At 38.1% G+C, this 144,179-nt stretch overlaps 3 protein-coding genes and 1 long non-coding RNA gene across 7 annotated transcripts in view; 2 read left to right on the forward strand and 2 right to left on the reverse strand.

Moving 5' to 3' along the window:
* Positions 1 to 3,405: 3,405 nt before the first annotated feature.
* On the reverse strand, positions 3,406 to 36,512 carry WDR49 (WD repeat domain 49). Its single transcript, XM_067302172.1, is given in 19 exon segments — positions 3,406 to 3,530; positions 5,618 to 5,694; positions 6,879 to 6,987; positions 10,176 to 10,243; positions 11,168 to 11,248; positions 11,250 to 11,355; positions 15,945 to 15,997; positions 15,999 to 16,070; positions 18,378 to 18,485; positions 21,787 to 21,902; positions 27,651 to 27,681; positions 27,683 to 27,781; positions 27,783 to 27,859; positions 30,802 to 30,950; positions 31,408 to 31,532; positions 33,270 to 33,381; positions 34,478 to 34,640; positions 34,734 to 34,827; positions 36,439 to 36,512. Coding segments are annotated over 19 exon segments (1,839 nt in total).
* A 13,619-nt stretch (positions 36,513 to 50,131) lies between these two features.
* PDCD10 (programmed cell death 10) lies at positions 50,132 to 65,877 on the reverse strand. 4 transcript variants are annotated; one of them, XM_067301581.1, is made up of 8 exons: positions 65,825 to 65,877; positions 58,006 to 58,216; positions 57,128 to 57,181; positions 55,567 to 55,684; positions 54,784 to 54,910; positions 52,223 to 52,301; positions 51,800 to 51,882; positions 50,132 to 50,615 (listed from the first exon to the last, which is right to left on the reverse strand). In XM_067301581.1, exons 2-8 carry the CDS (start codon positions 58,099 to 58,101, stop codon positions 50,534 to 50,536), a joined length of 639 nt encoding a protein of 212 aa, XP_067157682.1. In that variant the 5' UTR covers positions 58,102 to 58,216; positions 65,825 to 65,877; the 3' UTR covers positions 50,132 to 50,533. The 4 variants fall into 4 exon arrangements, with proteins under 4 accessions (XP_067157682.1, XP_067157683.1, XP_067157684.1 ...); XM_067301582.1 differs by lacking the exon at positions 65,825 to 65,877 and adding an exon at positions 64,838 to 64,920; XM_067301583.1 differs by lacking the exon at positions 65,825 to 65,877 and adding an exon at positions 63,665 to 63,788.
* A 156-nt stretch (positions 65,878 to 66,033) lies between these two features.
* On the forward strand, positions 66,034 to 117,030 carry SERPINI1 (serpin family I member 1). The gene is made up of 9 exons (XM_067301584.1): positions 66,034 to 66,131; positions 95,656 to 95,923; positions 98,154 to 98,384; positions 101,161 to 101,355; positions 102,239 to 102,443; positions 109,839 to 109,936; positions 113,506 to 113,592; positions 114,859 to 114,948; positions 116,697 to 117,030. The coding sequence occupies exons 2-9, from the start codon at positions 95,674 to 95,676 to the stop codon at positions 116,771 to 116,773; spliced, it is 1,233 nt and encodes a 410-aa protein (XP_067157685.1). The 5' UTR covers positions 66,034 to 66,131; positions 95,656 to 95,673; the 3' UTR covers positions 116,774 to 117,030.
* Positions 117,031 to 142,259: 25,229 nt separating this feature from the next.
* LOC106499604 (uncharacterized) overlaps positions 142,260 to 144,179 on the forward strand; it is a 3,253-nt gene continuing 1,333 nt past the window's right edge. The window contains exons 1-2 of the long non-coding RNA XR_010885097.1: positions 142,260 to 142,590; positions 143,291 to 143,488. This is a non-coding gene — a long non-coding RNA (uncharacterized lncRNA). The remainder of the gene's footprint in view (positions 142,591 to 143,290; positions 143,489 to 144,179) is intronic.

Raw genomic sequence — 144,179 nt, forward strand, 5'->3', positions numbered from 1 at the left:
TTAAGGTACAGAACCTGCAAGAGGTGGCCACCAACTTCATTATGAAAGGCTGCTTTCCAAAATGTAGCTGCCTCACTTTCCGTAAGAAATTAATAGAGGGACAAACAATGTTTGGGTTTAATGGGATGACAAGATACCTTGGGAAGGTGATCCCGGTTCTGTTCTAACATAGAAGGGTGCTTCTCACATGTGTTTACCTGAAAGCATCTTTCTTTGAAACAGAGCTCAGAACTGGGTGCGTTTGAAATCAATATACTGCACAGGGCTCGTGGCGAGCTCCTCCTGCGGGGCTGCGCCGGGAGCCAGGCTGCAGGATGCCACGTTCGAAGCACCCCCAGGGCAATCCCAGCAGTCGGACACGACGAGGCTGGCTGCAGCGGCGCGGCACTAAAGGCACGAGGATGCCTACCCTTTACCCAGGGCACACAGTGCAAGCGGGGAAAAACTCCCCGATCCACCTTTAGTTACACACCTGTACGTGACCAAAACAGCTTTAGCCTAAGAGCAGTCCAGTCTGAAACAGAGAAACATTTTGGCATTGAAAGCACTGAAAGTGCATGATAGAAGGGCTAGAAAGCTCTTAATCTGCATGAGTTTAAGATAAGGCTATTGTGACTTGTGCAAATCATCACAAATGCATTTCAACTTGGGCACGTATTATCCAGGCTATGCTAGATGGGTGCTGCATGTGTACCAAAAGTATCATTTGTGGATGTTTTACAAACGTTCATTGTCACTCTTCATATTTGTATAAATTCAAGCTTGCCTGAGCTTTAAAGGAAGAGAATGCCATAAGGCTTTTTTTAGAAACTGGTGAGATTGACCAAAAGAGCTTCTCTGTAGATAGAGGGGACACTAGTTTAAAGTCCAATATATTGTGATCATTTAGGATTAGAAGCAAGTGTTGTATGTCTTGCTGGGAAGGTAGGAATATTCTTTGTCCAAGACTATAAAGATTTCATTTCAATCCCTAAAAACTAAGAAATAATCAAACCTAAAAGCTGTCATTGGTACAGCAGAACTGTTGCCCATTTGCATCTCTGACCTGTATAATTTTGATCTGGGGTAGACATGCAGCAATTGCTTTCCATTTCTGAGAGACGAGAAGGAACATCGCTATGGCAGATTGATTTTTAAAAATTGGCCTCTGCTTGAAAGTCTTCAGGTTTGAAATTAAGTTTAACTGAAACGAAAAAGAAGATATTTCGTGTAGGTATCAGGCAGTCAAAAGGGAGAGTACCTTCTGCTCCCACCATGCTTGCAGGCATCTTTCTGTCACCCTTCATATAATTATCCCTGTGCCCCTCTCTTCACACCCTTTAAGGATACAGCAGTCATCCAAAGTCTATCTAGCCTACTCTGCGTTTAAGACCCTTCCAGACTTTGCCACATGGCTTGCAAAATCTGCCTACTTACACATGTATTCAGATTGCTTGTTTCATCTCTATTCCACTTAATTATCTAATCTAGAATCAGAGTTTCTCAAAGCAAGGATAATTTTTCCCCTCTTGGAAAGCATCAAACACCTAGTATGTGTGTAATTGAGGTCCTAAAACCATGAAGGCAATATTACAGGAGAGATGTGAAAAATAATAAAAAATAATAATAATAATACAAACATGAGACATGATATGATTCTGGCAAAAAATAGAACATAGAATATTGCAATTTTTATCTTTCAGTCTTTAGCTTAATACTTAACTCTCCTCAGCTTGGTTTATTTCCTGAAATTGTCCACTGGTTTTTATATCCATGCCACTGAGGTGATAAAACAGCTCTGAACTGATGAAATGCATCTTTGATATTACCCATTACGATGTGACTATGTTCTTATGAGAGAAGACTTTATTCATTTTGGAGTTTTTATATGATACTGGAAAAAACAAGATTTGACTTTGTAAACAAGTACGCACTTGAGATTTATTTTTTAAAAGCATATATAAACCCTAAATAGTCCTACTGAATTCAGTGAAACTAACGTGTGAAAACTTCACAGGATTAGGCTTGGAAAATTACACAAGCAAATTATTCAACAATTTTGCATGTTGACTTAAACTTGAGGATGAGCCAAAATACTAAAATTCATTTAATAAGATATGTAAATTGGTTTGAATAAAGTCCATTTTCTAGTGAAAACAATTTTCAAGTAGAAATGATACCTGCTTTGTAGTAGAATAGCTCTGATGTTGTGCAAAAAGTTGCTAGAAAACGTGCACTGAGTTGCTTTTAAATGAACAGGACAAATATTCAACTATATACTGCAGGGAACAGCATTTCCTGAGCAAAAGCTGCATCTGAGGTTGAAAACCAGCTAGCTGCTTTCTTCCTATAGTTTGCCCTTGTTCCTCAGTGAACGGCAAAGCTCCTAAAGAGGAGGAATTAGAACCTGAATTTTTAAAAAGTATATCTTAAAACATTTCCTTTGGTTAGATAAGCACTTGAATAGTCAATTACTTCCCTAAATTTTTTCCAGAACAGGTATTACACTAGAAAACTTAGGAAATTAGGTCGTCTACAGAGATTTCTTGCACTTTGGATTCTGAAAGGAAGTGGGAGTACAACAGTCTCAGCATGTTGGTGTTTCCTTTTCCAGAAGAAAGAAATACTTATTTCATTTTCTAATCCAAAGGAAAAAGAGCCAGGATTACCATGATTAACATTTAGAAACCACCAATACAATCAAGCATCAGTCTCAACTGCTGTTTGTCATTTGCATACACCTTCGCAAATGCAAAGGGATGTTTGGTAGAAGTACGAGATGAAATTTGGGGTCAATACCTATTTAATCTGAATTAGTGAATATCAAGCCTTGAGGGCAGCACATGCTTAGTAAGAAAATAACTGTAAAGTTCAGATTTTTCTCTGGCCTCAAGCTTACATTTCTCTTTTTAGGGTTAGAACAGGAAATTCTTACAGAAAATCTTACATTTGGGAGAGGGTGAACAGCTGACAAATAACTTGACTGGACCCAAACTACTTGGTCTAAATCAAATCTGTATCTGGGATCTGGCTGCTCTCAATTTTACTATCACTCCAAAAGCATTCAAATGCCTAGAAACTTCAGCTGGACTTTGGCCAAAAAAATTATTCGAAACAGACAAAAAAGTATAAAAATAGCCTCATTGATTTCAATTCCTTAGATGAAACATATAGGAACAAAGCTAGACAGCTGGATACTTATTTGCTAGTTAAGACCTAAGAGCCCTGTAAGGACAAGATCCCAAGTAAATGCTGAAAGGGTTCCCCCCCCCCCCAAAAAAAAGAAAAAAAAAACGGGGAGGAAATGCATTGTAAAAAGTAATATCATGCAGCAAAGGCAGTTTCAATCTATATATGGCATTCTTTGCACACACCTTCCTTTGTGCAAATATTCCTAAGAAAGGTTTATTTTTCTTTCAGCTTTGCCTACTTCTTCTTTCTTTTTATCTTGCCTTCCCTGCACATTTGCTCACAGAGTTGTCTTGCTTTTAGTTCATGATTGAGAATTTCTTTTGGGAACAGGCTCTTCTCATCAAATACAGCTTCCAAGGCTAGAAAACAGCAGTGAATTCCACATCAAAATCAGTTACACGTTTAGCAAGACACACTGGTAGAAATCAGGCTGTTGGAAGAGGGAAAAATAAAGAGGCAGACCTCAAGCATGCAATTCACAGACAACAACACTGATTTTTCTGCTTCCAGCTCCGATGCAGTGTTAGCTTTTTGGCAATTTTCTCCGTATTTCTCTCAATTAGGGAAACAAGACTTATTCATTCATGAGGACTGTACTGTGCCTATCTCTGACTCACAACCTTTGAGTCCATTGGCCAAGTCTAAGAAGGAAGAGTTAAGATCTCAGAGATAACTTAATTCCCATGAAATAGGAGTACAGATGGAGTGGATGGAGAGGAAGAGCCTTTCTCTTGGAGCAGGACTGCAAGGTAAATTCAGTGCCTGGAAGAGAGCAGGGGATGATAGCCCTTCTTGAAAGGTGCCCCAGCTCCAGGAAAATCTTCAGTCAGAGCTATCTCCTTGTTAGGCACTGAAGTCAAACCCAGTCTATCTCAAGAGATAAATCTCTGGAAAATGAGGCCTTACTAGTGCTTATATAACTGTTTATTATATTTGACTTCCTTCCTCCTTAAAGGGATCCTGAAATGATCCCCAAATGGAGAGGTCTCCCTCCCTGTACGCACTGCCCGTACCCAACCATTACAACGTCAAGCAGAACTGCTTACTTCTTCACAGACACATGAATTCCCTGCTCTGCTGGGAAAGAGACCAGACTGGCCTTTTTTCTTTTTTTTTTTTAACCCTATATTCTTTTAATTCACTTTGCCTTCTTTACCGCTCTTTAAGGACTCATAAAAAATCAAATTATCCTGTACTGAAACAAGATTATTAAAACTTCACTGACGGTCTGCCTGACTGAGCAGGTTTACCCCGCAACCATGTATTTACATACCTGCACACAACAGGCTGATCTTCAGAAATTCCTATAGCCCCAGATTAAGGACAAGATTCTTCTTAATGTGCATATGTCTCTGCTGCTGAAGTCAGTCAGTACAAGTTCATAACTAAGAATTAAACAATATGCACTGGGCTGTTACCATGACACCTGACAGCATCTCATTTTAGTACAGACTGGAGGTGAGCCTATGTTGTTCTTCAGGAAAGAGGCCTGAGGAATTCATTAAATTGTTAACATTTTCATACATTCGTTGCATTAACTCATCATGTTCATAGATTCATAGATGAACCGCAGAGATCAAGACTTTTGCAATTATTTAAGCCAAAAATTTACTTGCATTTAGAAGCTGTGGATCCAGTACATGAAGACTGTTAGATACATGCAGGAGGAGGTCTCAGTGCTGACAGTGACTTATGACTGTGTTACAACTGTGCCACAACTGTGCCCACGATAGATTAAAACTATTCGCTGACACAAACTTGACCAACATGGCAAAGACTATATACTAGCTGTTTTCTCTATAGAGTGTTCAGCAAAAAGCCAAATCCTCTTAGCAAAGAAATGCAGATTTACTAACAGCTGTGGTTATTTAGTTTGATAAGGTTGGTGATATTTGCATATAACAAAACCTGAATGAAGTGTAATTGCTATTAAAATGCACTGTGCACACTCTTTTTGTGGCTTTCTCCTTCATCTGATATTATTTAGAGCAATTCACATAAATGCAGAAGTGTAAGACATTCTTTTCTTGGCCAGGATGAATTTTGGATAGTTGAAGCTCAATTAGCAGGAGAGTTAAGAAATGCTGGAATTATCTGTATCATAACCACAGTATTTTACACCTGGCTTTTCACAGGAAAACCAAAGAGAGCTGGGGAGTGAGAGAAAGATAGTACTGGCTGATAAAATCCTTAGCGAGAAAAAACATCCCTTGGTCAGATGGAAACAGGCACCTGATTAAAGAAAATGAAAGCTCATATGACAATTAATAGAGATCTTCCAAATATTTAATTTAAAATTTGCACAGTTGGCCTTGCTGAATCAGCTGCATATGTCTAACATAATTAGGTTCTTTCACCTCATTTCTTTCCATGAATTTAGCTATTGAGCTTTGCTATCCACCTCACTGAAAGCTGATGGTATCTCAAAAGAGCAGAGGATACTGACCTTTGAAAAGCTGGTGGTTGTAGATAACCATCATCAACTGAATGTTACAGTGTGCATAGTTTTGAGTGTTGCATATCCTACCACGTCACAATCAGATTCTTAGCTACAACGTTTTGATAGGAGGTTTTCCAAAGAATAGGGGAAAAACTGTAAAACAACTTGCATCCATCCCATCAAGGATGCTGAGACAGTAAATGATGAACAAATCAGCCTCTTTTATGAATCAGATTAAGCAGTTATAGAAATCTCGCCCAGAGCCAGTTTTACTTGAATAGTAAATGGGTCTCTCTGAATCAGAAAGACAACTAGATAGTAAATATCTATTTTAAGTACACACTGATATTGCTGACATTTTATTGGGACTCTATTTTGGTTGTTTAGTAGGACCATATAAAGAAGAATGTTGTTATCTGAAGGTGCTTGATAAAGATAGTGTGGAAGTAATTGTGAGGTTTTTTTGTTTTGTTTTGTTTCCCAGCTTCCTTTATAGTACTGCATTTACTTTCAAAACATTTCCTACTTTGTTCTGTTTCATGGAAATTTTCTTCTTAACGAGCAATTAAGCCATCACCAGACACTCACACATTTAAACTTTGGTCAGGGAAACGAGGAATTGTCTGAGGTTGTGGGGTTTTGACTATAACTGCACTTAGGAGAGAATTATTTTTCATGTTTGCTGAGACAACCTCTTGCCCAGGTATCATCCCTCAGTAGTTTGACAGCTGGATGAAGCTTATAAATGTTTCCCAAATGAACTGAAGGAAAATCTCGCATCTTATTAACCATCATACTTTGACAGAAATCATCTGGTACAATTTCTAAAACTCATTTTTCTTTCATACTCCTGGATGTATTCTTTAAAAATTTGCTCACAAATTAAAGTTCTTGCTTTCTTCCATCATAAACAAATTCAGAAGTCAATATTTCAGACTAATTCTTTCAATTAATCTGTAAAGCCTGATTCAGTGCCTGATGAAAGAAATTCCAATTTTCCAATCAAATTCAGTGGTTGTGGAACATGCCCTTACAAATAAGTTGTTCAAATACGATTATATGTCTTACTACTTACTTGAAGCCTCGGATCAGCAGCTAAGCAATAAATCTTGGAGTTCTCTATTACCTTCATCTCATTTTAGCACAGATGGTAAAAGCTAGTGACCTTTATTTTTTGCCTTTCTGTGCTGAGAGCTGGAGTAATGAGAATATAATGAAAGTCTACTTATTTTCAGACAGGGTAGGAAGCCTCAGATTTTCAGAGCACCTCTCCTCCATCTTTTCCCTGAAGTATTTGTCAGGGAGTTGAACAAAGTCAGGCTTGTTCATCCCATCGATCTCCTTGAGGGCTCCAACATTCAATAAGCAAAATGCACCTTAAAACACCGAGTTTACTGCAAAACCAAATGGGGTTGTGCTGCTGTGATAAGTTAACTCTTCTCATCTGCTCTTCCTAATATTACTCCACCTGGGCAGACAATATAGGTAGAGGCAAAAAGGTTTGGGACTTGTAAACACTGATGTATAGGATAAAACCATGATTATTTTTACCTACCAAAAACCAGTCAGTTCTTTGCTATCTTTTAGGGAAGGGAAATAAAACCATTTTTCACTTCAGTTAAAAACCCCAAGTGCTCCCTGTTAGAGGTGGGATCCTTCTTAAATATGAGATGAGCACAGCTACTGTTAAACCAGCAATGTAAATACAGAGAAATTGGGCCAGCCTCTTGAAGATAACTAATAATGTTAATTGCTACTCCAGATACTATGTTTCATTTGTTGCTGAAGGAAAATAAATATTTAGATACCATTTGAAACGATGCTGAGAGTCAGCTGGGAGTTAGTTTGAGTCCACATTGAAAGCAAGAATGCATATGACATAGCTGAAATAAATCTGTATCTGCCCACAAATCACATCAGTCATGTAATCCCCAAACATAAATTAAATGCAAGTGTCTCCCTCAAGGTCACAGTCTTGCGGAAGGAATCTATAAGTATTGATCTGAGGAGCAGTTAACCAACTTTTGCCTGCCAGCGTCTACATTTAGGCATGTTTTTTGTGCACCCTGTGGCCACCTTCACTTCATTTTCCTTAGCTATAGAACTCATCCATATTTAAAAGTGTTTCAGGGGAAAATATACATATAAATATACATATATATATATAATATATGCATGTATAAAGAAACAAGACATTGCATGAGTCAGACCTTTATGAAAGACTACAGAATGAAAATTTTACTGCCTACCAGCTAAGTAGTAACTGTTTTTATGGCTGTGCTTGTAGCTTAAGTAGTGCTCTTAGATGCCTTTTACAACATGGCTGAAGAAAGGTTTGAAACTATAATGATCCTTCAGTAGAAAGGCTCTTATTCCTTTGATTTTGTCGATTCTGAAAAATAAATGCCAACCCCAGAATATTCTGTACTTACATTGTACTTATGCGTAACTACTGAAATTTTGTCAAAACAGTTGTTTATCACTTCAGCTTCATGTTTTGTCATTTAAAATTTTCTCTTTTGTCTCCTTATAAGCTTTTCCTAGAAAATAAAAGACTTTTTGGTATAAGTATAAAAAGTGTAAAAAACAAAATCCACAGGGTAGAATATACTCTATGCTAATAGTGAGATGACCAGAATTAGCTGCTGCTGCTTCTACAATACGATGAAGCAGCACTGGGACATACAAATACATCTATAAGCCTATGCAGCTTCTTTTTGAGTAAGCATGAGAAACAGGACTACTTTAACAATTTATGGTCAGATCTAAAGCCCTTTAAAACCAAGAGAAAGTTTTTCTTGATTTCAGAGCACTTCAGATTGGGCAAATAGCCATTTGCAGATCATGTGTGAAGTGACTCACTCACTGCCAGAATACAAGCTGGATGTTTAGCAAGTGAGCCAGAAATTCAACTTACATAATAAGTCTCCAGAATATCTTTTTTTAATGGCATGTTAATTACGTAAAACTTAATAACCAGTAGAGAAGTTTATACATTACCGTAACCTCTCCAAAAAGAAAAGGGGCTCAAAGAAATGCCTCACATCACTGCAGAATTGAGAACTAGGACATGTTGATGTGATCCCAAAGCAATTACTACTAAAAGCACTGTTTCTGAGGAACCTGGCTCTGACGAAAGACAGAATCCCTCACAAGGGATTTCTACTGAAATATTTACAGGAACACCCAAAAGTCAGGGGGGTTTTTTTCCTGTGCAGAAGTGGAACAACTTAATCTGTTCATCTTTAGGCACCTGGTTTGCTCTAAGGTGAAGGAAAGGGCTGGCACCGATATGTTGTTACTTACAACAGTTAGGAATAGGCACAAAATGGCAATTCCTCAGAAAAATGCAGACTCTGCAATCTGATTAAACACAGACAGTTTGCTGGACAGAGCTCCGGCCATGATTAAGATAAAGCACATGCTCTCTCACAAAATAGTTGTATAATTACAGTCATTCATTTATTTAGCAATTTGCTCTTTTCTGATCAGAATATTAAAAACTCTGGGTGTTGGGTCCAGTGCAGGTCTGATTTTTAACTGTTTTATAGAGTGAAATCTGGGGAAATGGTCCAAAATTAGAGCCTGATTTTAAAATAATTTCAAAAATTTTTACTCAAACAGAATGTTTTTCACTTGCTGCTTACTCTTTAATAAATACTGTATTCCATATAAAAATAATCCCCCATACAACAAGAATACTGTTGATTTTACTTCATTTTGGTTAAAACTTATTCAGAGTACAAGGCATTTCTAAGATTAAAACTGTAAATGTTATTTTAAAAACTTTGAATTTGCAAATATTTCAAGGTTTTGTGTTAAACCTTGTGTTGGTACAATTGCATTTTGATTTGCTTGTATCCTGGATGGTCCAGGCTACAGAAGGTTGTTGAAGACTGAGATGCTTAAAAGCATACCAAAGTGATAAAGATTAATACATTGTTATATTGCCACCAGGACTAATCATCTTTCATAATAACATATAACAAACCACACTATTATTGGAAAAGTAAAGTCTATTTGTATACTAATAGAGCAATATACATTATATTAACAAACGTACGTCATGATATATCATCCCCTTTCCATTTGAAGGAGATGCTTTCTACTACATACTAGACATGTGGGTGATGCTGGGAAACTCCATCTGCTCTTTGCTCATTGCAGGAATCCAGCTGGAGGATGTGGAAAGTACAGCACAAAAGGTTGAGAAAGCACATGAATTTACTTAAATATTTAATTATGTTAGCCTAACAAACCTAAATGGTCCAAATTGGAGACAATTTAAATGTTTTATTTCAACATAAAATATTCAAGTGTTTCAATATTCTCAAAAAAATTTCAATCTGAAGTGCTGTTTGGGGGGGGGGGGTTGTTTGGTGTTTTTTGTTTGGGTTTGTTTGTTTTTCATCCAAATTTCATCCATCTTCTTCCTTTTTTACCTGTACTTTTTTCTGGCTACATCTGATCCTTGTGGAAGGAAAGAATATTTTCAATTTGCTGTTCTTCCTGAGAACACTGAGCACAGCTTGAGCACTTACTTGAAGTTTGAATAATTTCTTACAGTCTTCAGATAAAATTGGCAGACTGCTGTACATAAAATTAGGATATATATCAGTTGTTATCCTTTTCCTGAAAGAAAAAGATACAAGGAAAGACAGAAAGCATGCATCTCCTGAGAGATCCATAGAGCTGTAGTATTTATTTCTACCATAGCAGTTCTTAAATGCTTTTCTGTTTATAAAAGTCAGAGTAACTACCATACCACAGCTACCTTTTATTTATTTATTTATTTCATGTTTCTGCTCAGGTACTGTCAAAATCTAAAGAGGGAAGAGTAGTTCAAGACACTCCTGCCTTCCGCAGAAAAAGCTAGTATAGCTGAACAGAACAGGAGACTCCAGTGATACAGGAAGGGACGTGAAGAAGTGAAGTGGCTTATTAAGAAAATATGGAAAAAAAAGCTTTGTTGTTACAAGAAATTTGTCAACTTGGGCAAGTGTTCCAGACACCACTGAGAGCAACCCTACAGATGCAAAGGGGACGAGTGGACGGGAATCCCTCCGCGCAGGTGAGAGCAACGGCACATCTGGAACATCCTAGGCAGGGGGTTGGCTGGGTGTCTTGTCCTCGCTGCAACCGGGACAGTAGTCTTGGCCAAAAAAGAAAACACTCAACTGCCTGATGAAAACAGACAGGATTCATCTGAAAGTTTTGCCAGGGCCATTGCTTGCTGCTTGTAATCCTGGCCCTGAAGGATTGATGAGGAAAAGCCTCCTACTAATCTCATAAATTTATTGATGGTGGGAGGGAGAACAGCAGCTTTTCTTTAGCTGCCTGGTTGAACACTCACCAAAATAAATAAAAGGGCTCCCACAGACTTCAATCAGTAGCTTAGACCTGAAGTCTGAAGCTTTGCTCCATTTTTCCCCTTTTTTTTTTTTTAAGGGTTTAACTAAATTCCTTCACATTTGTCCTATCAAACTAGAGAGTAAAAATAAAAATGGAATGCTTCTCTTGCATTCTGCATTCTGTGTATTCCATGTTTTCACCAACCTGACCAGGTCCCCTGTTATGAGCTACTGACTCATTTTATCAATAGTCACAATAATGGATCAAGCTCCAGCAGGAGCAAGCTGCCATCAGCTGGCTCCTTCGAGTATTCCAAAGCTTGGCATAGCCAGCACCTCCACGTGAAATTAAGTTTGCTCCTCTAAAAACACAAATGTGACCAAACGTGCAGGCTGAGCAATTCAACACTGAAGCCTTCTGTTATGCATGAGCTCATTCTTCCATATTCTTAAATATTCAATAGGACAAACTTGCAAGTAGGTTTCATCCACATGAGCTGTGTATGACACATTAGTTACCAGAAGCATTCAGTTCCCAAAGCAATACAAAATACAAAAGAGTTACAGGATTAAAAGCATTCTTTCAGGAATTTTTGACCTTTGTTTTCTGTTCAGGAATATTGTGATCCAAAATAAATCTCTGTATAAACAATTTTCCTTATAGGAGTGAACCTAACTCGTTAAACTGAATATACTTTATAGAGGCAGGAAAGAAAATATTCAGTAGCCCTTTGAACAGCAGCTATGATTTCCTAAATCACAGCAAATAAATCTGCAGCTTTTCTATTTGCTTTGTAGACACAGGTAGATTCAAAGAATGCCCAGTGAAAGCAACAGAAAATACAGTTTACATTCTCAAGAAGGCAGAAAACAGCAGAAGATACCAATACAGAACCAAAATCTGCCCTGATCTACATCCTATGCAATCTCACTGAATTCAGAGAAATTTCATGGGCTATAAAGCAGCACATATTATGATTCTATGCATGTTGCCAGACTTTAGATTATTTAAATTCCCTGTTGTTATCAGTTACCACCAGTTCAGTTCACATAAAAAGATAGAACAGATCTATAACAAGAGTTAATGCTTTGTTGTTTGGGGGGGAAAAAAAAAAACAAAAACAACAACATTCAGTTTAAAAAAAAACACCTCTAATTGAACCATTCTTTTTAAGAGAAAAAGAAAGGTTCTTACTAACATAATAAATTATAACCATTAATAACCTTCCCCCACAAATTCATTTTAATCATTGTAGACAAACTGAGCCAAGCCAGTATACAGAAAATAATTTACAATACCTGTCATTGAAATATTCTATCTAGAAAGAAAAGCCTCATAACAGCATTGTTGCAGTATGTGTCAGTCATGAGTCACCTGCAGACATCGTATGCCTCTGAGGAGACATTCTTCAAGCAGAACCACATTGCTGTTTTACTGAGTATCTACAAAACATATCCCAAATGATTATAAAGGACTTTATAGCTGTAAAAAGACATTACAGAAATTCATAGCTAGTTTTCCCGTTTTTGTACCTATTGCTTTATGAATCCCAGTCTCTTTTGAAGAGAAGGTTCACAGTATTACAATTTCAAAATAATGAGCTAAATTTTGCCATCCTTCATCATGGTAAAGAGAATCATCATTTCCTGGGGATTAATCACTGAGTTTCAGTAGAACCATTCATTGACTAATGATCAAACTCAACAAACAAGGCAGCAGATGGTGGCTATGTGAGATTTCCGATGCCTTCTTTAATGAGCACAAAATATATTCACTACCTTATTTGCACATCCCAACCACTACATCAGTGAGTTGTCTACACACAAGCAGCTGTCTGCACAGAAAGCATTACCTAATTATGGGGCCAGATCCTCAGCCAACGTATATTGGCCTGGTTCCTTTTAGGTCAACAGAGATGCACAGTTTGTGTCATCTAAGTATTAGATTTATGACTTCTGGAGGTTCTTTGCTGAACTGCAGGATCAACATAAGTCACTTATTCCAGGGGGCCCAAGCGTTATTAAAAATGCAGCTCCTCAGCCATCACTGCAGTTCCACTGACTTCGACAATCCTACACTGCTTTACTCAGGATTATATCAGCAGCTGGCTGATGTACAGACCCCTAAAAGCTTAATAACCTTATTGTTCCTTTGACATAGCAGCGACACTCAGAGCATTGTAAGTCTCCCTCATCTAAGATATTTAGCTCCTTAGACACCATCAAGCAGATATGCATCATAGCTGGCGTACATACACAGTAGATCACTAATTCATTTCTTACGGCCCTCCTGGGTGTTGTATGGGCTGAAACAACTGCCTTCCTTGAAACGTACATAAGTATCTGTGTTTATTTTCCCATCATACTGCCTGGGGAGTAAGGGGAGAGGGAGCCAAAATAAGAACTATATAGAGAAAATGGCTTGACAAGTACTTTCCGTATACTTTCTTCTGCAGAGTACTCTACGGTATTTCTCCTCTGCGAGGCTGCAGTTTGGAGTGGGTCATGATTACCCATTTCCAACCAGACTGCTAGTCTGTACAGACTGTCAAAGCAATGAAATTTTCCAGTTCTGAGTAGTCCCCAGGGTAGAGTTCTGCAAGATGCAGTTTCATGAGCAGTTAGTGTTATTTACAGTCTGGAACTAAACAAGGCAAAAATTAAGGGAATGCTCCTAGCCTAAGTTAATAATATAAAAATGCTCATGTAGATCTGTGACAGTAAACAAAAGCAATAGCCCTGAGGATATGAAGAATATGTGGAAGTGAATAAAGTGAACACCAGCTCCAGGCTGCCTTTTGTCACTCTGGCAGGACAAAATTGTAAGTAATCTCCCTAAGGCTAGGCTCAATTGACACGAATTTACTGGCACATGGGATACTATATGCACAGGAAAATACAATATTTCATCTCCAGCTCACAACAGTATTACTTGGATAAGTTGCTTTCTCATCTGATTTGGACTGCAGAAACTTTGGAGGATTGAAGTTGAAGGTAGGTTGTATAAAAAAGTTTCTTACCCACATGGAAATATATACAAGTTCTATATGAAAGTTCACTTTAAAAAGGTTAACAGAACTTGCATTCTTATAGGGATGTAACAGTGGTCACTGCATAAAAACAGAGAAAAGTCCTTTTTATAAATAGAATATTTATAGAGGTTTTCTGTGAAAAAAAATCAGAAAGTTTGAAAATTTTAAGCTGTTGGAAAAATAAGCAACTGAAATCTTCCTGATTCATTTGAAGAGATAAAGTTCTCCAAGCAGATGAAAATCAAACCATGACGGTATCACACCTTCTATTTCAGAGACGTCTATTTGGCGTAGGAAACCATGATATTTGGGGTGCTGTGGCTTCAGGCAGGCACTACTGGCTCAACTCCATCTATCGTCAGCAGGACTGAAAGAGGAAAGCGGCTCCAGCTTCGCCCTGCTTTGCTGCGTGCAAACAACAGGTAATTCATGGACTTAAGTGAACAAGCTCAGAATATTTAAATAATAAGCTTCTAGCTGTGCAGGAGCAAGTTAGTATTATAAACAGAACACACATGCATTTATAATTCATTTCCCCTGTTAAGAGATAGATATCTGAGGTTAAAAAAAAAGTGTATTATATTATTCAAAGGAAGAAATCTTCCTTTTCAACAAAGTTTAATAATAATAAACATACTATCTTATCTTTTGCCAATAATTCACCAGCTGTGATGTTCACTCTCAGGTATTTTAAAATAAATATTTACTCCTAACTCACACACCCTACCAAGTCTACAAGACAAAGGTAGAGCAAATATTTATATCTGGCATATTTCAGAACTCAAAAACCTGATTCAAAGACAAGTGAGAAAGAAATCACTTAGATTTGAAAATACCAGTATCTTAGAACCTGATTTTATGAATTTTCAGCTTTTCCTGTAAGATCTTTGTCAAATGAAAAACTCGGCTAAAGCAGCCTCTAAGTTTCTGATGCAAATAGAAAATGAACAGTTGATTTTTACTTAGAAATTGGACTCAAGGCCTTTTGCTGCTCTGCATACCTCTCCCCCCGCTGCCTAACACCTATCCTTTCAAAAGGCTTCATTTTAGGCTTAGATCATACAAACTGGCCACGTTCTGAGAAGCAAGGACAGTGCAAGGTTCTGACATGAATGTGAGGCTCCGCATTACAAGGTTTGTATTTGGGACCATCGTAGAAATGCTCAATGTTGACTGCTTCGAGACTTTGGATTTCCTGCCTGGATTGATTCCTTCAATCTTAGACTGATGGATGGAAGAAGTAGGGAGAAATGAAGCATTTCTCCCTGCCCCTGTTAGGTTGTAATAAGGTACATTCAAGGGCTTTCAGTCCTGCCTCCTTAAGGTCAGTATGAGCCAAAGCTTGTGTCTTCTTTCACTGCCTATGTAATTGCCAATTCTATTAGCAAAAATTGAACTTGGGATCTTCAGTATCAAAAAGCATCTAAATTAAAGGCTGAAATCCTTTACCTGCTATCGCTGCTAAAATTAGCTGCTGAGAGACACTCAAACTAAGCCAGTAAATGATTCAAACAGCCATATATGTAGAGATTCCAAATTAAATCAACAAGGTATGAAGATTATATAGCATCATTTTGATGATTATTGTGTGCACTGTATTTTCACGCATGCTTTGCTACACAGAAAATATCTTATTTTGATGACTGCATGGTGATAGGGACCCAACTACCCTTTCATTCACTCCACTCAGTCACACACATGCATACAGACTCAGGAAAAAAACGCTTAAATTAAAAATGCTTAAATTAAAAAAAGTCCACCGTACACTAAAGCTCAATCGAAACATACATTTGTCCTTTACTCTCAGAAAGTTCTAATTTAATATCTGGTAAGTAATAGACCTTGGCCACAAGCCAATTCCTCAGCCCTCCCACGCAGTAATCAAATCAGCCTTGTGTAATAATATGGCACATTTCCAGACGGTCTATTCGGCAATAAACATTCTGCTACCTGTAACTAGAGTACCTGGCAGGAAAAATGCAGCACGGAGGATATCGGAGCGACACCCCTCCTCGCCATTCTGCGGCTTGAACAGCAACCTGCTTCATCTGCCCCAGGTGGAAGACTGTAATTACCCTTGTAAAAGAGGCACAAATAAACCAGGCACAACTTAACCTAGTCTCACCAGACTACTACAGAAAGCTTTCTATTAGTATTGCTTCTAACAGGTTGTACTGGATTTTGATTTGCATTGCCAGAAAAATGCCATTTCATGACAAATCAGAGAATAGAACAGTAAGTGCCACAAATACTATTTCCCTACCAAAGTAGAACAAAGAATCTGGCTTGCAGCAGTGACAGCCCTATGGGATATATGTTCTGAGCAGCAGACATATCAGTGATATTACTAATACCTACAGTGTTCCAGATACATATTAGTGTATGAGTAGCTTGTAACGTGTCATCTGGTAGGATGACATCCTAATCTCGAGTGGTATTCAGATCTACAGCATGGGTACACAGGTATTTAAACTGCAAAAAATATTGCCACCGTGTTTTCAAAGAACAGTGCAGAAATAAGCAATAATATACTTCTTAAATTTTAACATTTGCTTTTGGGAAGAAAAAAAGGCAAGTCAGTGAAATGATCATGCCTGAAAAAATGATGGGCTCTAGAGGCTGCCGGGGGCAGGGGGGGCAGGGGGACGACATATAATCTTTGCCAAAATACAGACCTTTCAGTCTAGTCTGGTGTACAGAAGATATAGCCTGCCTGCAACTAGATTTTGTATGGCACGGAGATGTTTTATTCTCTGTTGATTTACATTGATTTTCTTCTCCATGCCACATAAAACTTTGTTTAAAAGGACTAGAGCCAATAACTGGAATCAGAAAAAAATCAACAACGGATTGACAAGACACTGTAGAGAGAATAAAACGAACTCCATCATCCTCGTTATATGCCTGTGCCTAGTTCTGTGCCTGTGTAAGAGTCATAGGAGCCAAGGAGTCCAGGAGCCAGCCGTTTTCCAGCCAAGTGCGACTACAACGATGGTCATTTAGCGTACCAAAAGGCCAGGAGGAGGGGCTGGCTCTAGAAAGCTCAGGCAGAAGCTCAGTCCTCTAATGATTCCTGTTGACAGCTAGTGGCGATTCATTTTTTCCAGTTATTAGCCCCCCAAAATGTAGGGGACTAATCTAAACCAGTTGCCTAGTCTCCTACGACGGTCGGTGGAGACTCAGAAAGCAGTTCATCCCATCTATGCAAGCCAGCTAAAGAGCAAACCTTTCCTGGAGACAAAACAAAACAAAACAAAAAACCCCCCCCACAAACACAGATAAGCATTTAGATTATCAAATTTGGGTGAGGTCAAGCCTGCTCCTAGGCATCAGTTGAAAACAATGCAATAATACTAATTAATATTATTCTTGGTTTGTTGCAAACATCACTGATTCAGAGATTCAAGAGTTGTAGTCACTCATGAGCCATGATTACTTTAGAAGCATGTGTGGACAGCTACAGTATGTTCCCTAAATATAGACTTGTGGTTGAGGATTATTATCCAAAAACAATAAATATTATAAAAATACAAAACATATAAAGAGATACCATGTAGACCTGATATTAAAAGGCATTTTTCTCCTTTTCCAGAGCACTGTCAATATGTTGTATGTAATGGGCTTACGGCCATGAGTGGGTATTTTCCTTGCTGATTTTATATCTTAAAAGGCATAGAAAGATGCATTTGTTCTGAAAGCTTCAGAGATGATAAAAAGACACAAAAGCAATTTATCCCATCCTATTCCTCCTGTCAGCATAATTCCACAGTAAATAACTGCTGCATAAATCACCTCTTTAGGTACAGCAGAATCTGTATTCTTTGAATTTAAGTTTAGAGATAAAATGTTTTCACATTATGTCTCACTGTATTCTTACTAACATTGGTAAATATTATGAAAATATAAATTAGTACAAAGTAATATCAGTACAAAAAGGGGGGGGATGTAATTTCCATTCTTCAGCCATCTTGAACAATTTTAAAGTGTACTTTCCCCTCTATTATAAAGCAGAGAGAACAAAGTCTTATGAAGTTAACATGTGACAATTCCGTGCTGTAGGCATCAATCTTACAGTAGTCTGAATATGGACAGACCCATGGATTCAAACAGGTTTCAGGATTGATTGGTGCAGAACTGGTACCTTAGTTTGCAAGAGATATGCTGAATAATTTCCTCAACTACGCTGCATCTTTTATAGCAAAATTCTCTCCCCATGATACACAGCCAGATCTAAATCTTCCTGCACTGGGTTGTCAACCAGCCAGTAAGTTACTAAGCCTTGAGCAAATTAAACTTCAATAAATTTTATCTTAAAAAACTGAAGCAAACAATACATTTTAATAATTTATCTTTTCCTGCTGTTTTGTATAATGTATACAGTACCTCTCCCAGCCTGCCACCAATATCATGGTCTTTAGTACCAGGATCTGGGAGATGTCAACTACTGTGTCCATTTCAACATGGAGTTTGTGGTGACAGTGAAGCCACAAGCTTCCAGCTGAGAAAGAAATTCATAACTTTTTAGTATAGACACAGCAGAAAAACGCTCCAGTAATTTCAGAATCAAAGCAGTGAAGGAATAAATCCATTGCGTCTCATTCGTGACTACCCTGGCATAGATGCCTGAAAGACAAAGGTATTATATGGCAAAAAAACCCTGATATAATCCAAGAATCAGGTCACAGGAATTAATAAAACAAATACTACAGCTCTCCCCTCCCTCTATAAGGTTTGTTCTGTCTTCATGAAAAAAGTTGATCTCCCATTTTATGAATAGAGGAAACAGAGACAAAAATTTAAATTAACATGTTCCAGGTCATGAAGACAGACAACAGAACTGCATATCAGAGGCAGGGCATGAACCAGTGATGTGAGAGTTAGAAAATGTAAATTCTCTCCAAATCCCCTGCTTGTACTGGCACAATTCACTGCTTTGAAGGAATCTCTCCCGTTTTTCAGGTAGTCCTATCCATATTCAGTAATTCTGACATCTCCAGAATATAGCAGACTTACAGCCCTTACGCAGAAGCAACTCCATTTCACGTGCAGTAAAAATAACTTCCTGGGACATGACATTACATGCGGATTGCTCCGACTGTGCCCACTGACTGTTTCTCTGGGATTGCAGGATACCATCAGCTTGGCCTGCAAGTTAAAATGCCATCCAGTGGAGCAGTAATGTTCGTAGTCTGCTTCCCTGGCAGTAGGATTGATAAGTACACCTGAACTGCGCTCCCCTTTGGAGGGCTCTAGAGACCCCCCAGGTCAGTCCTCGCTGTTTTCTGAGTCACTCTGCATCGGGCTGTAGAGACACCCAGCTCTCTCCACCGAGTCGGCTGAGGGGGAATTTAGGTCACCTGATGTGCCCCCCCGCCAGCCTACCTGTCCTCTGACGCGCTCACACTGCACGCAGTGATCTCTCTATTCATGCGTAACTCCAGTTCTTCCTGCACTAGCCTGACTTCTTCCTAAACACCAAGAAAAATAAGGTCTGTACATTGCTACACCCCAGTCTATGTGCTTTGGCTAGGCTTATATTCATTAATTTACAGTCTGGCTCCTACAGATTAAAATAGCTTTTAAGAAGATGCAGTTTGGGGAAATATTGGTAGTACATCTCATTTTAAATGCAATATAATTCATGAAGCAATAACTTATATTGATAGTAATTTTAGATAAGATATATTTGCCATTAAAAGAGGAACGTATTTTCCACCTGTTGGTATTCCAACTAGGCATGTTTTATAGAAGCAATCTGTTTCAAAGGTGTTGCACACTTTTTTTTTTAATGTAAATGAGATTCAGGGAGGCTCCATCTTCAGTTTTATTTACAAGATGAAAATACTGAAATAAGAAATTCCCTTGCTATAATATCCCTACTGGACACACTTGACCTTAGCTTAATGACACTGATTTAAAACTCTTGGTCTTACTATTTGGACTTTCCTCTAGTTCATTCTTTAAAAACATCACAGTTGCACCTGCTTTTTGTATTGTTACAGCTGTTTAAAATAGGGCTATGGTTTTATAATGCTATTTTTCAAAAGTTAGACAGGTATAATAGAAGTGCTAATATTGCTATACATATTCACATAGGTATAGCTCATCTCTTTCCATTAAGAGGTAAGTTATCTTGATATAATTGCACCATATCCAGAGCTGGGCAGTCATTCTAGTCATATTAATCTCAAACTTTTATATTTAGACAAGCCCTAATGTAGCATTAAGAGAAGCCTCTTTTCCAGGAAATGCATATTACTGGGGTTTCAACTTCTTTGAAGTAACATTCCTAGGAGAACAATTCTTGCTAGACAAAGCCACAAGTATAACTCACATTAACCTCAGCATCAGCATTCTGGATAATAGGGAAAAGCATAAAGGCATAAGCTTGATATTATGTTACAACGCTGAGATCAAGGCAGCAAGAATATTACTTTTTTTGGGGGGGGGGGGGGACACTATTTTATAGAGAAGTTTTTGCCTCTGAGATACCATCAGGGACCAGAAATACTTTGAACTGGTGCATTGTATTTACACTGCCATATTCCCTACAGCTACACAATATCCTCCCCCTACTTCCAGCGAGTTTGTGCTAGACTAAGTCACTCTGATTGTGTCCAATTGCTGGGGGGAAAAAAAAACATGCACAGAAATACATGCATTTGGAACTGAATCTAGCCGCTTTTGAGCGATTGCATGGTCTAGCAAGCAAGCATTGGGCCAAGACCCGCAAGACTGATTCTCTGGCCAACTCAGCTGCTCAATTTCTGCATTACCTTTAAACTCATTTTCCAATACTATCCTTTGTTTTACACACGCACTGTGAACTCCCTGCATACAGACTTTCGCCCAGCATCTGCTAATATATGTGATGGGTTTTACTACAGAAAAGCTAGTAAACAATTTGGATATGTCAGAACTGAAGAAGTCAGGTTAGAGCAAGTGGGTTAGAGCGAGTTTCGTGTGCACTCAAGTTGAAAATTAACAGCACTATATACTAGCCTTTCTTTGCGAAACTGGTATTCTCACCTGGAGCATATATGTCAAGGTCCAAGACAAAAGTCCCCTTAGTTTATGTGGTGGGTTTTTCATATGGTGAAATGTTTGAGAACATTACAAATTTACAAGTTTAATTTTTATTACCTTTTGACACACCAACATTTGAATCGACACTGCCCAGTGTGGAGATCAGCATGTTATTTACTAAAGTAGCTCTCATTTCAAAACATTCATCTTGTAGTCACAGCCGTCTTAACCAGCTGATAACCCATCCCTTAAAGCAAGGGAATAACCTTCTAGGCGTTAAAAAGGGGATGTCCTGCTTACGTTATCAAGAGCCATATGCTGTGCAGGGCTTGGCATGTTACAGGGACTGCTACGAAGCTACACTAAAGCGGGGCAAAAAGCATCGAGGTCAAATCCTGTATGGCTTTCTGATACAGCCTATCTCCTTTAAATCATTGGAAGTACTTGAATAAGAAAAGCAGGATTTTTCCCATATGTTGCACATTCCTTGAAGCAAGGATTATATATCAGAGTTTGTGTATATCTAGGGTTTCAGACAAGCAATGAAATCAGACTGCATTTTCCTAACACCATTAAGATTTCAACATCTCTTCCTTAGCGAGGCAGTGGAAAACAATGTGCTATTGTTTCGACATTTTGTATCAGGGTATGTTTTGTATGGGTAAAACTGCAAAAGAAGCCAAAACCTTGAAAGGGTAAAGTGAAGGAAGGGGTTTGCTACACCTCTACTCTTCCATTTGCACTTGCAGTTACAAGCAAGTTTCACTTCCGTCCAGTGCCGTAGCGCTGAAAGTCAGCATCACCGTGACAGCCAGTAAACTGTCCCTGCCCAGTGTCAATCGGCAAGAAGATAACAGTAGATCCTGGACTGGAGTTAATTACCTAGAGGAAAACAAACTGATGAAATTCAAAGTCTTGCTATATGTAAGTCTTCATTACAATAATCTCGCACACACATGCTCTGAACTTACATAGTTACTGATGTCTGAAATGCAAATCGAAGAGCAGCTGGCGCTGACTTCGCCACCCCCCTTTCAATTCATGGAAAGATTTCTGGCCCCCTGCTAGGAAAGCTCGCAGGAAGGCAGCAGATGGGCTCCGGCAGCATCGGCAGCAGGGGCGAAACGGGCCGTCACCGCAACGCAGCCGCACGCGGCCTCAGGCTCGGAGGAGATGCCTGCACGGAGGCGGCTGCTGGCTAGCGGCATCTTCCTTGTTTCTCTCGGGGGACCGACACACCGAGGGATGAAGAGTGAAACCAGTCGCTGGACACTGAAGTTCGAGGAGACTGAGAGTACAGTAGCTACAATTTAGCATTCATCAGTAAGATCAGGTTTACCCATTAGGAGAAAGTTTAAGTGTACTGTGATTGCTTCTTTTCTGTGTTTTTCTCAATGGATATTCACTTGCTCAAGAAAACCCTCCTACTACCATTTGCTAAAAAACTTACAGCAAAGTCGCATCTAGTAACCTTACTTAGAAAAAGGGGGGAAAAGCAGCGCACTGAATGAAGTTTCAAGTGCTGGGCACAGAGGTTTCATCTTCTACCTGTCAGTTCATGACTGAACCAGCTAGTTCTATAAAGGCGACAGAGTTTTATTTTCATCTCATGAGTAAAACACACCTTGTACTCTCCATTACAACAGCCCACTCAGCTCTTCTCCATAACGGAAGTATATGGAAGTATAACTTCTGTTTCTGTAAATTATGCAGTAACAACTGAAAACTATCTGGTAATTTTTGCTTACAAGATATTTTCCCTCCTAACTAAAATCAAACAAGGAGTAATTACTTGGGTATTTTTTACTGGAAGCAAGTCCATAATATCTTCCAAATTCCTTTCACTGAACTTTCTCACTATCTACAATTTTTAAGAGCCAAGACCTTACATTTCATTCTATAATGTAATTCAAATGTAAAAAAAAAAATAATAATAATAATCCTGGTTCTTGCAGCCATTGCATACAACTGACACTTCGTAGTAGTGTTGAGAAGCTTTATACTATAAAGTATGTTTATATCTTAACACTTTAGTCCATAGATGTAATAGTGTACAACACTTATTCAACTCAAGTTCTCTACCTGTATAACTGTGCAATAGCCTACTAATAGATTCTAGCAACAACTAATCAATACTGTTAAAACTATTTGCCTATATACTTGTAAGAAAAGCTCATTGAAGTGAGGCATTTGCCTTTAGAAGGTCTTATTTAATTAGTAAAGCCTCTTTGAGAAGCAATATACTTCACATTTATTACATTACAAAGACTACCCTCTCAAGCATCATCTTAAGTAATCCAATCTAAATCTAATTATAAGCAAGTTTCCTTTTAACATAATTTGATATGTGCTTATGCCTTCTAAGCTCTCTACCTATTATTTAGGAATACTAAGAGGGTATAGGTTGCTCAGAAAGGAAAGTAGGGAAAAAAGAAAAAAGAGATTACCTTGCATATTAAGAAATCATGCACCTTCTCAAAACTCTGTTGGTAAAATTAAAAGGAAGAACAGAGCATGGGAGCTATCACAGCTCACCACAGATCACTAAATTCAGACAGTTAGATATACGATGCTTTTTTTTTTTTTATGAGCAACTTGCAGAAGCATGAAGAGCACAGAACAGCACAACAGCACAACTATGAAAAGACAAAAATCAAAGGCACACTACAGTGACAGGCAACTGGCCAGAGTCAAAGATAAGAAATAATTCTGTAAGTACATTACTAGTAAGACGATGACCAGGAAAAGTCTTGGTTCCTTACAAAGACAGAAAAAGGGTTTTGGCAAACAATGCCAAGAAGGCCAAAATATTCAATGCATTTTTTAATTAATCTTATTAAAGTTATCAAGAAGGTAGTTAATACTATGGCAAAATGATAAGAGCTCTACTTGAAATAGGAAGGAAATAGGCATTTAATCAAAATGATCCTTCCTTGAAAAAGGATACAGGAAAAGAAAAAATGACGTCCTGGCCTACTTGTCTTTGATTTTATTAACACAGCCAAGGTAACTTGAACAAGGAACATGAGACAGAAGTTTGTCTTTAGGGATTAAAACGTGGAACTGACGTCAAGAAACATAAGATCTGTTACTAACTATGTCAAGATCAAAGTACTCTAACACCAGAGAAAGCCAGAAAGGGTGAAATACTGGTTTAAGACTGGGCAGTTACAGTTACAGCTGAAGACAGCCCCTAGAGACCAGGGATTAAAGTCTTACTGGTGTCCATTTGCTTACCAAAGCAGTAAAACACAAGAGTTTTTTGACCTAACAAAAGTTTCATATGAAACTTAAAAGACTGGTTACCTCTGTGAAAGATGGTTCAGGATACCACCAAAACTCAGACTGGTAAGGATGGCTTTGAATTCAACATGAGTTCTGTGCCTCATTTCCTAGCTTTTCCAGAGACCCGATTTCACATACGAGAGGTTATAAGAAGTCTCTCCCCCATCCCCGCCTTTTTCAGCTTATTTCTAATAGGTATTTTTGTTAATAAGTTTATTGGTAATTGTAAAGAATTTTCAGGGTTACAAAGTTAAATCTCACCATACACCAATGCACGTGAAGACATAGGTTTAAAACTCAGGAAACCCAAGTTTCAGATACCTGCCCTATACATAGGTATTATCTTAGCATCCAAGCGCTTCACCTACTTATCTTCACAGCATTTTTGTAAGACAGGACAGTCTCTTTTGCCAATGAGGAATGAGAAAGTCCCTTGGCAAGTCACCATCTCGAAGTGAAGAAATCTATGGTAGAGTACAGAACAGATGAGCTTCCTCAAATATCAGATTATAGTTGTAAGTATTGAAGCCTTCCGTCCCCCCACCCGCAAGTACTTGGCCATTTCCCATGGCTCCATATACTAAAAAACAAAACTAGCTGTAGTATTAAAAAAAGAGCCACAGGACAAGAAATTGGATTTAAATGTAGACAGAACTACCCTGTAGAGCTGAGGGAAATAAATCTGTAATCTAAATCACATCTACTTATAGATGTGAGAGATTTGCTCTATGAAAGAGACTAGTTCATCTAAATAAAATACAGAAGTCTGGTAGTCTAAGCTTTTCTGAAATGATTCAGCTCTCCCTCATACATGTATTACTTTATTTCGAGCTTTCTGTAGAAGTGTCTAACTGCAGAAAAATGAACTAAAGAAAATCCAACATTTCATATCAAATTCATAATGGTTATCACAGCCAGAATCGGCTGCGGTGTTTGAGCATGTATTGCCAAAGCACCGTGCAACACCTTACCTTGGCTCCTCTGAGTTACTGTAGTAGTTATATCAAATGCTGTATGTAGAAATAAGAGATATAGATAAATGGTACACAACAGGAGAAAAGCTTTCTAACAACCAATAACTATTTTTCCCAATTTCAAAAAGGGAATTTTTCAAATTTTAAATTCAGATTTTATTTCACAAGAGAATACTCTTTTGAAAGAGAGAGATCAAGCCTAGACTATTTGAACAGTAGGTGTTTCCATTTCGAAGAGGCACAGTTTTTCAAGAGTTGTGTACAGTGATGTTTTAGAATCCTGAAGCAAAAACTATCCTTCTTCCTGCTCACAAACGCCAGCTTCTCTGTTGTTATTGCATTAAGCATGACAAATATTTGATAAGAGACCCTTGATTTCCACATCTTCCACTGGCCAAATACTAGGAGAAACAAGTCTCACTAGCAGGGATTCATGTCACTGTAGGTTATGCTAAGTCTATTTGGTCTCTGGCTAAGTAGCATTTTATTAATAAAATTAATTCTGTATTTACTATTCCGCAGCCTAATTTCTTTTGAAGTCTTAAGCAGAAAACATACAGGAATGGGTCCGCTGTGCAGGGAAATTTACTGCTGCCGCAATAAGTACGTAACTGTTCTATAACTCCTTGGAGTTGTAAAGCAAGAACTCTTCAGCCAATTACAGATGAAAGAGGATTTGCACTGGCATAAAAACAGCAATCATAGTTGAAAACCAGGCAGGATGCAAATGCTAAAGACCCAGCTTTTTAAGTAAGTGGCATAACTTCTTCAGCTACTGCATGAGGTTCAGCTTGCCTACCATAGGTGAAAATCATATGCCTTCCCTAGCACATTTCCCTAGCGCACGTTTACCTGCAAGATCGGGCAGAAGGTTACTACCACCTCTCTTGGCTGCAAGCCTGCAAAATTGTTTTCTGTTATGATGTGATGCATCTGTACTGAGCTAGAGACAAGCAGTTTTCTTACATGCTGGCAAGTGGCATTTTGATTCAGCTTCCTGAGCCGGGGCGGGGGGGGACAAAAAAACAACTCTCAAGTACATATCTCCCTACAGAGCCTGATCCAAATATACTACAATTGACGAAGATAGATTTCAAGTGCACCAGAAGTTATTTGGGAAAGTGAATTCAGACTATAATTTACCAGCAGAAATGCCAATGATTATAAAAGCTGTTTTCGCCCTCTGAGTGATGGCTGACAAAAAAGAACTGAAAAGGGCTAATTGCTAACCACACAGGCTTCTAAGAAGAGATTATATCAGTATCCCCATTAATGAAACAGCAAAGTAACTTCTCATAATGTGTGGATAATTCTAAAGCTTTGAGAACTATAACCATTTGTTTCTTTAACCTAATAAAAACTGTCCAGAGGAAGAGGATTCTGAATTGTACTTTCAGGCAGGTGGGTACATACAGAGATTGCTTCAACAGCACACCAGATCACTGGCTGCTCATTTTAATCAGCCTGTAGCACTGCTGCCATGCTTTAAGCATTCACATGCACCGAACAGAATGATGACAAAAAGCCATGATAACCCATATCAGAACATAATATGCTCTAAGGTTTGCCTTAATTTCATCTCAACCCGTAGATAAAAGATGCTGTTTGGGCAGAGCTCAAAAAAGCGTTATCACAGGCATTCCCCCTTACAGCAACCGCGGCTCTTCATTGAGATGCAGGTAGTGCTTCGATACCAAAGACTGCAGTGCATCATTAAAGTACTGTGAAGACAAACAACACTCGTGCTGCATACCAAGTGGCATTACATTTAACTGAATCATTTTATGATGAATACATCCAGGTCTGCCACTGTGAGCCACTTGTGTAAAGTGTGCTGCCGGAAATGGATCTGCACTAATTACATTTCATGCATATTTCAGAATTAACCTCAGGGATACAGAAAGGTGGCAATAAAGAGGAATTTTATAATCGCGGTCATTTGCAATTGGCAGCCACATCAAGACTAGCTTGCCTCAAAGATAACCCCAGAACATCTCACAGTAGGGGGTGTTAGTTTTATTATAAGTGTTTCACTGAAGCACAGGATACATGAAGATTTTGTATCTCTTTGTAACAGTGAACCTTAATCGGAAACTACAGCACTTTGAAGTATGAAAGGCTGAAGGACTTCAGCTAGTTTGCCAGTTCAACTGAAATCTAGGGGAAGCAGACACCCCGTATTTCGCTCCAGGAAGTACCACAAAGCACCACAATTAGCGTACATCAGTAGGAGATAATTTCCTTTCTACAGTAAAGGGTTGTTTCTTCTTTTCTCCCCTCATTTAACTTTCTGAAATCTCTTGTAGAGACACACAGTCTCAAGTTCTTTATTGGGAAACTGCAGAAAGGTTGGTTTGCTTTTTTCTTTCACCTGCTTCAAGACTGAATTGCAAAGAACAACAACTTGCAACCCTTCTACCAGTTTACTGCTCCATTTCCAGTAACATGAGTTGATTATTAAATGAGATAAAGGAGCATCTATGAAATTATTTAAAACAGAAGGAATTTCAAACTCTTTGGGAGCAAGCCAGCAATCTTCTGGATGCACAGCCAATGCTGAATGCCCCAGATCCTCCACACCTAGGTGCAAAATAAAGAAATCTCCAGTTTTTCCTTCAGAATGGATGGGAATGAGTAGCTTGCATAGCACATGGTCTGCCTTGCTTAGTTTTTCCTCATCCTTTAACCCTAAATAAATTTTTGTTCATTTTACTCTATAAAGAGTTGTCAGTGATCATTTTCTATTATTTGTTTTATATCACTATTCAGGGCCCTATTGTACAAGTCACTGAACAAATGCACAACATATTCCAGCGGATACATTATGCTGGTAGCATTTTTGCTCTCTCCTGTTCTTGCTCTGGCACATTACATTTTTTGGCTTTCACTTTCCTTAACAAAACATTTCACATTTGCCATAGAGAGCTGCGCAGAGTTTTGTGACTTATGATATATGTGGTTGTGAGACAGGGTAGTATGGTCACTTTATATCGAACACCTATTACACAAATGCCTGCAAATGCGGGGGAATCAGCTCGATAAACCCAGTTAGCCCTTCTAGTCATCAGTTCTTAAGACACAGTCCTTGTCTAGACAAGCTTATGTACTGCACATTGAAAGGGTGCAGAAAAAGCAAATAGGTGATTTAGCCAAGGTCACATAGCAAATAAAAGGAACAGTTTTTAATCACCTATGTCTAATCTCATTACAATACAATGTCTCAGCTAATGAATCATGCTGGTTTTCTTTTCAGTTTGTGCCTCTCTCATTTGATGCATCTGCATTGAAACTTATTTGTTTTATAATAATGAGGCAAATGAGGAGAAGCACAACTTATGTCTAAGAGTCTCTTGCACACAGAAAGCAATTAGAGTCACAGTTATCAGAGAAAAGCTGGAACATCACCGTTGACAGGCTTGTGTTTTGCATGAGTCTCCAAAGATACAGAAATATTATACAGGAGCTCTGCAGCCAATAAGGCAGGTTAGGAAGCACTGCAATAAAAATCTCTTGTGGAATCATACACAGGCTGACACAAGAGTAACAGCTTAGCAATTTCTAAACCATTATTTGCCTGGTAGGTTGTAAAGGGCTTAAAATATACAACTATAACAGCTACAGATAATATGAAATTGCGCATTCTGCCAGGGAAGAAAGGGCGGCTATTCGTTTTAGCATTCTTGAAAACAAAGCTGCAATACAGCAGTAACTACACGCAGACAAGAAACTCACATGCAAGCTCCTTCAAACACAGGTCACGACACATTTTCCTTGGGCCCCCTTCTGCAAGAGGCCACCCAGAAGAAGCACAGATAAACAGAGCTGCCAAAACAGCAGAACAAGTTGATGGGCCATTAAGGTCTTGAACCCATCTCATTTCTTTCAAAACCAGTTTCCCCAGCATTGCTCTAAATTCTTGGTGCCTCCACTCTGGGGCCTGACAAATCTTCAAGTACTAGCAAATATACCGAAGGTGGGTTTTGCAGCACAGAGGTGTGATTACAGAAGCAAGAAGGAAATAAATAAACCAGGGAGTGAGGATGTGGGCACACGGGACTAACGCCTGCAGTCCCACCGCTGTAAATACTAGTGGAGTCTTCATGCACTGAACCTTTTCTGCAGATGCAGAGCTCTTCTCTACAGCTGATATCCTCAGAGGTATTTTTGTACCTATCTCCTACTTAGGCTTGATTTGAAGTAAATGACAGAGAGGCCTTGATCCACTTTTGACAGTCTGTGTATTCAGCAGTTTACATAAGCAGTAAATTCAGTCAAGTGTTAAAACCACACAGCTTGTCACTAAGTAAAGACAAGCACGTTTTGTCCTCATGTCTTACCTACGGGAAAGCATCAGCGATGCCAGCAATTTCTCGCGGGCTGTCAAAGTCATGCCTTCCTAAAAGGTGAACTTTGTCGGCTGAAAAGGAAGGAGAACTATGGGGTGCGGAAGAAGACTTTAGCTGTGTTTTTTCCTGACAGAAGCTCAGATAGTTTTATTCACAACAAAGGATTTATTGTGAAGACAGAGACCTAGATTAATCGAATGGGCTTATATTAATGCCAAAAAGCCATCATGTACTTGCTCTGTAATACCGCAATTTAGCCAAGGCAAATGTGTTAGCCCTACTACACTGAAAACCAAAGAGTAGTCTTTAATATTAATACTGCCTTAAATATTACATGCTCTCTTTGATGGGAAGATGCTTTCATACCTTTACATTGGAAAGCCTGGATAGCATGATCAACTTAAGTGTTGAGAATATATCGACATACCTCCTGTGGAAACAGTTCCAAGACCGTCCAGTCCCTTCTGCTGAAGGATTCTTAGGTACTTTCATGTCTTAGCCTTAGAAATGCTAAGGGCCTGTTATTCACAGCTCTATAACCTTTCTCTTGAGCCACCGAGACAGTGTTTTCCCCCCCTTAAGGTTCTGCACCTGCAAACCCGATAGTGTTCTTACGGCAGGAAGCAGCTACAACTGGCTGGAGAATCACACCTCCTCCACCCAACCTTTTTACCTCATTTTGTATATTTAGCTCATATTAGAGAAAAACAAACACAGTGCACAAAGCAGATAGTAGTCACTGAGATACTCAGTAAATATTATCCAATAATATATGTACACAGATGCTTAACAACCAAGGCTACAATTTTACCCGATCAGCATACACATAGTCAGTGCTAACAGCACCATGACTAGGAAAAAACAAAAGGGAGTTTGAGCAGGTCCTGACAAGTACACACTAGCAGGGAATAAGCACAGCGAAAAAGATCATCAACCTTGCCATCTGTTGCACTGGAGAAAACTCAGAGACCAAGCTCTCTCTGCAGATAAGCCTACGGAGATTTTATGAAAATTTGGCTATGAACATTCTCACGGGTTCTGAAGACTTCTGAGCTAATCTGAACTTGTTCTTGGTGGCTAAACATGGACCAAGGTTTTTTGGAGAATCTGGTCACTAAGGATCTAATTCTGCTTATGGGAACCTTTCTGGAGTTCTAGGCAGTTTCTATACCTTACCTTGTCTTTGGAAAAGCTGAAAAGTTGCTTTCTTTTGATAATAAACTGGCCAGCTATTACTTTGGCTGAATAGTCTTGAAGAAAACCAATGGGTTTTGACATGACAAAACAGTTCCAAAGACAAATTTAGTGATGACTATCAGCGGTAGCTGTTCAAGATCACAAAGCAAAAATAGATTAAAGCCAGAAGTATTCTTAAAGGGAGGTGGGAGGGGTATTTTACTTAATAGACTATCCCATTTCTTTGAAAAACACAATGGATGACATCTTAGATAAATGAGAATGTTTATATTTCAAGATAATATATTATAGTGCTAATAAGAAATAATACATAATGGCTTTCCTTTTAGTCCCATCTTCAAATACCTGAAACTTTCCCAAACTTATTGTCCAAACTGAAACTTCTTACATCAAGCTGATTTGCCTTTCAAAAATCACAGCCATCATTACAACTGATGTGGTAATTCACTCTGGTAGGTAATATGCATACAGGTTTAAAAAAAAAACAAAAAAAACCCTATTGGTACACACAACACACAATCCTAGTCATCAAAATAAATCATGGTAACTTAGTAAAAAGAATTAATTTATAAATTTTTAACATACCAATTAAGCTGAGCTGAAAGTGGAAATCAAAAGCATAAACTCCACAGACAATAGTGAAACACATAGCTGTAACTGAGACTATTCCTCTCCACATCAGCACTAGTGTATTACTAACACTGGTCGCACTCAAAAAAAAAAAGATATTTAATGAAGAGCTATGTGCAATTATGAAAGAAAAAAAATACAAATTTAGATCCATTCAGAACTAGGCACATAATTAGAAAAACAAATATTAAGCCTCAGCTACAGGCTGACCCCTAAAGATGCTCCCCACGTGGCAATGAACTGCATTGGGCTTGAGTAAGCCCCGAAGAGCTGGATCTTTCAAGGTCATGAGCTTTCCTGCTTTAATTCCAGACTGCTCACATGCCTAAGTGTATTCCTGGAGAACAGCCAGAGTTCTTAGCGTCTATTAGTGTGACTCCATAGATAACAAGGACGTGTACTTGATCACGTACTAGATTATGTGCATTTAATCCTGTGAGGTATTCATTGGCATTAACTTGTATGGACTTGAGGAAATTATAGGATATCCACTGTTTTAGAACTGACCGAGAAAGGGATCCACTGAGCTAAAATAAATCACACTGCCTTGTAATCTATACAGCTTATATAGTTAAGATCTTTGTTAAAAGGATGAAAGCTGGTTAACTACTGAGTACATTCAATGCTCCCTTGTGAGCCACTGCTTCTAACCATTGCCACTGCCGCAAAACTGAGTTCCAAAGTGATTTTGCATGAATGACCTCACAATTTTGTCTATACCACTAGGCTGGTTATTCTGCATCCAGCATAACAAAACTGGTATCTAACGTTTACAATACACACTGATTATATTCCTAAAAAATATGATTAATCTACAGTACAATTGCAATGGGATCCAAATGCATAACTACCTGAGAAATTAGTGTTATTTTTCCCAGTTAAAATTCAAATGCGTTTTTAATTTTTGTTCTGCAGTCTGCCTGTAAAGACAAATTAGAAAGTTTAAAAGCATCAAAATGGTTGCTCCAGGACTTGAATCTGTAGGTTATAAGTGGCATTTATGAGAAGTTGTGTTTCACAAGCTTGGTAATTTGCAGTTTGTTACAAAGACATAAACTCGTTTCTGACTAAATTGTATTGTAAGTCATGCTCCTCAGAGAATGTCTGACTAAAAGGTGATGCTAAAGTAATTTCCATAATGTCAAACTATGCAACAAATTAAAATGTTCAGCTACATAGAGGAGAATTAGACCAAGTAAACAGGGATCTGATTCAAGATCTATCAAGTTCATGGGACCTTTCCTACCGAGTCTCAGGGCTTGGGCAGTTTTCCAAGTAAAACTAATGCCAGCTGAAGTATACCAGTGTTCGCCTGCGTGTAAGCCAGTGGTTGCTTTATGCTTTTCCTCAACACTGCTAACCTGGAGCCAGGGCACGGTATCTCCTTCGCATGTCATTTCTCCTGTCTTTTCCGTGCTCAGCTGCTACGCTCCCGAGAGCTGTCCTTTGGATGGTGCTAGTGGGCAAGGCACCAGGATACCCACAAAACACTGCTGAAAAGCCCACATCATCTGACGCGTTCTTCTGGGCTTGTTCTTTTTGGGAGTTTTGATCGAATCTGCACGTACTCCGGCAATCATAGCTGCTTACTTCAATAACACAAAATGCTCAGTGCAAAGATCATTTCATTCAGTTCGAGAGAATTCTTGCAACCCTCCTAGGATTCAGATACGGCATAGGACTCCAAGTGCGATTCCCCAGCTATGCAGTTACTGATGGCTCCTCACACATGAGTACTCTGTTAGCATTTTCTAGTGAGTAGTCACAGCATCTTCTGTGAGATTCTTTCAGAATTCATCGTTGCTCAGGCTCAGTACCCGTCTTTATGAAGAACGCTGTGCCTTAACCTACAGCAGCATCGGTGAAGTCCAGAGACTAGCTCCTGCCAGCTAATGGTCACCGTTGCTTCTTCATCTTCGGAAGAACTAGCTGGTCATTCGAACAAGGAAATTAGAGTAGTAGTGAAGGAAGTAACTTGCAAAAGAAAGGTCTTACTTGAGGAAAAAAGATCAAAAAAGTTTCTGTCAATCTTTAAATTTCAAATAAGCACATTTGTCAAGGTAGCTGCACCAAGTACAGCATGGAGCTTCTACCTTATTAACTATCCATAAGTGCCAAATAGGGGGGTAACAATGTAAGAGTCACTGAAGGGAGTCAATGTGACTAGGAAAAAAAGTGCTGGAGTGGCACAGTGATTATAAAAATGAGTAATGGGATGCAGCTGGGACAAGGATAATTTATCCTGAATATTAGAAAAAGCTCTCTAACAGTGAGACTGAATTCATATTCTGTGCTGCCACGGAAAAAGACTAAATGACAGGAGAGGTCTTTCCTCCTGTAATTTCCATCATATTATGAGTCAGTGATATATTCCCTTCCTACCTTCACATTTCATTCAGGTCATACCGAGGTATGGTAATAGACCAAGCCTCCTAGGCCAGCAAATCCAAACCTCTGATACTGCGAGGAATACATCATAAAGTCTTCTTCAGAAATTTAACGATCTCGCACATAACTTAAAAGCAGTTTGGATGCTTCCTTGTTGTTTGATAGTTTGTTTTTCTTACAGTTTTCACTGGACAGCTGTACTAAAACTAGCTGCCTTAATGATCTAGTCTATTATTCTAGTTGCATGCCTAAATCATTCAAGGCCAGTTTATGTTCTTATGCCAGTACTGTCCTTTCACCTGAATAGTTCTTTTTCTACTGTTTTTTATTCCCTTAACATATCTATGAGCGATATCACAGCTTCCCTCAGTCTCAAAGGAGGCTAGGCCTTCCAAGAAAAAATAAAAATCCCTTATTCCTTCTCATAATAAAGACTATGACAATGAGAATGGGGAGCCTGACTTCTCATTTAACCAGTGAGGATGTTTCCATTTTAAAGCTGAATAATTAAAAGCTATCATAAATTTTTTTCCACGGAATTTAATTATGACATAATACAATTAAACTGCTAACTACAATTTTCACTTGAGAATAGAGTCTACTTTACGCCATCGCTTTAGTCTTCCTCATGCTATACCTGCCTGTCCAGATGTACCTGCAAGCGTTGGAACGGTTTCATTTATGAGCTTTCTGTGAAGCTCACGCAGAGCCCTGCTCCCCGCAGGGCGGCCTGCGCTCAGGAGAGTTCTTGCTAGAATCCAGGTCAGAGAAGCAAATCTTTCTGCTTGCAAAAGTAGCAGCTATAGAAGAACCACTATAGAGAAAGATTGCTACACTAAACTACGCAAGTATCCTTAACATAGAACGGATTTGTTACTGGTTATTGCTGCTACCAACTGGCAGTAGCCCGTGCGATCGCTGGAGGCATCTGCTCCGTAAACTCTCCTTTGCTCTCCTCGCAGTTGATCCATTTCACCCTGGAGACTCCTAAAAGGGGAAGGAAACAACTACTGCATGTTTTCCATTGCCCACAGATCTGAAGTTGTATTTACCAAATACAAAACAGAAGTAGCTTTATCCAGAATTGTATCCATGCCACCAAGTCTGAAAGATGCTAATATCTTAATTTTCATCACATGTAAAAGATTTTAGTTAGCAATGAAATACAACACACCCAAATAACAACTGTTGTCAGCTTTGTTTTTAAATGCAGAGAGCTCTCCCAAGTTCACATAAAGGTGTTCAGACTCAGAAAAGTCCTGATCTCACCATAAATATTGAAGAGCAGTGCCAGCACGTAATAATTATGCATTAAGATCAGTCTTTGAAAAAAAATAGAGGCATGTACACATTTTAAGACAAAACTGATAGTCCTGGAGACAGTCTTGACATTCAGGGATGAACTTAAATCCACTGTAAGGGATGAAGCACATACCCCCGGCTTGCTAAAATCCTGCAGCCGTGAGGACAAGAGGGAATTTCATGCATTCTGTCTCTCCAGCTCAAGAGGCAATTCCAATATATTTCAATTCCCTGCGGAGTGCAGTGGGATTTCCTTTTGTGCAGGCCAGTCATTCTGCTGGAACTGCCAAAAGCCTAAATTGGTTCCAATTCCAATGGGGTGTTTTGAGCTTTGGACACTTGAGACCACAAACTCATTTCAGATGACCTATTGAATAGCTGTCAGAGGGTAATGATTTTTGGTTGCTGGGCTCAAGCTGATCTGGTCAGCTTGGCTGGAAGCCTCTGTATCTTATTCCTGATCTCCTAAGCAATTATTCTACTGCACACATTCTTCTGATTTCTTCAATTGTCCATTACCAATAAGAAACTGTGTACTTACATGGGGAGGTGTAGAGGGTGGAGAATTAAGTTATGAATACAGTCCCATCTCACTATGAAAAATTCCTGTCTGAACTAGTAAATGCTGACACTTTCGTTTTTATGTTAAATAAAAAAATTAAATTCAGCTCAATAATTGTGTAGAAAAAGCATGACTAATTTTCATAATCCTTTCAGTATTTTGTTATTGTTAATCCTGTTAGCTATACATTAACATAATGGTTTTCTAGAATGCAAATGATATATTTGAAGAGTAACTTCGCTGCTTTATAAAATGTAAATATAACCTGCTCTTCTAAGGTGCTAACCAATCCACAGTAAATGTTCTGTAAGTGAGACAAGAAGGGTAAGACAAAGCAACTGAGGTTTTAGCTTGGCAGCAGAAAACTGAAGTCAAAAAAAAAATTTTTTTTTCCTCACTGCACTGTATAAAAAAACAAAACAAAAAAAATCAAGTTGAACCATGAGCTTTCTTTCACTAGAAATGAAGTGTTTTAATTCAGATTTTAAAAAAGAGCCTAAAAATTAAATTTCTAAATATAGCATAATTTAAAAAGAAACCTTTACCCTTTTTTAAAAAAATACTGTAAGGCAAGTAATCTTTTTTTTTTTTTTTTTTTAATATTACCCCCATTTTTATTTTGCTAATGTTAATTAGTAAATTTGATACACATTTACAGGTAGTTTCAGTCACTCCAGAGCAACACTTGCCATTCAAAAGACTGCTGTGGTCTGAAAAAGTTCCCTTAGCATTACATGAGAACGGGCTTCAGTGCATCTAGTCGACATATCGCCACGTGCTCAAGGTCAACAACAGCCTTCCGAGCCATCTGCAACACACAGGACCTCTTACACGTGCTCTGGAGAGATACGTGAAGGGAACCGTCGTTGTCCTACATCCCTGTCGTAGCAGCAGGTATTTTGAGTTCAACTCATACAAAATGAGTTTATGTTATCCAGGTGCTTAAGCATTTAAAGCCAGTCGGAGCACCAGCACTCTCTCTAGCTGGTTGCAGCCAAACTTTGATCATAAAATCGTATCAGCTTTTAGCCTCAAGCAATTCTTCTCTCTCCTTATATATTTGGAGGGAATAAATAAGAAGAAGATTTATAATTTCTCCTCTGACCTTGATTAGGTTTTAAACAAGCCAATTTCTTAATCTCTCTTCACAAAACAGATTAATCAATTCCCTTAATCTTCTTAAATGTACTTCTCTGGTTCTCTTTCCATTTGAGGCAATCTTTTTTGAACCAAGGCAGCCAGAAACATAGATGTGCTTTTCCAAGTCACCTTACCATTGCTCATTATAATTATAAAATGCTTCCCTGACTCTCCTAAAACGCTGGAGATACTTCACCTACTCTGTTTCAAGAGAATAATCACGGGATCCTTTCTCATGGCTCCCTTACACTGGTGACCACAATTATTCAAGTAAGAAGAATCTTCAAATATTTCTTCTTCTTCAACTAATGAGTCAACAGTTTTTGCATAAACCAATACAGACTCTTCCTTTGATAAAAGCCGATCATGATTTATCCCACTTTCCTTTGCCTCCCTGTCCGTATTTCCTTCATAATCTTTCTAAGACTTTGCATAATACTAAAGTCAGCTTAACAGGTCCTATAGTTCCTCCCCACTTCCCCCCCACCGCCCCTTTTTGTATACAAAATACTACATTTGCTATTTCAGTCATACAGCATTATGCCAAATTTACAGAATTAATCGCAGAATAGAAGTATTATATTCTGCAGCTCTGTCTACAAACGAATATATTACAGGGAATTACATTATTCCCTCCCTTGGTCTGTACCATTCAAACCAATGTACTTAAGGAGGGCTGTGTAGACAAGCTGTCGAAGAGGAACGCTGTGCTGGCTTCCACACACACTAGCTGGCTAAAGTCTAAGCCTGAGCAAGCTTAAAATTGATGACAGAAATGTCTAACAGCTGAAGACTGTTCTTTAGAACTGAGGATAAAATCCCATTGGAAAGATAGTTTTAGTCTGGAGTACTGCAGTGATATCAACTTGGAAAGAGCAGGTATCAGTAGCTTCCAGGCAAAGTGATCCATACTACATTCCCAATCCCTTTATCTATAAGATCTCTAGTATCACACATTTACATACTAACATCAGACTAACTTCACACTTCACTATTGTGCTGTTTTTAGCATCAATATATTGCCACAAAAACTAGATTTACCCTGAGCTACTTTGCACATAAGCAATTCGGTCTAGACTCACCGAGATGTGAAGAGTCTGCCTCTCTCAGCGTGGACTCTCAAAATGTCATCTTATGGTCTACAGATGGAGAGACTGCTTAGAAATGTTACTCCAGAATAAATAAAAATAGTAATTGTTATTTACCACATGCATACTACATCAAAGTATTAGGGCAATGATCTCCAAAAACATGCATCAGTTTCATTTATTTTCAGTGGACTCAGTACTTAAGCCTAGATTAAGGAAAAACACCTAAGCAACTTGGCATGTTGTAAGCACACATTACGTTTAACCACAAAGATAAGTGCCAAAACATCTTCAGAACTGGGGCCTGAAGTCCCATAGCCTGCAAGGATGCTTAATGTAAAAGCATGTTCTTCCATCCCTGCTTGCACCACCATCTTCCTCTTTCTTTCTCCTCTCTTCATTCTGTTCTTTAGTTGACTTGATAACAAAATATAGTTCTTAAATGAATACGTACAGGAAAATCATTGCCAGCTCCTGTGAAGAGCCTCTGAAGCAAAAGATTAGATATATTGCTGTAACACAGACAGTTCAGTTTACTCTGCTCTCCGCTATTTTCACCTTGTAGTCAACACGGAAAGCTAACGAAGGATTATGAAGAGTTGGAGAGTGGGTGACCAGATTATAGCTTGATGTATGAAGTCAGCTTGCTCCCCTCCCCCCTGTACATACATCAGGGGTTATTTAAATGTGAAACCGCAAATTATGTTACTTTTGCATGATTTTCTGTGACATTCTGATCTAACAGTCATCTTCACCAAAATCAAGCAGAAGGACTTGAGACATGTTGTTCTATAGAGACATGACATAAATCAATAGTTAAAACAAAAGTCTGGGCAAAAGAAAGCTAGATTCTACTTACATCACACCAGTGATCTTTGGCAAAATTTTTCTTTCCTGTTCTGAGAGTCATACTGTTTTGAACTCCAAGCTCTTTCACCCCTAATTTGTCTTGTACATCTGTACAAGATGAAGCTTAACAGGACCCCACTCTGAACTGACAGATTTCAATATTACAATACAGTAAATACTATGTTTCTGCAATAAAATTGAAATGCAGAAACCACCTAGGAATATTTCTTCATAAATATTAAGAACTCCTATTGTACTCTTAAAATAGAAAAGATGCTAGAGAAATAGGGAAGTGAAGAAAATCTTAATTCAAGACATTTTGTTCAAGAAGCTCTCAAACTTAAGAACAGGAAGCTCAGAAATTCTATTACTAAGCACATCTGAAACTTATTTCAGCATATAGGGAACTCAGGTAACACTCCCTTTCCGGCTCCATTCCATCTCCTTGGACATGAGAGAACAAGTACATTACAAAGCAGTCTCCCAAAGCCTCGCACCTACAGAAAGCGAAAGACACCTCAGCCAGTGTCGTCTTAGACGAAGATGTCTATTACGCTACTTACTGACGCCCCCTTTTTGAAGCTAGGATAGGAGGGGCAGGCGCGCAGCCGTGCCGGGTGGTGCATGCCGAGCTGCCAGCCTTCCAGGGACCGTCACGGCCCGCAGAGCCGGAGAACCTCGGAGCAGTTCCACTAGGCACCTCTGCAGGTACTACAGTGAAAAATGAGCCATTTAAGATACCTTAGCATTTTCCTTCCCCAAAGGAAAGCACGCAGTAGGCATTTTAATGGCATAATAAATATTTCTACATCCCACGCACCTATTTTCTGAAAGCTACGGCCATTCTCCCTCAGTATTTGCTTCTCTGATTTCTTCTGGCTATATAATCTGTGCAGCAGATTAGTTGAAAATACAGACTTCATTATTTTATCTTGACTGTAAGATATTTGGGTGATACAGTATGGTAACATTCAAAAGCTAATGGTAAGTGATTTGCCTTTCTTGACATTAAAATATTTCTCATGCTAAAGACTTTAGGCAGCACTCTGAAATTGTGCCAGACTCATTGGCCTGCAAAGCTTTCTTTATGCTTGGGAAGTTTTATTATTATTATTACAGTAATGTTCATACTCCCTCGCTGAGATCAAGGCCCCGCTGCGTATACTGCTTAAATAATGAACAGGGAACTGAGGCATAGAAATTAAGCAAGTTGATCGAGGTCACGCAAAGGTTTTGAAGAAAGCTGGAACTACAGCCACTGTTTAAAAAAAAAAGCCATTCTGATTCTCTGCCCATCTTTTTCGTGTGATGTCAAAAGTGAGCTGAAATTACCAGAGGCAAAACCACCAGTTCACCCTGTTGTAAGAAAAAGGGACCACTGATGCCAACTGTACAGCAAAAATTCATAGAAAAATTGCAGTACAGGATACATGTGTGTAACTGCCATGTTCATATGAAGGAAACTAATGCATGTAAGAGACCAGTACAAACCAGATATGCCTGGTCCCACACTCCTGTTCTTCCAGGCTCTGTCCTGTCTATTACTTTCTTATGCCACGGTGGTTATGAATTTGAGCTGACCACTAGGTCAAAGAGATGCTAGCTGGCAACTCACAGCAGTCATTTCCAGTTGTGTCACACGCAACACAGTATGATCTGACTTCATTAATTAAAGATAGGAAATAAGTCTTGCAGTACCACAGATTTACTGTCAGTGTCAGGAACATGTCTGAGTTCCGTCATCAAGAAGAGTCAGGAATGGGAACTAGACGTTCAGCAGGTGATTAAAAGAAATAAAATAATGTAAAAATCCTTTAACATTTAAAGTGCCACACTGACGGCAATTCTGACCTGAGTACTGAATACTGTAGCACAAAGGGGGATTTTTCCACAATGAGCAAATTCTGACCCTCTAAAAACCAGTGATCTACAAAAAAAGGAAACTGAGTTATCTTTGAACCTGCAACTGATACTAGAATTTGATTTACTTTTTCATTTCTGAGTTATTTATTGAGGGGTGTTCTACCCATTGCAAAAACAGTTAATATACTTTGTAAGAAGTATATACCATATATACAAAGATGTAGCTTCAGCAACTACAGACATACCAACACCATGTTTAATCTAGTTTGTGAGGAAACAAAAGCACAAGTTACACTCACCCTCAAGCCAGCGCAGGTTTCCTTAGCCCCACACCAACACTTTGCTACAGAAACAGATTCTCAGCTTTACTGGGTCTGGAAGCCTGTTCCTACTAACAGGGACAAATCTCAGTAACAGACTTCTGGTGTCACGTTTTCTGTAAGGATAACTTTAATACTTACAATTAATTATGAAATTTAAAACACTGAAGCTCTCTAATTTTCAAGTTCCAATCATAGTAGCATTAAGTCTTTTGTCCAACTTTGAGTTCTTTCAGTAAGATGTACCAGTCAAAGAACAGCCTTTTACTGGAGAGACCGAAAGAAAGCACTTCGGGCATGTTGTCTATGATGGATGTAGATTATGTGTTGGATTTCTGAATTCTATTTTAATAGCTCACAGACAAAATAAATGTAAAACCATCTCCTCTGTTTCTGTTGTTAATTCTACTACAAAAATTTGAAATACGTAGACTTGTAGAACAACTTGTAGAACTCCTTTGTTCCACAGGAAGGGAGATCATTTCAACAAAGTAGCCACATTTCACTGCTGATCCTAAAAACCACCCAAAACATTTAAACGCCCCACATATTAGGCTATACTGCAACAGTACAGTTGAAGGGAATTAAGAATAAGCAACAGAGGCTTAATCATTAGACAGGAAGAACTAGGCAACATTAACTGTTGGAAGCACTGTCATGCCATCAGCCAAAAAATGTACAATGTCTATAACCAAAAATCTGATCCAGCTTCCACTGAGATGAATGGCCTTGGACATTTAGACAGCTTCCTTAGACATTTAAGGATATAACTAGTTTGTAATTCCAAACAAGCAAAATAAAGCAAGACTAACACACTACACTTCAGATAATTTTCAGAGGTCAAGAAAAACAAATGATAAGGCCAAGTTTTTCATTCATTTCTATAATTTTTCCTCCAAGTGATTTTTGTAAATATAGAAGTGACCAGAAATTTTTCCTCCACAGCATGTATGTAGCAGAGTGTGTGGGTTCAGAATCATCTATTAAGAAGTTCAGAAAACCCACAAAGCTGCAAACTCCTAGAATTTAATTCCAGGAATTTGATTCAGAGTGACAGATTATCTGGAGATGTACAGAAGTGACAGTTTGCAGCTGGACCATTTCTCTAGTAAAATCCATCTGTTTTAGGCATTTTTACATGATGCACTTTTCCACTTGTTCCTAAAGTCAGGCTCAAAGGACAGTGACTAATAGTCTGGAGAAGAACAGAAATTGGAGTTTGCAGACTGAACACAAAAGGAAGCCCAATGACGGCTGAAAATGAATTGCTGAGTGCAGCTGCACCTTGTACAAATGAACTCCATTCATTTTAAGCAGCCTCAAAGGCTACAGAAACAGAAGAGTCTGGAAACAAGTGAGAAGTCTGTGCTAGAGATTATGCCCTTGAGCTAAGGCTATTGCCTGGCCCAGAACGGCTACAGACAGAACAGGGCTTCAAGTCACTTTGGCCCGCCTGCCCCGAGCGCCAGACCGGAGGCCTCAGGCGTCTGCTCTAAAACCTATGCTCAGAGGCAACGTCAGGGCCTGTGGCACTACAGAATGATTGTGCTGATATTCATTACACGCTCTCTGGACAGTCAAGAAGTTAGCACCTGAATCTTCCATCTTACATTTAAGCGTTGCAATATATACTCAGTGGAAGAAGTGGTAGCTGCAGATTTTTTATTTAAGCTGGTATTTCCTGGGGTTGACCATTTCAAGAACTGGGTAAACGAAAGAGGCACCAGCTCATGTATCGTGCGCCTGCCTCCGTACCCTATCCAGTAAAGATGAAGCGAGAACACTGAGCATGTCCTGCCAGGCTCAGCGTCCTTGCAGATGGAGCACTGCTACAAGGTCACACATCACGCTTGACACCTCAGTGAATGAGAATTGGCCAAATAGCAGTTTTGATCTCTAATTATTCCAGTGTGTCAGCCTTGCAGTTTAATTTGCGTCTGATGGACATGATTACAACACGGGTTTTTTGCACCTCAGCTGTATTTCCCTTACACATTACTTTGTTAATGCAAGTTGCTTCCATATATTGGCAGAGAATTACAGAAGCATTATTGCATGTTCATGAGAAAAACCTCTAGATAGAAACAGGTCAACAGGTTGAAGTTTACTTACTTTGGCATCATTAGCAGGTGATGCTATTGCTTGTATTTCATAATATAAAGCTCTCTTGTTATGCTGGAAGGAAAAAACATGCTTAGCTTTTAAGTCTTTATGTGGATAACATGTATTTCTTTTTTGAAAAGACTAGCTCAGTTCTCATTCAGATATTGCTATGATAGAAAACATCTACTTGCAAAAGCCTTTGGTGTTCAAGTTTTGATTTAGTTTTTGATATTTAAAACAATACCTAAAAGGGAAGTAAAATTCAGCTTCAATTATATTTTCATTTCCTCCCCAAGCCTCATAGACACTTACCAAATAAGAAATAGTAGACATCCCCCCTTCTCCCCCTACTCTTTGCAGCAACCAAAGCTCTTTGTGAGACTTCAGAGCAACTTTCATTCAAAAAGTTTTTTAGATTTAGGCAAAACTTTTGGCAAGCAGAAGTTTGCTAAGTAGTTCAGAGCAGAAACTTAAATTTATCTTCTCTCCTACTACATTTTCATACAATTTTTGCCTCCTGATAGTATTTTGGGTGACCTGAATTACTATGCATGAACTACAGAGCACGTCTGATACCGGGAAAGTTCCTCAAACATCTGCATTGCTAGTTTTTGCCCACCCAAATGGTCAGAGCTAGTCTGAGTTAGAGCAGATAAGCAGCATAACTCCTAAATATTAGGGCCAGATAAAATGATGGCAATTTGTCTAAAGCTGTAGTTAATATCATATGGGAATATCATGGGAATCTTATGCAAAAATAATTATTGTGCCGATTGTCTAAATTCAGGCAAATCAGAGGAAGCTTACAGCCAGGTCTGAATTTTGCTTCTCAGCCTTCCCAGACAGTATTTATTATCCTCACCACACTACATTCTTGATAGGAACATCCGATCTCGCACTCCAAACCACTTAAGAAAATTCTGTTTGTCACTTTCATTAAGCAGATGCAGAAAAGCAGGCAAAATCATTAATACTACACGGTTATGCAAACATCAGTGAAAAATGGTTACCGCATTTTCTTGATAAGCTTTGCAAAATTCTTCCAATTAACATTTTAATTAGAAAATTCACTTACCATGAAAGTGTCCTGCATTTTCTTAAATGTTGTACTCTGCCTGCTCTCAAGTTCCTCCACAGCATTTTTACTGTGGCTTCTGAGATTAGATACCCAGCAGCAGGAAGGAAGTTTAAGTGAATTATACTTATAGTTGATAAATGACTCTCTATTTTAAAACTTATGGCACTCGAGCTTCTATTTCACCCATCACTTGTCCTTGAAGAGTAATTCACCTTTGGAAAAAAGGGGTTACCTACTGTGCAAAAGTTTAATAGTTACAGTTATGAAATAAAACGTAGAAAACAAATGTTTATTTAGATAACAGTAGGTTTAAAACTTTAAGTTTAGCGAAATACTACAAAATATTCCCAAATCATGATATCCATTTGGTACAATGACCCCTTAAACTGTGATGCAGAAAAAAGCTTAGATGTTTATATTGCATAACTGACTCTGTATTAGAAATCAGCAATTGAAAATCCATTTTGTTTACCTTGTCACCAATAAGGTGTTCAGAGCTGCGATTATAACTCCATTCCTTTCTTGAATGCACTTTGTAAGCAATAACACTTTTGTCTCTAGAGTAGGAGAGTTTAACACTCACAGGAATACTCAGTTTTTGCTTCTCTGCAAAATAACTGAACTTTGACAAAACTAATCTTTACATAAAGTAGGTTTTCTGGAATGGTAGACTTTCAAATTGCAAATTCTCACTGCATATGCTGCCCAGTAAAGCCTTACTGATCTTAACACAGTTTGATCACCTAACAAGTGCTGCAACCTGGCAGAAAAGGAGAAAGTGATTAAACCCTTTACCCTATAATTGTATACTCTGATAGCGTCCGGGTGTTGTTATCACAGTCTTTTGACAAGCATGATCCAGGCACAAACAATTCTTGCACCTAAAACACAGGCAAGCTGCACTCCTTGTCCTCATTATCGGGTATTAAGAGCCACATCCTTGCATAAATTTTGCAAAAACGTTTGTGGAGAAGACAAGCAGTATATGCTGAATTAAAGAAAACACACGAACATGTAGGAATCGATCCTGTTGTAAATCCCTAGCAGGGAGCAGTCTTGCAAATACAACTATCCTCTTGCTTTTGTTTTACTTTGAGAGAACATAGAAGAATTCTTTGCAACATGCGATGTGGCCTTTTTAATTTCACAGCTGTTTCTAGGAAGTATTCCTGCTATATAAGATAGAAAAGGAATTAAAGGAGAAATGTCAGCAAGCTGTATTAGAAAAACAACTATGACTTAGAAAAAAGTAATCACTGGAGCATCTCAAAGACTGAGACCTATCTTATTATCAACAAACCATCCATAGTAAGTGCGATAATTAAGTTTGCTGATGATAACAGTAGGAAGCATCAGAACACCAAACATCAGAACATGGGATGACTGAGAACAGAGCAATACGAACAGGATGGAATTTAATGGAACAAAAATGCAAGGTTACTATGAGCTGCTAGAAGTTTCTGTTGTAAGCTGGGGGGCCAGAGATGGAAATAGGGGAGAGAGAGAAAGATCAGCAGGTTACGTCGTTGCACAGGGCAACAGTATGAAAAACATGGCAAAGTCTCATGTTCTAAAGCCTGCAGGAGCTTGAGGCTTCCCAAAGTCCTATAAGCCTAACACTCCCTGCCAGCCAGGCTCACTGTCACAAAGCAATTGGGTCACAGTATTTCCCTACTCCCCCATTTTCCACTTGTTTTCTCCCTCACCACCAGTACATACTACCTAAGTCCTTGACGTGACAATGTGCTGCCTGTAGATCCTGCTGCATGCCATACTCGGGTCAGGGTGAATGAGAAGGTGCAAAATAAGAGATTAGGGAGAAGATCCTTACAGCATTCGGCTAGAAAACCATCTTGCATTGTGTTGTATGTGGGTCAGGACCACTTTGCATCGTCTCAGAAATCACGCTTTAAATCTTGATTATATAAGATCACACAAGATCATACAAGCAAGGGGGCAGGAGGGATAAAGAAGCTGAGAAGGGACCTCACCACCAGAAAAATCTCTAAAACAGCCAAACCCTACTCCTCCACTTTGGAGATGGCAACTCCTCTGTGGCAAAATTCAATTTTGTGCTACAAGTTTAAGGATAAATTGTTTTGTCTCAGCCCTGAAGGAAGAAGTTTAGCAATGCCTATACTTCTGCTATTTTTAAGAAAGACCAAGAGCTTGGCATTGTTTATCTTTAAAAAGTGAAGCCGAGGATGGGATACAGTTAGTTCCCCATAATACATTAGAAAACTAAAGTGAGAAAGAGGGAAAACAAGTTATGGACAAGGTTAGTCAATTCTTTCTGATAAATTAAATTTATGCTTTGTATTAGGCTACCATATTTGAAAAGTTCCCCCACCTCGCCCCGACTGTTTTAAAATTACTTCTAACAAAAGGAATGAGGACAAAAAAGCTGGTCCTAAATACAGCTTGATAAATTAGTGACCATTGTGTAATATTGTTACCCTCTGTAAGAGAAAGCCAAACTTAATCTTGGAGCACCTTTTTAGTCCTTTTTTTCTAGCATTAAGGTTGCAGCTAGTAAGTGGTTCCGTTCCTGAAGTACCTTTCCTACTAGTCTCTTTTGAAAGCAAGGTCTGCTCAGAAGACTGCAGGAGGAAAAACAGGAACACTGAAGGGAAAAATGGCAAAGTTAAGTAATGCTCTGAATCCTTATGCAAAGCCAGAACAGTTCCTACACAGTCTGAGTAGAAAGTACCCTTTTCAGAAAGATCAGAAGAGTCCTGCAGGAAGATGGAGCCAGACTGTAGTACAGTGGTTTGGGCAGCTCCCAAAAGACTCCTATAACAAAGCAATATTCTTGAGCAGAATAGCTGGTGTCTACTCCAAAGGTAAGTGATAATCACTGCAGCACCAGCTATGGTTATTAGTATCACACATTTTCAGAGTTACGCTTATTTCATCGCCCTTTTGTTCTTTTCATAATGGAATAATCAAACTCAGATTTGTGGCAAGATCATCTAGATAACCTTCCTTCCATTCCCCATTCAATTCATAAAGTAGAATACATATGGCATCTTTGTAAAATCAGAAGATGAGATAACACCTGCAGAATAAACAAGATACATTTTTCCTCTGGACACACAGTGAAAGATCTGAAAAAGAACAATAAAAAGGCAAGGTACAATTCCGTACTAACCTAGATAGAATTACACAAAAAGAATGCTTAATCTCAACGTTGATACCTTATCATCATCTTATTGTCTGGGTAAATCGAAGTTCAGACACCAGGCCCCGACAAGTTCTCCCAAGAAATTTCCTACCTGTCACGTTATGATGTCAGCTCAAGATAAGGCTTACACTGAGCTAGGCACCTTGCACGTTTTACAAGTTTGTTAAAAACTTCATTTTAGGAATATTAAAACAAAAATCTTTTAACCAGAACTTGCTGAGAAAGGACCATCAAAACAAATCAAGTAATTAAGACAAGCCATGTTTCTTTGCTTCATAAAGATACCAAATATGCAAAGCTTTAATTTTATTAGATTGATTTTTGTCTGTTAACATTGTATCAGTTATAACCTACATTCACAGCAGAAATTTTATAATAGCAATTAGTAGCACTTTAGCTGCTGTATTAAAAATATCTTTAAACAGAAACTTATCACTGGCTACTCAGATAACTTGAACATAAAGTGCAAAATCACAGTAAAATTCAGACAGATTTATGCCCCAGCTCTTACTCAGTGGAAGATAAAGCAAAGTTTGTAAAACCACTAGATATGGATTCACTATACACAAGGGAGGAGTGTGACCTGCATATATCAGTTTAATTTTTCCCATTATCAGACAATGATTAAAACAAGTAATTTTCCATTTTTAAGGGTAACAACAACCAAAAACACAATAAGGTTACAAACATAAAACAAAAGGCATTGGTCAGACTACCTGAAGCTTATTGCTATACTAGGTGCCTTTACCTGATAAAGATGTTTGGAAGAACTGAGAAACAGTTCATTTCTTGATAGCCTTTGTTCGATTCTAACTTCAAGGAATCGGTTACCAGGGCATAACACATCATTGTTTGGGACACAAGTCAAAAAACATATGTACATACGTGTGTGTAGATTTTATTTATATACATATATACTTATATACTGTGCATGTACATACACATTTTGTTTGGAATTACCTGCAGAACAAGTATGTAAACACACTATCATCATTCAACCAGCAAGGCGGCTGGCCAGCACTAGCTATTGTTCCTGTTGTTATTGTTCCGCTCTTGATTTGGGCAGCGAAAACTCCGAATTTTATTAGAATGGGGTCCAATTCATGAAGCATAACCCAAGCTGTCATATGTCACTCCTAACAGCCACCGTTAACAGGGTACGCTTGCCAACTGCAAACACACTTTCAATGCAAATTAAGTATCAAAAATTGTATGTCTTTTCCTTACATCCGCCTGACTAACTAGTTTTAGTTAAGCCCTTTGGTACTAGGTCTTAATTAGTAAGTTAGCATCATCCACAAGGAAGACTAGTAAACCTTTTTACCCACAGAATTTAAAGGTGCAAATTAAGTAATATTCTAAATTAGACCAACTGCCTCCTCCTTAACTGCTAGCATCACTTCTACCACTTTCCAAAAAATGACAGTTCAGCATGTCAAGCTTTAATAGTTACCATATGAAGTTTTAAGTATTATAAACAGTGTACGTGTACCTTTGTAACATTACTCAGCTCAATCTGCTGGTAAACACAAGACACCACTATCAATACACTACTGCCACAACAGAAAACAGCCTGAAGAGCAAAGCTTTCAGGACTCTGTCCCGGTGGTAGTTTTAGGTAAGCATGAAATTCACAGCATACGTTCCCAAGAACTCATTTTCACTCAATATCCTCCACGTCTTTGTTACATTTCAGTACATTTATCAAGGACATTTTACTATGTACAGAGATACAACAGAACATCCAGAGTAATTCTGGAGGGATGCAGGTATCATTTTTCCACTTCTAGACTATTCAGGCAGACAACCAAAGTTTAAGACCCAGCTGCTGTACTCTGGGTAAGGTGCTTTCCCCAGACGAGCAGGACAGCACAAGGCCACAGAGTGCAAAGAATGTCTGGCCCTACCTTTTCTTCATCATCAACACCTAAACACAGAATAGTCCGGTAGCAATTGTGCTCTTTCGGTCTGAAGTGATCTTCCCACAGACAGCTTCTACAGATTTATAAACTGCTTCAGATTCTTCCCTAAGTTTCCTAGTTATTTCAATGCAAAGACTAAATAAGGTTTTCAGAAATCAATTCCATGAAGACTCTTTGCATTTCAAAATAAACTCAACTTGCATTTTGAAGGGGCATGCAAGATATTCAGCAGAGCATGTGGAATATTGCCATGCAACCAGAGAGGTAAGATTTGAGTCTTTGTCCATCAGCAGTTCTTCACCATCTGCTTAACGATGAAATTTAACAATCTAGGTCTCATGTAGTTAAATAAATAAAATTAAAAAAAAAGCCTTCATGAATAGCATAGCATGCATAGCAGAAACATCACTGGTATTACCTAGAAGAGGCTCCCCCACCACCAAAAGGGGCGCCAATATAAAAACTAGTTGTCTTAAAATATTAAATTTGACCATTTGCTGCACACTCAGATGCATATATTTAAAGAGTATTTCTGTAATCAAAATCCTGGAATATTCTAGCAGTAAAGCCTGCTAATCTGCCACCAACAAAAGATTAAAGAAGTGGGGTTAATTTCTATCAAAAAGAAAAAAACAAACCTTGCTTCTGGCATCCTTTATAATTTTGCCAAAGATATTTTAATAGAATTTTTCTGGTATTCTGGTCTAATATTGGATGGCAGTCAAAATCTCAGCTTTAAAAGAAAAGCCCTCACTTTTATACTGATCTAAACTGCCAATGGCCTTAAGCACCCAAATAATTTGAATTTCTTCCATTTAATCAATGTTCTGCAGTTCTGGAAAGATGTTACGCATTTCTGTTCACATACAAAAGGACAGTCTAACAGATGTAAACTATTTATTGAATATTTGCCACCAATATTGTTAAATACATAATCTTGCAGTTTTTCGCTTTCAAGTTAAAATGTCAGAAACAGAACACCAAATATTTACAATTCTTATAAGGAATGTTACATAATGACACATTAAGGCGTAAATTCTTTTGGCTTATAATTCTGAAAAGAATGATAATAGCAAAAAGTGATGCAAAATCTTCATTGTGAGATTATGATTAAGCTACAATGTTTTACAAAAATATGGTGTAAGATGGCAATAATCCCATTCAAAATCCTGCATTAGGCCCCTTCAAGAGGGGCTGATAATTTATACAGTCAAAACTTTAAAATTTACATATAAAGGTACCCTATCCACCATTGAAAAGTACAACTCAACATATACAGTTTTCAGGCCACAGTTTTGAAGGTCTGGAGTATCAAGTTGGTTTGATGAATTAGTCGGTTGGCACTTATGAACACATTTATTGCCCTGTTAGAAAAGAAAAAGATAACACTTCAGACACTTCTAGAAATGGGTCATGTCATTGAATAAAATATAGCATTAAATCTGGGTAACTAAATATATTAGCATCTAGGCTTTGCAAAACAATATCATGAAACATATCAAGATGCTTCTGTGGTCTACCTTAAGTTTACAGCTGGCAAACAGATAGCCTTTCTAGACCTACCTGTGCAAACAGGCCTACCATTTATTGGCAGGAACCTAAAGGCTTTGGCTCTCAATCATTTAGTTTTGGGGGTTTGACTAACTAAAAAGAGTTGAACAGATGGTCACTAAACGTCTTTTTTTTTTCCTGCCCAGAGCTGAACACTGCATCCTCTGATAATTTCAGAATTTGCAACTCTTCCCTCAACAAATACTGAGCATGCAACATTTGGAAGCACCACGCTATTTTGTCTCTTTCCTTTAGTAACACACTATCCCCTGAATGTTCTTAGCCTTTGCTACGTTCAGCAAGACCAGCAACGCAAGTTAGTTCTCATCTGTAGGACAGCATCATGTAGAACACACTTTGGTACTGTCAAAATCTGAGAAGTATAAGCTCATTATCCAAAACCACTGCTACAATAAAATACACGCGAATAACAACTTCAAAACCCAAAGCCTGGAAAAAAGCCTCGCTTAACTGACTAAACTACTAGTTAGAACATGAAAAAATTGATCTGCTGAGTCATTCCAAATACTACAATGCATTAAGTAGCTATGAAGAAAGGACAATAAAAATTTAAGTCACCTAAAAATGCTGCATAGATGTATAGTGTTTTGCAAATGATATTTTGAAATAGGGAGGCTATTTTTTCAAATAAAGTATTCATAAGTTTTCCTTGTATATACATACACAAAAACACCACATAAGGCTATACAACTTAACTACATGTGTAAAAATTCAAAGCTAATACTGTATGTGGATGTTGTATGGTCTCACAAAACAGATTTTCCCTCCCCACAACTGCATTACAAAAGGAATACTATTTTAAAGCAGCCACAATGGTCTGAGGACACACTCAGAATCTAGGTGGAGAAAAAATTAGACAAGCCCTGAGGAAGGTTGTTTATGCCCAAAAGTTATGTGATTTTTCCAATCATGCCAGTGAGGCAAATACAAGATTTTTTTCATTAAGTACAGTTTGTCATTACAAAAGCATACTCACTTTCCATCTTTAAAATAGGTTTTCAGAGTATCACTGAAACTTTTGGAGTATTTTACAAACTCTTTCTTTTGGTGCTCAAGTGCCTAAGAAAACAAAAAACAATAGAAGTAGAACCTTCATGCAACTGTTGGCCACAGTGAGAGTCTTTAATAAGTTAAAAAAGAAAGAGGAAAATAGGTTAAAAATGTGTACATACAGGAATTTAAATATTTTAGAAGACATACAGAGAAATGATCCTGTTCCTACTAAACTGATACTTTTCATAAAACAATTTTCTTGCTAAAGCAGTACGTCTATTTGAAGTTTTCTTTGGCTACACATCCATCATTGACCAGTTAAGCTCTCCTATTCATCCTTTGATCATAAGGATACCCTTCCTCTTATACTATTAAAAGTGCTGTATAAAGAAGTTATTTCACATACCCTCCGGTTCTGGTATTGATATTTCTTGAAGACATTATTTACTGTGTCAAGAAGTTCCTTTATTGCACTCGCGATGTCCCTATTTGGCAATAAAAAAATAGTTGTAATATCCTTAAATTATCCTAATTAAAGGCTGGAATTTAATCCCCTTCTACAAGCAGTCAAATCATATTTCTTAAAACATTCTCTACTTTATAGAATGAATGTCAGATAGGATGTAGTGAGACCTAATGCAAAGAGCCTGTCAAGTTACAAGGTAATTCAAATTAGGTAACAGCAAGTTAAATTCTGTCTAGTAACACGGGGTTCTTGTTAAAAATGCTCAACTCTATTCACTCTCTCACACGCAAGGATCAAGCTACGTTCAAATGGGAGCAGAGTTGCTAGTATCTTCTACAACTGTTTAAATATTCAGACCTAAACACAATGTTTGATCCTTCAATTTTTTTCACATTAAGAGTTATTCTCTATGTTGAAGTGTTTTGTGATTAGCATCATAGAAGCAACGGAATGAAAAAAGTCTTCATGGAGACCTCAGCGCTAGCAAACAGACCCCTCCGTGCCTCCCCCAAAAGTAGCGAATGTATTGCTATGTAGTTCAAACTGCTCAGGAGGACCCACCCTTAATAAGGCTTAGCATTCCCTCTTGCTGTATTGAAGAGTAGTTACCAATACTCTGTATCAAATTCTTCATTTCTTGACTAAGTACCATTAGGGTGTGTCAATAACGTCAGGAGAGTCAGAGTTGTAGCTTTGTGGCATATGATGCATTACCTTTATTAAAATACTTGATAACTTCGTATTTCAGAGTATTCAAGATCATTTTCTACTCACTAGGCAGAGTGTACAGATATTCAGGTACTTTTCTGCTACAGTGTTACAAAGTAATTTCTTGCTTCTGAGATCAATGACATTTCAAAAACACATCAATAAAGTACAGTGAATCCAAAATTAATTGCGAGCCATCCAATAAGCCAAGCTTAAGACTTCACATGAATACAACAACTTTGACCCTTTGTTTCATATTTAATATTTGTGATTCTGTAAGTGTTCTTTGCAATCTTAAGATATACAAATTCTCTACTGACTTTATTCTCTTAAGAAGGGAAATCCACACACTTCCACCTCCTTGCTGAAGCTACGAGTTCCAAAAGACAGAACGCCCTTCGTATTAGAAAAGAACTTGCAGGCAAGGGTTGCAGGGGAGAGAAAAGACTAATACAGTACATGAGTAAAAACTAGGTCAGGTAAACTAACTGGTTTACCAAGTATTTTCACTAAGCGAACTAGTCTGTTTCTAAGATTTCTCTGCAGGAGGTAGAACCCCTCCCACACTCCGCTCTCAGACTGACAACACAATCTGTTCATTTGATCCCTAGCAAAAAACAAAAAGGAACCTGCGTGCGCAGTGACAACAGAATAAAGACAGTCCTGAGAGAGATCTACTGCTGACAAAGTTTCTCTGCGTCAACGGCAGATCCCCTTTAGGAGGTTCCAGATCCTATTATCTTGCTCTTTGCCTGTACTCCAAGGAGACAGAATCCCCTAGTTTGAAGTACTAGGAGAAGAACTATGTTTTTGAGGGAAGGACAGGAGAGGAGGAAAGTTGACTTCTAAAGAAACCCATTATTAGATATGGGTAAGAGGCAAAACTATAAAACCCTTATATGATTTAAAAAGGTCGCATAATCCTGCGTAACTGATTCTGTTCTTGAAGAGGCCTTTTTGAGTCCTACCATCACAACAGTACTTAAGCAGCTGTACGTGCACATACAGTTCACAGTATAAAAGGGAACAAATGAATATAAACATGAAACCAAAGGAAATTAAATACACAGTATCTATTAAACAAATGCTGCTAAGTTCTCTTAGGGTAGCTATATAGCTACATATCAATGTGTTCTACATACCTTTAAAATGACAGAAATTGTAAAAGTTAAATAGAATTACAATAGTGCAATTAAGGTGCTATCACTTTAACGGTTCAATTTTTCAACCACGGAATATATCATATTATGTCAACAAAACAGCTCCTAGCACATATCTACTCTTTTATACTTCACAGTCATGAACTAGAGAATTCTACACAGGGGTAGAGTGATTTCCTAGGACTTCAAGACAAGTATCACAGTAGTGATATTACAAGTTTGTACAGCCACTTTAATTAATCTGTAACAGCAGAAGTGGTATAGTATAAACAGATTCAGAATCTTATATGCTATGCAACATTATATGAATGTCACCACAAACTATTTCTTTCATGAGAAAAACTGATTTTAATTCAGCTTTTCATGACTGTTGGAACTGAAGTTTTATCTGGCCAGAGAAGTTCAGCCCGAGCAAAATCAACGAAGAAACTAATGCTTCTTCCCAACTGTGCATAGACATTTATTTAGCTTATTTAAAACATAGCATCGGTCATCCTGACTTGGCCTAGCCACACTCCCCAGGAAGCACTTGCCTCAGCAAGCACCAGCACACAAATTGGTTTTTAGTTTGTCATGTTGAAGGACAAAGTGTTTGGACCTGATCTGCAGATAAATACATACTATAGTACTTACTTGATTGTCTGAAGAAACCTCACTCTGTCATTTATCTCATCAGGAATCTTACTAAGAATCTGTTTAAGTGCTCGTGCCTTTTCATTCAGGTCTTGAAATTCTGGTTCTGGTCTTTCAATCATATATTCTAACAGGGAAAACATTCAAATATACCATTAGTTTTTCTTCAAGTTTCTAGTGACAGCTAAAACTGCTACTTCACAAAATGCAGCAGTATCCCCATGTCTCATTTCAAGGTGAACACAACAAACAATAGCCACACACACAAAACAGCAACGGATACATTTTGCATCAACAGAAATATAGCATAAATACCTTTATTACTGGAAATTTGAACAAGAAAAAAGCCCATCTTATTTTATCAGTGTGAGACGCTGAAAACATTACACTAATCAAATGCAGTATTAAAAAGAACTTAAAGCTGCTTTTTGCTCATATAACTACTGCTAGTAATTTGAAGCATGGAAAAAAAAGGCAAGTTTTATCCTCTCCCTCCATATTTGCTTTTTTTCTGTTTGTTTAAATTGCAAAAGGTAAACTATGCAATTCCCCACACAAACATAGGTTCTAAATATTCATTTTCTTTCTTTATTAGTCAAGTACGTTTGGGAGATTGACTTCTGAAAGAGGTATTCAGAAAGTACTACTGTTCTTCTACTATGCTGAATAATAGGAAACCTATTAAGAAAAAGAATTTTTGAAAATAGGTACAGAGAAATGCATGTTCCTAGGTAACAGTATAATTAAAAATACACATATTCAACCTAAGGGATGAGATTTTACCTTCTACATCATCAGCTGCCATACGCAGAAGAGACTCTGTGAAGTTCACATCCACACTTTTTTTCTCCAGAATTTTCATAATGATGTCCTGTGTGAGACCTGGATTTTCTTTTTCAGCCTGCATTGCAAAGATTTTTATTTAGACATGCAAGACCTGAATACTGTAATCACAAAGGCAGACTTTTATGCAACATACTTCACATACAGCAGGAGTTTGCTAGAAACTTTAAGAGCCTAATGGGCTTAACAAGCAGATTACATTGTGCACCGTTCTTCTTACTACAACATCCATTTTTCTTAGATTACATCAGTGGCTTTGCATAAGCAACTTGCCCAATAAGCTTTTCTATTCATTTCAGTTTGAAGAAGAAATATTCCGTAATTAAATTCTCCACATTTTGTTTTACTCCTATAAACAAACTTTGAGTGAATTAAATCCCAGTATGTACAATATCTTACTTTGTGTCAACCACAGGTATTTCACCCCATTTCCACAAGAGATTTTTTACGTCTGTGTCTTACAAATCACATCATATGCTCAAACATCTTCTCACTTGCTTTTTTGGAAAAGCCACTCTCTTGATTGAGAACAGATATCTAAGTCAAGCTGAACTAGACTAACATTGGAAGTTTTCACACTACCTGTGTTGCTATCAAAAGATTATGCTGTGTTAAACAAGAATGAGGACTTTTTTACTACTACTGTTTCTTTCGGCATCTTAGTTTTTGCATTACTTGCATTCTGCTTAGCTCTTTATCACCAGTTTTAAAAACATTTTTTAACACACAAGAGCTCTAGTTGAGAATTAAGACTGTCTAGGTACAGTTACATTTAAATGTAGAGACAGGGAAGTATTATTTATTTACACAGCTCACATGCTAAGATGGTATATTATGTATATAGTTTTTTTGTTTAAAGGAAAAAAAAAATCACTGACACTTATAAATAAAGCACTAGGAAAAAATCAATTCCTAAAGATTTAAAATATGTGCAATAAAAATTCTAAAAGGAAAAGCACCTTTTTCTTCAATTTACTGCTGGATGCAAGCATACCAAACACTGAACTTCTCTCTCAGCCACATAACAACAAAATCCCACATCCATTCATTTTATAAATAATTTTTGCAGTTTGCTACATACCTATTTCCCCGTATACATCTACTCTAAATAATCTTGTCATGTGTAGGTTAAAATTTTGTTACCTTTACCATGTTTGCCCTGCCTTCACTGACCACCCCCTCATTTAAGCTTTTGTATAACACGGACAAGATAGATATATCGAGCAGTTTTATACAAGGCATGTCTTAAATCTTTCAGATTCCTCTTCATAACGTGTACGGCCACACTTGTCTAACTTACAGATGGATATTACCAATCCATGCAATTGTCCACAAATATGTTTATATAGATACACATATGTACTTAAGATTATGGATTAAGAACAAGGCAGTCTTAAAACAAGACAGTACAAGGAAGCAAGACAACTGAAAGTTATTTTAAGCTTCTTTACAGATAGTTTACACTCCAAATAATCATTCCTCAACACAAGTCACTGCTCACCTTAATAAAAGCTGCTCTCAGTGTCTGAGCTGCAGATAGATTTACTCTTTCTAGCTGCAATGAAAGTTTAGAACGATTAGCAATTCTAATGTTATCAGAACAAAACAAGTCAAGTACCCAGGTCTTAACTTATAGAACAGGGAACAGACAAAAGAATCCGAATGACTGGTCTAATTTGAAGGATAGATAAGAAGTTTGCTCCCAAAGGGAAAAAAGACTTCCCCCTTTAAAGAAAAGCATAAAAATCCCCAAACATATCACTGGACATGTTTTGATTTTGTCCAGCCTGCAGCTACAGTTCCAAAGAATCTTTTGAAAACATCCTGACCATCTCCAATACTTCCAGAAAGAGAAATATCCTATTAAATTACAGCCATTAGCAACAAAAAAAAAAGATATTATGCTGTTCACAGGTAACTGTACATTACTTGTCACAAAAAAATCAGAAACTCTAAAGCTATATTGTATCTGTAACTATTATAGCTGAAATAACTCTGGAAAAAGCCCAGAACTTATTTACAATAAAGAAACACTAAAATAATCATCTCAAAAGGAACTGCACATTCAAGAAAAATGTACAATTTTACCAAGATAGTTGGTCTAACCTTTAGCTTCTATATTGTGCACTATCAATCAACCCTTTTTTGTGAAAATCTTGTCTACTGCAAGAGTTAAGGAAAAAAGATCCGGGCCAAGATAACTAGCAACCTTTAAAGTGTTGCCTTCATGGAAAGGATTAAAAAAAATCCATAGAAAGACGACTGTGTTAGATGTGTGGCAGAAAGCTTTCCGTATCAAGATGAGCAACCTATTACTGGGATCATATTTCCCAACGTAAAGGGGTTTATTGCATTCTAAAGCAAAGGCATGTAGCTTACCTCATTGAAGACAGGGTACATAACAGCATAAAGTGGCATGGAAACCATAGAAGTGGTCTCTGCTTCATTCTTCATCTCTTCCATTGTCATCCTCATTCAAAGACCCACTTCTCAAGAAAAATGCTATAGAAGCATAAAACTCCTCATTCACTGAAGCGTTTCTTCTTTTTCCTCGTTGTGCAAGAATAAAGAACTTAAAAAGTATATTGTCCTTGGGAAGCATGAGGGGGAAAAAGAAAAAAAAATTAAGACTGCTTATGACTGAAGTTTCTAAAAATGAAAAAGCACAGAACAACACTAAGTTTACTATTGCCCGAAAAGTAGGAATTATTTTATGGCAGGAGTTTAAGTAAATATGTTTCCACTTAATGGAATTTCAAAACCCTAGTTCAAATTTATTAAATGAGCACATATCTTCAGTAAAGTACTACTGAAAAGCTTTGGCTTAAGTTCTTATATAACTCGTTTTCCTGAAAGCAGTGATTTTATTTAATACACAAAACTTAAATCTTGCCACCACTGGTAAGCAACCGCATAAGATTCCTGGCAACTCTTATATGTGAAAAGCTTTGTTTAAAAGCATTAAAACGCTGCGAACCCAAAATACTAATAGATGTGTTATGATACAGCTAGCATTAAAAACTAGATACATATTCTAAAATACATAGTACTTGTAGCAAGTTACGATTCTGTTGAAAAGAACACTAATGAATATTACAGAACACAAATATCAGTGCCTGCTTCCTACCCATCTGAGTTCTGAATACTACATCGTTGTTTTTGTATAAGCAGAGGTCTTGTTTCCAGTCAGGGTGTGTCAACAGCTACGTTAACTCAATAGAAAATTGTTCCAGTAACTGCACCTAGTTTTTGGAAGTTCTCCACCCAGTCCAGCTCATCCTCTCCAACATTAAGCGATCACTGTTCAGACCCAGAAGCAACGCGGAAAAAAGGGCACCCTGTAGTTCATAAGAAATCTCTGTAAAAGTATGCTGTATTTTTTGTTGAACAGGTCAAGATTCTTTTAGAGTATTTTACAGAAAATATTTGAGTTTATGGACTTAAAGTCCAAGTTTGGATTAAAGATGCACAGAGATAGATTTACTTTCTTGACACACTCTTATTTTTCCTAATTGCTAGGAGAATTCTTCAGACATCAGGCATTTGTGTATTCAAGTATTGGATTTTATTGGCATTTTAGTGTAAAGACAGCGCAAAGGGAATTTAAGAACTATCACAAGCTATTACAGTAATCAGTATCATTTCTCAGTAGTTTGAATAGGTTAAAATGCCAAAATGTTTCTTCTAGCTATATTCCTCCTTACGCTTTGCAGTGGCTAGGAGTCTTCTGCATGAAAGCATTTAAATAGAAAAAAAAAGTTCATTTTGCCCAGGACAGGTATATAGGAGTTAACTATAATTATACAAAGGGAAAATTGTTATTGGTTACAGTAAGCACAGAGAGGAACTTGGATGACTACAAATATCATGCATGTCATATCTAAGCATATGACTAGGTGGTTTGAATTTAACCAAAAAGTGAGAAATCAAGTAAAAAACTAGTCACGTTGTAGAAACAGCCCATAGTTAAGAAAAGTTCTGAAAAAAATTAATATGACTATCGTAAGAAGTGACTGTTCTTTATGCAAGTCTTCTGACATGAATTACCTATTGTAATTTTTTTTAATCTTCATTTCATGTATTGTTCAAGCCCTTCATCATGACATACACAGGCAGATTCTTGTAGCCATAAAAAGGCCTACTATGATTTTAAAAAAAGCATCTGATCATATGAGGAATGTCCACATAGATGGAACTGCAGAATTAGGATTCTCACATTTATATCACTTACCAGCAATTATTTTACAGCTGTCAAGAACACAGAAGAATACAAGTGAGTATTCATTGCACCTCAAAGTTAAGTATATTTAAAGAATTTGTTTCAAAGTTATAAAACCATGCAAGGTCTACTCAAATATTAGAGGGGAAAATACTAGTTTAAACAAGTTTTCATTCACAACTGCAAGTATCAGCTGTCCTACTTATTACAGGTGCATATTCCCTGTACTAAATAACTCAGGCACATAAGTGCCAGAGTGGGGTGGGAAGGGAGGAGGGAGAACTGTTTATTTTACTGTTTAATTCTATGTTTCTGCAAGTTAAGCAGAAAGAAATAATCAAGTGACATACTACACAAAGGAGGACCTCTGAAGAGAGCATTTTCAGATTAATTTACTGCAAGTTTTTACCTAAATTATTGTCATCAGTAGATTTTTAGCTTAGTTTAAGACAGCCCTATCAGGTAATTGAACATTGCTCTAGTCTTCCTAAAACAAGATTTTTGATCTCAGGAGGGAGAGGAGGGAGGATAAAAACCAACCATTAGATAAAATTACACTGTTTACCAGTTAGCAGTATGCACAAGGAAAAAATGCTAACTGAAAAGATGTGCTTTATGATGATGAAAAACTATTATATCATAGACTACAATGAACAACCCATTTACTCCTGAACAGCTCCTGAACAGCCATAAACTATTACTAATCTATGGTACAGTTTAACCTGCCATATAGAAACAAATATACACAATCTATCATCTCTTTACCAGACACCAACGCTCAAAAAACAAAAACAGACCTGGGATTTATATTAATACAAAGGATACAAGTGTTGTGACTGAGGACAAGAGGTGGTTTTAAAAACATGTGCACACAAAAATCATGTAAGAAACACCAAGTACTTTTGTTGCCAGCCTATGAAGAGAAATATAGTCAAGATACCATTAGCCCTGGTTGCCTGTTACTCTGTAAAGCTTCCCATTTTCCAGAAGATAATTGCATAACAACATGACACTGAATTACCTAGTGCATCTGACTGCTAATATCACCACACTATGTATCTTCATAACTAGAAAGTGACTTCTTTACATCTTTGATATGTAATTTAGGCATACTGCAATCTTTGATAGTGAAAAATAGCAGGGAATAGAGTCTTTCCAAAAAATCACATTCATTTGTGTTACGGAAAGATAGCTTGTCACAGCTGCGCTAAAACACATACAAATAATATCTTAGAAGGAGGTCTTAATCCTGATTATGGGCTGAATCGCTATGGAAACAAAAATCAGTTCTATTATTTAGATAAATTATTAGAAAGTCCATGAGCCTTCAGAAGGGCCTGACCAAAGCCAAAGTTTACATGAAAATTATCATGCAGGTTTAACATTATTTTTGGTCTGTGATCAAGAGCCGTCACGTGCATAGCACCAAGACTTACAGCGACACTGTCTTCTGAAAGCTTAACTCCAGTTCACCAGAATCTCAAAACAGTCTTTTAATTGAGATAAGTTTACACTAGTTCCACTAACCATTTAACTTAGTTTTTACATTCTCCAGAAGATGGAATAAAATTCTGTGAAAACATGATGTTAGAACAGCACAATGTAGTTCTGTGCTAACTGAGCTCAGACGATTCCTGGCAAACTACTACCAAAAGATGCACAACGGTGTTTCGCAGCTGGCATAGAACTTGTTAACTGGTCTGAGAAGGCAAGAAAACAGTCAGATCTACTGTCTGGGGATAAACACAGACTGCCAAATATGAACTGCACGTAAGCCTGATTTTTATTACAGTGATCCCACGGATTCAAACACTGCTATACCTACTGGCTAACAGGCTAAGTCATGCTTTACGTTACATCGGATGAAATCAGCCAGAGAGAATGAACAGGATGGATACAAGGGAATTTAGAGAGAATCTACATTTGAAAACAATGCCAAGGTGCCTGTCTACAATCCTGTCTGCTCAGTCTTAAGTCAAACACATCAAGAGATGTATTGGCATGTGTATCAAGAGATGTATTGACATGGAGTATGCTTTCACCGTCAGTACAAATCTTGCATTCTACCCTTTAAAGTTTCAGCACTAAAGTATTATTATTCCAGCTATTCAGTAAGCACTGAGAGAATCTGTAAATTTTAGCCGATGAACAAATTCCAAAGAATTCTTTGATGGACCTATTCCTCTAATATCTACCCAATGACATTTTAAATCATTCTGCTCAACTATGTCATAAAAAATCCTTAAGATAAACTTCCCGTAAGCCAAAAAGAATATATAGGAAAAAACCCCACGCTTGCTGAATTTTACAACTACTCTTAATGGTGACCAAAGTAAAAGCTTGCTTTTCCTAATCTATGTCACTGACAGATTTTTGGTAAAGGACTAAATCAAGTAGCAGAAATACAGCTACTTAATGAGAATACCGCTACAGTTTACAGTAATCTTCCCCAAACTTGTATTTGCTCATTGGCCAGCATGAAAGCCAGTGAGATATCTATGAACATGTGTTTGTTTAATACTAGCTTTTCAAATTGTGTTTAAAGAGAGCACAGCACCTTAATTGTAACTGTAAAGAAATTTTTATTTTAAATAACAGAAACATTATGCATCAACTAGCATAACTCAGGATTGAAATCCTGCCACCGGTAGACCTACCTATGCCAGTATAATGCTGCGTCTATCCCACTCTCCAGGCTCCGTATACCTTAAATCTGGAAAACCTTAAGCACCTAGACATTAACGCCTAATCACAATCTTTCTTTTAAGAAAGCACTGAAGAGGAAGAAGGCCCCAAGTAGTGATCTACCAGATTGATGATTTCAATAGTTGGCTTCTAGGGTAGAACCAAAATTACAACTCTACAATTGCTGGTAAAAGCTGCTCTTATTACCCAAAAGTTCTGTTCCACCTTTTGTGGTGAGGATTCAAGAACATCAGGTTAAAGAAAAAGCCCTCCAAAATCCACATTTTACAAAAAAACCCTAATTCATGCTCAAGAAGAAAGAGGTGGGGAAGGGAAATAGCAGTTAGCGTGAATATTATCCCAGATTCACAGAGACAAAAAGCTCGGCCTTTATTTGTAAATGTGCACAGTAGTCAAGTATTTCTTAGAAAAGAAAGTCTCATTAATTAACTAATTACAGGTGCAAATTTTATGGGGGGGGAATAGAGTATACTATTTTAAGTGTACACATACCCCCACCCAGCTTGGTTGCTTTATTATGCTCCCCTCATTAATGGTCATTTAAAAAACAGTTAAAAATGCTTCTTCCTTTTCAGACACTAACTTACCTGCTAGCACTATACTTCAGTTATAGATTGTAATCATTTCCCATTGTATAACTTAAAGTATATGGTATAAAGCCTTTAAGCTTTGTACTTAAGATATAGAACTACTTTTCTTCTTTTAAAAATTGAAGAGACTTCATGATGCAGTATGCATTTGCAAAAAGACTGCCAGAAAACACTACAGCAGCTGATCTTTCAGACCCAGAAAAGCAAGGCTTTGGCTAAATAAGAATACTAAGAAGGTTAGGCTGGCTTGAGACATTTGGAAGTTAATTCCTTGTCATTCATTTTCTGAAGGTCTCCTGATTCAGCTTTCTGAAGGGCAAGCAAGAAACACCATTTCTACATATTGTGAAGAACTACCTCACCTTCTCTGGGGGGAAAAAAACAAAAAAACAAAAAAGAAAAGAAAAAAACCACAAACCGAAAAACACCCCCGGATCTAGCTGACAAGTACAGGTTTCTGCTTTTAGCTACTGCAACCCTTAGAGAAACCAAAGGCCTACACCAAAGAAAATATCGCTTTTACCTCAACTTTCATTCCCTGTGCAGCATACTAGCCATCTGGGGGTGGGGGACCAAATGTGAAGACAGACATCTTTTTCCTTGGAATGAGGCGAGTAAGGAGAAAAAGGTTGATGTGTGTATGGGGAGCGGGGAAAGGGATGAGGACTGAAAAGCCAAGTCTGATCAATACATATCTTCTCCAGTGTCCTGTCTGAAAGTCATCAGTAACACATTTCAGAGGAACACATTAAAAAAAAAAATCTCAACAAAACATTAGATCCAACCGCTTTAATTTTCAAAATCAGAAGAGACTTCAAAATTTAAGTTTCAACACTCACTTTCAGACCATTCATTGGAATTAGCATACAGTTCAACTGCGATGACAACTTCTGTATTCCAAAATCAGTAAAGATAACCAGAAACAGTTAAAAAGGCACTCTACTGTACTAGTTTCATGTTCTAATTTGTATACCCAATACTTTCACTGAAAGGATAACAAAGAGCATTGTCAGAAGACAGCATTGAAGTTTTAAAAGGATCTTTAAACACCTTCTGCTAAAGAGATATGCAGTTTTCAAATACACTATAGCCACTTACACTTGAGTTCACTCTGACAAAGCATAACTGCTTATGCACTATATTACTGTGAGAGCAATTCACATGACTAACTCAGAAGTCACACAAGCAATTCACAATAAACCCAAGAAGTCTACTTTTAGTATCAGATTAACTTTAAAAAAAAATACAAACTTATTCCGGAATCACTCTTATAATTAATTCACATTCCTTTGCAATGCTGAACTCCAAAATGAGGATGATTTAATCTTTCCTAATATATCTAATTTTTGTGCTTGCCACATGAGGAACAAGAATAGCCTCCTGGACTGTACCTCAATTTCACTAGTTACCCAAATGAAAGTTATTTTAACTGAAACAGGTCACTATTCTTAGCATGCAAAATGGAAGCAACGTACTTGAGATTCTTTTTCAAGTTCCTCCCCCCACTTTGGGAATTTGAAACTAAAGATAATATTTCTGTCTCTATTATTCTATCAAATACTCTAAGAAATTAGATACAAACAAAACCACTTTAAAAGACACAAACACGTTTCAAGACGTAAATGAACCACAGGAAGCAGCTGCTTCCTCCGATACAGAAGAGACACAAGCCTGGCCCAAGGTTTCAGCCACCTACCTGCGCCCCCAACACCCGTAAGCGGCGGGAATGAAGCAGAGCCGCCGGGTAAGGGAGCGGTTTAGAGGGACACCCCGGCGTTTACTTCGCCGTCTCTCCAGGCTGTAATTAAAGCAGCCCGGGCAGCGCTGCGGGCCGGCCGAGCCGCGGCCGCGGAGCGGGGCTGCGGGGCACTTTCGCTTTCTGCAGAAATGGTCGTTCCCCCCCCCCCCCCCCGGAGAAACCCTGCCCGCACCGTGGGGCGCTCCCGCTCCCGCGGCGGGGCCGAGCCGAGCCGCCACCTGACAACGCTCCTCGCAAGCGTGAGGGCGAGCTAAAAATACACATCCGGGCCTGCGTCTGCCAGGCGCGGGCGTCCACCCGGAGAGCGCCGCCGGGGGCCGGGGCCGGTCCAGCCTCCCTCCCCCCCGGCCCAGCACGGGGGGCCCCGAACCCCTACAAGGCCGCGGGAGCGGGGGGCGCCGGAAGGGCGGCGAGAAGGACGAGCCCGCGCCAGGCCTCGCCCCCGCCTCGGACCAAGGGGAAGCCGGTCACCTGCCTGCCCGCGCCAGCCCCCCGCGGCGGGGGTTTGGGGAGGGGAAGGGGGCGCCTCCCTCGCTCCCTGCCGCACGGCGGGGCCCGCCCGGCCCGGCCTCGCCTCAGGGCGGCGCTGCCGGCGTCCCCCCACCGCTCCGCCGCGGCTCGGCCGCCCCCGCCGCCCGCCCCAGACCCTCAGCCAGGCCCCAATGCTCGAAGGCGTTTTACGCTCCTAGCGCAGCGCAGCCTCGAAGGGAGAGCGAGGCCCTACGCAAACACACTAACGACCCCCCTCCCTCGCCTCCCCCCTCCCCCGAGCGCACGCGCTACCCCGCGGGCACGCGCCAGCGGCAACCCGGCACCTTACCGTCCCCCCCCCCGCCCCGCCGAGCCCCCAGCGCTCCTGAGTGGGCTTCGCCGCCGCGCCGGAAGTGCCTGCGAGGAGGAAGCGTCCGCCGTGTTACCACACACCAGGCGTTGTCCGGAACTGGCCGGCGGCCGCGCAGGCCCCTGGGACTTGCAGTCTGCTCCCAGCGTCCCACAGTGCAACGCGGCTCCCGGGGCCGGGCGGAGACCGAGAGGAGGAAGGGGTTTGGAGGGAGCGCCCAATCGGAGCGCGGGGCGGGCGGAGGGGCGTGGCCTCCGCGGGGCGGGGCGGGGCGGGAGAGTATCTAGGCGGTGGCTGAAGCGCTGCGAACACTCTCCGCGGCGGAGCGCGGAGCGGCGGGTGTCCCGGTAGCTGGCGGGGCGGGGGCGCGGCGGCCGGAGCACCGGGGCGGTGAGTGTGCTCGTCCCTTCCCTGCCGGCGCCCCGGGGAGGGGGGCGGCGGTTTCCCAGCGTGGTTTTGTCCCGTAGGTCGTGGGAGGCTCTCCGCGCTGGGAGGAGCGCGGCGGCGGTAACGGCCGCGGGGAGCGGTTGCCCCCGCGCGAGCCCGTCCGTTGGCGCCTGAGGGGAGGCATCGCCGGCGCGTCGCCGCCTTCCCTCCCGCCGCGGCGGGGCGAGCGGCGGCGAGGGAGGAAGGTGTTTCCCCGCCGATAGGAGAACTTAGAGGAGAGAGAGGAAGGGGGGAAAAAATTAATAAAAACCTGCTGCTGTCAAATCACCCTTTGGGCGCGTCTGCACCCGCCTGTGGCGCCTGCGAGCGTGTTCACTCTGCTCGGTGGAAACAGGAGTCGTTCCTCTGAGGAGAGTCTCAGCCCGCCTGAGCAGCGTCTTTATTTGAGCACGGGCGCTTTATTTCCGAGTAATTCTGCGATGAGTGTTGCAGCAGTACTTTAGAACTCGTTCATGCCGGAGAGAGTAATATGATACAGGTCTGTGTGACTTTTCTGCTAGCTGCCCAGCTAGAGCGATACTTCTGAAGCCTTTTTTCGATGGGCTTCCCGTGTTTGAGACACGAGTTTTGGTGGGGTTTTTTTTTTGGTCAAAAATCATAAGGAAAAAGATTGATAGATATTTTAAAGAATTATCTGGCCATCTCCTAGTCCCAAGGCAGGGTCAGTTATGCATGAAGATTTTGTATACAGTTTTATATGGATACATACAGCAGTTACTCTTTCCGTTTCCAGTCAGAACACTTGCATGTCCTGACCACTTGACCCATGACTGTGTTTATTATGAAATTTGTGACTATGAATAATCCTTTTGTGTCTAAAAGCAGAAGTTACAGCTTTAATCATATGGTAGCCTCCCTTTTACTTATAATAACATTGTAAAGCATTTCAGTGCTCAAAAAACTGTAGAAGTATACAGAGTATTTAACTTTTTTGTTTATTAGGAAACTTAAATGAACTTGCATGTTATTTGCTGGAGATAATTGTGTTACTGAAAAGCTTTAGTTTAAAAGTTTTTAATTGTATTTAAAAAGAATTCAATATTGTTGAAGTGTGTAACTCAGTTTTGGGTTTGTATCTGCATTTGATTACATCAGTATGAAGACTTTTTTTATTATTAATATTGGCTAGTATGGCCTAATATTAACAAGACACACAATCTGATGCAAACAGGTGAATGAATATGCAACTGATTAAACTTATGAAGCATTGTCTGTAACTTCTAGCAGCAGTGAGATGGCAAAGTGGGAAGACTTTGACATCTGTCTATCTGAACATACATATCATGTACACATACCCACATACGTTAACATATGCTTCACATGGGTAAGTAAGAACTCTTAGAAAGATGCCTGAATTGTTGTGCTTCATTATGTGTACAGATTTTTCCCCTTCCTCCACCAGTTTATTTTGTTTTAATCGGATCTATGTATGATCAATATATCAAATATTTAATATATCTTGTCATTAAAGGACCAGTCATATAACTTGCATAATGTGTGTGAACTGTTTCATTAATTGCCTATTATCTTTGATTCCCCAAGTCTTTATCAGTCTCTATCAGTTTTGATATGACCAGTACTTTAGTTTGATGGAAAACTATGCTACCCTGCTTAGGTGAGAGACTTTACCAAAATGTCATCTCATAGATTGATGTATATGCATGTCTATGATATTTTATCCTTTCAGTGAAATCAGTGTTTTAAAATAAAGCTACAAAACTTCATACAGTTGTAGTGGTACTAGTTTTTAAAATAGAATATTCTACTGAACTATTTATATCCCTCTATCAGTTTTGTATTTCCCAGGTTCTGTCTCTTTTAAGCAGTGAGGTCTTGGACTAGATTTGTACTTTGCTATTTTCATTTCCTTCATATTTTTCAGAGCTGTTGTAGCTGTAAGCTTGCTTGAGTGTGATGGGGAGTTATCCTCTAGGAGGTGAGGGAGGGAGAAGGAAGGGTTGTTGTTGGGCTTTTTCTTTAAGGGTACAGGTTAGGGTTGGGTATTGTATTAAATAACCCCTTTCCTTAATAATGCAAGCTTTAAGGTATGTTTATACCACAACAAATGTGTACTTCTGTGGTCTAGGTTATATCTTTGTTAGAGGTTTGAAAATCTGAGTGATTTACCTAAGGTACAGCTTTCTTCATTCTGTTCTTTCTAACTTATGTGGGGAAGATGAAAGAAAAAAGAAAATTTGTGGAGCTAAATTGTTCATGGAAAAAAATCAATTCAAGCCAACTTTAGTATCAGCTGTGTAATTAAATTTCAGAAAGGCATGTAGCTAACAGAAATATTTACATGACACAAGATGAAGTTAAAAATACCACGTTTTTCCAAGTTATTTTCTTCATATCCTCCAAAAAGGGAATTTGGAATTAGCAAAGTGTAAAAGAAAAATTACGTGTTTTGATGGAAAGCTGAAAGTAGGGCTTGCAGGACTCAACAAGGAGAGCAAGCAAGGTTGAAACTTATGAAGGGGCTGGTTCTTCTTCTGCCTCTTCTTGGTTTGGTTTCAATTGTATTGGATGGAGAGTGGGGGAAGAGAGAGAATTGGAATTAAAAAGAAACCTGAAATCTAAAGACACAGCAGGAAGTCTTTAAATTTCTGCTGCATTGTAAAATGCGTGGGTGTGTTCTAGAGATCCCAAATCCCCCTGTACAGGGAGGGTAATGGTGGACAGAATGCCGTTTAATCTTTTGAATCACTTTTCTCTGATGAAAGCCCCAAAAGATCTCCCTTGTTTGGTGATTTTAATTTTGGTTATCAAATATATGGGTATTCTCAGTAATGAGTAGTTAGGTATCGCAAGCTCATGTGACTTAAAGAATTAGGAAGGAAAAAGGCAACCCAAACTTTCCTTTTAAGAGAAAAAGAAGCAGCCTTAAGGTTTATCTTAACTTTGCCATAAGATAAGTGAGTTCTATCCATGAATGGAAAGCTATTCAGAACTATTTGTTATGTAAATGATTACCAAAAGTAAAATAGATTCTATATTCTTTATTTTCAATTGTTTTGATATCTGCAGGGGAGAGGGCCTACTTATGTAACTGGTGAGCCATATAATCCAGTTTTGCTCAGAGCAATCTCATATTGCAAGTGTATGAATGTGTATGCAGGGGACTGGACAAACTTGCTCTGTGGCTGGCTATGCCATACAGTACTGTACTTCTGACTTTCAGTGCCTCTAACTTAAGACAGATCTAACACTTGTCTACAGAATTACACGAAGCGTCTTAAGAGACAACCTAAGGTGAATGTTTGTGGCATTTGTTTCCTTTCCCCTGAAGATATTAACACAATTGAAAATGAGGAATATAGATTCTATTTTGCTCTCTGTTATCATTCACATAATGTAACTTAATAGTTCTTCCGTTTGCACTTGGTATTTAATATTTAAAGCAATACAAAAAGGCAGAGATGTAAACAAACTGTATCAATCACATTAGGAGTATATTCAGTTTCTTTTATACCTTAAATAGCTTAATATGGTTATTATGGGATTTAAGTGTCTCTAAGATAACAATACTATGAGAGCATAAGTTGGATGAATTGCTGTTGCTGTATGAAAACTCCTAAATTTCCTGCCTTCATTGAAAGAATGATGTGATCTTTCTTCATTTTCTCTCCCCAAAATTCTATTTCTAAAGTTAATCACACATTGTACTAAATATACATGTAGATACTAAGGTATCTTGTGCATTTTGCTAAAAAGTAAAGCAACACTAGATTGCGTGGCCTCAAAAATCAAAGGCTTCATTTTGTTTTCTGTGTGAGTCTCTCTTGCACACATACAAGTGCACACATTCTACTTGTAGCTCCCTCAACCCAGATACAGCATTTAGAAGTAGCTAGTCCTTGGCCATGTGGCCAATACCTACTATCTTTTTGCTGTGCAACAGTTATGTTCTTTTCTGCCTGTTTTGATGTTGAAAAATTCTGAATAATATCTCATTTGGTGGCCTTAAAATGTGTGATAAGGAGTTCTTATGAGGTGTGTAAGGTCACATCCTGCTTTGTTTAATGTACTTCAAAGCTAATGATTGTGAAAACTGCAGACTGTAGCTAATCTGATGTAAACTGAATGAGTTGTCCACTTATATTTTGGTATTTTAGCATGATTGTGAAGCAACTGTAGCTATGGGACAGGAAAAGAAAAATTTGTATTGATAAAAGCTAATGAGTTAAATGCATCTGGCTTTTAGGTTAATAAGACTTGACCTTCTGTGTTATAAAGGATTTGTGTCTTAGCCAAGTGTTTAAAAATTACAATAACACGTGAGAAATATTTTTCAGGTCTTAAGACTGTTCTTTCAGGAAGAAATAATAATGACAAATAATATTCCTGCCAGAAGAAGAAAGTTAACACTGTGGTTGCATTCAGTTTTACCCAAATAGCTGAGCTATTAGTCAGAAAACATCTTTCCCTTTATTCATGTACTCCAGCTCTGCAGTTTTACAGCATTACCGTTACATCTAAACAAGTAATTGCTTAATAGTGCGAAGTGTTTCTAATCTACTGTGTATGTCTGAGAAATCTATACTCACAATGACCTTGATGGGACTAATGGACAATTAGCTGCTTCTAGAAAGATCCTGATGCCTATCAGGACTGAAACTTTGAAATTACCATATGCGCAGTGGGAGATATATATATATATAGATATAGATATATATTTTAACAAGTGCTTGTGTTTGTATATTAAACTAGGAATGGTCTTTCCAAGCCTTGAAGAACTTCAGTTTCTGTGATTTTGTGTTCATCTGTTTTTTCCATCCGTATTTTTTTGTATGTGTACTGGGTTTGGGGGATTTCCATATTTGAGAAGGGAGAATTTTCACTTTCTGTCTTCTTTTAACAACATATTTAAGACTTGTTTTGTTTTCTCCAATGTTATTCCTTGAAGCTTGCTTAGACAGCGCAGGAAAGCAAACACTTCAGTTACCTTGCCAATAATATAATTTGCCCAAACACTTGCTCCCTAGCTGCATTTTGCATCTCAGCCTTTTGAGGAGAGATTCCATTCCACCTCTTGATTCTCCTGCGGAGTTTGTGGAGTAAACCATAGAACCTGGCCTTATACTTTTGAATGTTGTGTGTTTGCTTGTTTGTTTGTTCTTTTTTTTTAACTGACCTCAACATGCCAAGGTAATGTTAGGAGCACAGATGTTTTGCTAAGGACGGCCTGTCTGATTGCCTCACTATTACTTAACCACTGGAGACTGCCTCCTTCCTTGGCAATATAGCAAAATCTCATTTTCCAGTAACTACTGCTTCCAAGTCTGAGGTAATGTTCTCTGCCCCAGCTTTTCCAGTGTACATCTTGTTTATATAAGCTGTAGTTAGAATTAAAGCAGGTTTAAAGATTTAAGATGTATCTTTTTAATTGGTACAGTAAAACTGTCTTTTTGGAAAGCTTTTTTCCTCAACATTTAAACTAAAGCAGTTATTGGAGTGTTTCCTGATTGTGTACTTCACATAACAATTTGAGTTCACTGAAGCCACCCATATTTTCTTTCTTGGATATCTTTTTTTATATAAAGCATTTTCTCTAGTTTCTAAACTATTTAAAAATAATAATCAAAAGCTAAGACCATCTGAGCAACTGACTGTAATATCAGATCCTCAACTTGACATCCTGTTGTTGTAAATGAGATACCTAGGTCTCTACCTGAAAGATTGTTGGTAAAGACTGTAGATGCATGATACCCTTTTCATCTGGCAAAGAGGTGGGAGGAAGATGAGAGGGAAGCCAAGTTATTTTTACTGTAAATATGTCAGTTTGAGTTGTTAATTTCAGATTTATTCAAAAAGCAGGAGGAGGCAACACTGGTGTCTGCCAAAACCAAAGTAATTAGTGGGAGTCGAAAGATGTCTAATGCTTCCTACAAGTACTAAAGGGAAATAAACTATTTTCTTATTAAACTGGATGTGGACTTTTAAAACACTGTTGCAGTTCTATTTTATTTTTAAAAGCATGTGTACTTACATATGGTGAATAAAAACCTCCTTGTTTTGTTTATTTGCAATAATTTTCAGACAGCAGGTGTTTAAAAAAAGTGAAAAACAAAATTGTCTCCATGTTTCTAAAATAAAGATTCCGGTAACACTTAGCAAAGCTGACATCTGAGTTGAAGATCACAGAATAGGCTTTGGGCACATAAAGATCTATACTTCTACATGTCTGTGACCTGACCAGAAAAAAGTCTTATTTCGGCACCGTGTGCTCTACAGTCCACCTTCTTTTTCCCTTGTCCTATGACACTCTGGCAGTGATTAGTCCAGTCGCAGAAATCATGTCTCTACATCTGTTCTTCTGCTGCTCAGCAATATCTTATCTCCCATTTTTCTCTGTCCAAAGCTGTTATTAGTGGAGGTCTGCAAATTGATGAGCTGGGAAGCAGAGGATAGCATAGTGTCTATGAGAACTTTTTTGAGGAGTTGGAGGTGGGGGGAAGCAAAGGGAGGCAGAGCTCAAATCATTTTAATGCAATGCTAATGTGCTGGTCTTGGGCAAGTTGCTAAGATCTCATTTCCATCCTGCAGTATTGTTGTGAGGTGTGCAAGTATCATAGGATAGGGATTGTGCGCTGTCAGTAGCTGATAGTAGTTGAAGTCTGGAAAGGATGTTTTGACTTTGTTCTAAGTCATTCCTCTGTGTCAGCTGAGCCCTCCTTCATCTTCTCTTCTGTTTTAAGTTTCCCTTGGCACCCAGATACAGCTGTACAGACCTGTTTACATGTGCTCTGGCATTTCCTCTGCTGTGCCCTTTGCGCTCTGTGCTCCTGCAGTGTGTGCGTATGAGTCCCTACTGCTTTTAATGTCCACGGAGCACTGCCCGCCTCCTTACTTCTGCCATCTGAAAGTGCCATCGCATGGAAGCAAACTATGGGGTGTACTCGCTGTGGCTTACTTTTTAGAGTGAGCAGGAGTAATTTTACTGTCTTCCACTACTACCTTCCTAACACTGCAGTAAACTATTAAACAAAGTGATTTCATTATTGAATGAAAGTCTGTTTATAAGCCAGAGACAAGTGCATGCCACTGAATAGCTGGTGAGTAACTTCTTTCCCCCTGCCCCTTATCTGACAAACTCTGGCTCAGATGTATAAAGAGCTCTAAATACCTATTGGAAATTAAGATGGGTATGAAGGAATGTTCTTAATTGAACAATATCTGATGGAACTAAAGAGTCTGAAACAATGTTTGTGGTGGCTCATAGCTGTAGGTGTTCCCATTCTTTCTCCTAGGGACAGGTTCTCAAGGCATGTGCCACGCATGTCTGAATGCAACTTCTGAATTCACTATCACCTGTGTAGTCACTTCATACCCTAGCCGTGCTTGTTCTCTGTTTCCTGTACGGAAGAGCTTTTAGTTGATTAGTCTTCCCCAATGTCTGATTTATAGAAAATATGGTAGCACAAACATGTGGATTTTAGAGCTTTTGGAGTCTCCACTTGTCCAGAAGCTACTTCTTAGCATTATCTGTAGCTAGCAGTTTCCATCTGCTATTCCTGCAGTGCACATGTTGAAATAATAAGGAAAACAGAATACTAGATTTATGAGAAGATACTAAGAAAAAGAAGCAAGCAGAGATGTCTTATGGGATATATGTAATGGCAGGGCAGATGGAGAACTTGCATCAATGAAAGAGAAAGAAATTAACTATACGTAGATTTATTTTGTGGGGATGGCATGTATGAAAGGAAAAAAAAGCTGTTGGTAAAACTTTTATATACAAGTCTGAGTGAGGAAAACCTGCTTATGGTATCAAAACAGAACACTTGTTAGTTTGATATAACTGATGCCAGGTCTTCAAATATGAAGTGACAGTGAAATACCTGTTAGCTTCAAGAGGACAAGCTTTCACTTATTTACAATGAAAATAAACTCTTGAAGTTTTGGAAGCATATTTCTCCATGAGAACACTCGCATATCTTGTATTATTTGGAAGGCGAAGCAAGCAGCATAGGTCCAAATCTGCGTGTAGAAATTGTTACAAGGAGCTAGGTCCATCTAATACCATAGTATCTCTACTTGCAGTGAGAGCACTAAAGAGGTAGGTGTATGATAGTAAGTATTACTACTGCTTCTCATTTAGGGATTGGCAGAGACTAACTGAACTAATATTTAACATACCTTCCTAAATATTTCTCATTTCTTTGTGATAACTTGGAATAATCTTTATCTATGGAACTATCCATTCTTTGAGTTTTTACTTAATTCCTTAAGAATTGTGGGGCTTAAGAAGAATCCTCAGAAATGTAACCGAAGCACTAAGAGAAGAACAAAATAGACTTTTGCTTTCAGGGATTATATTGGGCTCTAGGATTGTTCTGGAAGCTGAAAAAAGTGACACTAATGGATAGCCTAGTTATAGAAGGAAAAAAAAGCTTGTTGGGATTTTTTTCCACCTTTTTTGGGACTGGTTATTTAATCTACTTAACCTGCATTTCTCCAGCATAAAATAAAGAAGATTGTAATGATTGTGAGGCATCTGGTTCATTAAATGGTAAAGGTCAATTTGAATGTGATAATGCTTTTAACAGCTTTAATATGTTGCATATAATAACTGTGTAAGCATCTAGGTGGCATAATATTCTTCAAGCGTGGTGATTTTTACTATCCGAGAGCAGCTTGGTGTAGATTTCTTAGAGATATCAGATCGATCATACTAGGTACTTTAAGGATAAATGGTACTATAGATTTCCTGAGGGTATTTTTGTAAATCTTTCTGTGCAATTGTTGAATAACACTTTGTCCAAAAGATAGCAGTTGTAAATCCTAGATACTGTGTTTGTGAATTGTAGAGATGTTTTGTACTGCCCTGATCAAAGCTGTGTAGTGTACATATCTATTCGTGATTTGTGTTACATACATTCAAGAGACTACAGGAGACCATTAGAATACTATATTCCTTTACAAAATGTGTTTAAGAGATAACATATTCACTCATAGAAAAATTCAGTGTTGAGTGGAATTTCAGTCAAGGCTATGAAAATACTTGATACCCCTTTGAAACAAGGAGTTGTTTCATCGTTGAAGTCTTACAAATCTGTGGATACAGCAGAAGACAGCGTGCTAACATGAAATTTAAATTTTTTCCATGCTTAAATGGAGTAGAGCTGAAGTCAGTTCATTTAAAAACCCATATTCCTTAAACAGTAATTTAGACCTACTTTAGATTACTTGAGGCAACATGCTTTTGCTATATAAGGCTAATTCACCTTAAATATGGATTATGGAGATTGCTGAAGATTTTTTTTTTTTTTACCCTTAAACTGCTGCTAATCTTATATTCTTGTATTTTACCTGGTCGACTACAATAATAAAATATTTTTGACTGTCTTTAGCTTATACAAAACATAGTTAATTAAGACATGTTATACTTTTTCCCTAGAGTCAAAATATAATATTCAGCTGACCAACTTGCATGAATAATCCATCACTGTGAATCATTAATTTAGATGACAAGCTATGGTAATTGATGTCTTTATGCAAGCTATGGAAGCGCTCAAGGAAATCACTTATTTTTCTTGTTGGTACATTTTAAATTTATTTTAGAATGTTTCACGCCATGAGTAGTATTGGGCTGTAGCCTCTGAAACAGATCCACCTGAGAACTGTTTCTGTGGGAATAAGATTTTGGCAGGAAGATTTTTTTAATAAATATCTGTTATTCTGAAAGACTGAAAATTGAGACTTATCTTGGGTTAATCCTGTGTACATGTACTGGATGAACCACTGTGTTAGTTTTTGAAGTTTCTAGTAACAGGGTGTCATACTGCTATTAGATAGCAATTGCTTTATATATGATGTTTTTCAAAAATCTTGGCATTATTATATCTGACAATGCAAATGGGTAGTACAAACGCTAATACATAGTATATAAGTTGGTATTTAGACCTTCCTATGTTCTAATATGTTAGAAGTGATTAACTGATGAGTTGATAGCATGTTTCTGTTTCAAACTAAGCATATCAAAGGCTGATGCATACATTTTGTTAAGACTTGCACTTGAGAAGATAACTTGCCAAACAATTCATAAAGCCCTTTAAAATGTTAAATTATACTGTAGCTATCATGTCTGTATGGCAGGAAAAGTACTAATTTTTTGCTTCCTTTGTAGGATTTTTTTTGCCCCTTTCATTCATAACAGAAATATTAGGGTTTACTAGTCTACACCTAATACATAACAATTTACAGTTATTTTATCTGTCTTCAAAACAAGAAGGATGCAGCTAGGTCAGTGTTTGGAGGGAAGCCTACAGCTTGGTGGTATTTCAGTAGTGCTTTAAAAGTGGAACAATAACCCAGAATAAAGGCATCAGGTTGCTGAGATAAAATCACTAGGCTGTATCTGTTTTGTAGTATTAAAGATCAAGTTGACATCAGGGGTTTTTCTCTTTTATTGCCCATGTTTCATAAAACATCCACTCCGTATCTAAATTTCTCCTGTATCAGCAACCCAAGATGTTTGCTTTCACTCCTTCTGCTTTGTACATTGTGTTGCTGTTGCAGAAAGGTTACTTCACCTCAAATATACTTTACTTTTTTATTACAAAAGTAGAATTTTATGAACTTATGAAAGGTTTTTTATGCTTACACACAGGCTCCACGTATGCAAAATATGGTAGAATTGAAGTCTTTCATTTGGCTTTAATGGGTCTTGGACTTGAAATACACAGTACTGCAATGCTTTGTAGTCCATAAAGGAAACTTCTTAAATACTTATGTATTGAATGACTGAGATGCACAGTTGCCTATTGGGGTAGAGTCTTAGCATTAGTATTTCTACATGTATTCTCTAAGTTTCAATGGTTTTGAAAACATGTAGGCCTACTTTACGTGACACTTATCAGCACTTGAATTCTCCAGGAATTGGCACTTCTGGAACATCTTATGGCAGGCAAGCAAAATTAAATACGTAAATATGAATTTGGTCTAGTCTAGCCCAAACAACTTGAGTATACTATAGGTTGTTATACATGTGCTTGTTTGTTGTTTGTGTGGTGTGGGTTTTTTTAGCAGTACTATAGACCTTTGTCCTTTTATGACTTTTCTAGAGAAACAGAAAAGTAAAACCTTAATATCCAAATAGAGGTAAATATTCAAGAACATCAGAAAACAGATAGCAAGTAAAACATGTGAAATGATGACTTCTTAAAATGACTGGTATGGGAATTTATTTACATTGCTTAGGGACTCTTCATCCATCATCTTGATTGATAAGCTGTTCACATTTTTTCAGTCTCATGCCTACTGCCAAATAAATAACACAGATCATACAGGGACTTAAAATGTGACTTCATCTGAAGAGCAAGCTTGAGTATAGCCTGAAATGTTTCAGCCTGCTGTTCTATGCATGCACAGCTTCCCCTTCAAAACAGCCTTTTCCATTGTAGATCTGAATTTAATATCTTTCTCTATACATGAGCTCATTTAAGTTGATGGAGGACTTTTCAGAGCAAGGTGCTGTATAGTGCGCACAGTGGTTAAAAATTTGACCATTAAACAAAAAAGTAGCTTTATACTGCATTTGAGTGGTCACTTCTAGAAATAAAGTAAACAAGTTAACTTTCAGTGAGGTGGGTGAAATCACAAATTCTTCTGACTGTTTCCTTTTTAAACACTTTTTATGTAGTATTTAACAACTGTTGTCTAAGCTGTTGTAGGCCATCAGCCATTCTTTCAAAATATTTTTAGAAGAAATTTAACTGATGATCTAAAATTAATCAGATATGTAACTGACCAATACCATTTAGCTATTTTTTCCCATCTAATTTTACTTCTTATTTAAATCTCTTTTCTTATTTGTTCCTCCCCTTTGCTAGTAGTTATATGATTATCTTTTAAATCTAATAGCATGTACTCCTCTTTCAGTATTTTTTTAATCTGCTGAAGCCTTTCCTGTATACCACATTTTTCATTATAATTTATCTGTTAAGGATGAGACTTTCGAAATGTAAGAATTACTTAGTGGCTAAAGCTTTTTACTTTTCAGTGGTTCTTATGTGTGCTAGAAAATTCCACTTTTTTGTAAGCTCAGATTTCTGTAGACCTGAACAATACCAAGCCTGGAAGTTCTTCCAGCCAGTTAACTACAGACAAATTGGAGAGGCGAGGAGGGAAAAAAAGGAGGACCAAATGTGTGAGAAGACTAAAAGGGTCATGTATGAAGACATTAATGACATCCTTTCGAGAGAGATTGTTGCTGTTTTCCCAATATTTTGAATTTTTCTTAAGATGCCAGTTGACTATAGGGAGGGGAAGTACTATTTTGGCTTCCCCTTGTTCATATGCACTTTTTTTAAATATAGTTACTAATGGTAAGTTATTTGTTAGTGCACCTTATTGGTTAATTCAGTTATTCCAGAATTCAACTCTAACTGGCAGACAGTTCCCATCCATGTGTGACACAGGTTTGTCTGGACATGAGTTCTGTATAGATAAATTGACATGATAAAATATGCAAAATACCTTTTAATCTGAATAAAAGTTATTACTCTGATAAGCTTTCAGCTTGCACAATTAGCCTTTGGGCTCAATTTATATACGAAAAAGGTGGTATCTGTAATGGAGTACTGAATTGAATCCATATTTATTAAATCTATTAAAGAAGAATAGACCAGATTTTTCAGCTGAAATGCATCTTCAGTGAGCAATGACAATTTAATGGAGTGCTGTCAGCTGATACCAGGTCAAAAATCTCTCTTGCATTATTGGAAACAGGTGTGTCAATTAAAGGCTAGTTTTACAAAATTACTTAAACACTGATTAGGAATAGTATTTTCTGGAATATTTATCTCCCATTCAGGCGCCAGAATAGAGACTTGGTTTTTCAAGTGCTTGGCTGTTTCTGCTTGCTCTCAGCTGAGCTGTGGTGTGCTGTGCTCTCAGAAATCTGGCCCTGAATGTTGATGTCATATGTGGAAATAAAAAGAGGATGTGCTCACAATAAACTGGCGTTTGAGTTGGGTTCAAGTGGGTTTTGCCATGTGTTCCAATTTCATAAGGTATGAAAAGTATCATGTTGCTGATAAGGTAATGTTGCTGATTGCTTCATTTATTGAAAAATGGTAACCATGTTTTTTTATAAAGCAAGATAAAATGTTTATTAATGTGCCTCCTTTGGACATGCAGTGATTTGGTTCTGGGACATTAGATGCACAGCTGGGTTATGTAATCAACTTTTTTTTTCCCCCTGTGGGTTGGGAGGCTAAACAAAAAAAAATTGCTGAGATGTTTTGAAATATTTTTCTGAATATTAGTTCAAGCATAGGGGAAAACTAATTTTTTCAGGCCTTTTAAATAAAAGCAAAGGTGCATAGTAAACAGAACTCAATTCATAAGGGGGGGGGGTTATATGCCATCCATAAAACTCATAAAACAGTGACTACTTCAATGTTTTCATACCTCACTCAGAGATATGAACCTTACTTGCCCACATTGCCAAAGGAACCCTGTAAGCATTGAACTGAAAGATATGCTGAGACATTTTTTGATTTTTTTTTTCTTTCTTTACAATTGTTTAATTATGCATAGAGCATAGATCAGGAGCAGGTTTAGATAGCCTTTTTCTCTTGCCCTTCCTCTTATCCCCCTTCCATGTGAGGTCATTACTAACTAGCCTAAAAAAAGCCTCTTTTCAGCTCTATCTTTCAGTATTTAGAGGGATGTAGTTCAGTGGTTCTTAAACTGGATCTATGGGATGCATATGAGAATGTATACGGACAAGAGAATGTATATGGTTGGGGGTGTACATACACATATGTATGTGCATATATGTGTGTGTGTATATATAAATTTAAAAAATCTCTTTCAGCATATAGGGCATGGGGATGTGTATGCTGTATAAGGGGAATTTGAAACTCATTCATCTAGTTTATCCACTTTCCCAATGTATGGTCAACCACATCTTCACTTGTGACATGTTTGTCTACCACTAGATCTCTTTAAGAACATTATAGACTTCCCTAGGCAATCTATTCCAGAGTTTCATTGTCTTTATTAGTAAAATGCCATCACTATAATCTAGCCTGATGCTTTGTTACTGCAATTTGACACGGTTCTTGTCCCATCCACTGTAAGTATGGAATCTGAATACTATTTTAAGTCCTTCTTTAGCTTTTCACTCCTGTATGGATATGAAAGACAGGAACCAGAATAAAACAGCCCTAAACTGGCAAAACTGAGCTTTTTAAATCCATGTCACTTTAATACTTGACCACTTCAACTGGCATCATTGTTAATCAAATTACAGAAATAAGCACCTGCATTAAAGAATTTATAGCTGGACTGGAACGGCCATCAAGCTTAAGAGAAAATCACTTTGATGGGAAAAAATGCTCTTGGTTTTTCGAAAGGCACTACTTGCCTTTCACAATAAGCTTTCACTAATCTTGCATTTCACAATAACCAACTAGACCTCTTTTTCTGGCAATTCATCAATAATATCATAAAACTAATTATCTGAGACATCCACAGTTTGATCTGGATATTAAAGGGAAATACTTTCCCCAAGAAATGGGAATTTAAGCTCAACAACTGTTAGAGGGACTGGTGAGTGGCATATGTTCAATAGCAGGTGAATATGGTTGTAGTCCTCTTCCTGAAACACTTCAGCAAAAGACAGTGGTGAGACCTAGGAATATGTGAACAACCTGAGGACTTTGAGATAGTTAATGCTCTAACTTTGTCACGTCATGGTCTGACTCTATATTACAGGTTAGACTAGTAGCACCTTTAAAAAGTACATGGAACTGTTTGTTTAATAAGGTCACAAAACTTTTTTTTTCTAATGCAGACTCACTGAATGGGAATGTAAGCAGTGCTTGAGGTTAGGGATCAGCTGTGACCATTCAGGCTTGTAATTGCAGCTGTGATAGTGTGTTTTCAGGTCTTGCTGTACTGAGTTTTTCTTAATCCATTTTTTTCTTACTAGGCTTTTTGTTGCCCCTCCTAATATATAGTAACAACTCCTGAAACCTAGTGAATCTTGGGAAAACAAATGTTAGGCTATTAATTTCTGGATATATAGAGACATACATTTAAATCTTACCTAGGCAAAGCAAGTGCGTGTTTGTGTCTGACATCATTTGTATTGAATTTGGTAACTACAGTAAGTGCGTGCAAATTTTATGACCTTTTCTGTGCAGTGAGGTTTGTACTGTTTTAAGTCTAGCTTTTTTAATTAGCATCAGGAAAAAACATTTATTAACCTTTTATTCCATTACTATTAATGGGTTAGGTTACTAAGGACTCTGGGAGCTAGAAGAGATGTGTCCCATTTACAACTTGATGTTTGCTGTGGTCAGCTTCTTTCTCTCTTTTTATAAAGACAAGCACCAAGCTGATGTCTCAGCTGATTACTGTTTGCTCTTTAAGCCATGCAGGAATCCATGCTACTGAATGTCAGACAGGATTAGGCACTTGATACAGATAAATTGCTTCCACCTGTACACAGGCAGTTTGCTGCTTAAAACAACAAATTCTTGAGCAGTGTTCTTCACGTAGAGTGCTTTTATATCCCATGTTGAATGATTTTGAACAGAGAAGAAATAAATTAAGAACTTCATTTAAGCAGATAATTTCATACCATCCATAAATAATGTTTCTCAGTTTAAGTTCACCATGCCTGCTTTTGTCCCTCAGAGCTAACCATAATTTTAAACAGAGTATGCAGTGTATTAAGGTGATAGTTTTTCTGATGATGAGGTGTAGAGGTGGCTGAAGTATGCAGTCTGGTGTTAATTCCCACGAGTGTGTAGTTGACCTCTGCGTGCTTCTCTGAGGGTTAACAGGCTCTGTGTGACTGGAGTTGATGTATTGTTGGGGTGTGATTGGAACCAGTAAAATAACTGGTCTGAAGTGAGTGACTTAAAAAAACAAAAGTGTGCTTTGAGCAGCATTTAGCACATAGCTGCACCAGCTCCGGGACATCTGTACAATGCAGTGCAATCTGATTGTTGGCTAATGAGTTTGCTGCGGAGGTATAATGATTTAAAATATCTCTTTTGATGTGGCTATGTTAATGGAACTGGTCAACACAGATTGGGTCAAAATTCCTGTTTTGCACGTGTGCTTGCTCTTGCTTTGAGGCCCAGCTGTCCACCTCACTTATTTAACCTCTTCATTTAGAATTAAAACTCAGACAACCCCTGGAGAGCTTGTATGCAGGCACAGGACTTCAGGTTAACCTATTTATTTTTCAAAGCCAAGCTCATTAAAATTATTAGCCTAATATTTTTTACAAGGATATGTATTACCTGCCAATGTAAAATATTACATGCAGATGAATCATAGCATATAATGCAAAAAAAAATGGGGTTAGTAGTATAGCCTGCTTAACAAAGGATAGAATTAATGTTGACTTACCACAGGAAGCCCTAGAGGAAACACCTAAGACTCGTTGGAAAACAATTTTGGAAGCATGTGTGTGGCAGGGACAATGAGGCTTCAGCATTTGTTTTTCGTTATGTGTATTAGATATGGGTTGATTACTTTCTGTAAGGTACTGGAGTTCTCAAAAATTATAAAAATCCACTCTTAAAAACCTTTAAAAAAGATTCTCAGAGTGACACATAGCCTGAATGCATTCATACAGCCGTAGGGAGATCGCATAGATGTGAGCCAGTGAAGAACAGAAGTGGATTGATTGTTCTTGGGTGCTTCATGTTTGCTTGCTCGTCTGCAGTGCTTTAGCATTTCCAGTCAGAGCTAATGTGATACAAACTTCTCTGTGTGGGAGAATGAGAGATTAAAACAAATTCAGCTCCATACACATGTTGTTTAAATGGCTTATCATAGAGCGCTTGGAAAAGCATCAGTTTTCATAAACACAAACCAATGAGGCTTGAACAGTGATCCACAAAAGTGCATTTCAAGGCCAAATTCCACCTTCCGGGCACAGCTTGAGTACTGGACTCTACACTGAACTGTTGTGTCCGCAGATGGCCAAGAGGGATTTATGAACAGCCATAGGTCTCAAAGGCCGGGATAAACAAAACCATCAGAACAAAGATGTGAATATCTGACTATGTTTCATTCTGCGTGTTTTTTTTCCAAGTGAAATGAGCCTCCTTTTTTTCTTTTTCTTTTTTTCTTTTTTTTTTGCCTCTGAGGAAGTTGTACTTGTTGTCTTCAGTTGTTGCATATCTTCTCTTGTGGACAAGATAGCTGCACAGCTGGGATTGTTTTCTTTTTTGTTCCTGTCTCTTCCTCCTTCTGTTTGCTGCTTTCCTATTTATCCCTTAAAATTGCTGCTGTTCCAGACATTCTCTGTGATGAATAATTGAAATAACACATATAGGGTGGTGCTGAATTTGTTTGTTGCCTTCATATCCTGCCTGCTCATCAGGTTAGAACGGTATGAGTACTGCTGCAGTCTTTTCAAGCTGGTAAATTCATGGATGCTAGGGAAGAAGTGAGAGCAAGGAAGGATTTGAATGAGGAGATGGAGGGGGGGAAAAAAGGAGACTTTAGGGGCAGTTCTGTCCACTATTGATGTTAACTGCTTTTTTCCTTGCATCCGGATACCTAAGTTGAACTATTGCCTTTTCTGGTATCTATAATCATGGCCCACAGACAGCTGCCCTGGTTGCTTTCTCATTTTTCCATATTTGCAGAGCTGCTCCCAAGTGGAAGGTGCATAAATTCGGAGTTTTGAAGTTGAAGAAATCTGGGATAAGAAAGGTAAATGAAAATATTTGAAACTACTAGCAGAGCAGAAAGCTGTGATGAAGCCTAAGAGACAAGAATTAGAATTGACTTTAGGGCAGGAGAAAGAAGAGGTTTAATTTTCTTCTGCACATGCTCTTTCAGTGTTTCTCACTCCTTAGGGAAGATCAGTGATCAGCATCCTTCACATCAAAAGTTAAGTCTTTATGCCTTGTTTGGAATTTTCCACTCTGAAGTAGAGAGAAAAATCCTGCTACTAGCTGAATTTTGCAGCCAGCTTATTATGTAACTTTCAGAAAAAAAGTGTATTTTATAAGAGATGTTGTGGTGCTTATCTTAGAGAAATATTTGAAATGGTTAAGCTTACATATTAGTGTTGGGTTTTATCTCAAAGGTACAGATTTTGATTAAGTACATGTTGATTGACTCCCTTTTGCTGATTAAGAATAAATACCCTTTCTTTGACTCTTTCTCATCTTTTTCTCTGAAGTTTTTATGCAAGACCACCTTTAAGGGTTGCTTCATTTTGATTTTGTAGCAACTGTGGCTGCGTTGGTGAGGCTCAGCACGCTTGCCAAAACATCTCTTTCAACTAGCTTTAAAAACAGTCCTTTGCAGATCCTGTCCAGCTTCAGATGCTCTGCCAGCACCGCTCTATTCAGTGGGCGGTAATGGCTTTGGCACCTCTGCCAGCGCAGTTCCCCTGGCCGGCATCAGGCCGGCTGCCAGCGCGGAAGGTGCCAGGCTGCTGGGGTGGCCTGGGGAGCGGTGCTGGCAAGCTGCTGCGCTCGAGAGCTGCTGCGACCCAGTGTTTTCTAGCGCGCTGTCAGCTGGCTGTCGGGACTCTGGCTGTCATGACAATGTCTGATGCATGCAATTGTTTCTAAGGGTAATTGGAGCTGGCTGGAAGCTCACCAGTCGCTGTGGCTGCTGCAGTCTTCCATCTTGTGTATAGAAATGGGCTATGGAGCTGAAAAGCATTAGATAAACAATGACTGCCAGTTATAAATAGCAATCCTTGTAATGATGAGTTGCCGTTTGTAATTAATCTGGGCATAACATTTACTTTCTAATTCCAGGCTTAAATCGTATTATTTTTAAAGCAATCTGTACATCTGATTTCTGTACTGTAAGAACCCAGTTTTGATCTAAGTAGTGGTAACATAAATGAGTAATAGCTCTCTTGACAATAGTGCCATTACCTAAATGTAAATGGAGTCCAATATTGGCTTCAGACTTGCAATCAACATTGCTTTATAGGAAAGCAAGCTGTTTTGTATATCACACTTGCATTCACTTTATGAAGTCGTAGATTCCTTTTCTCAAATCTTGATACACTTTAGCTTGCTTAATCTTTTTGATATATAGTTATATCCATGGCTTGATCCTTTTCCCTCTGAAGTCCTTGTAAAGGAGACTAAACAACATATTAAAGAATTATCTGCTTTGAACTTTTTGAATCGCACTGTTTCACAACTAGTATATGCCTTGTACTCTGGAGTGATTTAAAGACTATCATTCTTCATTGCATTTTATTAAAGACCTTTTCAAGACTTCCTGAGTCAGCTGGTAGGCTGCTGAAATGAATTTGGCAAAAATCTCTTCCAAAGAAACAATTTTAAGGTACTTTCCATGCAGTATTCTCTATTCCTGAGAATCACTGAATAGTGAAGGGCTCCCTATTCTGTTTGCATCCCTTTAAGTCCTAATTAGTTGTCCTTCAGTCCTCCAGCGTTTTAAGGTTTAAAATTGTCTGTGAGGTCTTGTATATATGCCCGACTAAATATGTAGTTTAATGTAACATAAGTCACTTTTATGCATAAATAGTTGCAAGAAAAAGTGTAAGGCACTTGAAATGTATTCCAAGTTTACTGGCTATAAATGCTTTTGCAAAATGCATTAATATTTTTAGGTTCTGCTGAAACTATAATATCATGATGCATTACAGCCATGTCTGTGACATAAATGACAGCTTTCATCACTTATAAAACTATGCTCTGGTACATGCAGTTATGTTGCCTTTAGACTTGAACTGCAATGATTGCATCTGGCAGCTGCATATGGTGAAACTTAGCTACTGCCCTTTTAATTAAATTATGGCTGGGAGTGAGCTTCTGGGAGCTTGCTGATCAACTGAATTTCACAGTAAAATAACAGAATAGGTGACTTACTGTAAATAAGGGAATTTGCAGTACAAGCAAGAGCAGGCAATAGTTGTTCTTGTATCTAAAATAATTCATTGCCGTGTGCTGTCTGTGCTGCTTCTGATGTAGAAAAGACTAGTACAGCATCAGATCACACTGTTCCTCTGCCCTCCTTTCCCAACCCATCCATAAGTAAATCTAAGGGAGGAAAAAAAATGCTACTGTCTCATTTGGAGCATGTCCCCTAGGTGGTGGTTTCATTGCAAGTGGAGTAACAAATTTGACTTTTCATTGAAAAGAAAAAAAAAAAATCCGAAAGTGTAACTTGTCAAAATTGGTTTGTAAGAGAGCTTTTGACTAAGGGCTCGCCTCCCCTCCCACGTCTCGGCGTGTCTCTCCTCCGTAGTAAAAGCAGTCCTAAGAGCAGGTTTGAACTGCTGGGCACTTTCTCGGGTCTCTGCTTGTGTACTGAAGCACAGCTGCTGGGCAGCTGTTGTGACCTGAGCCTAAATCAGCTTTCAGGGTTCTTCACAAGGTTGATCTAAAGAGTCTGGCAAACATCTTAGGTTATCAAAAACAGATTCAGTAGTGCTGACCATATTGTTGGGGGAGTGGGGATAGCAATGGAAACTTTTTTAAGGTAAGGCAACTTTGAGACACCTATATGAACCTTTTTGTTGTTCTTGCTCCTTGATTTGTTTTAAAAGACTGGACTGCAAGCTACAATTCTGTTCTTGTGGGCAATCTAGTCATTTCATTTCTGAATAGAAGAATGTCTCAAATTTTAAACTACTTGTAAAACAAAAAGAAGAAATTGAGATCCAGTCACTGTTTTCCTGGTTTTCTCTTTTGATATGTTGAGTTTTAATTTGTCATGCAAACTGTATACACTGAGTTATTATATAATACCAAAATAGCATAACTGATGCTTCTGAAATGATATGCACTCATTCTTTCAGCCACATTTATTCTTGTCAATGCTGAATTGAGGTCAGCATCTTTACCGTAAGTCCAACATTCGTGCAAGTGATCTCATTCCAAGAGGTACACTCTCAATGCTCACTGAAAGCCACATATGTATCATTGTGCACCTGGTTATGCTGCTTTTAAGGGACTTGACAGGTAGACCTTTTTGATCTGTTGAAGATAGATCCAAAGCAGTATTTCAGTTTCTAGCCTTGAGGCTCTCCCTCGACCCACAGCTGGTTGTTGACCTTCTAAGGAGGTCTGCCTGCAGACCACCAATTCTGAACCTTTGGGATCCCCAAATTCTCCAGTACTTAAGATTTTTCTCCTTCCCAGAGCTTGGTTTTTGTATTCTTATTTACAGCTTATTCTTTGTGAAGCACATGGTAGTTGTCACAGATAAAAACACTTTGCCAAAGAATTCCTAGAGTTTTTCTTTTCTCTAGAAACAGAGCCAGAAGAAACAAATGTAGAAGTTGTGTATGGGTTAACACAATTGCAGGTCTTAGTAGTAGTTTCTGAAAAAGACCACCTTTCCTTAATTGTCCAGGCATGGATTTAGATGCTTGCTTTAGGCTATTCAAATTTAAGTATTGTGGATGTAGCCTCTCAGCATCTCTTTTTATTTTTTAATTGGAACTGAGGGATTATGCTTGAGGAAGCTCAGTTAAGATATCTTTGGCTTGCATAATTGCATCAGCAAGTTAGTGACTCAGTGCCAAGTTCTCTGAAAGTTTAAAAACATTTGGTGTTTAAGGTTAGAAATTGTCAATGTGAGAGTTCTCAGTACTGTTCTCCTTTCAGGTTTTCTAGAAGCTGCTGATGTTACGGGGCCATAACATATCCTGAGGAACATGCCTTGCTATATGTGTTTGAGAACATGGTTTTAGTACGCTCCGAACATTTCTTAACAAATGACTCTTCATCATCTTAGGTATCATATACTGACCCTTAAATACCACAGTACTTGATACTGTGCTGTTTTCTGGCGAAACTGACCTCAAAGTTTCCTGCTCCAGAAGGCCCCAGCTCCCTAACTGACAGATGGTGATGAAATCCTGTAACTTTGTTACTAATGTTCATGCAGATTGAAATATGAATGTAATTGCATGTCTCTGAAATAAACAGAATCAAACAAGCTTAATGATTGAACATATGTCTGTAGAACCTCCATCTGACAAGGTCAGAAGCTCGCATAGGCATATTAAGCTGCCTTTGCTTATTCAGTATAAACATTTTTTGCAACACAGAAAGCAAATATGCCCTAATATGAAGCAGTAGGCTTGCAGGCTGGATATAACCTACATATCAGAGACAGTGTTTAAGCCTGACAGTGAGACGTGTGATTTCACATGGTTGTCATCACTTCTCTAATAACCAAACTACGTTGTAGTTATCTTCAAGTACTGCTTGAATTATCCATGATAGCTGTATCTTAAAACTCTTTATGGGCATTTAGTTATTCTCCCATTTCCTTGGATATATCCTCCTGGCTATAAGCAGTAACATATCATGGATAGCTTATCTACTATTCTGGAATTGCTGCTTTCTTTTAACACCTTTTAAATATCATTTTCAGGAAGACTCTCCTGTACCTTAATTCCACGTATATGTATACTTTAGTGGATTAAGTAAGCAGACCCTTATAGTAGTAGATGAGGTGTAGATTTCACATTAGATGCTTGGTTATAATGGTTAGCCTTTACTGCCATCCACTGTGTACCTGCTTGTTCTTACTTGTCATGTAAAAGTAATTATTTCTCGGGCTAAGTCAATGCAGGTTATAGCCTTGTTTTCCAGTGTGCTGTTTGTGTAAGTTCCCGTGCTGATGGAAGAGAATAGCTGAGCGACAGAGAGGAAGAGGACAGTGAACGAAGTAAAAACAACATAAGGGAAGGAAGGGACATATTACTTCTGTGGGATTTGTTAGGGGTAAAGCTGCAAAGTTCTCGGTGTGAGAATGCTTTGCTCAGGTAATGCTAGCTGGAGATGCAATTTTTGCCTAATCTGTAAAATAAAAAAATGCAAGGCTGGATTTCTGCGCAAAGCAGAAAGGATTGAAATAATGATTCAATATCGTACTGCAGTACAAACTGTTAAAATGGGTTAGTAAGAATCTTGTGATTTGTAATAGCAGCCACAGTCCCCTGTTATTGCAGGGCAGCACGCCTGAGGCAAGCCTAAACGAGCCACGGAGCTCCTCCTTTTGTTGTGTACCTCTGCGCATCCTTTAAGGTAGTCATGACAACGACTGCCTGGCCCTCAGCGAACAGCTAATGATCTTGCTAACTGCTCGGTGCCTCTCCCTTGCTCAACTAGTGTTCCCTTGTTTCTTTAGGTCGGAAGAGTTGTGTTGAATTTTTTTAAATGGTTATTATTATGCAGCCCTTCCCTCTGATATGTGTACCAACAAGAGAGCATCTAGAATGAAGGTATCTGCAGCAATTGTCATGTTTGCTAACTAGCAAGGCAATAGTTGCTGAAGCTTTCATCAAACTTGTCCATCTTTCTATAATTAAAATCTGTTGTAAACATAATATAGTTTTGGGTATTGGGGAAGCGAGGGGCACCCAATTCCTACCTAGGTATAACAAAAACTTCTTGGGTATTTGTGTGGAGTGTGGGGGGAGGTTCTTCTTTCCCCCTCTGACCAGGTGGACTGGCTCCCTAAGTAAATTCATTTCTTTTACAAAAGCTGTTCTGCATACTTCTTTGTTTCTACAGGTGCTCCTCTCTGAAGGAGAGAGTGCAGTCAGTCCTGCTGCCACACTTGCTTGTCTCCCCAAGCTTTTCCTTCATCAGAAGGAATCAGCAGTTTTTCTCATTTGCTTCCCATACCTTTGGTGTTTAGCTTGCATGTAGCCAAGAATAATCTTTAAGGCAACTAATCTTAGTTTAGTCTGTGCACTGAGGAACTAAGGGCAACACATCACAGTTTTATTTTGCAAAGTCACTGGGTTTTAAAAGCCATAAGGAGAGTTTCTTTATAAAACCCTAGGTCTGTATAGGTGTAAAAGATGAGAAACAGTAGCTTTTTTTTTTCTTCTTTTTTTTAACCTGTCTGGCATGTACAAGATGTTAGAATTTGACCCTTAATTGAATTTTTTGGCACCTTCCTACTTCGAGTCCAATTCTTCTTGCTGTTTCAAAATTCATGGAATTTTATTTCTGTGAACCCAGTGCGAGTTTCAGGCAATATAACATCTCTCAAAATATCTTGGCTTATAGAGGATGTTTGCCCCTTTTGCATTTTTCTGAAAGCATATGTGATGAACTGAATAGTTCAGAGTTTGTGGGTGTGAGGGGGCGATGTTGTTCTACTTCCTTTCTCTTAGTCATTCCAGCCTTATGCTTGGAGAGAGGCAAGAGCTACAGTCGTAACGAGTCTTGTGTTCTAGCCTGTGGACATTTTTCTTTAAACATAATTTAAACTGTTTTTTCTCTCTGCTCATGTACAGGAGTACTACTGAATCTGTGCTGGCTATAGGACAAAAGAGCAGGAGTGTTGCCCTTGCACTGAGCTAATTGGCGTCTGTTGTGGAGGTGGGGCAGACTAAACTTTAGGGCTGATGAAATTTTTACAGAAGCTTTCTGCAGCTTTGAAAGAAATTTTCCCAGGAATTGAACTAGTTATGACTTCAATGCAACTAACTACTGAATGAAGCATTTCTGGAATCTCTCTGGATTACTTTAAGTAGTAAATGAGGGAAGTGATAAATGGCATATGGAGATTAAATTTCAAGGTGAAAAATCATTTGGTATTGGGAAGAAAGGAGTTGTTCCAAATGATCGTGCCGTGCATAAAAACAAATTAAAATCAGAAGCAGAGGGGAGAGCCCTTCATTTGAGATGGTTCCCAGAAACTCAAGCTCTTTACAGAACTGCATCCAAAAACAAAAGAAGCCCTTGCACAAAACAGGCGTATCTTAGTACCCAGAGCAGAAGTACCAGGAGAACCACAAAGGAATGTCAAACTGAGTGGAGTAGGTGTTCAAGTAAGGAAGTATATGTATGTTAGAGAAGCAGATTTAAATTGAAGTTATGGTAAAATTAGTCAAATAACATGATGCACATGGGTATCACTGAATTGCTACATCATTTAGTGTTCTGGTGCTGCCTCTTTGAGAAGATGAGTTGCAAGCAAGAACAAAACTAATACTATGACAAACCTCTGTAGCAAGAGATCATTTATTGTACACACTTCTTTTTTCCAGAAGAGACTATAACAAGGAGAGCATTTGTGTATTTGCACTGATTCTTTCATCACCTGGTAGGAGAGCGTGTGTTCATGTATTTGGGTTAAGATAAAATACAGCAGAACTTAGTTTGTCACTGGCTCTGAAACAGGAAATTCACGTGTGGTGTTAACAGCTGTGTGCTTGGTGGGGAAAGGAATTTTAACAACTCCATGTCTTTTTTTTTTAAATTTGTGTAGTAGCCAGTGAATGCAAAATGCATACAGTAACATCTGAAACTGGTTCTTTTTTTTTTTTTAAGATTGCTAAATATGAACTTCAACCCCCTTTTCAGCTGATGCAGTATTATTTAACTAGATTTCACTGATGCAGAACAGCTAAGAGAGACTGTACTGCTGATGACTGAGGAATGCTGTCTAAAAACTGATATTCATGGGAATTGTTTAATTTCCCAGGCATACATATGTAATGTTCAACTTCATTTCCTTCACTTAAAGTATGTTTGTGAATAGGGTATAGTGTATTCTAAAAAATGGTCTCCAATTCCATACTGTTACAATCCAGCAAAATAAGCAATGCTGTCAAATCTTAGTGAAGAAAGAGTCGAGAACGTGCTGCACCCTGATAAGTGCTCATCTGTTCATCGGATCAAGACCTGCATGAAGAGGCATGAGAAAGCATAAAACCAGACAGTAATATAGCCTTAAGTAAGGTGGAATTGGGGAAGCTATAACCATTATGACTAGAATGCTAATTTAGAACTAAATTTCCAATTGTCAGTAGAAAAGCTTTTTCCAGAAGTACAAAAACAATTGAATTGAAGAATTTACCCCAAACCTCTCAGCTTGTACAGGTAAGAATAAAATGTAAAAATGGTAATCTTTTTCACATTGGCTTGCAAGGCTTGATCAGAATGCTGTTCTGTAGCCTTCTCCCACAGCCATTCAGTCTGCTTTAGAACATCTTCCCTTAGTTTGTACTCCTGTTCATATGCTGTGAAAAAGCCATAGCTTCACAAATATTGTAAGCTAGCACTGCCACCGGAAGCAATTGTTCCATCCTCTGCCTACACCTGCCTGCTCATTCCCACCTCCCTGACTCCCTCCCTTTTTCCTGCACGTATATGTATGGAACCGTGCTATGACTTTCTCTAAACTAGAAATGATATGGAAGGAGGAGGGAAAATCTTAACTGTTTGGCTTTTGTTCATTCATACTTGGAATTTGGATTCAGCACAGTTTAACTTTATGCATTGACATCAATATGTTTTAAACATGTATTTTAAAAACTAAGCTCCAACTTGGTGCTTTTTGCCTCAAAGAACATTTCCCTTAATTAGTCTCACTTAAAAACTGGTGATAGCTTTATTCAAGCATGCAACAAAAAGCTTGATAAATAAACAGTATAGATCTCTTTTGTCTCTGTATATGTACCTATTCTATCTTCTGTCCAACCAAATAACTGAACTAAAAATACTTCAAATTATTTCATATGAGGAGCTTTTCAGGAGACTAGTCAGGAAGAAAATCTTAAATTTGTATATGATTTGGGCTTTTTTAGCTTTATCTGATGCCAGATATTAGCATTGAAATAGTCTGACTTGGTGAGCACCTCACTAAGATGTGTTGCCCCCCCCCCCCAATTTGTTTAAATGTCTAGCAATAGCGCATATGACAGACAGCATCCAGTGAGGGTGTGCTGAATAGCTGCCTCTGCAACAAAAAGGCTTTGGAGGAATTTCCTTTTTTGAAATGGAAGATTCTGATGTCTGTTGTAACCTTCTCTCACTCCAAGCTGGAACAGTTCTGTGCTAGGGGCTTGACACAGGGAAAATTCTAAGCTATTTTTTAACTACATCCGTGTTCAGCAACGCAGGTTGTTTGCTCACGTTAGCATGTGAATTTCTCTGAATTTGTAGGGCAGTTTAAAAGCCATGATGGTACTTTGAGCTCATCCCTAATAAAAGAAAAATAAGCTTCTGCTTAGCTATTCTTGGAGCTCTGTTTATGACACTGCCATAGACTTCCTGCAAGACTTTATATATATATCGTTTAGTCTGTTCCTCATGTGTAAAATATCACTTATGAAGCTTCTTTCCTCACAGTTTTTTTGAGCTCTTTTTGTTCAGGCTGCGAGGTGTTTATAAGCATCTTTCCTTCTGTTTGTGCAGCTTTCAGAAAGAGAGGCTAATAGCAGGATTCTGTATATCACAGTAATGTGCTGAATGCGGTCCCTTATGTTTGTAGTGTTAGGAGAGATGCTTGCTCTATTTCTTTTTAATAAGGAAATCTAGAATGTCCAGAACTGCAAAGGAAACAGGGAAGTCAATCTACGGTCACAGAAATCTTAATATCCTTAAGCCAGTAATTTTTAAGTGGACAGGTAAAAAATACTTATAGCTATTAAGAAAAGTAATGAGTGCTTGTGATACATTTATGCTGTTTTGAACGATTAAAAGTTAATGGTCTCAGTCTTTATGAAATAAATAGCAAAGGTCATGCCACAGACTGAAACGTGTTCCATTGGGAGATAGTGAAATGTTAGGTAGTTTTATAATTATGCTGAAGTATATAGTTATTAAGGAAAAAGCAAAATTTGAAGCTAGTACTTTAGGTCTAGGTGATTTATTCTGTGTCATTCTTAAGTTGATGGTAAGCAGAGTAAGACTTCAGTGGAGATTTTTGATATCTTGCTAAGAATCAAGTAAAGATTTGCAGGTAGTCCAGAGAGATGGCGTGATGCCAGCGTAGGGGAGTGCTTACTGGGATTGAGGAATGGGGCGTATTTCACACAGCCAAATACACACACAAGCAGTCATCAGAAAGGAGATGGGGGGGAAGGGGTAAAACAAGGCCCTGGCTACCACACCTCAGTAAGGACCTGTCCTTTTCCCCTGATGCTTTTGTGGTTTCTGCACCCATTCAGCTGTTTCAATTTCTCACTGAAAAAATGAACAAAAAGCTGATCTGTGGCTAGGAGACAGGAAGAATCTTAAACAGTGACTGCATCAAAGTTGCTGCCAAAACACGTACATGGACCCTGTTGCTTTTTAAGCTTCCTCAGCTATAAAATGTGAGTAATAATACTTAAATTATGTATCATTTGGTGTTGTGTGAGTTAATTAGATAATGCTACATAGTGCTTTGAAGATGAAATGCATAAAATAAATGTTGTATAAAGCTTACTAAGGGTCTGTATGTCAGGTATATAGAAATCCATGGTAACTCTAGAAACAAAAAAAGCTGGAAAGCCTAAGGCAGAGGCACTTGGGCTGGCTCATGCTGATTGACTTCAATCAGGCACATTCACACAAATATGGTCCGTGTCGGTAAGTGCTGTAGACAGGCACAGCAGCATGCAAACATTTATTCTGGACCAAAGTTGTTTAATCATGCATTCTCTAGACCACTAATTCAGGAGTCTTTGCTGCGTTATGTGTTAGAGATACCCTAAGTGTCTAAGAGAAGGAGCTGAAATGTAAGCCATGTTGGCTTGGCATTGCTGACCCCAAACACTTGGAAGTAGTATGTGAGGTGCCAAGGTAACGGGAGGTTTAAAGGAAAACTGGAGGGATGGAGATGTATGTAGATTGCTGCAGAAGCTGGAGTTTTAATAACATCAGCTGTTGTGTGATTAGGCAAGCAGGTAGCTTGGGACCTGTTGTTCACTGAAGCTTTTTAGCAAAGCTGGAAGGTGGATTAGTGAAGAGCATTAGTACTAACTCTCTATTTCTCTATTTAGATCCCTTTCTTGTTTTCTCTGTTGTGAAACTTTCTCACTGGTGTATACAATAACCTTAACTCTCCTCTAAAGATCCCGGAGCAGGTGTGGTCCCTTAGTTAAGTAACTAGCCAACTTTTCACTGTTATTTACTAACCAAAGGTATTTCGTTTGGTAAATGAGGCATGTTTGACTTATTTTTCTTTCAAAGACTTTTTTTGACTGTTTGTCATGTTTTGTAACCGAGCAGCATCATGGTATACTTCCTTTGTCATGAGTGTCAGCAAGCTCTTACAGTACTTAAAATAGTTTTACCAGTTTGGGGCTTTTGGTGACTTAAATGGATAAGTTGCATCTTACTGGAAGGTCAAATATAAGAAATGTGTGTCTCTAAGTCTCCTTGGTGAAGAACTGCAGAAGCGCATATTAATTCCAGAACCGTTGTTACAAAAAAAGACATTATTATGTCTTTTGAGACTTTTTCTGTAGAAGTTGCATTTTGCTAATCTATTGTAGGTAGGTTTCAAAAGGATAAAGTCACATAATGAAATAGGTTACTTTTTTGAAAATAGATCATTACTTCAGTTTGAATGGTGTGTTTTTCAGTGTCTCCTCCAAATAAATGAACTGAACTCCATAACTGAATTTTTGTCCACATAGATTTAAGGCTAAACAATTTACTATTGTGTTTCTTCTTCCCTGAGCTGAATCTTTTATTTCTTAAGCAAGGCTGACTTATTTTCTCTAAATTTTATCTTGCAGATCTTAAAATCTCAAGACATGTATTTCCTTGGACTGTTGTCTTTGCTTGTTTTGCAAAGTAAGGCCTTCAGTACAAATTTTCCTGATGAAACCATTGCTGAGCTTTCTGTGAATGTTTACAATCAGCTGCGAGCTGCTAGAGAAGATGAGAATATTCTTTTCTCTCCTTTGAGCATTGTAATAGCCATGGGGATGGTAGAGCTTGGAGCCCATGGAACCACCTTGAAAGAAATTCGACATTCCTTGGGTTTTGACAGCTTAAAAAATGGTAAGGTCTTTTAATCATGTTTTACTGTGGGTATTTTTTATCTTAAAGCAACTGATGGCAATGCCTGAACAACCGTGGAAATGACCCAGTGCTGTCTCTGGGTTGTTAATCAGTAGACTCCTTGACATCCTGTTTGACCTGAGCATGCTGAAGCATGTTTCAGTGGATTCTGCATAATTTGAGATGCTAACATACAGCCCTGGCTTGGGCACCTGAACCTCAAGCAGTTGAAGTTAACTGTTAGTCTTGGCTTCCGTATGTAAAATAATCATGTCATTTGCCTGAGAGTCATAAGATTATTTTTGGTAGTATCATTTGTTAGGGCTTATAAAGAAACTTGAAAATGAAAACAATAGAATTAAGCAATATTACAAAGAAGAAAACATGAAAATGTCTTAGTAGTTTAATTGGAAATGTTATAATGCATCTCTGACAAAAAAAAATTTCTTCTAAGATATGTTACGTAATTTTGTCATTCCTTGATAGAACTGACTGAAGTGGGAGGGGGGATGAAAACTTAGATGATGGGTAAATGTTGAGTGTCATTAGTCATGAAATTCGTATTTAAAATCTGTAGAAGACAGGTGTATAACTGCTGTTGTATTAACCATTGAAAGGCAGAATGTGGAGGTAAGGTGTAAAAACAAGTGTTTTTATACTTCATCTTTTGCCTCGTTTCTTCTAATGCTGAATTTCACTGTAAGAAATATGCAACTAATGTAGTTGTATGGATGTAATTGAGGGCAAAATTTTCCCATGCATTCTTGTATTTCTAATAGAATCTGCACGTTCTTTACCCTAAATTCTGTGTCTCTAATGTTCTGTCTGCATTGCACTGTGTAGCAAACAGATATTCCAGCTAACTTAGGAAATATATGCGTCTTGGATGTTTCAAGATGATACCCTGTGGGTTTCCATTAGCCTTACTGAGAAACAGGGTGCGTTTCTTTTGCAGAGAGAAAATTACTACCATACCATACCATTTCTGGGATGGGGTGATCCAAGTCGTGCATCCTGATGTGGTGCTGCACTGTGGAACGCAAGCACGCTCTGTTAATGCAAGCCACTCCATAGTATGACTGCAAATGGAAACGATCAGTGAATGGCAAAAAATTAATTTTTTAAGAGGCAATTTTTATACATTTTGATGTAGTAATTGGTTTGAAAGCTGGGAATAAATCTGCTAATTCACTTATCTTACCGGACTTTTAAGTCCTCTGTGAAAGGATCTGGGGGAGGGAATTCTGAATACAGCTTAAAATGAGGTGTGTTCAGCAAGTTCACTGTGCAGTGTACCACTACACAGACAGTGCTTTCCTCTGAAGATTACAGCACACGTTTAGTTCTACGGTTTGTCTCTAAAACATTGACAAGTTGTCCCCCGACTATAACTGAAGATGGTATGCAGTTGACTTAAGCTGGGCCATTCACAGCTCTTTCATGAGCGATACTCAGTGAAAGTACTCCAATGATTTTGGCTCGGAATATATCATTTTGCTCAACTTTTAAGTTACTTTTTAAAATTTACCTGGAAATTTCAGCTTCAGGTGGACCATGCAACAGTACAAGCTTTCTGTCTTAAAGCAGAATACTTTGAGTCTCATCAGCTTTTTGCTTTAGGAGCAGTTTAGGTTTCTAGAGCTTTTTTTCTGTGATGCTGTCACTGTCAGAATTCCTCATTAACCCAAACAAATGATTCTGTCCTTCTGAGGTCCTTACTTCGAAACTTAAAACTCATTGTTCTTTGCCAGGGCCCTAAAAAATGGGCTTTTTGGATGTAACAAACATTCCATTAAGGATTTGTGATGATAAAGCATAAAAGCGTGATGTAAGAATAATCCTTTTAAATTGCTCTTCTGGTGTTGAAAGGAATACCATTGGCAGCTCTGTATGTGATGGGGTCCAAATGACTTGTTAATTATGCTTATTGTAGGTAGTAGAAAAAATAAGATCTGAATAACATGATGATCTGCCTTCATTCAGATCTGAAGGTTTGGACAACTTCCAGTCAGTAAGGCTGCCTGCGCTGGTCATTACTGGATTTAAAAAAAAAAAAAAAGTTAAAAAGAAAAACAAGGTGCTAGGTCAAATGTAAAACAAACATTTAAAAGATGAACATCTGCCCTTCCCCTGCACCCCCAGGAGCTTTGTGAATTTCTGGAGGAAAACGCAGAATAATTTTATTTTCTGAAATGTTTTCTCCCTGAATCTATTTTCTTTCTTTCTGCAGGTGAGGAGTTTGCATTCTTGAAGGACCTTTCTGATATGGCAACTACTGAAGAAAGTCATTATGTTCTGAATATTGCTAACTCCCTCTATGTGCAGAATGGATTTCATGTCAGTGACAAGTTTTTGCAGTTGGTGAAAAAATACTTTAAAGCTGAAGTAGAGAACGTAGATTTCAGTCAAAGTGTGGCTGTAGCCACCCACATCAATAAGTGGGTGGAGAATCATACAAATAGTAAGTCCATGTGGTTCTTTTATGTACTTCTGCAGTGTTTGTGTTTCCAAGTTGGATAATTTTGTAGAGTTATTGCCTTGACTGTTATCTGTTCACTTTAAGACTAAAGTATCTCCTCCCGTAAAAGGAATTCTAATATCAGTTCTTTGTGGAATTATTTTTCCTGTGCAGGGATGATCTGTCTTTAGGTAGTACTTACTGTTACTAAAGCACATGTATCTGCCAGCATGTATCTTCCTCTGTGTTGCTATCTTGAAGTACCTGTAACATTTATTGAAGGTGAATGATATTTTAATAGTAGGTATTTTAACAGTATTCTAATACTGATCTAGATATTTATTTATTAGAAATAAATAGATAAGTGCTGTTACCTGCAGAAAAACTTTATATGAAGAGATTATTGGCCTGTGTTCTAGGTGTGTGGAGGGTCCCTAGTTGTCTTTCTCAGGAGCTCATAGGCGCAAGGTACTAAGAAATAGAATACTAAGGAATACAAAAGACAATTTTGATAAGCACAAAATCAGACCCTGTAAGCGAATCTCTTCTGACGTGAGGAAACAACTCAAATGAACCAGATAGCATGCAGGGGGAGTATTTGATTTCAGGAAGATTAACAACAATTTGTAGCAGGGGAAAGGTGCAAGTGTAAAACTACTTATGTAAATGTATTTACTCAGACCTGCATGATGTATAGTGCTTGCTTCACATGTGGAATCACAAGCATGTGGTGTTCTCTGATTACATGTAGAATCAAGGTATGGGAGTGAAGTTACTGCCCCCTTGTAGGGATCAAAGCATAATCTTGTTCAAGATCATCTGGCACACTCTGTGGAGGTTGATGTTTTAAAGAGTAATTCAACAACAGAGGACCAGTTCTAACATAATTTGTACCATTGTAAATCTAAAGATAAGATTAGAATCTCCTTTAAGGAACTGACACATCACTGTGTTGTCTGAACATTTAAGAATCCCTAATACTTTATGGAAACTTACGGCACTGAAGTAAAAAGCTCATGTAGTGCTTTTATTCAGTTTTGAAAATCATCTTGTTTTTCCAAGGAAAATGGAACCTATTATATCCATAATAAATTCTGCCCTTTATCTAAGGCTACAGAAATAGAGAGAGTGCAAGTCATGCAGCAGATTGCACAATGTTTTCATGGAGAAACATGGTGCATGTCTGAGGGAAACTTAAAATTCTCTTTCTTTTAGAAAGAACAGCAAGATCAGATCCCTTGCTTAATACCTGCTGCGTGTGCTGACCAAGCTCATAACCATCACCCTGGCAGGAACTGTAGAGCCAACAAAGACAGCTGGGGGTCTCGTAGCATTAGGTTGTGATGGTAACAGCCCCTCAGCCTAGTTTCTTAACACTAGAAATCGTTTTGTCCTGCCTGCCTGCTAGCTCTGCTGACAGAGGAGGAGACTACTTTTCTCATTAGGAAAGGGATAGAAGACAGACAGGCTTCTAGTTCCAGTGTGTTAAGCATGATGGGGAGGTTCAAAGTAGAAAACATAGCTGTCCAAGGTTTCTCTGGCCAGAAAAATTCTTAACATACATTTGTTAACAAGATGTGGCTGAGAAATGTAAGGGAATATGATGTACCAAATGAAAAAGGAAAAACTGGAAGTGTATACCACCTTGGTTTCTTCCTTTTCTCTTTTTTTTTTTTTTCCCCCTCCCTCCAACGATAGGGAGCGAGTGTGTAAGCATGGGTGACATTTCATTTCCAAGAATGTCCTTTCAGTTAAAATGAAGTATAAGTAGAGATAGTCGTGCCTAAAACAAATACTGCCCCTATGATACACAAGTTTCGCACCAGCTGGCAGATGTCATGTGTAGCTCCAGAAAGCAGAATTAATTTGTATTTTAAGCCATGGATTAAGAAGTAATAATCAGAGTGAGGAATGAATTTATTTTAACACCTTGCACTGCAATGTCAGTTAAAAATAGAAGTGAGCAAGAAAGCAAGCCACCTGAAGTAGGCTGTAATTCTTCAAGAAAAGTGGCAAATTTGGTCAGTGTATCAAATTTGCCAAACTCAGTTATTTTGCTGAAAAGCAAGCTGTTTATGATGAGCTAAAGCAGGTAGCTTATAATGTATTCTCATATAAATGATTTATTTAGGACTAGGAGCAAAGCAGCTGCTGTGCTCAGCTAACGAACCTCCCATGAGCAGAGCATATGCAAGATGTCTTTTCTCTTTTGTTTTCCAAGACCAAATGTCAGTGGAACAAATGCAGAGAACTTGCATTCTTTATGATTAGTCCTTTCTTTGGAGTCAGTGGGATGCTATTTGATTAGAAACTGAACACTTCCAAATTGGCCCAGGTGCTGCTGAAGTTTCAATGGATATGCTTACACACTTTAAGCACCATTTAAGTGCTGCTTTGGTTTGGAACCAAAGTATGTAGGAGTCTTGACCTCTAGAGGATAACACTGAACTGTATTATAGCACCAGTATAAACATTCTTTGACCCCATTTCCACTTCAGATTTCATTGTGTTGTATATTCAAGCAGTGATGAAGAAACAGTTGACTGACATATGCTTGATGGAAGGATTTACGTACCTACGCTGTGATTTAGGTTTGCAAAACACTGGCAGCTTAATTTGGGATTTAATGGAACATCTGAATTGGAAATTATATGTTAGCACAGCTTTTTATTTTCTTGCATTTTCCAAGCTGTCTTAGGTTTTGATTTAATGTTCAATTTGACATGCTGACTGACAGTCTCTCTCTTTTTTTTTTTCCTCCCTCCCCTCCACCCACAAGATATGATCAAAGATTTTGTGTCGTCAAGGGATTTTGGTGCTCTTACTCATTTGGCTCTAATCAATGCAATCTACTTTAAGGGTAATTGGAAATCACAGTTCAGACCTGAAAATACAAGAACTTTTTCTTTCACTAAAGATGATGAAAGTGAAGTGCAGATTCCAATGATGTACCAGCAAGGAGAGTTTTACTATGGTGAGTTGGAGCTTTAGCAATTTAAAGCTAGTAATTCTTTCCTTAATAGCATTGTTGCAGTAATATTCATTTGTATTGTTGTGTATTCTTCCACCTGTAATTCTAAATGTGGTGTTTGACTGCCCAATGAAGGGATTCTGATTTGATGTCTTTTCATAATGTGTTATTCTGAATAGTGACCTTTTCATAATTCATAATGACCTCTTTCTTGATTATTTTTTAGGTATGTGTTTGGTGCCACATGCTGAATTTTAGAATGTTTGACTATTATTTCCAACCTCTTTACATTTCTAGAGCTATTCCTGGTTCTCACTAAAATGTTTTCTTGTGCTTTGCTATATATTGAGTGCTGTTTGTAAATGTCTCTGCCCCTGTTCATGCTGTTTTAACAACCTTAGAGAAGAGAAATAGCGGTTCTATGAACAGCAGAATTAATGATGCTTGTTTTCTTTAACTTGAGGTTGAACCTCCAATACGGGTTCTACAGGGTCTAGCATTGACAGCCTTTCCCTCAGTCTCATCATTGATAAACTGTCTCTCTCCTGAATGAAAATATTCTGCTGCTCATTTCCATGAAACTCTTGGGAATTTTAATATCTTTGAGGCTTCTGTCTAACTTGATGGAAGTTAGCTAACAGATTCAGAGGTATGATTACCTACAATCTGTGTGATTGCATAAGCTTCCCTGCTTTAGGAAAACAGATGTAAGGCTCAGACCCTATGGTGAAGAAAGCAATATTGATTTTATACAGGGTAGAATAAAGAGGGTCACTTTAAGCTCCAGTATCTAGCAAATATTGCATAGTTTTAACTATTTAATTTTCCCCTGTCTCTAGGAAAGACAAAAGAAAATAATTCTGATATCTTTTTTCCTCTTTTGTAGGGGAGTTCAGTGATGGCTCCAATGAAGCGGGTGGTATCTACCAAGTTCTGGAAATACCATATGAGGGAGATGAGATTAGTATGATGATTGTTCTTTCCAGACAGGAAGTTCCACTGGTCACGTTGGAACCACTGGTCAAAGCCTCGTTGATTGATGAGTGGGCTAACTCTGTGAAAAAACAAAAAGTGGAAGTATATCTACCAAGGTGAGATCATGTTCCCAAGTCAAAAGAAGGGGAAAGACTGTTTGCATTCAGGGTGATCGGAGTAGCACAGCAGATAAAACTTGAACAGCTTGATCAGATCTGTGGTTATGTAGCAACCAAAAGCAAGCTGCTTTGAGAAGAAAGCCCAGGAGGCAGGCGCTGTGATCTGCTAGTTGGCTGAGCAAGAGATGAATGTTGCATTTGTCTCTTTCAGCTGTAAGCCCCAGAAAGGAGGAATATAATCACTCTGAATGATGACTTGCTTCATTTTGTGGAGCTCGTTATGAATAATTCTGTTTAGAAAGGAGCCATAAAAATATTGCAAGTCTGAGAACTAACAAAAGCTAAAATGTTTCATTTACGTACTAATTAGATTTCTATTTGTTGCTAATTTAAAAGTCCTAATGGTATGCATCTATGTAGACACAAATGGTTGAATGTTGAGAAGTAATTCCAGTTAGTTTGTCTGCCTTTTTTTGCAGCTGTAATAAATAGTTTTCTCTCTTTTTCCTCAGAGGAGTAATAGAATAACAAGACGTTACCATCAGAATGGGATGGGACTTCTGTCCACTCATTTGTGGGCACATAAACTCAATGTGCTCAGTGGCATGCATGTTTATTCAAATATACCGCTTAGTTATTTTTCACAGAATTCTATTTTATCTGCCTTCAAATATTCTTTTTTCATGCTGGCCCTATACTTGACATAGTAATAGAGGTGCTTACTGCTAAATGTCTCAAATGTGTAGTTGGATCATGATAACCTTTGAGTGATTCATAATGATTTCACTGAAGTGTTTACGTAACAATATAACACAATTTTAATGTAGTTCATTCTACTTATTCTACTTTCTGTGGCATTATGCAGCAGTACATGGCAATAGAAAAAATACTAGTAGTGAATCCTTTTACTCATTAAAACAGCTTTTTTGTTTTTTCTTCAGGGGATTTGAGGATTTGAGTTTGTTATATTTCACATACAAAGAGCAGGACAAGAGTCCTTACAGTTTGACTTTCCTTCCAATGTAAGGACCACTTTCAAGAAGCTAACTGCAGCTGTGAGCACGATAAGCCAAGGCTAGCAGGAGTAAATTAGATTGAGATGAACTGGTGCTGTTGGCATGCCACATCATTCCAACTTGAGATTGAATCCCACTTCCTTTAAAGTTGTGGTGTTTGGAGTCAGAGCAGTGAGGGAACAGCAATGTTTTGGGCTCTTTATTTTTCTCTGCTCCATATAGTTGACAATAGGAGTTACAATTTTTAACTAGCTATTCCTTTGAAGAAGCACAGAGAGCAAAGAACTACACTGCAGATTTTGTAAAAATTGAGCCTACCCTCTTTTTCTCTTTTGTTTTTCCCTCCCTTGAAATTTCAGGCCCAAGGAGGTTTGGTATTAACATTCTGCTAAGATGCAAGGGGCGCTTCTCCCAGGTAACATCTATCCATGTCTGCAGACAGTCTAGATGTTACTAAATGAATTAAATATGAGAATATGAGAATTCCTCCATTCCTCAAGCTTCTCTTTTATAATTTTTATCTTTAAAACTCTCTTATAAATCTGGAGTATTTCACAGTGTCTGTATGGCATGCTGAAGTTAGACATCTTCTCTCAGTGGAATGCTAGAGGAGTGTGTGATTCACAGCAGAAGTCTCTCTCTGTTGATTATAAAGGGAATTATGAAAACTAGCTTCTAAATTTAGGAAGCTTAGGTATATAAAGTTAAATACATGAATACCATTGTAAACATACTAATGATACTGAGCTTGAGTTTTATTTTTACAGGTAGTTTGGGGGTTTGTTTGCTTTTTTAACCAAAAGCAGGGACTCCAGGATTCCTTGAAGCCAGGATCTCGGACATGAGTTTGTGGGACCTAGGTTTTGTGTCTGTCTTCTGTGCCCAATACCTCCTTCCTCAGACTAGTCTTAATGTCTGTCGCTCTCATCTAAGAATCTCAAAGAACTTGGTAAATGTTAGTGAATTAAAGCTATAAGCAAAAGAGGTACAACTCATCTGTACTTTCAGATTTTAAATGATAGCTAGCGTGAGCTTGAAATTCCATACAGTAATATGGTAATATAACTTCCTTATCAAATTCCAAAGATTAATTGCATGCTGCTACGGTGTTGGATTTCCATTAGGATTCAGAGGTGATCTGTGGGATTTTATCAGTGCTCTAAACAAACACTTCATAAATATTTTATACTCTGACTCAGAAAGACATGTTATGAAATGTGGCCTGCAGGCACTGTCCACTGAGAAATTAAAAGCAGCAGTGGAATAAAATTAAATTTTTATATCCTGAAAGATGCTATCCAATTATAAAGTGAACATTTTTTAAACTTACACATTTGTAATAGGGCATGAATGACTAGCGAAAGCGGAGTTAATCACAACTTTCCAATTTCTGTCTGTTATCTGTGTGCAAATGAAATTGTGTATTACTTCCCTTAATAGCAAAGGAGAGATTTGTACTGAATTGTTAAATTATACTTTCTCGTTTTCATTTTCAAATCATTGTTTCCAGCTTAACCCAGACTAAAGTGATCAACATTTTAATCCACTTTTTACATAGAAGTGAAACAGACCATGAATCTAATTTACAAAGCTGGATCCCAAACGTAATTTATTTCAAGAGCACGGAAGGAAGAGCTACCTAATAACAGTGCTACAGTCTTCACAGTTCTTCTTAAGGATTGTTCCAGTATGCCTGGATTTCTAAAATGAAACATCTTAAAATGCCTCAGACCGTACTAAAAAGATAAGTTGCTTTTGCTAGAAGCTGTTTTCTCTTCCCTCCAAAAAAGAGCGAACATTCTCTTTTTTCAACATGCTCTTTTGAGTTCCCATCTCATGAGGAATAGGCCAGTTCTGATTGTTATTGAGATACAATCAGGGAAGAGGCACAGAACTGTTTTGCTGAAAAGCACGCTTAGCAGCCAGTTTCTGCAGCCCATAATTAACCTGGCAGACAAGGACCTTGCTATAGAAAGAGCCATGACCTGGCCTTGGTCGTCAGAGCAGCTGTGTATCTCTTTCAGGCTATTGGATAATGCAAGTTAGTTTTAGCGCCTCAGGAAGTCCTAGCTGAAATTCCAGATAAACTGTTGGAATTGATGTCAGCTTTGTATCGTAGGCTGCTCGCTAGGTTAAAATACTGGTACAGATGCTGAGGGCCTGTCCTTCAAGCAGGAATGTGTTTGACCCTAGGTTCTAAGAAGGGCAGCCGTTCCTTTGCTTGCTTTTTGTTCTGCAGAATGTAGTGTGCTAGAACCAATTTGAGAACCTGGAGTTTCTTGCTTTCTCTCATTCAGAAGTTTTAGTAGTTCGTGAAAGGCTATAGCCTTTGGGATGAATCACACTAGTCTTCGCTTCACTTTTGTTGTGTAAGTAGAAAGTATATTTGATTCTGTGGATCCTGAGCTTCTGAGGCCTTCTCTAAAAATTTAACATCTCAGAAGGGTTGCACAGCATTATACAAGATCAAGCCATCCTTTATCTATCTTAATAGTCCAACACAGAAGAAAGATGCCCTGATCTTGTATAATGGTTGTTCCTATATACAAAATCTGAAATTTAAGATACATAACTAAGGAGACTCTGTCTGACATAAATGTATCACTTGAATCTAATGCTTCTATAACTTTAAAATTTCATGAGAAGCTCATCCTTTTCTGCTAAACTCTCAGGAGGACTGTTTGTTAGGAAGTAGAATTAGTTTGGGAAACTAAGTGTCTCATTCAACCCTCCAGTTTGTATGGGAAAGGTCCAAACAGTTGAAATCAAGGGAAGTATTGTTGTTCAGCTTTTTGGACCTCATTTCATGTTTGGGAAGTAAAGAGACATTACAAACAAACATTTTTAGCATCAGATGCACCTAAAAGATTGTTGGGAAAAAATTGATCTGGCCACCTGATTCTTTATATGAGCAGACACTGCAAATAACCATGTGTTAGGACTGGTATCATGTAGCTCAGCATTTCAAAGTCTGGAAGTACAGCAAATACCTGACTTGGGAAGTAACATTAAATGGGTCTCTTCTGTGTTCTAGGCTGTCAACTTCAGTTTTGAATAACTACATCACTGGTTATAAGGAATGCAAAGAAATCCAAATATGATTGGAGTGTAACTGATACAGTATGCTAACCTGAGTTTGCATAGCCTGAAATTACAGTTCAGTGTTTAAAGCAGCCTTATTTTCAAAGGAGGTTAGTTCAGATGTCAGATAAAATATGTGAAATATCAACAATAATAGCTTATCTGTAACTTTCACTGCTCTTCAGTGCATGTGAGAAAGGAGGAGAGATACCATATTGACGACAGTTTATTTTGAGTGAGTTTTTACCATGTGGCAAAACTAAAAGGAAAGAAGGGAAGTAATCAGTTTTATTTCTTTAAAGCAGCAGTTAGGTATTATATAGTTGATATGATATTTTCAGTCTACTTCATAGACTGAAAAAAGGAGGTACTCATTTCTATAGATATTGTAGGGAGCTTCAGTCATCTGCTTATTTGCCTTTCCAGAGATTTCAGTCAGGGCTAATAGCCTCTTTCCAGTAGTTAATGCTATCCTCCATGTAGGTATTCTTTAGCAGTACAGCTGATCAACTTGTTTGTATTTTCTTTTAGCTGCATATTCAGCTAGGGCTTTGGGGGTTTGTTTATCTTTTTTCAAAAAGCTTTCCCAAACTTCTTCCTTGATTAGCATGCAAAAGCATCTCTTTTTGTATTGTGTTCTTACCTTCTGGGTTTCTGGGTCATTATTCGTCACTTAGCAGACGAGTGCTTGCTGCCCAGTGGTCTGGAGATTTAAACCCACCTAATTTCCATTTATATCCTATAGTGATTCTCTGCAGTCATAAAAGTGCTCTTTTGCAGGTTTTTTCTTGTTTGTGACCTCAAATTTTGGTTTTCATATGGGTTCTTGCTACTGTCCTATCCTGGAATCCCTGTCTGGTTTGATATTGCTAGTTAACAGCTAGGTTATGGTATGTAGAAAGCTTGATACATTTAATGTTAACTGTAGTGAACTAAAACCCCAAAAGAGAAAAATGCACCACTTGGAAAACTTTGTAAAATGCATTTTAGCATTAATTTACCATTTCTGCATGTTTGTAAGGTAGGTACAGTTGGATTTGTGTTTTGAAAAATATTATATTGTTTTACTATAGAAGGAAATATTTCTGGATTTATTCACTGCAGTGCAAGAGCACAGAGAGAACCTCTGTACTGTTTAAATCCATTAACTCTGTCATCAGGAGTCAAGTCTCAGTTCATCTCTTCTTTAGGGATTTACTGAATTCTGTAAAGTAATTCCAGATCTGTTTTACATTGTGTGCAATGAGAACAAAACTTCGTCTCTTGTTTTGGAGCCTGGAAGCCAGTGGGAAACTTGAACGAATAAGCAACTTGTAGATTTGTCTCTTAGCTGAAAGCTAAAATTGTGCAGAAGGTCTTAAGAGCTCCCTGCCTGTAGTTTTTGACCAGTGCCCACAACATTCTAAGGGGAAAGCAGATGCTGATTCCTCTTGGAGAAGAAAGCTAGTAGGACACGCTTCCCTTTCCCAAAATCCCATCAGCAATTTTCAGGTCATCTTGTATGTTCCTCCACCTGCATGTCACTTGGTAAGATTATGCTATGTGTATTTGTTTTGTTTTTAACAAATGCTGCCATGCTGGCTGATATGATATGGAATATGCGAGAATACCATGAAGAGCTTCCTCTCATACATAAATCTATATTGGTCTCTTCTGTTTTTTCTGATAACGGCCAAAACCAGTAAGATCACAAGAGTCAGTTCTTGCTTTTTCATTCCAGGCATAGCCTGGAATTCATCTGGACAGGGTTCATGAACACTTGCGATGTCACCAGTAATTTGTCATTCCTGAACTGTCTGCAGACCTTATTTTAACCTGGATAAAATTTTCTGGGTAATAACTAATATCTATTTCATGATGCATTTTGGCTTCCAGTAGCACTTCTAAATTCATTATGAATGTAGGTTGTTTTGAATTTTTCTCATTCTGTGTGAATGTTGTAAGTGAGGAAGTTCCATTTGACTCTTATCCAGTTGTCCACTGATGTCCAGATTGTTCTTTTTAAGCTGCCTAGATTTGTACATGCAAAGGTATCATCTCTGCTCTTCATCAGCTGCTCTCTGCTTGGAGTTCTGTGCTATACTTTCTACTAAAAAGAACCTGTTCCTCCCTATAGTCAAGGAAGCTTAACCATGGGAAGAACTTCAATTACAAGAAATTTCACAGCAGCACATTTTATTTTAATTGTTTTGAGGACAGATAAGGCCCTTTGACAAGGACTGCAGTCTAATTGCAGTCAATGGTTTGCTGGAGAAACTGTAACAAAACCGTATGGACTATATATCTTGTATAGTTGTTATAACTGGTCATTTGTCAGCATAATTGAAGTCATTCGTAATTTGTCTGGTCATTCCACAGAGACACCTTAATTGTACAAACATTTATAATTAGCCTTTTATGTCTGTCAGTAGACTTCTGGCACTTTTATTCTGGCCAGGGTTACTATTCTTATTACTTTGATGTACTGCATGGTGTTTCTCCAGCTGCCCAGGTCTGTGTCTGCCTATGCAGAAGGGACCTGTCTTGTTTGTCTTACTAACACCAGACATAACTTTTAGAATCTTTTAGAAGAAGTTGTTGTAAATTAAACATGCTTTTGCACGAAATTTTGCCCTCAGGACAGATCTTGATTTGTCCTTCCAGCATAGTAGCATGGTACAGAGCATGGGTTGGCAAGCTAATCCTGAAATTGTGCCAGGTTTTAGTCACAGGTGCCCTTGCACCAACAACTATTTGTTTTCCTTGTTCTCTACTCACAGTCAAAACCCAATGAGAATTTTGCCACCAGATTAATTAGATGCTAAGTCAGAACTACTTTATATTATTGTTCGTAACTGCCGTTCTTTGCTTATACTTTTTAAATAAAAGTGGAATATCTGTAGTTTCCTACTCTTTCTTTGCCAACAGCTATCTATGGAGCTTGTGCTGTCTTTTGACTTGCTTGATATTTCATTCTAGTATGTGTACAATTAATTCAGTTTTTATATTAACCCTTTCTTATTAAAAGTAAACATTTACATCAGCTACTACATAACTGTTTTACTAGCATTTTATGGTCAGGGATTGTACATACCATTAGTATATCTTTGATTGCTTCTGCATTAGAAAAAAAACTAGCTGTGACAGTGAATGAGTTTATAAGCATTTTTACAGAAAGAGTCAGTATGTTATACTGCTACTTTATATTATTTACCTCAGTATTTCAGTTGTCATTATCTAGAAATTTTAATCTTCTGATAACAATAAATATTGCTTGCATTCTTGGCTTTTTGCAATTTTCTGTTATGCTCTCCAGGTTCACAGTAGAACAAGAAATTGATCTGAAGGGTGTCATGAAAGGTCTTGGGATTACAGAATTATTCAGCAGTAATGCTGACCTTACTGCAATGTCTGGTAAGAGGCTCTTGTCTTGTCTTTTAAAGATATATGAGGAAGTCTTAAAATCATGTAAAGATAACAAAAAAGCTCTTAGAGTTACTCAAACAAAAAACCCTGCTAGTAAATTTTTGATACATAGGGATTCTTGAATGACCTATGTGTATGCTCACTGTAGGAGCAGTTGGGGCAGGGGAGGAATCTCTTGGGAGGATACTTTACCTGGCAAACTTCACTCTGAGCATTTTAAAATTGGAGCTTATCAGTACTGTAGAGAAAATGGAATATTATGCAAGTATCACAATATTATGCAAGATCCATATTACAGAACAATGTGGCCTGAGTGCCTTGACAGCAAATGGGATTCACACCACCAGTGGGTTGTCATCTTTTGTCTCTAGAAGCTTTTTGTTGGCAGCATTAAGAGCCTTAAACTGTTGTACAACTAGTCATCTCCCCAGATACCTTCTGTATAGAAGCAGCACATGAAAGAAAAAGTTCTATGATAAAGGTGAATTGTCATATGTGCTGTGTCTTTTTAAATTGGTTGTTAATACTTCAGAAGTTGAAATATCCAATGCATTTAGAAATTCAGATGGAAATGACAGGTTTATGCTTTTAATACCCGTATAGAACTAAAGCAAAAGGTAGTTGAGCCTGAGAAGTTGTTTCCTTTCTGCGTAAGAAGCCACACAAGCAGTGTATTTAGTATAGTCTGTTTAGACCCAAAGTGTAGCAGACCAGTCAAGCTCCTAGATGGCTCTCTAAAGGTGTGTGCCAGCGTGGGCTTACTGTGATTGGTTTTATAACTTACATTTATACACCTCTCTGTATGTGTTTCTGCTCTATGGCTTAATTGGCCAGATAGACCCTTAGGTGATGGGAATCAGCTGTTCTTAATTGTCTGTTTCTGGAAGCAGTCACGTTTGTATGGCTTTGTTCAAGGTAGTGATGATGAAAGGGAACCTTTCTCTAAACCTTACAGCGGAAGTGTTTACACTTTTCATGTAACTTTGCCTTTTACCGTATTTGAAATACCATTTGTAGTTTATCACGTAGTTTATCCTGTTTTGCTGCTTGCACTTTTCCAGTAAAACTGTGGGAAAAGATGGAGTTAGATAATGTGAAAAGAATTTGAATAAATGAAAAATCCCTCCTTAAAAAAAAAAATAATCTGAAGAAAAATACTTCCTGTTTCTCTGTCACCCTAAAGGAAAGTAAGCTGTATAGTAACTTGAGGTCCATGTACTGAAAAATATTTAAATGAGAAAAGTGTCCAGATTAACAGAAAACACACAGGGGAGACTGAACCACAAAGGGAGTGTTTGATTCTTCACTCTGTATAAAAGAGGCCTAAATATCAGTGAGTAATTCTGAAGTCAAAAGGTTAGCAGAAAGATTGGAACTTGTTTCAATCCATGTGATTAATGATTTGTTTAAAGCTTTATATTTTTTTATAGTTGTACCACACAATCAAAATACCATGTTGCATAAGTGAAGACAAATGGTGAAAGCTAGCTTTTGAAAATATATGCATGGTATGTCAGGTAATGGGGGGGTTAAAGCCAGAAGTTTGTACGTGCTTCATTGTCTACCCTCTGGAAAATTTGGCAATCCATGAAACCTTAAAAAAAAATAGATGTCCAGATAGAAACATTTTTTTCAAATATTTGCATTTAATTTAGGAAGATACAAATTGCAAAAGAAAATATAGGGAGATTTTTGAGAATTCTGTTGTGTTTAAAAATATTCTCCTCCTGCTTTCCTGTTGCTGTTGCCTTTGGATTATTGTCAAGGAAAACCTTCTGCGATTTCAACAAAGGCCATAATCCTGTAATCAGATCCAGGCATAGATTGTTGACTTCAGTGAAATTCTATGGGGATTTAGTGGATATAAATCAAATTGCAGAATTATTGGTTTATTCTTCAGTATTCAGATTTTTATACTTTTTGCATTCAGTTTGAAAAATGGAAATAGAAGTGTCAGTTTTACCTTCTGGAATATCTGGATTGTGAGTAACCAAAGAGAAAGTACTAATCCAGATGTACGTTTTTAGATGCGGCTTGTTTGAGGAAATTAAGTTGTCAGTTAACACAGGTGAGTGGGGAAACTGAGGGAACATTTCTATTTGCCTGTATAGTTGCATATATTCTAACTCTCACTTTAAGAAAAAAAAACTTTCTGGCAGGCTCGATTTGTGTATCTCTGATTCCATCAGGTATTCAAAATAATCAAACATGAAATTTAGGAAGAAACAAATCTTGACACAGCTTCCAGTATTTGGGATTTTAGAGTTTACGTAGTGTGTAAACTTGCTGCTTGAGTATTTTGATACTACTTGAGACTTGCCCTTGAGCAAGTTTGAGTCTACTTGGCTAAATCTCCCCTTTTCTGTCAAATGATTATAGTATTTCATACTGTTGTATAATGCCTTAAATGGCAACTGCTTTTAATCTCAAGGTGACCTGCATTTCGGTGAGTAATGAAGTAATCTTAATGACTGACTTTCACAATGTAAAGTAATGGGAAGAGGACCATCCCAGTAAATAGTTCTTAGAAGTCTTGACTGAGGTAGGTATAATTTTTCTGGGATAACTTAAGCCAGAAAAGCCAATAAACCTGCACACTTTTTTTTTAAAATGAGACTTGCCAAGCAACCGGTTGGCATCTCTGAGTGGGAGTTTGCAAACATATGGAGTGTAGTGACAAATGAAATGTGATGCTAACAAAGTCATGAACATTAAAAGTAAACCACAGATTACTCCTACACATTAATGGGTATCTAGGCTAGGGTCTTGCAGAAGACTTAAATTCTGATGACAAATCTCTGTGGGGCTTTTCTGGGATGATAGCAATCAAATCCTTTTGGCTCCTATGAAAATTCAGATTCGTAGAAGCTAACTGAGAAAAACAGCATGCTCAGATAAGCCTCACCTTATCCACAGTGAAAGGCATAAAGGAAAGACATATAATAATGACAAGAGTTTGCGCATAAGTTTGAAATATTGTCTTCAGTCCTAACTTGACAATTACAAAACAGAACAAATGGAGAAGGGTGCCTGAACACCGGGTAACAACATTAACTTTACATATAAAGAGATTCATTCACTTCATTCATTTATCTTCAGCTGCTTTTATATAAAATGGTGAGAGCAAAGAAAATACCTTTTTTTCCCAGATGAAGTCTACATTGCACCTAATACAGAAATAAGTAAAATTCTTCCTGTTAATAAGCATTTACCCTATAGTGTCATAATCCTTTTTCTCCCAAACTGTTGAATTTAAATTCTTTGGTGCAAGAACTGTCATTTATTGTTTATGCTGAGTGTGGTACACAGGAGCTCTAGGTAGTACAATGCTGTTATAATACTAATAGCATAGGAGAGCACTACAAATATAAACAAGGTAAATGGTGCTACTACTTCATAGGCAGAAAATATTTTCATGTAACTTGTGTGCACAAAGCTTTTATCCTGCCTCTACTTGGTACAGGAGGTGGATGGTAGTTGGGTTTTTGTGTTGGTGTATTTTTAAATACTTCATTCCTACTCCTGAGCCACTTGAAATGTTTCCTTTTCCTCTCCAGATAACAAAGAGCTTTACCTTGGAATGGCATTTCACAAGGCATTCCTAGAAGTTAACGAGGAAGGATCAGAAGCTGCTGCTGCCTCAGGTAGCTGACTGAAAAGCAGAACTAAATCAAATGTCTGGTTAATTAATATTTTAAAGCTGGCTTGATGCAAAGCCAGGAAAGCTGAGTAGCATGTAGCATGAAGACAAAGCACAGCTAGTATACTGCTTTTCTGAAGAGAATTCTGGAAATGGAAAATGTTAGCATTTTCATAACATGGTACGTTTCACAAAGCATTTTGAGCATCTTGTGGAAAAGCTCCTCTTCCTTATTTTATTTCCAAGTGTCAGGCCAGTACAAACTGCAATTTACACTTTCTGGCACTGAAGCATTGGTAATTTGGGGTGATGATCTGCTAATTGAGGCAGTCTGATGCCTTTGCTCCAGAATAGCTAGAAGGAGCTGAGAGTTGTTGCCATTGCATTTTAATAAGCTTGTACAGAGAGATGTAAGGTGGGAGGTAATAAATAAAAGGTTAGTTTGCCAGTATTAATGCTACAAGGCCAGATGGTTGATTACTCAGTTGTCACATGTTCTTCCTGAAAATAAGTTAAATTAATTGCCAATAGGGATTATTAGGTGATTACTAATTGTACCAGTGCTTGTACCAGCCCTTAAGGAAAGGAAAAACAATTTCCATCATCATGAATAATACCAGTAACTGTTGGAATGTAATGTTAGTATGGACAGAGATTACTGGCATGCATGAGTTTTTGTTGACAGTGCAGTAAAAATATAAAAGGAAATGACATATTGGGAATAATAACAACCTGGAGAAATCCATGCATCTACAAATAAAATAAAAATAATGAAGAGCCAAATTCTGCCTGACTGCTAGTTAGTTTTACCTTCAACCTCTTCGTTATTTAAGTACTCAAGTGAAACTAAAAGCTGCAAGATCAGCCTGTTTAGGTATTGCTTACTCTAGTTAAGGGTTACTTCTTACTATCAAATGCAGCCCTGGAGCTGTTTAAAACAGGTCAGCAGTGCTATCTAACAATGTACTTTATAAAAAGTGAGCAGGCATCATAACTCCCCTTAAGGTTCTGCATCTTATAATTTATAAACTGTTGGAAATAAATTGTGCCACTCTCTGTTAATCATTCTCAAAGCATAAATAGGCATGCAGTTACTTTGTAGGTCCCTTTCATTTTCAGTTAGGTTGTTCATGGTACTTCTTGGTGACACTCAGCGCTGGAGTGCGGGGCTTCAGTGTCTGAGCTTCGCAAGCATTTCCCATGAAGAGCAGGAGAATGTGAAAAAGATGCAGTGATGTTTAACAAGTTGCCAATGTTCTTTCTCCTTTAGGAATGATCGCCATTAGCAGAATGGCAGTGCTGTATCCCCAAGTTATAGTTGATCATCCTTTTTTCTTTTTGGTCAGAAACAGAAGAACAGGTGAGATTCTGTGACTCTCTTCTACATTTTTCACAGTCCATCATCAGAGGCGTGCAAGAGAAAACTGCATATTATGATCAGTGAACTGGTCTTGTAGTATAAATTTTCCTTAATCTGTCTTGAAATGCCTGGTATTACGACTGACTCTTTCCAACAAATCTCTTTCTATGTCCCCTTAACGTTTCACCAAGACAGACACCCAAATTTCCCATCATCCTGAAAAATATTCATAATTTTTTTGATTAAAAATCCAGGGGAAGAAAAATTCACTGATAAGTTGTTTTCCTTCAAAGAACATTGTTACTCTCCTGAATAACCATAATCATTGAGCTAGGCTGTAGTAAGACCAGCAAGATGTTTGCAGTACCAAATAATTTACATAATGGACAGATATTACAGCTGTGAATAATTCTGTTGTGCTGTTGAAGCATTTGTGGCAGGCAAGGGATGAGAACAGCACTCACTAGCAAAATGGGCAATGATTAAGTAATTCTTTGGTTTCATATTTGTAATTTGTTTTTCCTAATGATGTGGATGTGACTGGATGACAAATAGAACATTACTACACAGCAACTTAGACTATTCGATGGATCTGTGTGTTCTGGTATTTTGTCTGTTTTACAAGCAAATATCAGTAGTTCCAGTTTGCAGGGGTTTTGTTGATGCTTATGATGGGCATCTCAAATGCAATGTTTAAACCATTTAGATTGCAGTAATGCCTACATTCTAACCAGGTTGGGTGCCTTGTGTGCAGGATGTCATACAAGCACTTACAATTTCTGTCATAACTGTTGCCCCTAATGACGAAAATTTGAGAAGCCTTGCTGTTGTAGTCATGTAGTTAGGCAAAAATGCAGGTGGAGTCAGTTCTTTCCCCTGTACAATTGCCCTGTCTCCCAGTAAGAAAGGTTTTAAATTGGAAGAGAGTAGAGGTTCATAGCCTTGGGGCAATTCTTAATGTTTTACAGGCATTGTTGTTGCATGTATAGCCAACAGTTGTATTTAAAGCCAGAAAGCACGCTACTATTTAGAAACCTAAGGTTAGAAACCTTTTGAAAAGATGTATGGAAATCCATGATTTTTACTCTTATTCTCAAGAGTATTCTAAGTGCTCATGATTGTTCAGGTTAGGTGAAAGTGTATGAAAAATGTGAGCTGTAAATGGTGATTAAATAACTCGAGGGAGCAGTATTTCTTGCTGTGGATTGTGTGTTCCAGTTGGGAGTAAATCTGAACAAGCATGTATCAAATAATGTTTGCGTGTTGGCTTCTGTGGCTCACTGTTAATTGCGAGGAGCATTGTTCAGCAGCTCAGGGATGTGAGGGTATGGAGTGATCAAGAAAATTACTCTGAATAGATCTGCACACCTTTGGAAACCTCCAGCCCAGAAGCTGACACTAACTGAACTGCCTGCTTTGCCGCAGTGGCAGTATTTCCACAGGCCTTTACCAGAGCCACTGAAATAGAAGTGAACCTTTGCTTTGATTTCTAGTGGGCTTTGAATCAAGCCCTTAGAATAAGCTAAGAGGCCCTTACATGTAGAGGACTTCACTGTTCTTGTCTGTATTGTACCTCTTCTCTCTCTCTCTCTCATACACATGTACACCCTCCCACCCCCCTAAGTTCCCATAAAATTTGTGCACCATACCTTCTAGGTTTTAATGTTGGTATTCATCATCTTATAACCTCAACTTTTTCTTTTGATTCTGACTTCTTCCCTTCCCCCCACCCTTTTCTTTTGCCACAGGTACTGTCTTATTCATGGGAAGGGTGATGCACCCTGAAGCAATGAATGCTAGTGGCCATGACTTTGAAGAGCTTTAACTACCACCAGCTACCAAAAAAAGGAAATAGGAAATAAGCACATGAAGTTTTGAAGTTAATATATTTAAGGTTTGCTGTGTTTTTCCCCAAGATACTGTTTAAAAAAAAAAAGATACCATTAAAGATAAACCTTTCAGGTTTAACTGTGGTTTAAATTGCAAGTCAGTTTCTGGAGGAAAGTTTACAATATTAAAATAATGGTCTGTTTCTGTAATTGTGGTTGCTGTGTCCTTAAAATAAAATTGTGTACATGTCAACAGCTGTTTCTTGTTCTAGTGAATTGTAAAGCAAAAAAATTTTGCAAATCCATAATTCCTAAACTTTCTACAGTCCAAAGGCTGACGTGATCAATGAGACAGGAGCAGAATGTGTGCAGCTCTGAATAATGCAAATGGCAAACCTTAATGATAATTTAGAGTTGGATGAAGAATTATATCTGGAAAATGTAATCTTGTCCTGTTCTTGTAGTAAACGGACTGCGATATGGTGTTCCATCAAAGTTAATGGAAGAAATTAAGCCTAGTGGATTTTATTCTATAAGTTAACTGTGGTGGAATTTTGTGTGAATCTCTCACATGTGATTTGAAAATGTTGCTTTTATGAATGCTTCTGCATGTGACCCCGCAATTCACTTTCCATAAGTGTTGATGCCAATAAAATTTGATCGTATGAATATTTGAAACTAGTCAGTGTAGAACAGCTATATATATATGGCTGAAGTAAATTAATTGAAACAGTCACATCATTCATGTGGACATATTCCCCCCCCCCTCAAGTAGTTGTTCTACTTTGCTAACTCAAACTTTGCAATATCTCAATTCAGTGATCTAGAATGACCTTTCTTATAAAAACCTTAATTTCAAGTGTTGAAAAATGTTCAGTTCATAAATAAATGTCTAATGGAACATAATCCTTTTTGTTCCCTAACTTCTTATTGAGAATAAACTGACAGAGGAGAGAATGACACACACCACAAGTAAATATTAGCAAGGAAATTAGTTGCCATTCCCATTTGCAGGAGGGAGGAGAAGTACCAGTTATCACCAGAAAGGCATATAATTATTTCTTCCCTCTTTGTGTAAAATATAAAATGAACAGAAGTTGCTAAAAGGTAAAAGAGAATAGGAGAAAAGAGGGGAGGAGCTCCTTTGAAGCAGATCATAAATACAATCTTTTTGGTAATAAGTGGGTTTCTTCTCAGTCAGTAGGAGTTTTGTCTTTTGAATTCTGTGGGAACAAATGCATATTGGCTGAGCTTTAGTTTTACTTATGTTTTTTTCTGGCATGCATTCACTTCAGACCAACATAGATACTGCTTACAAAGTTATTCATGCAAGGAGAATTTCCAAAATTTAACACATTGTTCACTTTATATATACTGTTGGTGCAAATCACGCAGGTCAAACCTAGAGTGATGGATGCTCTCCTCTGTGAAGGCTGGTTATGCTCCCTCTGAGAAGGCACCTGAGCATGTCTAGCCCTGCCTCCTCGAATTGTTTCATTCTATTGCACAGAAGAAACACAAAGCTCCTTAACGTTTAACTGTTGTTGCTTATTACCCTTAGTGTATTATTCTGGACTTAGAGAAATTTTTATATTTAAATTAACTTAGACAAAAGTTGTAATCCTTTTTAGCTTTGTGTAACGAAAAGTGTTATATTTGAGAGAAAGAAGGGGAATGCTTTTAAGAAGGAGCAGAGGTTAACTTTACCAATGCCTAGAACTAGCCCCAGTGCAAGTGGAAACAGCTCCGATGACGTGAATGGAGTTATGCAATGGCTGGTTCTTCATATTTAAATAATTCTATGAATATCATCTGATGTTTGTAAAAGTGACCCATATGCTAAGTATCTCTTGTGTTTTAAACTTTATGGGGAGCCTGAAAATAGGTAAGGTTTTTAAGCTAAAACATTTCTTCGGGCAAATTTTCAAGGTGATTACTCTGAGTTTGAAAGACGGGAGAAAGCAGATGACAACTTAATGATCTCTATTCTTAGGCAAGTGAAAGTTCTTCCTGACCAATTTTGTTTTCCTTGCATTAATCTGTTGCAGTGTAGATGCTTCTTACTAAGGGAAAGACTTTGAAGATAGACTTGAACTAAAGCTATGGAATTATGGAGCGATGAGTGCCAGTCAGCAATATTTATAGAGGATGTCAGGCAAGTGCATAGACTTCCCTACCGGTTAGACTGAGCATAGGTACTAAGTGGAATGATGCAGAATCTCATGTTCCAAGTCTGATTCTGTGAGAATTACCTCAATGGGCATTTAGAAAAACCAATAGAAACAAGTGCAAAGAGTAGTTGCCTCATTTGATACTCATAAAATAGCCAGTTCATGTTCTTTAAATCCAGAATTATTTAGTTTTCAGCAACAATATGAATTGACTTATTACCAAATTATGTGAAGATGTTAGCTATCAACCACAATGAGAGCAGCCCTCAGACAATACTGTTTTTCAATAGCAATAATGTTAGGTATTGTCAATTTATATATCAAAAATATACATATACACATGCATGCACACACATACGACTATTTCATTGTGTGTTTTAACCTACATTTTGTATAGTGGTCTTATCAAAGAGGTTGCTTCTTCAGGACAAAAATAGCAAAATACTTTTGTCTTTTTTTTGGTAATGGGAACTTGTCAGTTAAGTTTCACATATTAGTTTAGATATATAGTCTTTATAAAAACCAAACAAAAACAAATGTGTTTGTATTTGGGGGAGGGCAAGGTGTATCAGAAAATAAAATACTGAAGCTTCCATAGTTGTGTTGTGTAAGTGACCCATGATGTGACAGTGCATACTGAGAGCTTCCTCTGATTCAGATGGAGTTAGCAGGAGGTGCAATTTGCTAGTGCTGTCATCTTCTGTCCTTCTTCCATACACCTCTCAGAGCCTAGCTGGGAATGCTTTCCAGGGCTGCAGTTGGAGAGAGTACTTTCCCTACTAATCCTTTTAGTAGTGGCTCACAAAGAGTTCTGCTTGATTGCTTCAGGCTAGCTGGTCCCTCGTACAGTCACTGAGCTTACCATACATGAAAGCATCTGTTGTGAGTGAAAACGTCTCTGGAAAGCAGGTGTTAATTTTCTACAGAATACACACATTCTTGAAGTAAGAATAATCAGTTGGGGGAGGCTTTAAGTTTTCCTTCATCCCCATTCAGTCAAGCTTTGTGGCTTTCAAAATTTAACAGCTGTGATAATTTATAACGATGCCACATTGATAAGGTAATACTCAAGAAGCTCCCTGTGATGTCTTTTGGCTACAGGCTTGCAGACTTATTTCCAGCAACAAAGTTGTTGCAAATCTTGATACTAATCAGGGGGGGAGGGAGGGAGGTTCTTGCCCCCCCCCCCCCAAATGATTAGCCACTTCATCTGGACTCCAGTCTGTTTGATATTAACTAGCAGTTTATACCTCGCTCACGTGAACAAGTCTGACAAAATGGAGGGAGAAACAACATAACCTTCATTTGCTTTTTTTCTCTTATTTCAGTGCAAGTGAAGCAGAATGTGTTTGAGATCACTATAGTTACTCTGGGTTTTCGTACATAAAATGAAGACCAGAATTCAGCATGCAAAGTAAGTGTTTGGGCAAAAAGCTTATAGAATAGTTTTGTACTAACTCAGAATCTGACTGCTTATTGTAGCAACAGACTCAAGCTGATGTAGCAGAACATCTTTAAGTTACTAGTGAGGAGGAAGAACTGAAAGAGTAGGATTAAAAAGAGGAATATATCTTTTTATTCAGCCTTACAAGCTGTACTTTACAGTTGTGCTCCCCCACCCCCCTCAAAACCACTGCAAACCCTGAAAACTAGGCATTTTCCCTGAATTCATCAAAAGGCTTTTTCGCATTTTTTCTCTTGGAGTTGGCCACGGCCCACAAACTGCTGGAGATATGCACAAGTTTCCTGCTAACCCTGAGAGAACGCAAAGAAAAATGGGAGATGCTCTCTGAAGTGAACAGACTAATCTAATTCATTTTTAGCATGCAGCAATAGACACGGTGAACACAAACACATAAGCAAATACGTAGCCCTTCTCTACTGCTGTGGCTGAGCACTATAGCGGGGAAGACGTTAGTTCAGGAATTGTCTGCCTGCTTTGTTAGGTGTCAGGAGTACCTCCCAAAAATGAGCTCCTTTCGGTACAATAATGGTAATGCTCAGAGGAACGTGTTGGAACAGGTACGCAGGTGTTAATAGTATATAAACAGAGCCTGGCACTTACCTTCTAATATAAGGAAATAGACTATTTGTTTTCATTTTCTTAAGATTTCACTATGATTCATTTAGCTGGGTGTAACTTGTGGCTTCTTTGAAACGCAGAGACAACTGCCTTGGGTTTGTATTGGAAAGCCCTGTGATAAAGTTAGAATTCCTAGGGTACTGCCTTTGATCAAGGGGAAAACTGCTATTGGCTTTAAGTGAGCCAAACTGTCGTTGGCCTAGCAATGACCCGAAGGTCTCTAGCTTCTCATGAGTAGCAGAAGGAGACTTACCGGAAAATCTCCCAAACAGTAACTAACTGCTCTAAGACTAAACGCGGCCTGTAGAGGGCAACAGAGCTGTAGTAGTAAATCTGACCATGCTTCTTAACATTAAATTAATATTCTCATACGCAAAGTTTCATAGCTTATTAGGTTATCTAAGAGTTACCATTATTGGCAGTGAATTAGAGATAATCTCTTCTATATGCTTCATGCTACTGTTTTTATCTTTTTTTTCCTCAGAAAAACATTTATTAAGCATGCTTACTGAGCTGTAGAAGAGCTCTGAGTAAACAGAATCAATTTCAATGTACTGCTGTTGTTAGCAGAAAGCAGTCTGTTCTGCTTCTACAGCGAGTGAACAGCAAGAGCAAAAACTTTATCACATTTAACTAATAAGCCCAGGTTTACATGACCTTGAGTGGCAAACACTTTTTTTGTAGATTTGTTCTACACTCAAAAATTTGAATGTTATATATGTTAACATATCGCTGTTCCAAGCATTAATTGTGGCTATCATACCAAAAGTCTTAATGAGAATACAAGTTTAATATTAAAGAAAACCTTCCATGAAAGCATGTTGAAAATGGCAAGATGTCCGTGTTATCGTCCTGTTGTTTAGGGCAATAACAAAGGAAATGCATTCCTGGCTACAGTTGTCCATTAGATGCTAAGCTGCTTTCATTGCTTTGGTCTCCAAATCTGCAGTAAATTACAGTAAAGACCATGGATTATATTTTGAACCTAGTTCATCCCATTGTAATTTTACAGCAAATACGCAAGTATAAAATTGGACCATGGGACTGAATCAAGTCCATGATATTACTCAAACAAATGAGATCTTAGTGTTATACCAGAAACAGAAAAAAGCTTTTGTGGCTATTTTTTATTTTTCAATGACAGACAAAAGAAGACACCACAAGATGTCACTCTATCCTAAGAAGCTGAGAAGTACTTTCTCCTAGTAATCCTTTGGGAATGTTGGAAGGCTGAATATCCTGAATGGGATTCTCTCTCAAGTATATGTAGCTCTTGGTGATCTTTGCCTCTCTCCTCACAGTGGAAAATGGAAATATATGAATTAAAAATGAGGAATGCGTGATTACAAAAGCACAGTGCCAGGGAATAGGGAAAAAGGTACCTTAATAACTCAGATAATACCTGTAGCATGTGAATTCACTTCCCTCGTGAGCTACTCTGCATCTATGGACACAGTCAAAGAGAAATTGTTGTTTAACTTAGCTTGTAAAACAGTCTGCAGTCCCCAAGGATTTGGGATCAAGCTGCAATAGTTACAATGGCCCAGATGAAACAAAGACTCTGCCTGCTTACTGGGGGCTTCTGTTAACTGGTTCAGTAGCTTGTCTTTGGCCTCCAGCTGGTATTGCTTAAGGGCTATAAAATAAAGTTACACATGGCAAACCATTCACAATAGCCAAAGAAACATAGCTGGTACTATAAAACTAATGAACAGCGTTGTATATCTGTTACCTCCATCTACTGGAGCTTCTCAAATAACATTCTGTTTATATAGGACTGCTTTTATAACAACATCCACATTAATGATGTTTTTCACAGCAGTAATTAGGAGCCATAGTCATGGATCAATTGCTCTAGTCCTTAGGTAAACTGACCGATAAGATTGTCACAAGTCGTGTAATAACATGTAGTTTAAAATGCAGTTTATAGACAATAGTATAGTGCAATAGTCAAGAGTGCAAGACTGATAGAAGGATATCAGGCTTATTCACAGCCACTCTGGCAGATAGGTAAATGGAGAAAAGCAGTGAAGGTAAATGCACTTTATTTTTATCAACAGATAAATGTATTTCCAAATAATAAGTGACTTTTGGCTCCACTCACTATTTTAGAAATTTTTTGGACTTTTTCAAAACACTTTACAAATAAAGCCTCAAAAATCTGTTAATGGCTATGCCTGGAATCCAAGCGGCTAATCATTCTCAAGTAAGTGGAAGCCCAAACCAAGCGTAGCAGAACTCAAAACATTAGCAGCTGTTCCTAAAAGCATGGTGTGCAAAAGTCTCCACAGGACTCTCCACCTTCTACTGTGATCAAATAGTCTGAAACTTTTTCCTTAATGATGTGTTTGCAACACTGTGTTCCAGAAATTAATCTGCCAGATAGTGGTAGTAAAATTCTAGGTCTTCTACTAGGAGCTGGCTGAGGAAAAAGATTAAATTCATTCCTGCAGCCAGAGAATTAAGCCCAAGTTACCTAACTTTCTATCTTTGCAGCCACACTGAATCATAACATGAATGACTATTCAGGTATGACCTATGCTTTACAGTTGACAGGTTGTTTCACCATCCAGCTCTCATAAACGTATGTCTTCTGTTCCCTGTAGAAAAGGCATCTTTTGGAAAAAACGAGGCAAGAATTCCTACAGAATAAAAGGAGTCTATATTTGTGTAGACATACTTTAAGTAAAGAAAAAAGAGGTACAGGGAAAATCTGATGCATAGTTAATGGATTTTATCTAAACCAAGTACTTAGCGTTCCCATTATGGGATTGGAATTGGTCATGGGAAAAAAATCCTGTTTTTTCTTCCAGAAAGATCCTTTCTGCATGCGCATTTGTTCAGATGGGGTGCAACACCATTTACTGCTAGACAGAAGGGCTTCAAGCATTCTCTCAGGTATTCTAAAGCTAAAAAGGAGTTAAGGCTAAATCAGAGTTTAAAATTTTTGCTCAATCTTTACATGTATTTGTTAAGACCCATGTTTTAAAACCAAGCAACTCAAAGTGATAGAATGCATACAAACAATAACTGTATGATAGCATCGCCTTTATAGAATGAAACAAATATGTGAGAACGTGCCAAGAAATACAAGAAATCAGAAGTCCTTCATGCCCTGGCACCTGTAAGGGTCATGGTCTAAAGGGTCGTGGTTTGGACAATGGCAAAGCTCGCCAGTTGCCAAGAATCTGATAGAAGAAGCCTTTTTATTTGAGCCTTTTTAAATTGTCAGTATACTCTGTAAATGGCATATTTAAAACTGTAGAAGGCAGAAAGCTGAAATAATTTCACACAGAAACTGATTGAATTTTTCAGGTTCATTACAGGAGAAATACTGGTCTTAAAATTCATCAGTGCTTTTGGGAAAAGTTCTCTTTGGGTCAGGCTGCTGACTTGGAATTGCCAGACTGTAGAGACACGCCGTCATTTTCCAGCAGCAGGAACACATAAAGCTCTTCTGCCAGCTCTGAAGCAAGGATATTTCTTTATAAGCTGTATCAGCTGAGCTGCTATTAAAACCCTCAAATGTGAAACCCACAAATAGACCAAGGAGGCCAATTCTAATTAACTCCCAGCTGTTTTACATTGATTTACCTCCACTGATTTCTCCTCCACAGAATTTTTTCCTTGGTCTAAACAAAAGGAGAATCAGACACAGTGTGCTACAGTTCATACGTTCCTTTCAGATTTTTTTTAAACAAATCATTTGTGAATCATCACAATATTTCAGTGCTAGTCTTTCTGCTACAATTTCATAGGGTGCAAGTGGAACCAGCTAACCTTGAATCCTTTTAATTCGTTTATTTTTCAGTTCTCCTTCCATTTTAATGTGTTTAACATCTGTGGAACAAAGTGTTCTGAGGAAATGATCTATTGATTACTGACTTTTTGAATCATGATATACGCAGGGTTAAGAGCTTGAAGCCGTGAGTAAATTAGATTAACTTGTATCAAGCATTTATAAAAGCTGAGGATATTACCAGTGCTTCCTCTTCACCATGATGATTACAAGGTAGGCATAAACCATCCTAAAGGAGAAAGTGCAGTTACCAGTGAGCAAAAATTAGTCTAGTTCCAAGGACTTAAATGTTTAAATCAAACAATCATGTAGCATCCAAAATACCCATACCAAAAAGCATCGCATACTGTGAGAATCATAAATCCTGTTGATATTATACAATTATGTTATAATAAGTAAGCAAAGCCTAACCTAAGTAAAATTATATTTGCATGAAAGCATAAGATAATATAGTACAAAATATCAAAGCCACTCTGCCTCTTCGTTTGGAGACTGGAGGACTATTCCTTGGTGCAGGATACCTTTAGTAGTATAGAGTATACCTTGTTTCACTCTCTCCCTTTCTCATTAACTGTTTAGGGAGCCTAACTTGACTAGCTCTGTGTCTTTGGGTCCCTAAAGTTAAACGGGAAATATGCAGGTATTCAGGTCTCCTGAGATTGCTGGAAGCATATTCCTCTTCCTACAGCCACTGCACAGAGAATGCACAAGTTGAATGTAAGATGAGAAGCAGTAGATAGATGAAGGCAGAGAATCCTAGGGGAATAAAGGGATATCACTGTATAACACGATGGGCTGTGGCAGAGCTCACCAGCTACTTGTCAACACTGAGGGCTCTAAAGAGGAGTCATGACCCTCATTTGAGGAGCTGGCAAAATTCATTCCCTGATATGCTGCCTGTGTATTACTTTGCATGCCTTTTCTAGATCACAGTGGCTTGTTAGTAGATTTACTGGCAGTGTACTGAAAAGTAACTTTAGGACAAGTTAATTTGGGCTCTCTTAGCCTTGATAACACCTGCTTAAAATATGCTCCCTTCTGTGAATAACCAGTTTATAGAGATTATATTATGATAGTTCCATGGCAAGTGTCTTCTGAAAAGCAACACAGAAGGCTATTTTTCAGAAAGGCCATTAACCATCTGGCAACCCATTTTCCATCTTCCTTCACTGTAAGCCTGATAGTCTGAATAGCATTCAAGAAAAAGGCAGATCAAAGCCTTTGCTGTTTTCATTGAAAATACATCCTGACAACCCTATAAACAAAGGTTTTCAAGTGGAAAACTCCTAGAAACTTGTTTTACCTTATATCTTTTTGAGTGCCATAAAGCCCTGCTTATTCTTTAGATTTTCTGTACACAGCTTTTTTTTTTTTTAAGCAAAATTCTGATATTATTCATTTTATAGGTTTGTTCACATTCAGCACTATGGAAGACAGAATATCCTAATAAACCTGGGAGGATTTTGTGTGTGTAATGCCACTGTAAGTATGGCAATAATGCTGCTGATGAATTACACTGCTGTAACACTACTCCTGCTCAATCACAGCATTAAGACTGGGTTTTTCCTAACACTCTTTGCTCCTGTCTCCTATCTCAGAGCTCACCTAGAGCTCGCAGATTGCAAGCTTGCAGATTAAAATTTTGCTTCGCATGGGGCAAGGCTATTGTGACGGAAAATGCTATTATCCCTGTTTGTCAGATAAAATCTGAAAATGGGAGCAGTAAGCGGCTATAAATTCCAAGCCATAAAATGACATAGAGACTGAGGGGGAGCTATCCACTGTGTCCCAAGCTAGTCTCCAAATTAGTGAATCATCTTGTTAGGCCAAAATGTTAATGAATTTATGTGGTAGGAGAATCCAGGGAACAGTCAAAGCATTTAAAAACAAGCCAACAGATATATGCAGCATTTGGGAGTGACAGCTATTGGCCTCTCAAATATGTAACATGTGATTTTCATAAAGAAATATGTAATATTATTTACTTAAACTAGCCCATGTTTTGCTGTGAGCCTTAATCATCTGGTGTCACACAATAGCACACTAAATGTCATACACTGAATGACATCTCCTGAAGCAGTGTTATGAATATTCTGGATATATTCCCCAGCTGTAGAGAGAAGTACTTCATGCCTTACTAGCTATAGAGCACACACACTCTTACTGCTTTGTTTTGTATTCAGCAACTCTACAAAACAGCAAAGGCAAAATGCGGAATGAGCCATACTACTGAAGCTCAGCTGCTGATCTTTCACAATTCAACTGTAAAAATTCAGAGGTCTGAAATGAGACATAAAAGTACAAGTATCAGTAGAAAAATTAAACTACCTTGATCAACAGATTTACACCTGGTCAATAATTTTTTAACACATTATTGTTTGTTTGAAGAGGCAACACCACCACATAATGTTTACTGCTGAAGATGGAGCCTCCTCCTTTCCCCAGTGCAAGTCAGAGAGAAAAGAAATTTTGCATTTCCCAACTGCTAGAATACAGCATGGAGCAGGCAAAGCACAACAAAGTGGAGCAGCCACTTTGGCTTTAGTTTATGTTTGAGACCGGTTCAGTGGCCAGGCAGGCCTGTGACTGGAGCATACACTGACATAAAGTAGCTTACCAGCACCTTCATAACCCTCCTTTAGGCCAGCAGATGACATAGCTTCTCTGAAGTCAAAAGATTTGGGTGGATTCAAATGTTACTTTTTACTCTTTTTTTTTTTTCCTTTTCTTTTCTTGAAACAGCCTCAGGATGCTTCTTCTATCACCTCATCTCCTTTAAAGCAAAATTAAATGAGGGAAAAAATGAACCTAAGCAAGAAGATAGCTTTGCCTTTGGAGGGGATTTTGGATGAATATAGCTAAAAGAGAGAGAGGCACTGAACAAAGTTATTCAGTTTCAAGCCAGTGGATTGCCTTTACTGGACCCTGATCAAAATTAATCAGTTGGCCTGAAAGACTAATTCATATTGAGGGTGTACTCCCTTATCAGTGATTACAAACACACGCTCTGGGTTAGTCCTGCCAGCAGATTTGGTGTCCTAGAGTATCAGAACTTGGGTGGAAAGACAGGGTTGTGTGGAGTAAGGGGAAGGTGCACCATCCAGATGAAGATACTTTAAGGTCTTCTTGTCTTTTGAACATACATGAATTAAGAATGCCTCCTCTTTGGAAGTCAGTAGACCTGATTTAAAATAGCTGTTTATATCTGTGCCTTGTGAATGCAAAATGCTTGTCACTCAGAATTCTCCATTTGGTCATTACATCTACTGAGCAGCAGGTACAAATACTTAGCTGAGGGAGAAAGCAATGGAGAATCAGTCCAAAGAATGCTTAAAACCTTCCTAACCATGTGATATGGCAAATGCATTCTCTGACTTTGACCAGATGCACATTTTCATTACATTTAATTTCTTTTGGCAGGACATGCCAGTTTCTAGCTCTAAGTGTAGGAAACATGGATGGCTATAGTGTGTCTTCCTCCTTCCCAGAAAAGAAGCATTTTCACATAGGAGCACATTTATTATCCTTGCAAACAGTGAATAACAAGATATTCCTTTGAACTACACTTTCTTTGGCAATAAAAATGGGAAAAGGATAGGGATGAAAAAGTCAGAGGTGTCAGGAACCAGTTCTGCCTGGAAGTACCTGTCCACAGTTCTCAGTTCTGTCTTGGTTGCAAGGGAGGCAGGTGTCCCTGAATTTTAAACAACAGAATTGTAAGTTTGTCATTCAACTGTGTTGCTTTTGCATGCTTTCCTCTTCTTTCAGTTCATTCTAGCTAATGCAGAGGTTGTTTTTACCATCTCAGCCCATCAACAGAATAACATCAATGCAAAATGTAGCACAGTAAAGCAAACTGTATCACAGAAACAAAAGGAAGGAGGGATAGCTCTCTGAAAGACAGTAGGTATGTTTTAAAGCACATTTCTATTAAAAATTGGTGGTCTTCTATGGAATTTTCATATACGTAGGAAGACATACATTCTGTTCCCCTCCCTGCCTTTGCATATTATATATATGCATGTGTGTGTATGTAAACACATGCATGCACACATCTATATATTTATAGAAATATAAATATCTGTAAATATACATATAAAACTGGAGTTGACTGTGCAGGTGGAATTATGTGTATTGTGTGTGCATGCACACAACTAAATGTATTCCAGTATCTATATGAAATAGGTGTACATGTGAGGCAGGAAGGTGCTGGGGAGAAAGGAAGGGAAAGGGGCAAAGTATTTCAGACAAGAGGAAAGGCTGCCCAGTATAAATGCTTTGAGCACTGCTGGTATGGATAATGCCAGACTGAATGAATCACATGAGTATTTTTCCCACTCCATATTTAAAGAGATTATGTCTATTTAGCCTAAATATCTAACATATGATGACTTTGTAAAGCCAGTTTATTAAAAGAGTGTTCTAGCGACTTAAAGTATTCCCATATTTGCAAGATCTGAATTTCAGGAAGGCAGGATTTTGATGGATGAAGTGAAACAATTTTTTCAATATAACTCAAGTAATCAATTCTCCACAAAAAAAAGGAGACATGACTCTTAGCAAGTAGCAACAGTTGCATAAATAAATGCAACAATTTATGGAAATTTGCTGGCATCTGCCATAATGAAAGTTAGACAGGAAAATAACTAGAGATATTACTTCAAATTACATAGTGTAAAAGGAAGCTTAGAAGACTGCAGTAGGAAATTGTTTATCAAATGAAATTTGGGATGATTTTCATATGATTAAAATTACCTGATGAAACTCATGTTCAATAAATTAGGAACCACTTAATGAATGTTGTGTTCCATCTGGAATTATTAACAATTAATATATGATAAGATGAAATGTGAGACTCATAATAAAGATGTGGATGGAGGCAAAAAAAGTTTGCCGTGCTCACATTAGGGTTTTCATCTCTGGATGGCTTCATCAAATGTATGATCTTATTTGTTTTGGCAGCTTTGGATAAGATGTTTCAATTTGTGAGAATTAGATAGAAATGGCATTTGGACAAGTCAAGAGTGGCAGAAAGCTCATTAAAATGGATGGCAGTTTGCCTATCAATTTCAATGAGCTCTAGACCATGCCCTCCATGAAAGGATACTTGGTTCAATCTCATGTGAAAAATCTGGCAGATACCTGGCAGATACCTTTTGTTTTTTCTGTATGCACATACGGTTTGTTTCCACTCCAAAGTCAACGGCATTACTCTTAAGGGCTAAAACATTAAACATAAGCTTATGTGCATCTGTGGATTAGAGCTCCAGTAATTTTGTTCAAATATAAAAAGCTATGTTTTAAAGTGAAAGGGAGAAATGCACCTCATCTCTGTGAGATGTATAATGAGGGAAATCATTATTGCACTTCAGTCAATGTGAGTGCTGCATGCCATAGACTTCACTCAGGGTACAATTTTTTTTTCTCTTTCTTACACCCACAGATAAATTGCCAAATACAAGAGAAGGCAAGTTGTATCCATTATATTTTTTAGGAGACATACATTGTTTGTCAAGAAAAGAAACTTTAGAGAAAAAAATCTTTAAACGTTACTTCCACGTGACCTTTCTTTAATTTCAGAAACTGTCTACTTCATCCAGAAATTGCTGACCCACATTTTATTAGTAAAGTCAAATTTGATAGTGAAAGAAGTCTCTCCTAAACCAAATAAAAATGCCATTCTTCATTCCATAAACATCTCTTTGTGGCTTGATCCAAAGACCATAAAATCAGTGGAAAGACTCAATCTTCAGTCATTGTGAGTTGCAGGTCCATTCTTTTTCCAGAAAAGAGGACCAAGTTTCAGTACTGCTGCTTGGTTACAGTCCCTCCAACCTTGCTGGAATTTGTGGGTTTTTAACACCTTAGAAAGCCAAACCTATATAGTTTTCACTTCCATTATTTATGTGGTTAGTTGTTGATTCCTTTTTGTCTGGTAACCCTGATGAACTGTTTCGCTTACTCTGCCTTTCTACTATCCAAGACTTTATTCTGCTGTATTTGGCTTTTCCCTGTGCATACTCTCCAAGTCCTACCACTGGGAATCAAATAGCTCACTGGAATCCTGAATGTGCTGGAGAAAAAAAAAATTGTTGCCTGGGTAACCAGGCAAAATAACCAGTTTGTTTATGCAAGTGTGCCTGCTTGTGTGCTGGAGCATGTACACAGATGAGTATATATGCATTTAATAGTGTTCTTTTCCAGTGCTTCCTATGAGTATCCATGCAGATTATACTGATTAACATACAAAGAAATTCTCTCTCTAACTGATTAATCCAACATAAATGCCATGAATTCCTGGATATAGTCAAACCATGTAAGACCAATATAGAAATTATTTTTCTACTGTAGATACAATGTCATTAAGTTTTTAGATCTGATTTTACTGGTGACATCAGTCAAACAGCTTGATATCACCAGTAGTAATCAAGCTAACACTAAGATAGATAAGAAATTCACATTAAAAACATGAAATAACATCAACAAATTTATTTTTAAAAGGCTGCTGTATCCCTACATCAGAAAAATGTAGAAGTGTAATTTGAATACTTGTTGAAGATTATTAACATATCAGATCAGAAAAAATCAGCAATTTATTTTAAATACATAGATTTTAAAGCCAGATTGTTAACGAAGTCAGTCTCTGTGAATCCTGTATGAATGCTGATCCTATTCACATTAACAGAATTTTTGCTGTTGACTACGACAGTGCCAGGATTTCATGGTCTGAGCATTTCAGTTATTTCTCTATAAAAGGGGGAGGGATAATATTATTTCCTTTCTCTTACTTTTTGTCTGTCTGCTTTGTTCAATTAGACTATAAACTCTCTGGAGCAAACTCTATTTTACTGGCTTTCTATGGTGTCCAGAACAATAGGGTCTCATGTGGCCTACACCAGTCATAATAATTTGAATTGTTTCTATCATTAATCAGATCTCAGGATGAGACGTATCCTGCACAGTTCATACATATTTCAGCAGTGCACCAGCTGTATCTGTAGGACGTGCAGAGAAGCCTCTGAGAAGTGGAATGGTGATGGGGAGACACGTGTCTGAGACTGATACTTACTCTGTATTTGCCGTGCTCAGATGTTCCAAAACAAAATTGCTGATCAAAATTGGGTGAAATGGGAAACGTTATTTCTTTCTTGTACGGATGTGGTATGCTGCTGAATTTCTAGGCAGGAGCACAGTTTTGTGGGCAGGTTGTAAAGATCTGAAAAATAGTGTTTATAATGGAAATGCAGACACCATCTTAAATATGTCATTTCGTTGAAATGGCACATAGATAATTTTTCTCATGTTTTATGAGTAATGTGTTTGCCATAAAAAGATCTGAAGCCCATTAAGCTGCAATGTGGACTAATACCCTTCATTTTATATTTAGAAGAAAAACATTAAGTAAAAAGGTCCCAAATTACTTATTTAATTTAGAAGTGAAATATGGTTTGTTTGTTTTTCTGGGCAGGTAGAGAAAAGAAGTACTAAGTGTCCTGATGAAACCCTTCATAGCCCGTGCTCTGCCCACCCTATAGTAAGCTCAGTTTGTATGACCTGAGGTTTTAGTGAGACCTCTGTGGAGTTAATTTCAGATAGTGATCTGACAATTGTCCTTTCAAATTTCAGTATTCAGCATTTGGAGCCACGTATACTTTTGTAAAGGGGCTGAAATTTTCTGATACGCTTTGGGGTCCTGTGCTTCATTAGCAGAGTAAAGTTTGCAGGAAAATTTCTAAGAGGATGTTTTAGAGACTTCAGTTATTCTTCATCAAAGCACAAGCCTTTTTATGCCTTTATATGCAGAGAGCTATTTTGAGACAAGCTCAGCCTTTTCAATGACCAAGAAGAAGAGAAAAGGGAATTCTGAAAAAAAGGGAGGATGGGGAATATTTCTTCTATGAAGAAACTGAAAGGCAGGAAGGCCAAACTGTAGAAGTTTGTGGCTGTACAATATTTCCAGTTGAATATCCCTGGGCAGAGGAGTTTACTGTGTACTTTTCTCCACATTGATCTTTATTTATTTATCCCTCTTCTTTCAGTATGAAACCTAGGAGTCCAAGTGAAGAAGGAGCTATGCCCGTAATGTGGGAGGGAGATGCACTTAGGGATCAATAGCGTATGATTAACTGCCCTGTCACAACCTTACACTACACACCACTGAAACTTAGGCTCCCATAACTGCTGTTAAAGATTGAAAGACATCTGTAAACTTCAGCAGGGACTAGTCAGTGCCCATAACAACACTGAGCTGTTCCAATTCCATCAGTGGCACACTGCCAGCATCTCCACTGTGTCTGAAGGAACCAAGTGAACGTTATATCAAATGCATTTTAAAGTGAATAGCTTCACTAGGCTTATCCACAGAACCTTATAATCACACTTGAGTAGTCCCCATAACTTTAAAGTTTTAAGAAAAATAATATACAAAAATAGACACAGAACTGGTCTGTCAATTCCCATGAAGAAAAGTGTCCCTTGTTTTTATACTCACATGCAAACTCAAAGAAGATAGCCTGGAAGATTGTGTGCAAAATGGCTGAACATTTTCAAATGGGGCAAGGATATTCAATAGAAAGAAGCGATGCTCATAAAGAACTCTGATGAGTATTACATAAAATGTGAGACAGTCTATTTTGTTTTCATCCAGTCTTCTTGGATTAATTCATAAGCCATTCAACAGTCATTAATGAAGCAGGAGATCTTTTAAGCTAAAGACAAGCTAAAATTCAAATGGGTAAAATGTGAGTGCAATTCAGGAAAGTGAAGTCAATGAAAGGAGCACACCAGAGATTTGCCTGAATGATCACATATCTTGCTACAGGTATCACCAGTCTATCTTTAGCCACCTCCTGGAAAGACGGTTCATTGATACCAGCTAGATCAGCACAGGAATTTGTTTGATGTGCTTAAGAGATTGGTAACAATAGCTCCTAACGTGACTGCGTTGCGAGGGGACAGTGTTTCCTGGGAGACAGTGAATCCATACGGCTCCAGCCAGGATCCTGGCAGGTTACCTCTCTTCAAAGGATGTAGAACTACCACTCTGTACAGGGTTTTCTGTAGAAGATGGGAAGATAAGCTTCGACTGTAGACAAGTGGCCTTATGCAAGATGTGAGGATTTTATGCAACAGCAAGACATGTCTGAAAGGTAGGAGGGTGAAAGAAGATAAGTAACTGTAGTCATTGCACAGCTGGCTTGACACACTTCGACAACAAAGATAGCGTTACAGGATTGAATATCTTTTTAAAATGTACCAAACTGTGTTGCTGATGGAGGACGTTGTGCAGTGAAAACAGAAAAAATGTGGCTTTTTTCCTTCGTGTCAGTGGCTGAAAATTGGAAGACAAAAGATGTCTCCACAAAAATACATAATTTATTATAAACAGGTGCAAAAGGCACATTGATTGAGATGTGGAATTTGTGTGGTTGCAAGTTATATCCGTGAAGAGCTGCACAGAATATTAGTGATAAATAGTGATAAATATACTAGGAATGTGTGATTATGTTGATAAGACCTGATTATGTTAATTACATCTGTTTTGGGGGCAGCTTTATGACACATAAGCAAGATAATTGATGATACAGTTAACAGCAAGGATGCACTGTATCCATAACTTACAGGTGTGTTTGTCATTAAATTATGCTCAAAAGGACTGCTTCAAAATATTGCATAATGTCTCATAAAACTCATATTAAAATAATTAAAAGGTAATAGAGCAGGAAAACACTATGTCTAAGTCCTTTCCTGTTCTAAAAACACCTGCTACGTAGCAGTGAATTATGTGCATTATGAAGAAAGCTCAGCCCAAATTCTGAATTTCCTGTCTTTTACACTATGTATACAAATTGGATTTGTATCTTAACCCTGTGGTTCATTTCTGTTTATCAGCTTTGGCACGTGCAATTGACTGAGACAACATAAATAGCTGGGTCTTTGTATCTTGTAAGCAAACAACTATTTGTGGAAGTGGTTTGGACAGATTCATAACCAGCTCTCTTGGAGCCTGTGCAAAATCAGCAGCTCCTACCTGGATGTAAGAACTCTCCTCTTTGGAGTTTTTACCATCCCTTCCTTAGTTTGCCTGTTTTTTTCTTAAAGGTGGTCATAAAATTCTGCAGATTTGGTACTTTTAGAATGATCCATATTTTTCACTTCCATACTTTTAGGACTCAAAGAGCTTGGAGCACTTTGCTGTTAAATATCAGTCTGACCATATTCCCACTGAGGTCAACTGCCTAAGGGCCTTTCCATCCTCTGTGTCCTCTGTTTCAGAGGGGTTTGAAGCTGTATTGGGTGCGTCTCTCTGGTTATGCGTAAGAGGTAGTACAAGTATTCTTCATTCGGAAGTCTTGTGATGCCAGCGTGTCAAGGGCATTGCAGATTTAGAAGGGAAGTAGCTACGGTTCAGTGGAAGTTAAGCCTGCTTGGGCTGCTGAGTCATGAAAGTAGCTATTGGAAGTTAGACCAGACCCCCAAACTGCTCAAAACTGGGGCAAAAACCTTTCAAATTCCAGTTGCAAGTCGTCTTTGTCTCAACTTCTCTTCTGCTGAGCTTTCCATTTGCTGTTTTCCATAAGGCAAAGCTCAGCATCTGCAGTAGACTCTAAAATGTTTCTATATTGAAGCTGCCAGTTATATCAGGAGAAGGGAGTCTTTTAACTGACACTCTTTTCTTAAAGGGCAAATATCTAAACAAATGCACAGGAGAAATGTTTTTCACACAGAATATCTTTCAATGATACAGCTTCAGAAGCAGCACAACAATAGCTCTTCAAAGTGTTTCACTGGCTTTTAAGATATTCTGCCCTTCAAGTCAGCAGGACTCAAATGTACTTGCATTGCAGTTAGAAAATTTACAGCATTTTGTTGCCTATGAAAATTTTGCTAAGATATCAGTGGGAAGAGAAGCAGACCCATTTCACTGATACACAGCTGACACTGACATCATGATATGTGTAATTTTTATTAGTGAAGTTTATAGGAGTGCATGATTTTAAGACATGGCTTCATATCTCATAAATCATGTTTTGAAAAATGCAGTAGCTCTTGTGTTCTCCTACCTTCCAGTTTACAAAATATTTCAGCCACTTAATTCTCCACTCTAACTTCCACTGAGGAAAAAATAGAAAATATATTGAGTTAGTCATGATTACTCTCTCTTACCCCAATTGTGTACTATCTCCACTCAAGTCATATGCATCACTCCAGATTTCAAGGTGCTAGCAAAGATCTGCTTTGTTCAACGTAGTTTGTTTGTTTGTTTGTTTGCTTGCTTAGATGAAATGGCTGTTTTATATATTTCAACAATGAATGATTCCTTTAAGCTTTTTGAAGTGATTGGAAATCCTGCTTTTTCAGAGCACACTTTAGGCACTGAAGGTGGGATCCTCCTCACCAAACTTCAGATGCCTAAAAGTTGTGTCTATTCCCAGGGGAGCCTGAGGGCTCCTTCTGCAGACGGTGGAGAGGGATGTATGCAGGCTGTGGGTCACCCCAGCTGAAAATAATAGGTATCGAGGCTGGGTGGGGTAAGTGGGTATCTGGATATACTCACTATAGAGGGAACCAAGACAACTTGCTAAGCCTGGATATGCAACTTGGCAACAAATCCTTTAGATGTTTATTGTTGATTTGATTATTCTGAATTTTTGTATGTGGATTTGATATCAGTGGCAAAGCTGTATTCATGATACTACCAACTAGACTGAGGGCCAGCTTCAGAAGTTAAAAGCTGGTCTTATGCAAGATTTTTCCCCCCTTACCATTTTAAGTTTCTTCTCCAACCTTTTTTTTACATGATTCTTAAAATACTGCTTAAAAGACATCATAGATCCCCCCCGAGAAGAGAGAGAATGGAGGAAGGCTATTGCCACAGTGGGTTTCCATTACTGAAATTAATTCCTCTCTCATAGGAATTTAGATCTATGATTTATGATAACCACCAATTTCTCACTGCAGGCAAAGTGAGAGGAAATGACTCAGCCTGGACAGACATCATGAATCTAATTTTTTTCCCTAATGGCTGACATAATCTAGTGTGCTGCTCCCAGACGTGTCATTGGAGATTCATATCCAGCCGAAGGGCCTCACAATCAAGGCGGAAGATTTTGTTACTTTCATGTATTGTGTGATCTGTAATTGTTTGAAATTGCATCCTGCCTCATTCATTGCAATTTCTTTTACATCAATTGTACAGCAAAATAGTGAGGAAAACAAAGCAAGAGAGAGAAAAGCAGTGTTGCGCTTACTCCTTGAGAAAAAATTTTCCTGACATAACATTAGGGTCCAGCTGGTGCTTATTAAACTCGGTTCTGAGATGAAACATCCTTCCTTCTGTCTCTCCTTCCGATAGAAATCTCACAACCCACCTGACTTCACAAGTTCTATCTTTCACATATTGTTCTGGAATTTCATATTCTAGTTTCTATCACTGACGCCGAATTTTGTGAGTGGCCTTCTGCTGAAAGACCAGAGAAGAAATCATGTTAAATGGTTCAGCTAAAATATTTTAGCCCGCATTCCAAGGAACTAGGAGAGTGTATCCATGTCTCAGGAGAGGAGGCAGCACCTAGCTGATAGGAAGTTAGGTTTTGAAAAGTCTTGCAGTTACAAACAGGAGTTTGAATACATCCTAATAAGTTGCTTCCAAAACATAGATGGATAATAGATCTTCTTCTGAAATATAAAAGTATTCTTATATATTTCCGATATGATCCTCTGATATGACCTCATTTAACATACAACAAAGCAGAAGGAAAACAAACACGAAGACAGGGGTAAGCAAGGGTTCTCAGCACACATTCACCAAAGGTAAACCCTCTTTCCACAGGGCTGCTGCGTGAATGCCCACTGAATCTAACAGCATGCACACATGAAAATGGTCTGTTTGCCTCAAAATGACCTCTAAAGATGTCTAACTAAATAGTTATATATTCATATACCTGATGATGCTGAGCATGCTCAGCTTCCTTTAAGTCACCTACAGTTTATTGTGGCTGTTTTGATCCCATTAAAAAAAGCATAAAGCAAGAAGGGAGGAGTAGTTCCATATGTCAGTACTGGTCTGTGCAGTCAATGTGCACTTCCAGGTAAAAGCCAGGCAAGATGTAGTATGTGTTTTTGATAATACTTTAAAAAGGCAAAGCAAAATCATAGAAGGTCAACAGAATAAGTCCATTCAGTATTATTTTCCAGTAACTCCATAATCTTGAGTTCTATACTTTGTTCTATTTAGCTTGTCTTTTATACTCAACATAAAACTTTCATTACCATCCTCACTACACAGTTTTAAAGCCACATTTTTATTCTCCATTTCTACTCCTGAATATAATTGTTTTAATCATACTTTCTGACAAGCTCTCACTGAGCTTGTACAGTAAAGGCAAATTATCGCACTGGATGCATACACTTACTCAGTTAAAATTATTTTTCTAAAGTATTCCATGGTAAATTTCTAAACTGCAGCTGCCAGTCTGCGAGTTATTCAGTGTCTCTGAAGCACAATTGGAGAAATTGCACCATTTGGGGTATATAAGACATACTTTTGCAAGTGCTCTAAGGCAATGAACTGGCAAAGCACACAGCACGTGGCTTGAAGGTTCTAGCCAATAAAGCATAGCTCTTCTTTGGAGGCTTCGTGTTCCACTAAAACTTACTAAAGGGATTGAAATAAATATCTATAAGGCAACTGTTGAAGTGTCTTTTCATACAAACTGGATCCATAAAAGCAGGGCAATACAGGATAGATGGGGGCATATCATGCTATTGAACAAGTTCAATTCTTCATCATCTCCAAGGTTGAGTTTTTCTAACAAACTGGCAGTGAGTTCCCCTTTCCCATGTTTGGACATATCTGTCAAAGCCTCATAGGCATAAGTAAATGGTATTTCAATGAATGGTCCCACAAAGGGACTGAAGGGAATTGCTTTATCTATGGTTTGACCTTGGAATCCTGTGACTATTTTCCAGTAGTATGTCCTACCCCTTGCTACTCCCTATTTCCTATTATTATAAAATAGTTTGCATTTCTTTAAATAGAATGAGAATCTGTTACTGGTTTAACATCTCCTCTCTAGTTCCTCAGGTCTGACTGCAAGCAACCAAAGATTCTGTAAGTCCTGTTCGTCCTACTGCTCCATCCTAGGTGATACACACACTGTTCCACCAGTTTTATCACAGACCAGAGGACTCATCGGGCAGAACTGTGATTCAGGGCTATCTTCCCCAGTAAGTGTTTGTTTTACCAGTCTGATTGTGAGTTTATAGAACAGAGACGCTAAGAATAACTAAGGCTGAAATCACTTCCTCAGATTTGAAACTGGTTATGTTTTGCGTCCCTTTATCTTCCAAAACTTGATCAGATTATGAACACGATCATATGACATGGTGTCGGCAGTGGCAAGGAGCTTGATTCAATGGCCCAGGAAGCCTTTGAGCACTGTGCCCTTAGCTGGATGCAACTGGCAAGTATATAAGTCCTGAAGTTGCTGTGTACGTTTGTTATAAAATACCATTACCAGTACTGCTATGACAGGTAACAATAAGGTTATTCTGTGCCTTTACGAACACAAAGCTCTCCTGCGCTTGAGTCAGTACACACAAGCTATTGTGAAACCAGAATGTAAACTACCCCTAACCTGCAAAGCCTGGCAACGCTTCCCAGCTCTGTGTTTGTGTGACTGGAGGCGGTGAGCCAGGGGTGGGTGCTCCATCTCTCCTCTGCCTGCAGCTCAACCACTGTGCTTTGCACCGAAAGGAATGCTGCAAATGTGAGCAGATGGTAACCTGCAACACACTGAGAGCTTCCTCCGCTGTAAGCAACCATGGGGCCAGGTCTGTTGGGCATGAAACAAGCCACACCTTTTCCACAAACTGCAGGCAGAACTAGAGTGTTTGCTTCTTCCTCCCTTCTGTAAGACTGATGCCCTGGAAATTACAGAACAGGTTTTAGTGGGAAGGCAAAATGGGCAGAAACCGCACGTTCTTGACTAAAGTGGCAGATTTTCTGTGTTTAGATTTCATGCCTGAATTTCATTCAGGATATTTTGTATGCAAGTTTGTCCATAAATTTGTGTTTACATGCATATGCATACACAAATGTGTGCCATTATATCCTCACTTCTATACATCATTTTGCTGTTCACCAGATGGTATTAAGGCAGAAAACATTGTGCAAACATGTATGATTATTATTTCTACTGGGGTAAGGCCAGAAATATGAAAAAATGTATTGCCAGAAACTGGAAAACCTTAACCAATTTTTTTTTTCTTTCTTTTGCTTCTTTAAGCTTCCTTCTGATTCTTTCAAGTATCTCAGCTGGCGTGACTTAGAGGAACATGATGTTCGAGGAAATCAGCTCCGTTGTCCCCGAGTAAGAGAAGGTAAAGATGAAAAAGACATGTTCATGTTAAGCCTTACTCTATTTATCTAACAGTATGTTGTTAAATGTTAGAGATGAAATCAGTTTGCCGTTGTTTTGAAAAGGGACAGGGTTTCATCCCATATTGCAGATATTTACTTTGTTTAATTGCTAAGAAAATACCCTTAAGCCAAAACTGTCATTTTTAAATTTTTACCATTAATGTGGTGTTTATTATCTCTCTCAAAAGTTCATTAACATTTAAATAATGTTCAGAATACTATACACATATGCCAACTAAGAAACTGAGAGTGAAATCCAGTCCTGCAAACAATATACACACATTTTATTTTAAGCCTGGATTGGCCCAAGAATAGCCTATAGGACTACTCAAGAATGTGGAATGAAAGACAGTTTAAAATAAGGTATTTGCATGTTTGGGACTAAATGAAGAAAAAATCCCGCATTGTCCTTGCTTCAGCTAGGAATTTAAATATGTGCATAGCTCTAAGCATTTCAATAGATCCATTGACCTTAAGTCCTCAGTAAGTGTTGTTTTAAATAGCCGTACTCAAAAAGTCATTCCTATTAAGCCCAGTTGCAGCTTTTGTCAATGGCTCAGGAATTACAAACACATCCCTTTCTCAGGACAATGAAAGGATAAGTACATATCTGTTGTATAATCTTACTTATAGCATATGAAAAAATATACAGAAACAATATTTTAAAGCTGAGAATCTTAGGCCCTACCACTTAAAAAAAGCTTTTATTCTGAGTCCTAGAGGAAATGTCACTTACTAACCATGTGCCAAATCATTATAACCTTAGATTGTTTGCTGAATTATGGGCCCAGAAAAGGTAGAAAATCTTCACATTAATTTACCTTATAGAAGCATGGAAATCTATGCAACTAAAATATATATATATTTCTTCATTTCAGATATCTTCCCAGCCATATATATAATCTTTCAGCAAGTAACTAAATGCCGGTTCCATATCACATCCATTATTGTAAATCTTTTTTCTGAGCAGGGCCTTCAGAAGAAGAGCTATTTTTCAGAGGAGAAGAACATACTTTGAAAAAAAGAAAAGAAGTAACTGAAACAGAGAAATGGCAAAAGAAACTGCAAGAGAACTGGGAAAACTGTGCTGTAAAACTTTTGTTAACTCTTCTCATTAACTCTTTGCTTTGTAAATAAGCCGAATATATACTGCAGGGGTGGCTCCTGACAGCAGTTTTCAAGCTGAAGTTGGCACCATGACATTATAAAACAGAATGTTTTTACAAGCCCTGTACAAAGAATAAACTTTTGTCTTGTGATACAGTTTCATTTGTGCTTGGGCATATAAGAACTAGTGAAGTTACTTGCCTGCTTAGTGCCTTCCTCAAAGAAATCGGTGATAAGTGGATGGTTAGGGAATGGCTTGGTTTCATTTTAGCTCTTCCACTCTCTCCTCATACCAGCTTGAGCAGTTCTGTTAGTTTTGGCTGGAGGAATGACATTACTGCTGGTTCTGGTAAGCAATAACTTATGACCTCCCTAAGATCAAGGAAGAAGCAAGGTAGTAACTTTGGAGTACTGGATTTCAATGTTAGACGGATCTGTCTCTCCCTTTGCATAAATACACAATACAGACTGGGGGAAAACCAGTGTCTGGCTGCTGCATGCAGTGCCTAACCAAGGGCACTTCTGTTGCAGAGTTCAGAGGCCAAATCAATAAGCCACAACCACTTAGTACTTCATTCTCCAGCCAGAGCACACACACAGGAGTCCCCAGTCAAAGAGTAAGGCAGGCCTGGAAGTAAGATTCACATGCTTAAGGGATGGGTTCAGGCATAAAAGACTGTGTGACAAAAATGTAAAAGTAATGGTGAAGGAAAGAAAACAAAAGGTGACAGGAAAGACTCTGTTGAAAAGCAGAGGAAAAAAAGGAGACCAGTGCTAAGATGTCTATAGAGAAAAATAGAATAACACTCCCAGATACAGCTTCACACAAATAATTGCTGATTGAATAGAAAAAGACCAGCTTTTTCTGCTGTAACGCTTCAGATTAACCTTATTTTTGTAGAAATAGGCAGTGCATTGCTACATTTGTAAGGTGAATTTGACATGACTGTTTTTAAGTGGATATAAGAGCTGCATAATAAAATAGATTCATCTTTTAACTAGTTGTGACATAGAAAAGATTTAATAATATAGTCACTAGAATGCAAGAAAAAAATTAATTGGTTTCTTTTATTTTTCCCTCCCCAGGAACTGAACCTCTCATTTCAGGACCTGGGAGATCTTTACCAGGTAGAAAACTTCAATAACATTCTCCGAAGATTAATTCGGGTGGAAAAACTTTGGTTGGTGGACAATTCTTTGACAGACCTCAGTGCCATAAGGCTGCCAAGGTAGACAAAAAAAAGTCCTATTTCTATTCTTATCCACTATCATAGAAATCAAAGCTGTTACTTACTTAAGTAGCATCTGGAGCAGACCCCTGGGAACTGCCAAAATATGATATTGTTTTGGTATTATACAGAGACTGTCATTATACTGCTATTCTGAGTTCATGTCATCCCTAAGTTGAAAAATATTCAGTAAGATAGACAGATCATGTCGCCTTTATTCTCAGTGTTTCATGCATCTCATCGAGCTCAGTGATATTTTTGCTAAAAGGGAAAGTTGTTGAACACAGCTGAAGGAATGTGTACGCACAGATGGTGGAATATGATGCAAGCGGAGAGGCCAGGTGTGATCATCACAACTGTATTATTACAGTGTGCCTATTGCTACTGTGTTGTCTTATGACTGGATATATGGAAAGTTGTATTATTGAGAATGGGAGTGATGAAATATCCGTTGTACAATATAAGGAAAGCTGAGAGTCTAAATTGTAGGAGTCTGATCTTGCAGTCCTTGGTTAGGCAAAAATAACACAAGTGTGAAACTAGTGTGAAAACAGGTCCCCGGGAATCAAATTCTTGTATGTCTCATTGAAAACCCTAAGGTGCCATGACCTTAGTAGGTGAAGAGCCATCCTTATGTTGGTTTACAGGGATATACTATTGTAGCTGTGATCAGTGATGTCATTTGCTTTGTACTTTACAGATGCAAAGAACTAAATGTCAGTAAAAATCACTTTACATCCTTCAAACAGTTGCCAAAGATACCTCAGATCCAACACTTATCACTGGCCGAAAATAACATTATGACGCTAAGTGGAATATCAGCCTTGAGACATACTCCACTTGAATCCCTTATACTCAAGAGGAATCCCTGTGAGTTTCAAGAAAACTACAGGCAACTGTAAGTTTTACCATCTTGTGGTCAACAAAGTATACATAAAGAAATGTTTGTGGGGGAGCACAGAAGGAATAGGATCTCAAATACAACAAGCTCTCCCAGGCAGCCTTTTTGTTTTCTCTTAGTACCAACCATCATAAATGCTCCAGAAAAATGGGCTGGCAAGCTGATATCTGAGAATAGTCACAGAATATTCAGAAACTGCCTGGGAGTCTCTGTAATGACATGAATGTCAGTTCATGGACTCAACTAAGTCCATGAACCAAGTTTAGAGACATTGAGTAGGGCAGATAAATTAGATTCCCTTTTATTAATAGAAGTTACCTTTTACTAAAGGTAACTCATTACATCACTCATGGATTCTGAAAAGACTCTAAATTACATTATGTGTCAGAGACAGAATCAGAAGGAAGTGCTGAAAGATAGGAGAGAAGCAAGAGAAATCTATTACCTTAATTTGCTTTTCTGATACTCTCTTCTTCCCTCTCTGGCAGCCCTGTGGGAGTTACACTGCCTTGAGCTCCCCACTCAGGGTATGCATAGGTTGCAGACAGTACAGCGTAGCATAGATTTAACTGAGCTGCCTCAGGTATGGTCTATTCATGACAGAGTAGAGAACTCAGGGGAGGATAATTTATTCCAAGTTCCATGCATGTTTGGACACTCACATCCCTATTCCATTCTTCCCCAGCTC

This window comes from Apteryx mantelli, chromosome 9 (assembly GCF_036417845.1).
Source record: "Apteryx mantelli isolate bAptMan1 chromosome 9, bAptMan1.hap1, whole genome shotgun sequence".
Lineage (NCBI taxonomy): Eukaryota > Metazoa > Chordata > Aves > Apterygiformes > Apterygidae > Apteryx > Apteryx mantelli.

Bases quoted from the DNA above. Each gene is read 5' to 3' on its own strand.
- SERPINI1 (XM_067301584.1), top strand. From the start codon at position 95,674: ATGTATTTCCTTGGACTGTTGTCTTTGCTTGTTTTGCAAAGTAAGGCC. The intron at 102,444-109,838 runs GTGAGATCATGT...TATGCTCTCCAG, and splicing joins GTGGAAGTATATCTACCAAG to GTTCACAGTAGAACAAGAAA. The intron at 113,593-114,858 runs GTAGCTGACTGA...TTTCTCCTTTAG, and splicing joins AGAAGCTGCTGCTGCCTCAG to GAATGATCGCCATTAGCAGA.
- PDCD10 (XM_067301581.1), bottom strand. From the start codon at position 58,101: ATGAGGATGACAATGGAAGAGATGAAGAATGAAGCAGAGACCACTTCT. The intron at 54,911-55,566 runs GTAAAATCTCAT...TTTCCCTGTTAG, and splicing joins GGCAGCTGATGATGTAGAAG to AATATATGATTGAAAGACCA. The intron at 51,883-52,222 runs GTATGTGAAATA...TTGTTTTCTTAG, and splicing joins ATCAATACCAGAACCGGAGG to GCACTTGAGCACCAAAAGAA.